Below are 144,179 nucleotides of genomic sequence, written 5' to 3' on the forward strand. Positions count from 1 at the left end.
GTTAGTCCTGCCAGTTTCTCCCCGTTTCACAATAGTCACATGTACAAGCTTGCTCTGGCGAGTTAACCAGAAGCGATACACCATTATTTGTTGACCTTAAGACTTTCACAGTACTCCTGCCGGGAGCTCCTCGAGAATGCCGATGTTTTTCGACTGTTGACGAGGCATTTGGCTACCTTAAGAGAGTCATAGTTACTCCTGCCAGTTGCACCTCGTTTTACCACAGTCGCATCTACAAGCTTACTCTGGCTAGTTCACCAGAAGCGATACGACATTATTTGTTGATCTTAAGACTTTCACAGTACTCCTTCCGGGAGCTCCTCGGGTTTGCCGAAGTAATTCGCCTGTTGACGAGACATTTGGCTACCTTAAGAGAGTCATAGTTACTCCTGCCACTTGCTCCTCGTTTTACCACAGTCGCATCTACAAGCTTACTCTGTCTAGTTCACCAGAAGCGATACGCCATTATTTGTTGATCTTAAGACTTTCACAGTACTCCTTCCGGGAAATCCTCGGGTTTGCCGTTGGAATTCGCCTGTTGACGAGTCATTTGGCTACCTTAAGAGAGTTATAGTTACTCCTGCCAGTTGCACCCTGTTTCACACAGTCACATCTACAAGCTTACTCTGGCCAGTTCACCAGGAGCGATACGCCATTATTTGTTGACCTTAAGGCTTTCACAGTACTCCTTCCGGGAGCTCCTCGAGTTTGCCGTTGGAATTCGCCTGTTGACGAGGCATTTGGCTACCTTAAGAGAGTCATAGTTACTCCTGCCACTAGCTCCTCGTTTTACCACAGTCGCATCTACAAGCTTACTCTGGCTAGTTCACCAGAAGCGATACGCCATTATTTGTTGATCTTAAGACTTTGACAGTACTCCTTCCGGGAGCTCCTCGGGTTTGCCGTTGGAAGTCGCCTGTTGACGAGGCATTTGGCTACCTTAAGAGAGTTATAGTTACTCCTGCCAGTTGCACCCCGTTTCACACAGTCACATCTACAAGCTTACTCTGGCCAGTTCACCAGGAGCGATACACCATTATTTGTTGACCTTAAGGCTTTCACAGTACTCCTTCCGGGAGCTCCTCGGGTTTGCCGATGTAATTCGCCTGTTGACGAGGCATTTGGCTACCTTAAGAGAGTCATAGTTACTCCTGCTAGTTGCACGCCGTTTCACACAGTCACATCTACAAGCTTACTCTGGCCAGTTCACCAGGAGCGATACGCCATTATTTGTTGACCTTAAGGCTTTCACAGTACTCCTTCCGGGAGCTCCTCGAGTTTGCCGTTGGAATTCGCCTGTTGACGAGGCATTTGGCTACCTTAAGAGAGTCATAGTTACTCCTGCCACTTGCTTCTCGTTTTACCACAGTCGCATCTACAAGCTTACTCTGGCCAGTTCACCAGAAGCGATACGCCATTATTTGTTGACCTTAAGACTTTCACAGTACTCCTGCCGGGAGCTCGTCGAGTTTGCCGTTGGAATTCGCCTGTTGACGAGGCATTTGGCTACCTTAAGAGAGTCATAGTTACTCCTGCCACTTGCTCCTCGTTTTACCACAGTCGCATCTACAAGCTTACTCTGGCTAGTTGACCAGAAGCGATACGCCATTATTTGTTGATCTTAAGACTTTCACAGTACTCCTTCCGGGAGCTCCTCGGGTTTGCCGATGTAATTCGCCTTTTGACGAGTCTTTTGGCTACCTTAAGAGAGTCATAGTTACTCCTGCCAGTTGCACCCCGTTTCACACAGTCACATCTACAAGCTTACTCTGGCCAGTTCACCAGGAGCGATACGCCATTATTTGTTGACCTTTAGGCTTTCACAGTACTCCTTCCGGGAGCTCCTCGAGTTTGCCGTTGGAATTCGCCTGTTGACGAGGCATTTGGCTACCTTAAGAGAGTCATAGTTACTCCTGCCACTTGCTCCTCGTTTTACCACAGTCGCATCTACAAGCTTACTCTGGCTAGTTCACCACAAGCGATACGACATTATTTGTTGATCTTAAGACTTTCACAGTACTCCTTCCGGGAAATCCTCGGGTTTGCCGTTGGAATTCGCCTGTTGACGAGGCATTTGGCTACCTTAAGAGAGTTATAGTTACTCCTGCCAGTTGCACCCTGTTTCACACAGTCACATCTACAAGCTTACTCTGGCCAGTTCACCAGGAGCGATACGCCATTATTTGTTGACCTTAAGGCTTTCACAGTACTCCTTCCGGGAGCTCCTCGAGTTTGCCGTTGGAATTCGTCTGTTGACGCGGCATTTGGCTACCTTAAGAGAGTCATAGTTACTCCTGCCACTAGCTCCTCGTTTTACCACAGTCGCATCTACAAGCTTACTCTGGCTAGTTCACCAGAAGCGATACGCCATTATTTGTTGATCTTAAGACTTTCACAGTACTCCTGCCGGGAGCTCCTCGAGTTTGCCGTTGGAATTCGCCTGTTGACGAGGCATTTGGCTACCTTAAGAGAGTTATAGTTAGTCCTGCCAGTTTCTCCCCGTTTCACAATAGTCACATGTACAAGCTTGCTCTGGCGACTTAACCAGAAGCGATACACCATTATTTGTTGACCTTAAGACTTTCACAGTACTCCTGCCGGGAGCTCCTCGAGAATGCCGATGTTTTTCGACCGTTGACGAGGCATTTGGCTACCTTAAGAGAGTCATAGTTACTCCTGCCAGTTGCACCTCGTTTTACCACAGTCGCATCTACAAGCTTACTCTGGCTAGTTCACCAGAAGCGATACGCCATTATTTGTTGATCTTAAGACTTTCACAGTACTCCTTCCGGGAGCTCCTCGGGTTTGCCGATGTAATTCGCCTTTTGACGAGTCTTTTGGCTACCTTAAGAGAGTCATAGTTACTCCTGCCAGTTGCACCCCGTTTCACACAGTCACATCTACAAGCTTACTCTGGCCAGTTCACCAGGAGCGATACGCCATTATTTGTTGACCTTAAGGCTTTCACAGTACTCCTTCCGGGAGCTCCTCGAGTTTGCCGTTGGAATTCGCCTGTTGACGAGGCATTTGGCTACCTTAAGAGAGTCATAGTTACTCCTGCCACTTGCTCCTCGTTTTACCACAGTCGCATCTACAAGCTTACTCTGGCTAGTTCACCAGAAGCGATACGCCATTATTTGTTGATCTTAAGACTTTCACAGTACTCCTTCCGGGAAATCCTCGGGTTTGCCGTTGGAATTCGCCTGTTGACGAGGCATTTGGATACCTTAAGAGAGTTATAGTTACTCCTGCCAGTTGCACCCTGTTTCACACAGTCACATCTACAAGCTTACTCTGGCCAGTTCACCAGGAGCGATACGCCATTATTTGTTGACCTTAAGGCTTTCACAGTACTCCTTCCGGGAGCTCCTCGAGTTTGCCGTTGGAATTCGCCTGTTGACGAGGCATTTGGCTACCTTAAGAGAGTCATAGTTACTCCTGCCACTTGCTCCTCGTTTTACCACAGTCGCATCTACAAGCTTACTCTGGCTAGTTCACCAGAAGCGATACGCCATTATTTGTTGATCTTAAGACTTTCACAGTACTCCTTCCGGGAGCTCCTCGGGTTTGCCGTGGAATTCGCCTGTTGACGAGGCATTTGGCTACCTTAAGAGAGTTATAGTTACTCCTGCCAGTTGCACCCCGTTTCACACAGTCACATCTACAAGCTTACTCTGGCCAGTTCACCAGGAGCGATACGCCATTATTTGTTGACCTTAAGGCTTTCACAGTACCCCTTCCCGGAGCTCCTCGAGTTTGCCATTGGTATTCGCCTGTTGACGAGGCATTTGGCTACCTTAAGAGAGTCATAGTTACTCCTGCCACTTGCTTCTCGTTTTACCACAGTCGCATCTACAAGCTTACTCTGGCCAGTTCACCAGAAGCGATACGCCATTATTTGTTGACCTTAAGACTTTCACAGTACTCCTGCCGGGAGCTCCTCGAGTTTGCCGTTGGAATTCGCCTGTTGACGAGGCATTTGGCTACCTTAAGAGAGTTATAGTTAGTCCTGCCAGTTTCTCCCCGTTTCACAATAGTCACATGTACAAGCTTGCTCTGGCCAGTTAACCAGAAGCGATACACCATTATTTGTTGACCTTAAGACTTTCACAGTACTCCTGCCGGGAGCTCCTCGAGAATGCCGATGTTTTTCGCCTGTTGACGAGGCAATTGACTACCTTAAGAGAGTCATAGTTACTCCTGCCAGTTGCACCTCGTTTTACCACGGTCGCATCTACAAGCTTACTCTGGCTAGTTCACCAGAAGCGATACGCCATTATTTGTTGATCTTAAGACTTTCACAGTACTCCTTCCGGGAGCTCCTCGGGTTTGCCGATGTAATTCGCCTTTTGACGAGTCATTTGGCTACCTTAAGTGAGTCATAGTTACTCCTGCCACTTGCTCCTCGTTTTACCACAGTCGCATCTACAAGCTTACTCTGGCCAGATCACCAGAAGCGATACGTCATTATTTGTTGACCTTAAGACTTTCACAGTACTCCTTCCGGGAGCTCCTCGGGTTTGCCGATGTAATTCGCCTTTTGACGAGTCATTTGGCAACCCTAAGAGAGTCATAGTTACTCCTGCCACTTGCTCCCCATTTTACCACAGTCACATCTACAAGCTTACTCTGGCTAGTTCACCAGAAGCGATACGCCATTATTTGTTGACCTTAAGACTTTCACAGTACACCTGCCGGGAGCTCCTCGAGTTTGCCGTTGGAATTCGCCTGTTGACGAGGCATTTGGCTACCTTAAGAGAGTTATAGTTACTCCTGCCAGTTGCACCCCGTTTCACACAGTCACATCTACAAGCTTACTCTGGCCAGTTCACCAGGAGCGATACGCCATTATTTGTTGACCTTAAGGCTTTCACAGTACTCCTTCCGGGAGCTCCTCGAGTTTGCCGTTGGAATTCGCCTGTTGACGAGGCATTTGGCTATCTTAAGAGAGTCATAGTTACTCCTGCCACTTGCTCCTCGTTTTACCACAGTCGCATCTACAAGCTTACTCTGGCTAGTTCACCAGAAGCGATACGCCATTATTTGTTGATCTTAAGACTTTCACAGTACTCCTTCCGGGAGCTCCTCGGGTTTGCCGATGTAATTCGCCTTTTGACGAGTCATTTGGCTACCTTAAGAGAGTCATAGTTACTCCTGCCAGTTGCACCCCGTTTCACACAGTCACATCTACAAGCTTACTCTGGCCAGTTCACCAGGAGCGATACGCCATTATTTGTTGACCTTAAGGCTTTCACAGTACTCCTTCCGGAAGCTCCTCGAGTTTGCCGTTGGAATTCGCCTGTTGACGAGGCATTTGGCTACCTTAACAGAGTCATAGTTACTCCTGCCACTTGCTTCTCGTTTTACCACAGTCGCATCTACAAGCTTACTCTGGCCAGTTCACCAGAAACGATACGCCATTATTTGTTGACCTTAAGACTTTCACAGTACTCCTGCCGGGAGCTCCTCGAGTTTGCCGTTGGAATTCGCCTGTTGACGAGGCATTTGGCTACCTTAAGAGAGTTATAGTTAGTCCTGCCAGTTTCTCCCCGTTTCACAATAGTCACATGTACAAGCTTGCTCTGGCGAGTTAACCAGAAGCGATACACCATTATTTGTTGACCTTAAGACTTTCACAGTACTCCTGCCGGGAGCTCCTCGAGAATGCCGATGTTTTTCGACTGTTGACGAGGCATTTGGCTACCTTAAGAGAGTCATAGTTACTCCTGCCAGTTGCACCTCGTTTTACCACAGTCGCATCTACAAGCTTACTCTGGCTAGTTCACCAGAAGCGATACGACATTATTTGTTGATCTTAAGACTTTCACAGTACTCCTTCCGGGAGCTCCTCGGGTTTGCCGAAGTAATTCGCCTGTTGACGAGACATTTGGCTACCTTAAGAGAGTCATAGTTACTCCTGCCACTTGCTCCTCGTTTTACCACAGTCGCATCTACAAGCTTACTCTGGCTAGTTCACCAGAAGCGATACGCCATTATTTGTTGATCTTAAGACTTTCACAGTACTCCTTCCGGGAAATCCTCGGGTTTGCCGTTGGAATTCGCCTGTTGACGAGTCATTTGGCTACCTTAAGAGAGTTATAGTTACTCCTGCCAGTTGCACCCTGTTTCACACAGTCACATCTACAAGCTTACTCTGGCCAGTTCACCAGGAGCGATACGCCATTATTTGTTGACCTTAAGGCTTTCACAGTACTCCTTCCGGGAGCTCCTCGAGTTTGCCGTTGGAATTCGCCTGTTGACGAGGCATTTGGCTACCTTAAGAGAGTCATAGTTACTCCTGCCACTAGCTCCTCGTTTTACCACAGTCGCATCTACAAGCTTACTCTGGCTAGTTCACCAGAAGCGATACGCCATTATTTGTTGATCTTAAGACTTTCACAGTACTCCTTCCGGGAGCTCCTCGGGTTTGCCGTTGGAATTCGCCTGTTGACGAGGCATTTGGCTACCTTAAGAGAGTTATAGTTACTCCTGCCAGTTGCACCCCGTTTCACACAGTCACATCTACAAGCTTACTCTGGCCAGTTCACCAGGAGCGATACACCATTATTTGTTGACCTTAAGGCTTTCACAGTACTCCTTCCGGGAGCTCCTCGGGTTTGCCGATGTAATTCGCCTTTTGACGAGTCATTTGGCTACCTTAAGAGAGTCATAGTTACTCCTGCTAGTTGCACGCCGTTTCACACAGTCACATCTACTAGCTTACTCTGGCCAGTTCACCAGGAGCGATACGCCATTATTTGTTGACCTTAAGGCTTTCACAGTACTCCTTCCGGGAGCTCCTCGAGTTTGCCGTTGGAATTCGCCTGTTGACGAGTCATTTGGCTACCTTAAGAGAGTCATAGTTACTCCTGCCACTTGCTTCTCGTTTTACCACAGTCGTATCTACAAGCTTACTCTGGCCAGTTCACCAGAAGCGATACGCCATTATTTGTTGACCTTAAGACTTTCACAGTACTCCTGCCGGGAGCTCGTCGAGTTTGCCGTTGGAATTCGCCTATTGACGAGGCATTTGGCTACCTTAAGAGAGTCATAGTTACTCCTGCCACTTGCTCCTCGTTTTACCACAGTCGCATCTACAAGCTTACTATGGCTAGTTGACCAGAAGCGATACGCCATTATTTGTTGATCTTAAGACTTTCACAGTACTCCCTCCGGGAGCTCCTCGGGTTTGCCGATGTAATTCGCCTTTTGACGAGTCTTTTGGCTACCTTAAGAGAGTCATAGTTACTCCTGCCAGTTGCACCCCGTTTCACACAGTCACATCTACAAGCTTACTCTGGCCAGTTCACCAGGAGCGATACGCCATTATTTGTTGACCTTAAGGCTTTCACAGTACTCCTTCAGGGAGCTCCTCGAGTTTGCCGTTGGAATTCGCCTGTTGACGAGGCATTTGGCTACCTTAAGAGAGTCATAGTTACTCCTGCCACTTGCTCCTCGTTTTACCACAGTCGCATCTACAAGCTTACTCTGGCTAGTTCACCACAAGCGATACGCCATTATTTGTTGATCTTAAGACTTTCACAGTACTCCTTCCGGGAAATCCTCGGGTTTGCCGTTGGAATTCGCCTGTTGACGAGGCATTTGGCTACCTTAAGAGAGTTATAGTTACTCCTGCCAGTTGCACCCTGTTTCACACAGTCACATCTACAAGCTTACTCTGGCCAGTTCACCAGGAGCGATACGCCATTATTTGTTGACCTTAAGGCTTTCACAGTACTCCTTCCGGGAGCTCCTCGAGATTGCCGTTGGAATTCGTCTGTTGACGAGGCATTTGGCTACCTTAAGAGAGTCATAGTTATTCCTGCCACTAGCTCCTCGTTTTACCACAGTCGCATCTACAAGCTTACTCTGGCTAGTTCACCAGAAGCGATACGCCATTATTTGTTGATCTTAAGACTTTCACAGTACTCCTTCCGGGAGCTCCTCGGGTTTGCCGTTGGAATTCGCCTGTTGACGAGGCATTTGGCTACCTTAAGAGAACTATAGTTACTCCTGCCAGTTGCACCCCGTTTCACACAGTCACATCTACAAGCTTACTCTGGCCAGTTCACCAGGAGCGATACGCCATTATTTGTTGACCTTAAGGCTTTCACAGTACTCCTTCCGGGAGCTCCTCGATTTTGCCGTTGGAATTCGCCTGTTGACGAGGCATTTGGCTACCTTAAGAGAGTCATAGTTACTCCTGCCACTTGCTTCTCGTTTTACCACAGTCGCATCTACAAGCTTACTCTGGCCAGTTCACCAGAAGCGATACGCCATTATTTGTTGACCTTAAGACTTTCACAGTACTCCTTCCGGGAGCTCCTCGGGTTTGCCGATGTAATTCGCCTTTTGACGAGTCATTTGGCAACCCTAAGAGAGTCATAGTTACTCCTGCCACTTGCTCCCCATTTTACCACAGTCACATCTACAAGCTTACTCTGGCTAGTTCACCAGAAGCGATACGCCATTATTTGTTGACCTTAAGACTTTCACAGTACACCTGCCGGGAGTTCCTCGAGTTTGCCGTTGGAATTCGCCTGTTGACGAGGCATTTGGCTACCTTAAGAGAGTTATAGTTACTCCTGCCAGTTGCACCCCGTTTCACACAGTCACATCTACAAGCTTACTCTGGCCAGTTCACCAGGAGCGATACGCCATTATTTGTTGACCTTAAGGCTTTCACAGTACTCCTTCCGGGAGCTCCTCGAGTTTGCCGTTGGAATTCGCCTGTTGATGAGGCATTTGGCTATCTTAAGAGAGTCATAGTTACTCCTGCCACTTGCTCCTCGTTTTACCACAGTCGCATCTACAAGCTTACTCTTGCTAGTTCACCAGAAGCGATACGCCATTATTTGTTGATCTTAAGACTTTCACAGTACTCCTTTACGGGAGCTCCTCGGGTTTGCCGATGTAATTCGCCTTTTGACGAGTCATTTGGCTACCTTAAGAGAGTCATAGTTACTCCTGCCAGTTGCACCCCGTTTCACACAGCCACATCTACAAGCTTACTCTGGCCAGTTCACCAGGAGCGATACGCCATTATTTGTTGACCTTAAGGCTTTGACAGTACTCCTTCCGGGAGCTCCTCGAGTTTGCCGTTGGAATTCGCCTGTTGACGAGGGATTTGGCTACCTTAAGAGAGTCATAGTTACTCCTGCCACTTGCTTCTCGTTTTACCACAGTCGCATCTACAAGCTTACTCTGGCCAGTTCACCAGAAGCGATACGCCATTATTTGTTGGCCTTAAGACTTTCACAGTACTCCTGCCGGGAGCTCCTCGAGTTTGCCGTTGGAATTCGCCTGTTGACGAGGCATTTGGCTACCTTAAGAGAGTTATAGTTAGTCCTGCCATTTTCTCCCCGTTTCACAATAGTCACATGTACAAGCTTGCTCTGGCGAGTTAACCAGAAGCGATACACCATTATTTGTTGACCTTAAGACTTTCACAGTACTCCTGCCGGGAGCTCCTCGAGAATGCCGATGTTTTTCGACTGTTGACGAGGCATTTGGCTACCTTAAGAGAGTCATAGTTACTCCTGCCAGTTGCACCTCGTTTTACCACAGTCGCATCTACAAGCTTACTCTGGCTAGTTCACCAGAAGCGATACGACATTATTTGTTGATCTTAAGACTTTCACAGTACTCGTTCCGGGAGCTCCTCGGGTTTGCCGATGTAATTCGCCTTTTGACGAGTCTTTTGGCTACCTTAAGAGAGTCATAGTTACTCCTGCCAGTTGCACCCCGTTTCACACAGTCACATCTACAAGCTTACTCTGGCCAGTTCACCAGGGGCGATACGCCATTATTTGTTGACCTTAAGGCTTTCACAGTACTCCTTCCGGGAGCTCCAAGAGTTTGCCGTTGGAATTCGCCTGTTGACGAGGCATTTGGCTACCTTAAGAGAGTCATAGTTACTCCTGCCACTTGCTCCTCGTTTTACCACAGTCGCATCTACAAGCTTACTCTGGCTAGTTCACCAGAAGCGATACGCCATTATTTGTTGATCTTAAGACTTTCACAGTACTCCTTCCGGGAAATCCTCGGGTTTGCCGTTGGAATTCGCCTGTTGACGAGTCATTTGGCTACCTTAAGAGAGTTATAGTTACTCCTGCCAGTTGCACCCTGTTTCACACAGTCACATCTACAAGCTTACTCTGGCCAGTTCACCAGGAGCGATACGCCATTATTTGTTGACCTTAAGGCTTTCACAGTACTCCTTCCGGGAGCTCCTCGAGTTTGCCATTGGAATTCGCCTGTTGACGAGGCATTTGGCTACCTTAAGAGAGTCATAGTTACTCCTGCCACTAGCTCCTCGTTTCACCACAGTCGCATCTACAAGCTTACTCTGGCTAGTTCACCAGAAGCGATACGCCATTATTTGTTGATCTTAAGACTTTCACAGTACTCCTTCCGGGAGCTCCTCGGGTTTGCCGTTGGAATTCGCCTGTTGACGAGGCATTTGGCTACCTTAAGAGAGTTATAGTTACTCCTGCCAGTTGCACCCCGTTTCACACAGTCACATCTACAAGCTTACTCTGGCCAGTTCACCAGGAGCGATACACCATTATTTGTTGACCTTAAGGCTTTCACAGTACTCCTTCCGAGAGCTCCTCGATTTTGCCGTTGGAATTCGCCTGTTGACGAGGCATTTGGCTTCCTTAAGAGAGTCACAGTTACTCCTGCCACTTGCTTCTCGTTTTACGACAGTCGCATCTACAAGCTTACTCTGGCCAGTTCACCAGAAGCGATACGCCATTATTTGTTGACCTTAAGACTTTCACAGTACTCCTGCCGGGAGCTCCTCGAGTTTGCCGTTGGAATTCGCCTGTTGACAAGGCATTTGGCTACCTTAAGAGAGTTATAGTTAGTCCTGCCAGTTTCTCCCCGTTTCACAATAGTCACATGTACAAGCTTGCTCTGGCCAGTTAACCAGAAGCGATACACCATTATTTGTTGACCTTAAGACTTTCACAGTACTCCTGCCGGGAGCTCCTCGAGAATGCCGATGTTTTTCGCCTGTTGACGAGGCATTTGGCTACCTTAAGAGAGTCACAGTTACTCCTGCCAGTTGCACCTCGTTTTACCACGGTCGCATCTACAAGCTTACTCTGGCTAGTTCACCAGAAGCGATACGCCATTATTTGTTGATCTTAAGACTTTCACAGTACTCCTTCCGGGAGCTCCTCGGGTTTGCCGATGTAATTCGCCTTTTGACGAGTCATTTGGCTACCTTAAGAGAGTCATAGTTACTCCTGCCACTTGCTCCTCGTTTTACCACAGTCGCATCTACAAGCTTACTCTGGCCAGTTCACCAGGAGCGATACGCCATAATTTGTTGACCTTAAGGCTTTCACAGTACTCCTTCCGGGAGCTCCTCGGGTTTGCCGATGTAATTCGCCTTTTGACGAGTCATTTGGCAAACCTAATAGAGTCATAGTTACTCCTGCCACTTGCTCCCCATTTTACCACAGTCACATCTACAAGCTTACTCTGGCTAGTTCACCAGAAGCGATACGCCATTATTTGTTGACCTTAAGACTTTCACAGTACACCTGCCGGGAGCTCCTCGAGTTTGCCGTTGGAATTCGCCTGTTGACGTGGCATTTGGCTACCTTAAGAGAGTTATAGTTACTCCTGCCAGTTGCACCCCGTTTCACACAGTCACATCCACAAGCTTACTCTGGCTAGTTCACCAGAAGCGATACGCCATTATTTGTTGATCTTAAGACTTTCACAGTACTCCTTCCGGGAGCTCCTCGGGTTTGCCGTTGGAATTCGCCTGTTGACGAGTCATTTGGCTACCTTAAGAGAGTTATAGTTACTCCTGCCAGTTGCACCCCGTTTCACACAGTCACATCTACAAGCTTACTCTGGCCAGTTCACCAGGAGCGATACACCATTATTTGTTGACCTTAAGGCTTTCACAGTACTCCTTCCGGGAGCTCCTCGATTTTGCCGTTGGAATTCGCCTGTTGACGAGGCATTTGGCTTCCTTAAGAGAGTCATAGTTACTCCTGCCACTTGCTTCTCGTTTTACCACAGTCGCATCTACAAGCTGACTCTGGCCAGTTCACCACAAGCGATACGCCATTATTTGTTGACCTTAAGACTTTCACAGTACTCCTTCCGGGAGCTCCTCGGGTTTGCCGATGTAATTCGCCTTTTGACGAGTCATTTGGCAAACCTAAGAGAGTCATAGTTACTCCTGCCACTTGCTCCCCATTTTACCACAGTCACATCTACAAGCTTACTCTGGCTAGTTCATCAGAAGCGATACGCCATTATTTGTTGACCTTAAGACTTTCACAGTACACCTGCCGGGAGCTCCTCGAGTTTGCCGTTGGAATTCGCCTGTTGACGAGGCATTTGGCTATTTCAGCCGTCTTTATTCACGTGTGAGTGAACATACAAACAGAGATAAATACCCACAATGTGGGTTTACAAATGACGAAATACAATACATACATTAGACGGACAGGAAGAAACGTGAACAAAGAAGGGTTTGTGCCTGTTGACAGACGCCAGGCAGCAGCGTAGAAAACATAGAATTGGGCCATCACCCAACACCAGTCCGGGGCATCGTGCGTCTTATGGCAGTCATGGTGTCAAACCGCCGTGCCGCCATCACAGTCCCGATGAGTACCTGCGTTGACATCGCCGCGAAATGATGGTTCCTAAACCCAAGCTGTCGCAGGTCCTGTGCAGAAGTGGGTGACCACACCCCCCTCCATGAGATGGTGGCTGAAGAGGTGGTGATATTCTCTGCTGCTGGGATCTTACTCCTAATCGCCTGGTGGACGGCTTCCCTATTGTAAACCGCGACTTTCTGCTGGTGACACTCTTCGATGTCAAGGTTGACAGCAACCACCTGGGCATCGATGACATGGGCTGCATCGCCCCGAACTGCCACGATGTCCGGCTTCCTAAGTCCCTCGGATGTCCTGAGGTGGGGCTCCAGATGGACGTCGAAGCCCCTGCGACGAAGTCCCTGCGCGATGTACGACGCTAGGGCGTTGTGTCGCTTCACACGAGCGTCGTGACTTCGGAAGCAGTGCTGGACAACGTGATTTGCAGTTTCCTTAGCGATGCAGCCAGCCCGGCAGTTAGTGTCACCAGCACGACCTCGCTGCAGCCGTGCCCGGGTTGGAAGGGCATTAATCCTGGTGCGGATGCAGGAGATGAAGTCGCGGCCTGTGATCGCTGGTCGAGGATTGTCGACCCAGCTATGCTGCCCTGGTGTTCGGGCAGACTTCTTAAGGGCGGCGCCGTCCACCGACAGATGCAGCCGTTCAGCCCACATCCGGCCCATTTGGTTCGTCGTCCGTATGATCGTATTGTTACCCCGTAATTGCTGCTCAAGCCTCCCAATCTCACGCCCCAGAACGTCGTCTGCTTCCCCGTCAGATAGGACACCCAATGCCCGCATCTTAGCGAGCCGGTTCCGCCGCAGAAGAGGCCCGAGCCAGCGCGCTGATGGCACTCCCAGCCCCCCAGATGACACAGGGGCATGGAAGTAGCCAACAGGGACGTCCGCTGGCAGGCACAGCCAAGATCTAATGGCTGCGCGGATGGTGGTGTCCATTGCCGACAGGGCTCCTAGGCGGGTCCTCGAAAGGGCCAAGCCATGGTGTATTCCTGGCAAGACGACGGTTCTGAGGGCATGTAAACGCTGTTGTGGTTTCAATGGTGCCCTGGACAGGACGGACAGCTGTCGCTCGACCTCCCGCCTCGGATGAAAGAGGCTGCGTCCGCTCGTGGAGAACTCCAGGCCAAGATACCGGAAAGTGCTCTCGATCGCGAGGGCTGGGAGAGTTGTATATCCAGCCCTGAAGGTCGCGGTGTCATCGACCTTTATCTTCTTCTCACGGCCAGACGCCGTGAGGGCGAGAGTGAAGCACTTTCCGGGGTTGACTTGGAGACCAAGGTCCCCAAGGGCAGATGTTGCTGCATCAATAAGGTCCTGGAGCCCTCCTGGAGTCTCGGCGAACAGCAGGAGGTCGTCAGCGAAAGCAGCAGCGTTGAGACGTCGTCCCATCACATTGGCACCAATGTAATCTGGGAGGCGAGCAAGCATGAGGTCAAGGGAAAGGTTGAAAAGGATAGGAGAGAGTGGGTCACCCTGCCTGACACCCCTTGAAGGCCGCACTGGACCCAGCGACATCCCAGAACCAGAGATCATCGTCACCCCATCCTCATAGCATCCCAGGATGTATCCAATGAACTCGTCAGGCAGACCATGTGCCCTTAGGGCGGGCCCCAGGGCACCATGGTCTAGAGAGTCGAATGCCTTGGACACATCCAGGGACGCAACATAGAGGGAGCGACAGTTCACCCTGGCCTGAGTCATCGCCAAGTCCAACAAGAACGTATTGTGCAGCATCCCATCCTGAGGAAGGAATGCCCGCTGACGCCCGTCCAGCACACAGGTCCGCATCAGACGGCCCGCCAGGATCTTATGGAAGACCCTAGCGAGGACTGAGCAAACCGTGATCGGACGGAAGTCAGCGGGGGATGCTGGGGCGGCCTTCTTGGGCAACAGGGAGGTGCGGGCTCGGAGAAGTCGGGATGGGAGGCGACGGGTCAAGAGGAAGAGGTTAAGAATTTTTAGGAGGACCTCACGGGGTAAACGGCGAATCTGGGCCGGTGTCAGTCGGTCTGGGCCTGCAGCAGAGCGACGAGGGGGGAGCGCTGAAGCAACTTCCTCCATCGTAATAGGCGCCCACAGCTGTTCGAAGGGAACCTCGATGGAGGAAGGCAACAACCGACCCTCCAGACGGTCCACCCGGCCAGATGGTCGCCGGGTGAAAAGATCCTTCCAAAACTCCACCAACCCAGGAATAGGGGCTGGTGGGTGAAGGAGCGTTCCATCCAGAAGGCCGCTGATGCAGCGAGCAGCGCTCTTTGAGAAGGCCCGCTGACAGAGGGCGTACTCCCTCCTCCGCAGGGCCCGCTTCGTCCCTCGTGGCTCTGACATCCGGCGGGAGGCAACAGGACTTTGGGATGGCTCCCTGCTGCCGATGGCGTCAAGGGCAGCCGACAGCATGCCCATTATGACGGAGGCCGATGTAGGTGGCCCAAGCGCCAGGATGCCATCGACTGCTCTGTACTTAGGCCCAGACGACGGGAGGGCTGTCAGAGCCGACCAGATAGCCTGGTCGACAGTATCGACAGCTGCAGACGGGGAGGGGGGTGCTGCACAGGAACTGGCAGGCTGCACAGCTGCAACTGATGGACGTTTCCCCACCCCAACAGCAGAGAGGGCAGCAACAAACTCGGCGACCTGGTTCCTATAGGCAGTTCCACGACGCTGTCCTTTAATTGACTCGAGAGAACGATTCGGGAACGCCTTTAGAAGTTCTTGGTTTAGGAACCGGGTGCCCTTGAGCGTAAGTGCTGCCTCAGAGTGGGCCAGGCGTAGCAGCTCTTCACTAGACCACCTGGCCTTCACCCTCTCAGTGGTCACCTCTGCGTTGGCTGCGACAGGATGGGCGCGGCGGCGATGTACACCAAGACCAGTCTTCGTGGTGAAGGTCCGGTGGCACTCGGGACATGTGACGGCAGACACTGCGGCTCGACCCGAACTGGCGGCGTCGGATGCTGACCCAACAACTGGCGCGGCGTCTCCTGTGGGAGTACCGCTACCTGCTCTCTTCTTTGTGTTGGGGCCAGCTGAAACAGGGGCAGGGGGGGCGGCAACCCCCAAGCCCCGAAACATTCACCCTGCTCTGTCTGTCGAGGAACTTTGGAAGAGCTATACCCAGGCATAATCTTCCAAAGAACCTCTCACGACTCCTGCCACGAGAAGGCCAGAGCTAGGATTTCCCACCGAGAGGCTAAGCGAACCATCATCCACTCGACATCGCTAGGATGCTGAGGAGTGGATAGAGAGGGTCCGTATATGACGCATCACGTGAGCATTAAGAGAGTTATAGTTACTCCTGCCAGTTGCACCCCATTTCACACAGTCACATCCACAAGCTTACTCTGGCGAGTTCACCAGGAGCGATACGCCATTATTTGTTGACCTTAAGGCTTTCACAGTACTCCTTCCGGGAGCTCCTCGAGTTTGCCGTTGGAATTCGCCTGTTGACGAGGCATTTGGCTACCTTAAGAGAGTCATAGTTACTCCTGCCACTAGCTCCTCGTTTTACCACAGTCGCATCTACAAGCTTACTCTGGCTAGTTCACCAGAAGCGATACGCCATTATTTGTTGATCTTAAGACTTTCACAGTACTCCTTCCGGGAGCTCCTCGGGTTTGCCGTTGGAATTCGCCTGTTGACGAGGCATTTGGCTACCTTAAGAGAGTTATAGTTACTCCTGCCAGTTGCACCCCGTTTCACACAGTCACATCTACAAGCTTACACTGGCCAGTTCACCAGGAGCGATACACCATTATTTGTTGACCTTAAGGCTTTCACAGTACTCCTTCCGGGAGCTCCTCGATTTTGCCGTTGGAATTCGCCTGTTGACGAGGCATTTGGCTACCTTAAGAGAGTCATAGTTACTCCTGCCACTAGCTCCTCGTTTTACCACAGTCGCATCTACAAGCTTACTCTGGCCAGTTCACCAGAAGCGATACGCCATTATTTGTTGACCTTAAGACTTTCACAGTACTCCTGCCGGGAGCTCCTCGAGTTTGCCGTTGGAATTCGCCTGTTGACGAGTCATTTGGCTACCTTAAGAGAGTTATAGTTACTCCTGCCAGTTGCACCCTGTTTCACACAGTCACATCTACTAGCTTACTCTGGCCAGTTCACCAGGAGCGATACGCCATTATTTGTTGACCTTAAGGCCTTCACAGTACTCCTTCCGGGAGATCCTCGAGTTTGCCGTTGGAATTCGCCTGTTGACGAGACATTTGGCTACCTTAAGAGAGTCATAGTTCCTCCTGCCACTAGCTCCTCGTTTTACCACAGTCGCATCTACAAGCTTACTCTGGCTAGTTCACCAGAAGCGATACGCCATTATTTGTTGATCTTAAGACTTTCACAGTACTCCTTCCGGGAGCTCCTCGGGTTTGCCGTTGGAATTCGCCTGTTGACGAGGCATTTGGCTACCTTAAGAGAGTTATAGTTACTCCTGCCAGTTGCACCCCGTTTCACACAGTCACATCTACAAGCTTACTCTGGCCAGTTCACCAGGAGCGATACACCATTATTTGTTGACCTTAAGGCTTTCACAGTACTCCTTCCGGGAGCTCCTCGATTTTGCCGTTGGAATTCGCCTGTTGACGAGGCATTTGGCTTCCTTAAGAGAGTCATAGTTACTCCTGCCACTTGCTTCTCGTTTTACCACAGTCGCATCTACAAGCTTACTCTGGCCAGTTCACCAGAAGCGATACGCCATTATTTTTTGACCTTAAGGCTTTCACAGTACTCCTGCTGGGAGCTCCTCGAGTTTGCCGTTGGAATTCGCCTGTTGACGAGGCATTTGGCTACCTTAAGAGAGTTATAGTTAGTCCTGCCAGCTTCTCCCCGTTTCACAATAGTCACATGTACAAGCTTGCTCTGGCCAGTTCACCAGAAGCGATACGCCATTATTTGTTGACCTTAAGACTTTCACAGTACTCCTGCCGGGAGCTCCTCGAGTTCGCCGTTGGAATTCGCCTGTTGACGAGGCATCTGGCTACCTTAAGAGAGTTATAGTTAGTCCTGCCAGTTTCCCCCCGTTTCACAATAGTCACATGTACAAGCTTGCTCTGGCCAGTTAACCAGAAGCGATACACCATTATTTGTTGACCTTAAGACTTTCACAGTACTCCTGCCGGGAGCTCCTCGAGAATGCCGATGTTTTTCGCCTGTTGACGAGGCATTTGGCTACCTTAAGAGAGTCATAGTTACTCCTGCCAGTTGCACCTCGTTTTACCACGGTCGCATCTACAAGCTTACTCTGGCTAGTTCACCAGAAGCGATACGCCATTATTTGTTGATCTTAAGACTTTCACAGTACTCCTTCCGGGAGCTCCTCGGGTTTGCCGATGTAATTCGCCTTTTGGCGAGTCATTTGGCTACCTTAAGAGAGTCATAGTTACTCCTGCCACTTGCTCCTCGTTTTACCACAGTCGCATCTACAAGCTTACTCTGGCCAGTTCACCAGAAGCGATACGCCATTATTTGTTGACCTTAAGACTTTCACAGTACTCCTTCCGGGAGCTCCTCGGGTTTGCCGATGTAATTCGCCTTTTGACGAGTCATTTGGCAACCCTAAGAGAGTCATAGTTACTCCTGCCACTTGCTCCCCATTTTACCACAGTCACATCTACAAGCTTACTCTGGCTAGTTCACCAGAAGCGATACGCCATTATTTGTTGACCTTAAGACTTTCACAGTACACCTGCCGGGAGCTCCTCGAGTTTGCCGTTGGAATTCGCCTGTTGACGAGGCATTTGGCTACCTTAAGAGAGTTATAGTTACTCCTGCCAGTTGCACCCCGTTTCACACAGTCACATCTACAAGCTTACTCTGGCCAGTTCACCAGGAGCGATACGCCATTATTTGTTGACCTTAAGGCTTTCACAGTACTCCTTCCGGGAGCTCCTCGAGTTTGCCGTTGGAATTCGCCTGTTGACGAGGCATTTGGCTATCTTAAGAGAGTCATAGTTACTCCTGCCACTTGCTCCTCGTTTTACCACAGTCGCATCTACAAGCTTACTCTGGCTAGTTCACCAGAAGCGATACGCCATTATTTGTAGATCTTAAGACTTTCACAGTACTCCTTCCGGTAGCTCCTCGGGTTTGCCGATGTAATTCGCCTTTTGACGAGTCATTTGGCTACCTTAAGGGAGTCATAGTTAGTCCTGCCAGTTGCACCCCGTTTCACACAGTCACATCTACAAGCTTACTCTGGCCAGTTCACCAGGAGCGATACGCCATTATTTGTTGACCTTAAGGCTTTCACAGTACTCCTTCCGGGAGCTCCTCGAGTTTGCCGTTGGAATTCGCCTGTTGACGAGGCATTTGGCTACCTTAAGAGAGTCATAGTTACTCCTGCCACTTGCTTCTCGTTTTACCACAGTCGCATCAACAAGCTTACTCTGGCCAGTTCACCAGAAGCGATACGCCATTATTTGTTGACCTTAAGACTTTCACAGTACTCCTGCCGGGAGCTCCTCGAGTTTGCCGTTGGAATTCGCCTTTTGACGAGGTATTTGGCTACCTTAAGAGAGTTATAGTTAGTCCTGCCAGTTTCTCCCCGTTTCACACAGTCACATCTACAAGCTTACTCTGGCCAGTTCACCAGGAGCGATACGCCATTATTTGTTGACCTTAAGGCTTTCACAGTACTCCTTCCGGGAGCTCCTCGATTTTGCCGTTGGAATTCGCCTGTTGACGAGGCATTTGGCTACCTTAAGAGAGTTATAGTTAGTCCTGCCAGTTTCTCCCCGTTTCACAATAGTCACATGTACAAGCTTGCTCTGGCCAGTTAACCAGAAGCGATACACCATTATTTGTTGACCTTAAGACTTTCACAGTACTCCTGCCGGGAGCTCCTCGAGAATGCCGATGTTTTTCGACTGTTGACGAGGCATTTGGCTACCTTAAGAGAGTCATAGTTACTCCTGCCAGTTGCACCTCGTTTTACCACAGTCGCATCTACAAGCTTACTCTGGCTAGTTCACCAGAAGCGATACGACATTATTTGTTGATCTTAAGACTTTCACAGTACTCCTTCCGGGAGCTCCTCGGGTTTGCCGATGTAATTCGCCTTTTGACGAGTCTTTTGGCTACCTTAATAGAGTCATAGTTACTCCTGCCAGTTGCACCCCGTTTCACACAGTCACATCTACCAGCTTACTCTGGCCAGTTCACCAGGAGCGATACGCCATTATTTGTTGACAAGGCTTTCACAGTACTCCTTCCGGGAGCTCCTCGAGTTTGTCGTTGGAATTCGCCTGTTGACGAGGCATTTGGCTACCTTAAGAGAGTCATAGTTACTCCTGCCACTTGCTCCTCGTTTTACCACAGTCGCATCTACAAGCTTATTCTGGCTAGTTCACCAGAAGCGATACGCCATTATTTGTTGATCTTAAGACTTTCACAGTACTCCTTCCGGGAAATCCTCGGGTTTGCCGTTGGAATTCGCCTGTTGACGAGGCATTTGGCTACCTCAAGAGAGTTATAGTTACTCCTGCCAGTTGCACCCTGTTTCACACAGTCACATCTACAAGCTTACTCTGGCCAGTTCACCAGGAGCGATACGCCATTATTTGTTGACCTTAAGGCTTTCACAGTACTCCTTCCGGGAGCTCCTCGAGTTTGCCGTTGGAATTCGCCTGTTGACGAGGCATTTGGCTACCTTAAGAGAGTTATAGTTACTCCTGCCAGTTGCACCCCGTTTCACACAGTCACATCTACAAGCTTACTCTGGCCAGTTCACCAGGAGCGATACGCCATTATTTGTTGACCTTAAGGCTTTCACAGTACTCCTTCCGGGAGCTCCTCGAGTTTGCCGTTGGAATTCGCCTGTTGACGAGGCATTTGGCTATCTTAAGAGAGTCATAGTTACTCCTGCCACTTGCTCCTCGTTTTACCACAGTCGCATCTACAAGCTTACTCTGGCTAGTTCACCAGAAGCGATACGCCATTATTTGTTGATCTTAAGACTTTCACAGTACTCCTTCCGGGAGCTCCTCGGGTTTGCCGATGTAATTCGCCTTTTGACGAGTCATTTGGCTACCTTAAGAGAGTCATAGTTACTCCTGCCAGTTGCACCCCGTTTCACACAGTCACATCTACAGCTTACTCTGGCCAGTTCACCAGGAGCGATACGCCATTATTTGTTGACCTTAAGGCTTTCACAGTACTCCTTCCGGGAGCTCCTCGATTTTGCCGTTGGAATTCGCTTGTTGACGAGGCATTTGGCTACCTTAAGAGAGTTATAGTTAGTCCTGCCAGTTTCTCCCCGTTTCACAATAGTCACATGTACAAGCTTGCTCTGGCCAGTTAACCAGAAGCGATACACCATTATTTGTTGACCTTAAGACTTTCACAGTACTCCTGCCGGGAGCTCCTCGAGAATGCCGATGTTTTTCGACTGTTGACGAGGCATTTGGCTACCTTAAGAGAGTCATAGTTACTCCTGCCAGTTGCACCTCGTTTTACCACAGTCGCATCTACAAGCTTACTCTGGCTAGTTCACCAGAAGCGATACGACATTATTTGTTGATCTTAAGACTTTCACAGTACTCCTTCCGGGAGCTCCTCGGGTTTGCCGATGTAATTCGTCTTTTGACGAGTCTTTTGGCTACCTTAAGAGAGTCATAGTTACTCCTGCCAGTTGCACCCCGTTTCACACAGTCACATCTACTAGCTTACTCTGGCCAGTTCACCAGGAGCGATACGCCATTATTTGTTGACAAGGCTTTCACAGTACTCCTTCCGGGAGCTCCTCGAGTTTGTCGTTGGAATTCGCCTGTTGACGAGGCATTTGGCTACCTTAAGAGAGTCATAGTTACTCCTGCCACTTGCTCCTCGTTTTACCACAGTCGCATCTACAAGCTTACTCTGGCTAGTTCACCAGAAGCGATACGCCATTATTTGTTGATCTTAAGACTTTCACAGTACTCCTTCCGGGAAATCCTCGGGTTTGCCGTTGGAATTCGCCTGTTGACGAGGCATTTGGCTACCTTAAGAGAGTTATAGTTACTCCTGCCAGTTGCACCCTGTTTCACACAGTCACATCTACAAGCTTACTCTGGCCAGTTCACCAGGAGCGATACGCCATTATTTGTTGACCTTAAGGCTTTCACAGTACTCCTTCCGGGAGCTCCTCGAGTTTGCCGTTGGAATTCGCCTGTTGACGAGGCATTTGGCTACCTTAAGAGAGTCATAGTTACTCCTGCCACTAGCTCCTCGTTTTACCACAGTCGCATCTACAAGCTTACTCTGGCTAGTTCACCAGAAGCGATACGCCATTATTTGTTGATCTTAAGACTTTCACAGTACTCCTTCCGGGAAATCCTCGGGTTTGCCGTTGGAATTAGCCTTTTGACGAGGCATTTGGCTACCTTAAGAGAGTTATAGTTACTCCTGCCAGTTGCACCCTGTTTCACACAGTCACATCTACAAGCTTACTCTGGCCAGTTCACCAGGAGCGATACGCCATTATTTGTTGACCTTAAGGCTTTCACAGTACTCCTTCCGGGAGCTCCTCGAGTTTGCCGTTAGAATTCGCCTGTTGACGAGGCATTTGGCTACCTTAAGAGAGTCATAGTTACTCCTGCCACTAGCTCCTCGTTTTACCACAGTCGCATCTACAAGCTTACTCTGGCTAGTTCACCAGAAGCGATACGCCATTATTCGTTGATCTTAAGACTTTCACAGTACTCCTTCCGGGAGCTCCTCGGGTTTGCCGTTGGAATTCGCCTGTTGACGAGGCATTTGGCTATTACAGCCGTCTTTATTCACAAACATACATGTGAATAACACAAGTAAATAAACACTCTTAGGTGGTAGTGCGCCATACTCCCCGAGAGGAGCTCACAGGGGCGCCGGTCACCGCTGTTGGTGTGACCGCAAAAACACTATGTTACTCACAAGTACAAAAATTAATTACAAAAAATATAAAGACGGAATTGCTCCCGATATTGAAGCCCCGGGAGTCGAGGCAAACTAACCTAAGCTTAACCAACTAACTATCCTACACCCTCCCTGTACTTCGGCCTGTGCAGCGTCATATTTTCGAACAGGCCGAAGATCCATGTTGATCCACAGAGCACCCGCGTGCTGATGGTGCATAACTCCCGCCTGCGGAAGCCAAGTTGTAGGAGCTGGCGGGCTGATGTAGGTGCCCAGGTCCCTCTCCAATTTAGGGTCACTGTTGCAAACTGGATGCTGCTGGCCGCGGGTCGGAGAGCGCCGACGGCACGCCGCACAGACGGGACGTCGTATTTCGCCGCCTTCTGCCGATGACACCAGTCAGTGTCAAGGTGGTCGCCGACAATTTGCGCATCGATGATATGCGCCACGCCGTCCTTCGACGCTACGACGTCAGGCTTGCGGACTCCCTCTGGCGTTCGGAGGTGTGGCTCGACAGACACGTCGAACCCTCGTTGAGCCAGCCCGCGCGCGACGTATTTCACTACCGCGTCGTGACGCCGCACCCGGGCTCGGCTGGTAAGTCCGCAGCCCTGGACGACGTGGTTCGCGGTCTCGACGGCGTTGCACCTTGCGCGACACATCTTAAGAGAGTTATAGTTACTCCTGCCAGTTGCACCCCGTTTCACACAGTCACATCTACAAGCTTACTCTGGCCAGTTCACTAGGAGCGATACGCCATTATTTGTTGACCTTAAGGCTTTCACAGTACTCCTTCCGGGAGCTCCTCGATTTTGCCGTTGGGATTCGCCTGTTGACGAGGCATTTGGCTACCTTAAGAGAGTCATAGTTACTCCTGCCACTTGCTCCTCGTTTTACCACAGTCGCATCTACAAGCTTACTCTGGCTAGTTCACCAGAAGCGATACGCCATTATTTGTTGATCTTAAGACTTTCACAGTACTCCTTCCGGGAGCTCCTCGGGTTTGCCGATGTAACTCGCCTTTTGACGAGTCATTTGGCTACCTTAAGAGAGTCATAGTTACTCCTGCCAGTTGCACCCCGTTTCACACAGTCACATCTACAAGCTTACTCTGGCTAGTTCACCAGAAGCGATACGCCATTATTTGTTGACCTTAAGACTTTCACAGTACACCTGCCGGGAGCTCCTCGAGTTTGCCGTTGGAATTCGCCTGTTGACGAGGCATTTGGCTACCTTAAGAGAGTTATAGTTACTCCTGCCAGTTGCACCCCGTTTCACACAGTCACATCTACAAGCTTACTCTGGCCAGTTCACCAGGAGCGATACGCCATTATTTGTTGACCTTAAGGCTTTCACAGTACTCCTTCCGGGAGCTCCTCGAGTTTGCCGTTGGAATTCGCCTGTTGACGAGGCATTTGGCTATCTTAAGAGAGTCATAGTTACTCCTGCCACTTGCTCCTCGTTTTACCACAGTCGCATCTACAAGCTTACTCTGGCTAGTTCACCAGAAGCGATACGCCATTATTTGTAGATCTTAAGACTTTCACAGTACTCCTTCCGGTAGCTCCTCGGGTTTGCCGATGTAATTCGCCTTTTGACGAGTCATTTGGCTACCTTAAGGGAGTCATAGTTACTCCTGCCAGTTGCACCCCGTTTCACACAGTCACATCTACCAGCTTACTCTGGCCAGTTCACCAGGAGCGATACGCCATTATTTGTTGACCTTAAGGCTTTCACAGTACTCCTTCCGGGAGCTCCTCGAGTTTGCCGTTGGAATTCGCCTGTTGACGAGGCATTTGGCTACCTTAAGAGAGTCATAGTTACTCCTGCCACTTGCTTCTCGTTTTACCACAGTCGCATCAACAAGCTTACTCTGGCCAGTTCACCAGAAGCGATACGCCATTATTTGTTGACCTTAAGACTTTCACAGTACTCCTGCCGGGAGCTCCTCGAGAATGCCGATGTTTTTCGACTGTTGACGAGGCATTTGGCTACCTTAAGAGAGTCATAGTTACTCCTGCCAGTTGCACCTCGTTTTACCACAGTCGCATCTACAAGCTTACTCTGGCTAGTTCACCAGAAGCGATACGACATTATTTGTTGATCTTAAGACTTTCACAGTACTCCTTCCGGGAGCTCCTCGGGTTTGCCGATGTAATTCGCCTTTTGACGAGTCTTTTGGCTACCTTAAGAGAGTCATAGTTACTCCTGCCAGTTGCACCCCGTTTCACACAGTCACATCTACCAGCTTACTCTGGCCAGTTCACCAGGAGCGATACGCCATTATTTGTTGACAAGGCTTTCACAGTACTCCTTCCGGGAGCTCCTCGAGTTTGTCGTTGGAATTCGCCTGTTGACGAGGCATTTGGCTACCTTAAGAGAGTCATAGTTACTCCTGCCACTTGCTCCTCGTTTTACCACAGTCGCATCTACAAGCTTATTCTGGCTAGTTCACCAGAAGCGATACGCCATTATTTGTTGATCTTAAGACTTTCACAGTACTCCTTCCGGGAAATCCTCGGGTTTGCCGTTGGAATTCGCCTGTTGACGAGGCATTTGGCTACCTCAAGAGAGTTATAGTTACTCCTGCCAGTTGCACCCTGTTTCACACAGTCACATCTACAAGCTTACTCTGGCCAGTTCACCAGGAGCGATACGCCATTATTTGTTGACCTTAAGGCTTTCACAGTACTCCTTCCGGGAGCTCCTCGAGTTTGCCGTTGGAATTCGCCTGTTGACGAGGCATTTGGCTACCTTAAGAGAGTTATAGTTACTCCTGCCAGTTGCACCCCGTTTCACACAGTCACATCTACAAGCTTACTCTGGCCAGTTCACCAGGAGCGATACGCCATTATTTGTTGACCTTAAGGCTTTCACAGTACTCCTTCCGGGAGCTCCTCGAGTTTGCCGTTGGAATTCGCCTGTTGACGAGGCATTTGGCTATCTTAAGAGAGTCATAGTTACTCCTGCCACTTGCTCCTCGTTTTACCACAGTCGCATCTACAAGCTTACTCTGGCTAGTTCACCAGAAGCGATACGCCATTATTTGTTGATCTTAAGACTTTCACAGTACTCCTTCCGGGAGCTTCTCGGGTTTGCCGATGTAATTCGCCTTTTGACGAGTCATTTGGCTACCTTAAGAGAGTCATAGTTACTCCTGCCAGTTGCACCCCGTTTCACACAGTCACATCTACAGCTTACTCTGGCCAGTTCACCAGGAGCGATACGCCATTATTTGTTGACCTTAAGGCTTTCACAGTACTCCTTCCGGGAGCTCCTCGATTTTGCCGTTGGAATTCGCTTGTTGACGAGGCATTTGGCTACCTTAAGAGAGTTATAGTTAGTCCTGCCAGTTTCTCCCCGTTTCACAATAGTCACATGTACAAGCTTGCTCTGGCCAGTTAACCAGAAGCGATACACCATTATTTGTTGACCTTAAGACTTTCACAGTACTCCTGCCGGGAGCTCCTCGAGAATGCCGATGTTTTTCGACTGTTGACGAGGCATTTGGCTACCTTAAGAGAGTCATAGTTACTCCTGCCAGTTGCACCTCGTTTTACCACAGTCGCATCTACAAGCTTACTCTGGCTAGTTCACCAGAAGCGATACGACATTATTTGTTGATCTTAAGACTTTCACAGTACTCCTTCCGGGAGCTCCTCGGGTTTGCCGATGTAATTCGCCTTTTGACGAGTCTTTTGGCTACCTTAAGAGAGTCATAGTTACTCCTGCCAGTTGCACACCGTTTCACACAGTCACATCTACTAGCTTACCCTGGCCAGTTCACCAGGAGCGATACGCCATTATTTGTTGACAAGGCTTTCACAGTACTCCTTCCGGGAGCTCCTCGAGTTTGTCGTTGGAATTCGCCTGTTGACGAGGCATTTGGCTACCTTAAGAGAGTCATAGTTACTCCTGCCACTTGCTCCTCGTTTTACCACAGTCGCATCTACAAGCTTACTCTGGCTAGTTCACCAGAAGCGATACGCCATTATTTGTTGATCTTAAGACTTTCACAGTACTCCTTCCGGGAAATCCTCGGGTTTGCCGTTGGAATTCGCCTGTTGACGAGGCATTTGGCTACCTTAAGAGAGTTATAGTTACTCCTGCCAGTTGCACCCTGTTTCACACAGTCACATCTACAAGCTTACTCTGGCCAGTTCACCAGGAGCGATACGCCATTATTTGTTGACCTTAAGGCTTTCACAGTACTCCTTCCGGGAGCTCCTCGAGTTTGCCGTTGGAATTCGCCTGTTGACGAGGCATTTGGCTACCTTAAGAGAGTCATAGTTACTCCTGCCACTAGCTCCTCGTTTTACCACAGTCGCATCTACAAGCTTACTCTGGCTAGTTCACCAGAAGCGATACGCCATTATTTGTTGATCTTAAGACTTTCACAGTACTCCTTCCGGGAAATCCTCGGGTTTGCCGTTGGAATTCGCCTTTTGACGAGGCATTTGGCTACCTTAAGAGAGTTATAGTTACTCCTGCCAGTTGCACCCTGTTTCACACAGTCACATCTACAAGCTTACTCTGGCCAGTTCACCAGGAGCGATACGCCATTATTTGTTGACCTTAAGGCTTTCACAGTACTCCTTCCGGGAGCTCCTCGAGTTTGCCGTTAGAATTCGCCTGTTGACGAGGCATTTGGCTACCTTAAGAGAGTCATAGTTACTCCTGCCACTAGCTCCTCGTTTTACCACAGTCGCATCTACAAGCTTACTCTGGCTAGTTCACCAGAAGCGATACGCCATTATTCGTTGATCTTAAGACTTTCACAGTACTCCTTCCGGGAGCTCCTCGGGTTTGCCGTTGGAATTCGCCTGTTGACGAGGCATTTGGCTATTACAGCCGTCTTTATTCACAAACATACATGTGAATAACACAAGTAAATAAACACTCTTAGGTGGTAGTGCGCCATACTCCCCGAGAGGAGCTCACAGGGGCGCCGGTCACCGCTGTTGGTGTGACCGCAAAAACACTATGTTACTCACAAGTACAAAAATTAATTACAAAAAATATAAAGACGGAATTGCTCCCGATATTGAAGCCCCGGGAGTCGAGGCAAACTAACCTAAGCTTAACCAACTAACTATCCTACACCCTCCCTGTACTTCGGCCTGTGCAGCGTCATATTTTCGAACAGGCCGAAGATCCATGTTGATCCACAGAGCACCCGCGTGCTGATGGTGCATAACTCCCGCCTGCGGAAGCCAAGTTGTAGGAGCTGGCGGGCTGATGTAGGTGCCCAGGTCCCTCTCCAATTTAGGGTCACTGTTGCAAACTGGATGCTGCTGGCCGCGGGTCGGAGAGCGCCGACGGCACGCCGCACAGACGGGACGTCGTATTTCGCCGCCTTCTGCCGATGACACCAGTCAGTGTCAAGGTGGTCGCCGACAATTTGCGCATCGATGATATGCGCCACGCCGTCCTTCGACGCTACGACGTCAGGCTTGCGGACTCCCTCTGGCGTTCGGAGGTGTGGCTCGACAGACACGTCGAACCCTCGTTGAGCCAGCCCGCGCGCGACGTATTTCACTACCGCGTCGTGACGCCGCACCCGGGCTCGGCTGGTAAGTCCGCAGCCCTGGACGACGTGGTTCGCGGTCTCGACGGCGTTGCACCTTGCGCGACACATCTTAAGAGAGTTATAGTTACTCCTGCCAGTTGCACCCCGTTTCACACAGTCACATCTACAAGCTTACTCTGGCCAGTTCACCAGAAGCGATACGCCATTATTTGTTGATCTTAAGACTTTCACAGTACTCCTTCCGGGAAATCCTCGGGTTTGCCGTTGGAATTCGCCTTTTGACGAGGCATTTGGCTACCTTAAGAGAGTTATAGTTACTCCTGCCAGTTGCACCCTGTTTCACACAGTCACATCTACAAGCTTACTCTGGCCAGTTCACCAGGAGCGATACGCCATTATTTGTTGACCTTAAGGCTTTCACAGTACTCCTTCCGGGAGCTCCTCGAGTTTGCCGTTAGAATTCGCCTGTTGACGAGGCATTTGGCTACCTTAAGAGAGTCATAGTTACTCCTGCCACTAGCTCCTCGTTTTACCACAGTCGCATCTACAAGCTTACTCTGGCTAGTTCACCAGAAGCGATACGCCATTATTCGTTGATCTTAAGACTTTCACAGTACTCCTTCCGGGAGCTCCTCGGGTTTGCCGTTGGAATTCGCCTGTTGACGAGGCATTTGGCTATTACAGCCGTCTTTATTCACAAACATACATGTGAATAACACAAGTAAATAAACACTCTTAGGTGGTAGTGCGCCATACTCCCCGAGAGGAGCTCACAGGGGCGCCGGTCACCGCTGTTGGTGTGACCGCAAAAACACTATGTTACTCACAAGTACAAAAATTAATTACAAAAAATATAAAGACGGAATTGCTCCCGATATTGAAGCCCCGGGAGTCGAGGCAAACTAACCTAAGCTTAACCAACTAACTATCCTACACCCTCCCTGTACTTCGGCCTGTGCAGCGTCATATTTTCGAACAGGCCGAAGATCCATGTTGATCCACAGAGCACCCGCGTGCTGATGGTGCATAACTCCCGCCTGCGGAAGCCAAGTTGTAGGAGCTGGCGGGCTGATGTAGGTGCCCAGGTCCCTCTCCAATTTAGGGTCACTGTTGCAAACTGGATGCTGCTGGCCGCGGGTCGGAGAGCGCCGACGGCACGCCGCACAGACGGGACGTCGTATTTCGCCGCCTTCTGCCGATGACACCAGTCAGTGTCAAGGTGGTCGCCGACAATTTGCGCATCGATGATATGCGCCACGCCGTCCTTCGACGCTACGACGTCAGGCTTGCGGACTCCCTCTGGCGTTCGGAGGTGTGGCTCGACAGACACGTCGAACCCTCGTTGAGCCAGCCCGCGCGCGACGTATTTCACTACCGCGTCGTGACGCCGCACCCGGGCTCGGCTGGTAAGTCCGCAGCCCTGGACGACGTGGTTCGCGGTCTCGACGGCGTTGCACCTTGCGCGACACATCTTAAGAGAGTTATAGTTACTCCTGCCAGTTGCACCCCGTTTCACACAGTCACATCTACAAGCTTACTCTGGCCAGTTCACCAGGAGCGATACGCCATTATTTGTTGACCTTAAGGCTTTCACAGTACTCCTTCCGGGAGCTCCTCGATTTTGCCGTTGGGATTCGCCTGTTGACGAGGCATTTGGCTACCTTAAGAGAGTCATAGTTACTCCTGCCACTTACTCCTCGTTTTACCACAGTCGCATCTACAAGCTTACTCTGGCTAGTTCACCAGAAGCGATACGCCATTATTTGTTGATCTTAAGACTTTCACAGTACTCCTTCCGGGAGCTCCTCGGGTTTCCCGATGTAACTCGCCTTTTGACGAGTCATTTGGCTACCTTAAGAGAGTCATAGTTACTCCTGCCAGTTGCACCCCGTTTCACACAGTCACATCTACAAGCTTACTCTGGCTAGTTCACCAGAAGCGATACGCCATTATTTGTTGACCTTAAGACTTTCACAGTACACCTGCCGGGAGCTCCTCGAGTTTGCCGTTGGAATTCGCCTGTTGACGAGGCATTTGGCTACCTTAAGAGAGTTATAGTTACTCCTGCCAGTTGCACCCCGTTTCACACAGTCACATCTACAAGCTTACTCTGGCCAGTTCACCAGGAGCGATACGCCATTATTTGTTGACCTTAAGGCTTTCACAGTACTCCTTCCGGGAGCTCCTCGAGTTTGCCGTTGGAATTCGCCTGTTGACGAGGCATTTGGCTATCTTAAGAGAGTCATAGTTACTCCTGCCACTTGCTCCTCGTTTTACCACAGTCGCATCTACAAGCTTACTCTGGCTAGTTCACCAGAAGCGATACGCCATTATTTGTTGATCTTAAGACTTTCACAGTACTCCTTCCGGGAGCTCCTCGGGTTTGCCGATGTAATTCGCCTTTTGACGAGTCATTTGGCTACCTTAAGAGAGTCATAGTTACTCCTGCCAGTTGCACCCCGTTTCACACAGTCACATCTACAAGCTTACTCTGGCCAGTTCACCAGGAGCAATACGCCATTATTTGTTGACCTTAAGGCTTTCACAGTACTCCTTCCGGGAGCTCCTCGATTTTGCCGTTGGAATTCGCCTGTTGACGAGGCATTTGGCTACCTTAAGAGAGTTATAGTTAGTCCTGCCAGTTTCTCCCCGTTTCACAATAGTCACATGTACAAGCTTGCTCTGGCCAGTTAACCAGAAGCGATACACCATTATTTGTTGACCTTAAGACTTTCACAGTACTCCTGCCGGGAGCTCCTCGAGAATGCCGATGTTTTTCGACTGTTGACGAGGCATTTGTCTACCTTAAGAGAGTCATAGTTACTCCTGCCAGTTGCACCTCGTTTTACCACAGTCGCATCTACAAGCTTACTCTGGCTAGTTCACCAGAAGCGATACGCCATTATTTGTTGATCTTAAGACTTTCACAGTACTCCTTCCGGGAGCTCCTCGGGTTTGCCGATGTAATTCGCCTTTTGACGAGTCATTTGGCTACCTTAAGAGAGTCATAGTTACTCCTGCCAGTTGCACCCCGTTTCACACAGTCACATCTACAAGCTTACTCTGGCCAGTTCACCAGGAGCGATACGCCATTATTTGTTGACCTTAAGGCTTTCACAGTACTCCTTCCGGGAGCTCCTCGAGTTTGCCGTTGGAATTCGCCTGTTGACGAGGCATTTGGCTACCTTAAGAGAGTCATAGTTACTCCTGCCACTTGCTTCTCGTTTTACCACAGTCGCATCTACAAGCTTACTCTGGCCAGTTCACCAGAAGCGATACGCCATTATTTGTTGACCTTAAGACTTTCACAGTACTCCTTCCGGGAGCTCCTCGGGTTTGCCGTTGGAATTCGCCTGTTGACGAGGCATTTGGCTATTTGAGCCGTCTTTATTCACAAACATACATGTGAATAACACAAGTAAATAAACACTCTTAGGTGGTAGTGCGCCATACTCCCCGAGAGGAGCTCACAGGGGCGCCGGTCACCGCTGTTGGTGTGACCGCAAAAACACTATGTTACTCACAAGTACAAAAATTAATTACAAAAAATATAAAGACGGAATTGCTCCCGATATTGAAGCCCCGGGAGTCGAGGCAAACTAACCTAAGCTTAACCAACTAACTATCCTACACCCTCCCTGTACTTCGGCCTGTGCAGCGTCATATTTTCGAACAGGCCGAAGATCCATGTTGATCCACAGAGCACCCGCGTGCTGATGGTGCATAACTCCCGCCTGCGGAAGCCAAGTTGTAGGAGCTGGCGGGCTGATGTAGGTGCCCAGGTCCCTCTCCAATTTAGGGTCACTGTTGCAAACTGGATGCTGCTGGCCGCGGGTCGGAGAGCGCCGACGGCACGCCGCACAGACGGGACGTCGTATTTCGCCGCCTTCTGCCGATGACACCAGTCAGTGTCAAGGTGGTCGCCGACAATTTGCGCATCGATGATATGCGCCACGCCGTCCTTCGACGCTACGACGTCAGGCTTGCGGACTCCCTCTGGCGTTCGGAGGTGTGGCTCGACAGACACGTCGAACCCTCGTTGAGCCAGCCCGCGCGCGACGTATTTCACTACCGCGTCGTGACGCCGCACCCGGGCTCGGCTGGTAAGTCCGCAGCCCTGGACGACGTGGTTCGCGGTCTCGACGGCGTTGCACCTTGCGCGACACATCTTAAGAGAGTTATAGTTACTCCTGCCAGTTGCACCCCGTTTCACACAGTCACATCTACAAGCTTACTCTGGCCAGTTCACCAGGAGCGATACGCCATTATTTGTTGACCTTAAGGCTTTCACAGTACTCCTTCCGGGAGCTCCTCGAGTTTGCCGTTGGAATTCGCCTGTTGACGAGGCATTTGGCTACCTTAAGAGAGTTATAGTTACTCCTGCCAGTTGCACCCCGTTTCACACAGTCACATCTACAAGCTTACTCTGGCCAGTTCACCAGGAGCGATACGCCATTATTTGTTGACCTTAAGGCTTTCACAGTACTCCTTCCGGGAGCTCCTCGAGTTTGCCGTTGGAATTCGCCTGTTGACGAGGCATTTGGCTATCTTAAGAGAGTCATAGTTACTCCTGCCACTTGCTCCTCGTTTTACCACAGTCGCATCTACAAGCTTACTCTGGCTAGTTCACCAGAAGCGATACGCCATTATTTGTTGATCTTAAGACTTTCACAGTACTCCTTCCGGGAGCTCCTCGGGTTTGCCGATGTAATTCGCCTTTTGACGAGTCATTTGGCTACCTTAAGAGAGTCATAGTTACTCCTGCCAGTTGCACCCCGTTTCACACAGTCACATCTACAGCTTACTCTGGCCAGTTCACCAGGAGCGATACGCCATTATTTGTTGACCTTAAGGCTTTCACAGTACTCCTTCCGGGAGCTCCTCGATTTTGCCGTTGGATTTCGCCTGTTGACGAGGCATTTGGCTACCTTAACAGAGTTATAATTAATCCTGCCAGTTTCTCCCCGTTTCACAATAGTCACATGTACAAGCTTGCTCTGGCCAGTTAACCAGAAGCGATACACCATTATTTGTTGACCTTAAGACTTTCACAGTACTCCTGCCGGGAGCTCCTCGAGAATGCCGATGTTTTTCGACTGTTGACGAGGCATTTGGCTACCTTAAGAGAGTCATAGTTACTCCTGCCAGTTGCACCTCGTTTTACCACAGTCGCATCTACAAGCTTACTCTGGCTAGTTCACCAGAAGCGATACGACATTATTTGTTGATCTTAAGACTTTCACAGTACTCCTTCCGGGAGCTCCTCGGGTTTGCCGATGTAATTCGCCTTTTGACGAGTCTTTTGGCTACCTTAAGAGAGTCATAGTTACTCCTGCCAGTTGCACCCCGTTTCACACAGTCACATCTACAAGCTTACTCTGGCCAGTTCACCAGGAGCGATACGCCATTATTTGTTGACAAGGCTTTCACAGTACTCCTTCCGGGAGCTCCTCGAGTTTGTCGTTGGAATTCGCCTGTTGACGAGGCTTTTGGCTACCTTAAGAGAGTCATAGTTACTCCTGCCACTTGCTCCTCGTTTTACCACAGTCGCATCTACAAGCTTACTCTGGCTAGTTCACCAGAAGCGATACGCCATTATTTGTTGATCTTAAGACTTTCACAGTACTCCTTCCGGGAAATCCTCGGGTTTGCCGTTGGAATTCGCCTGTTGACGAGGCATTTGGCTACCTTAAGAGAGTTATAGTTACTCCTGCCAGTTGCACCCTGTTTCACACAGTCACATCTACAAGCTTACTCTGGCCAGTTCACCAGGAGCGATACGCCATTATTTGTTGACCTTAAGGCTTTCACAGTACTCCTTCCGGGAGCTCCTCGAGTTTGCCGTTGGAATTCGCCTGTTGACGAGGCATTTGGCTACCTTAAGAGAGTTATAGTTACTCCTGCCAGTTGCACCCCGTTTCACACAGTCACATCTACAAGCTTACTCTGGCCAGTTCACCAGGAGCGATACGCCATTATTTGTTGACCTTAAGGCTTTCACAGTACTCCTTCCGGGAGCTCCTCTAGTTTGCCGTTGGAATTCGCCTGTTGACGAGGCATTTGGCTATCTTAAGAGAGTCATAGTTACTCCTGCCACTTGCTCCTCGTTTTACCACAGTCGCATCTACTTGCTTACTCTGGCTAGTTCACCAGAAGCGATACGCCATTATTTGTTGATCTTAAGACTTTCACAGTACTCCTTCCGGGAGCTCCTCGGGTTTGCCGATGTAATTCGCCTTTTGACGAGTCATTTGGCTACCTTAAGAGAGTCATAGTTACTCCTGCCAGTTGCACCCCGTTTCACACAGTCACATCTACAAGCTTACTCTGGCCAGTTCACCAGGAGCAATACGCCATTATTTGTTGACCTTAAGGCTTTCACAGTACTCCTTCCGGGAGCTCCTCGATTTTGCCGTTGGAATTCGCCTGTTGACGAGGCATTTGGCTACCTTAAGAGAGTTATAGTTAGTCCTGCCAGTTTCTCCCCGTTTCACAATAGTCACATGTACAAGCTTGCTCTGGACAGTTAACCAGAAGCGATACACCATTATTTGTTGACCTTAAGACTTTCACAGTACTCCTGCCGGGAGCTCCTCGAGAATGCCGATGTTTTTCGACTGTTGACGAGGCATTTGTCTACCTTAAGAGAGTCATAGTTACTCCTGCCAGTTGCACCTCGTTTTACCACAGTCGCATCTACAAGCTTACTCTGGCTAGTTCACCAGAAAAGATACGCCATTATTTGTTGATCTTAAGACTTTCACAGTACTCCTTCCGGGAGCTCCTCGGGTTTGCCGATGTAATTCGCCTTTTGACGAGTCATTTGGCTACCTTAAGAGAGTCATAGTTACTCCTGCCAGTTGCACCCCGTTTCACACAGTCACATCTACAAGCTTACTCTGGCCAGTTCACCAGGAGCGATACGCCATTATTTGTTGACCTTAAGGCTTTCACAGTACTCCTTCCGGGAGCTCCTCGAGTTTGCCGTTGGAATTCGCCTGTTGACGAGGCATTTGGCTACCTTAAGAGAGTCATAGTTACTCCTGCCACTTGCTTCTCGTTTTACCACAGTCGCATCTACAAGCTTACTCTGGCCAGTTCACCAGAAGCGATACGCCATTATTTGTTGACCTTAAGACTTTCACAGTACTCCTGCCGGGAGCTCCTCGAGTTTGCCGTTGGAATTCGCCTGTTGACGAGGCATTTGGCTACCTTAAGAGAGTTATAGTTAGTCCTGCCAGTTTCTCCCCGTTTCACAATAGTCACATGTACAAGCTTGCTCTGGCCAGTTAACCAGAAGCGATACACCATTATTAGTTGACCTTAAGACTTTCACAGTACTCCTGCCGGGAGCTCCTCGAGAATGCCGATGTTTTTCGACTGTTGACAAGGCATTTGGCTACCTTAAGAGAGTCATAGTTACTCCTGCCAGTTGCACCTCGTTTTACCACAGTCGCATCTACAAGCTTACTCTGGCTAGTTCACCAGAAGCGATACGACATTATTTGTTGATCTTAAGACTTTCACAGTACTCCTTCCGGGAGCTCCTCGGGTTTGCCGTTGGAATTCGCCTTTTGACGAGTCTTTTGGCTACCTTAAGAGAGTAATAGTTACTCCTGCCAGTTGCACCCCGTTTCACACAGTCACATCTACAAGCTTACTCTGGCCAGTTCACCAGAAGCGATACGCCATTATTTGTTGATCTTAAGACTTTCACAGTACTCCTTCCGGGAAATCCTCGGGTTTGCCGTTGGAATTCGCCTGTTGACGAGGCATTTGGCTACCTTAAGAGAGTTATAGTTACTCCTGCCAGTTGCACCCTGTTTCAGACAGTCACATCTACAAGCTTACTCTGGCTAGTTCACCAGAAGCGATACGCCATTATTTGTTGACCTTAAGATTTTCACAGTACACCTGCCGGGAGCTCCTCGAGTTTGCCGTTGGAATTCGCCTGTTGACGAGGCATTTGGCTACCTTAAGAGAGTTATAGTTACTCCTGCCAGTTGCACCCTGTTTCACACAGTCACATCTACAAGCTTACTCTGGCCAGTTCACCAGGAGCGATACGCCATTATTTGTTGACCTTAAGGCTTTCACAGTACTCCTTCCGGGAGCTCCTCGAGTTTGCCGTTGGAATTCGCCTGTTGACGAGGCATTTGGCTACCTTAAGAGAGTTATAGTTAGTCCTGCCAGTTTCTCCCCGTTTCACAATAGTCACATGTACAAGCTTGCTCTGGCCAGTTAACCAGAAGCGATACACCATTATTTGTTGACCTTAAGACTTTCACAGTACTCCTGCCGGGAGCTCCTCGAGAATGCCGATGTTTTTCGACTTTTGACGAGGCATTTGGCTACCTTAAGAGAGTCATAGTTACTCCTGCCAGTTGCACCTCGTTTTACCACAGTCGCATCTACAAGCTTACTCTGGCTAGTTCACCAGAAGCGATACGACATTATTTGTTGATCTTAAGACTTTCACAGTACTCCTTCCGGGAGCTCCTCGGGTTTGCCGATGTAATTCGCCTTTTGACGAGTCTTTTGGCTACCTTAAGAGAGTCATAGTTACTCCTGCCAGTTGCACCCCGTTTCACACAGTCACATCTACAAGCTTACTCTGGCCAGTTCACCAGGAGCGATACGCCATTATTTGTTGACAAGGCTTTCACAGTACTCCTTCCGGGAGCTCCTCGAGTTTGTCGTTGGAATTCGCCTGTTGACGAGGCATTTGGCTACCTTAAGAGAGTCATAGTTACTCCTGCCACTTGCTCCTCGTTTTACCACAGTCGCATCTACAAGCTTACTCTGGCTAGTTCACCAGAAGCGATACGCCATTATTTGTTGATCTTAAGACTTTCACAGTACTCCTTCCGGGAAATCCTCGGGTTTGCCGTTGGAATTCGCCTGTTGACGAGGCATTTGGCTACCTTAAGAGAGTTATAGTTACTCCTGCCAGTTGCACCCTGTTTCACACAGTCACATCTACAAGCTTACTCTGGCCAGTTCACCAGGAGCGATACGCCATTATTTGTTGACCTTAAGGCTTTCACAGTACTCCTTCCGGGAGCTCCTCGAGTTTGCCGTTGGAATTCGCCTGTTGACGAGGCATTTGGCTACCTTAAGAGAGTCATAGTTACTCCTGCCACTAGCTCCTCGTTTTACCACAGTCGCATCTACAAGCTTACTCTGGCTAGTTCACCAGAAGCGATACGCCATTATTTGTTGATCTTAAGACTTTCACAGTACTCCTTCCGGGAAATCCTCGGGTTTGCCGATGGAATTCGCATTTTGACGAGGCATTTGGCTACCTTAAGAGAGTTATAGTTACTCCTGCCAGTTGCACCCTGTTTCACACAGTCACATCTACAAGCTTACTCTGGCCAGTTCACCAGGAGCGATACGCCATTATTTGTTGACCTTAAGGCTTTCACAGTACTCCTTCCGGGAGCTCCTCGAGTTTGCTGTTAGAATTCGCCTGTTGACAAGGCATTTGGCTACCTTAAGAGAGTCATAGTTACTCCTGCCACTTGCTTCTCGTTTTACCACAGTCGCATCTACAAGCTTACTCTGGCCAGTTCACCAGAAGCGATACGACATTATTTGTTGATCTTAAGACTTTCACAATACTCCTTCCGGGAGCTCCTCGGGTTTGCCGATGTAATTCGCCTTTTGACGAGTCTTTTGGCTACCTTAAGAGAGTCATAGTTACTCCTGCCAGTTGCACCCCGTTTCACACAGTCACATCTACAAGCTTACTCTGGCCAGTTCACCAGGAGCGATACGCCATTATTTGTTGACAAGGCTTTCACAGTACTCCTTCCGGGAGCTCCTCGAGTTTGTCGTTGGAATTCGCCTGTTGACGAGGCATTTGGCTACCTTAAGAGAGTCATAGTTACTCCTGCCACTTGCTCCTCGTTTTACCACAGTCGCATCTACAAGCTTACTCTGGCTAGTTCACCAGAAGCGATACGCCATTATTTGTTGGTCTTAAGACTTTCACAGTACTCCTTCCGGGAAATCCTCGGGTTTGCCGTTGGAATTCGCCTGTTGACGAGGCATTTGGCTACCTTAAGAGAGTTATAGTTACTCCTGCCAGTTGCACCCTGTTTCACACAGTCACATCTACAAGCTTACTCTGGCCAGTTCACCAGGAGCGATACGCCATTATTTGTTGACCTTAAGGCTTTCACAGTACTCCTTCCGGGAGCTCCTCGTGTTTGCCGTTGGAATTCGCCTGTTGACGAGGCATTTGGCTACCTTAAGAGAGTCATAGTTACTCCTGCCACTAGCTCCTCGTTTTACCACAGTCGCATCTACAAGCTTACTCTGGCTAGTTCACCAGAAGCGATACGCCATTATTTGTTGATCTTAAGACTTTCACAGTACTCCTTCCGGGAAATCCTCGGGTTTGCCGTTGGAATTCGCATTTTGACGAGGCATTTGGCTACCTTAAGAGAGTTATAGTTACTCCTGCCAGTTGCACCCTGTTTCACACAGTCACATCTACAAGCTTACTCTGGCCAGTTCACCAGGAGCGATACGCCATTATTTGTTGACCTTAAGGCTTTCAAAGTACTCCTTCCGGGAGCTCCTCGAGTTTGCTGTTAGAATTCGCCTGTTGACGAGGCATTTGGCTACCTTAAGAGAGTCATAGTTACTCCTGCCACTTGCTTCTCGTTTTACCACAGTCGCATCTACAAGCTTACTCTGGCCAGTTCACCAGAAGCGATACGCCATTATTTGTTGACCTTTAGACTTTCACAGTACTCCTGCCGGGATTTCCTCGAGTTTGCCGTTGGAATTCGCCTGTTGACGAGGCATTTGGCTACCTTAAGAGAGTTATAGTTAGTCCTGCCAGTTTCTCCCCGTTTCACAATAGTCACATGTACAAGCTTGCTCTGGCCAGTTAACCAGAAGCGATACACCATTATTTGTTGACCTTAAGACTTTCACAGTACTCCTGCCGGGAGCTCCTCGAGAATGCCGATGTTTTTCGACTGTTGACAAGGCATTTGGCTACCTTAAGAGAGTCATAGTTACTCCTGCCAGTTGCACCTCGTTTTACCACAGTCGCATCTACAAGCTTACTCTGGCCAGTTCACCAGAAGCGATACGCCATTATTTGTTGATCTTAAGACTTTCACAGTACTCCTTCCGGGAAATCCTCGGGTTTGCCGTTGGAATTCGCCTGTTGACGAGGCATTTGGCTACCTTAAGAGAGTTATAGTTACTCCTGCCAGTTGCACCCTGTCTCAGACAGTCACATCTACAAGCTTACTCTGGCCAGTTCACCAGAAGCGATACGCCATTATTTGTTGATCTTAAGACTTTCACAGTACTCCTTCCGGGAAATCCTCGGGTTTGCCGTTGGAATTCGCCTGTTGACGAGGCATTTGGCTACCTTAAGAGAGTTATAGTTACTCCTGCCAGTTGCACCCTGTTTCAGACAGTCACATCTACAAGCTTACTCTGGCTAGTTCACCAGAAGCGATACGCCATTATTTGTTGACCTTAAGACTTTCACAGTACACCTGCCGGGAGCTCCTCGAGTTTGCCGTTGGAATTCGCCTGTTGACGAGGCATTTGGCTACCTTAAGAGAGTTATAGTTACTCCTGCCAGTTGCACCCCGTTTCACACAGTCACATCTACAAGCTTACTCTGGCCAGTTCACCAGGAGCGATACGCCATTATTTGTTGACCTTAAGGCTTTCACAGTACTCCTTCCGGGAGCTCCTCGAGTTTGCCGTTGGAATTCGCCTGTTGACGAGGCATTTGGCTATCTTAAGAGAGTCATAGTTACTCCTGCCACTTGCTCCTCGTTTTACCACAGTCGCATCTACAAGCTTACTCTGGCTAGTTCACCAGAAGCGATACGCCATTATTTGTTGATCTTAAGACTTTCACAGTACTCCTTCCGGGAGCTCCTCGGGTTTGCCGATGTAATTCGCCTTTTGACGAGTCATTTGGCTACCTTAAGAGAGTCATAGTTACTCCTGCCAGTTGCACCCCGTTTCACACAGTCACATCTACAGCTTACTCTGGCCAGTTCACCAGGAGCGATACGCCATTATTTGTTGACCTTAAGGCTTTCACAGTACTCCTTCCGGGAGCTCCTCGATTTTGCCGTTGGAATTCGCCTGTTGACGAGGCATTTGGCTACCTTAAGAGAGTTATAGTTAGTCCTGCCAGTTTCTCCCCGTTTCACAATAGTCACATGTACAAGCTTGCTCTGGCCAGTTAACCAGAAGCGATACACCATTATTTGTTGACCTTAAGACTTTCACAGTACTCCTGCCGGGAGCTCCTCGAGAATGCCGATGTTTTTCGACTGTTGACGAGGCATTTGGCTACCTTAAGAGAGTCATAGTTACTCCTGCCAGTTGCACCTCGTTTTACCACAGTCGCATCTACAAGCGTACTCTGGCTAGTTCACCAGAAGCGATACGACATTATTTGTTGATCTTAAGACTTTCACAGTACTCCTTCCGGAAGCTCCTCGGGTTTGCCGATGTAATTCGCCTTTTGACGAGTCTTTTGGCTACCTTAAGAGAGTCATAGTTACTCCTGCCAGTTGCACCCCGTTTCACACAGTCACATCTACAAGCTTACTCTGGCCAGTTCACCAGGAGCGGTACGCCATTATTTGTTGACGAGGCTTTCACAGTACTCCTTCCGGGAGCTCCTCGAGTTTGTCGTTGGAATTCGCCTGTTGACGAGGCATTTGACTACCTTAAGAGAGTCATAGTTACTCCTGCCACTTGCTCCTCGTTTTACCACAGTCGCATCTACAAGCTTACTCTGGCTAGTTCACCAGAAGCGATACGCCATTATTTGTTGATCTTAAGACTTTCACAGTACTCCTTCCGGGAAATCCTCGGGTTTGCCGTTGGAATTCGCCTGTTGACGAGGCATTTGGCTACCTTAAGAGAGTTATAGTTACTCCTGCCAGTTGCACCCTGTTTCACACAGTCACATCTACAAGCTTACTCTGGCCAGTTCACCAGGAGCGATACGCCATTATTTGTTGACCTTAAGGCTTTCACAGTACTCCTTCCGGGAGCTCCTCGAGTTTGCCGTTGGAATTCGCCTGTTGACGAGGCATTTGGCTACCTTAAGAGAGTCATAGTTACTCCTGCCACTAGCTCCTCGTTTTACCACAGTCGCATCTACAAGCTTACTCTGGCTAGTTCACCAGAAGCGATACGCCATTATTTGTTGATCTTAAGACTTTCACAGTACTCCTTCCGGGAAATCCTCGGGTTTGCCGTTGGAATTCGCCTTTTGACGAGGCATTTGGCTACCTTAAGAGAGTTATAGTTACTCCTGCCAGTTGCACCCTGTTTCACACAGTCACATCTACAAGCTTACTCTGGCCAGTTCACCAGGAGCGATACGCCATTATTTGTTGACCTTAAGGCTTTCACAGTACTCCTTCCGGGAGCTCCTCGAGTTTGCCGTTGGAATTCGCCTGTTGACGAGGCATTTGGCTACCTTAAGAGAGTCATAGTTACTCCTGCCACTAGCTCCTCGTTTTACCACAGTCGCATCTACAAGCTTACTCTGGCTAGTTCACCAGAAGCGATACGCCATTATTTGTTGATCTTAAGACTTTCACAGTACTCCTTCCGGGAGCTCCTCGGGATTGCCGTTGGAATTCGCCTGTTGACGAGGCATTTGGCTACCTTAAGAGAGTTATAGTTAGTCCTGCCAGTTTCTCCCCGTTTCACAATAGTCACATGTACAAGCTTGCTCTGGCCAGTTAACCAGAAGCGATACACCATTATTTGTTGACCTTAAGACTTTCACAGTACTCCTGCCGGGAGCTCCTCGAGAATGCCGATGATTTTCGACTGTTGACAAGGCATTTGGCTACCTTAAGAGAGTCATAGTTACTCCTGCCAGTTGCACCTCGTTTTACCACAGTCGCATCTACAAGCTTACTCTGGCTAGTTCACCAGAAGCGATACGATATTATTTGTTGATCTTAAGACTTTCACAGTACTCCTTCCGGGAGCTCCTCGGGTTTGCCGATGTAATTCGCCTTTTGACGAGTCTTTTGGCTACCTTAAGAGAGTCATAGTTACTCCTGCCAGTTGCACCCCGTTTCACACAGTCACATCTACAAGCTTACTCTGGCCAGTTCACCAGGAGCGATACGCCATTATTTGTTGACCTTAAGGCTTTCACAGTACTCCTTCCGGGAGCTCCTTGAGTTTGCCGTTGGAATTCGCCTGTTGACGAGGCATTTGGCTACCTTAAGAGAGTCATAGTTACTCCTGCCACTTGCTCCTCGTTTTACCACAGTCGCATCTACAAGCTTACTCTGGCTAGTTCACCAGAAGCGATACGCCATTATTTGTTGATCTTAAGACTTTCACAGTACTCCTTCCGGGAGCTCCTCGGGTTTGCCGATGTAATTCGCCTTTTGACGAGTCATTTGTCTACCTTAAGAGAGTCATTGTTACACCTGCTAAATGCTCGCTGTTAACCACAGCCACATTTTCAAGCTTCCTCTGGCCCAGTTCACCTGAAGCGGTACGTCATTATTTGTCGGCCTTGAGACTTTCACAGTACTCCTGCCGGGAGCTCCTCGAGTTTGCCGTTGGAATTCGCCTGTTGACGAGGCATTTGGCTACCTTAAGAGAGTCATAGTTACTCCTGCCACTAGCTCCTCGTTTTACCACAGTCGCATCTACAAGCTTACTCTGGCTAGTTCACCAGAAGCGATACGCCATTATTTGTTGATCTTAAGACTTTCACAGTACTCCTTCCGGGAGCTCCTCGGGTTTGCCGATGTAATTCGCCTTTTGACGAGTCATTTGTCTACCTTAAGAGAGTCATTGTTACACCTGCTAAATGCTCGCTGTTAACCACAGCCACATTTTCAAGCTTCCTCTGGCCCAGTTCACCTGAAGCGGTACGTCATTATTTGTCGGCCTTGAGACTTTCACAGTACTCCTGCCGGGAGCTCCTCGAGTTTGCCGTTGGAATTCGCCTGTTGACGAGGCATTTGGCTACCTTAAGAGAGTCATAGTTACTCCTGCCACTAGCTCCTCGTTTTACCACAGTCGCATCTACAAGCTTACTCTGGCTAGTTCACCAGAAGCGATACGCCATTATTTGTTCATCTTAAGACTTTCACAGTACCCCTTCCGGGAGCTCCTCGGGTTTGCCGATGTAATTCGCCTTTTGACGAGTCATTTGGCTACCTTAAGAGAGTCATAGTTACTCCTGCCAGTTGCACCCCGTTTCACACAGTCACATCTACAAGCTTACTCTGGCCAGTTCACCAGGAGCGATACGCCATTATTTGTTGACCTTAAGGCTTTCACAGTACTCCTTCCGGGAGCTCCTCGAGTTTGCCGTTGGAATTCGCCTGTTGACGAGGTATTTGGCTAACTTAAGAGAGTTATAGTTAGTCCTGCCAGTTTCTCCCCGTTTCACAATAGTCACATGTACAAGCTTGCTCTGGCCAGTTAACCAGAAGCGATACACCATTATTTGTTGACCTTAAGACTTTCACAGTACTCCTGCCGGGAGCTCCTCGAGAATGCCGATGTTTTTCGACTGTTGACGAGGCATTTGGCTACCTTAAGAGAGTCATAGTTACTCCTGTCAGTTGCACCTCGTTTTACCACAGTCGCATCTACAAGCTTACTCTGGCCAGTTCACCAGGAGCGATACGCCATTATTTGTTGACCTTAAGGCTTTCACAGTACTCCTTCCGGGAGCTCCTCGAGTTTGCCGTTGGAATTCGCCTGTTGACGAGGCATTTGGCTACCTTAAGAGAGTCATAGTTACTCCTGCCACTTGCTCCTCGTTTTACCACAGTCGCATCTACAAGCTTACTCTGGCTAGTTCACCAGAGCCGATACGCCATTATTTGTTGATCTTAAGACTTTCACAGTACTCCTTCCGGGAAATCCTCGGGTTTGCCGTTGGAATTAGCCTGTTGACGAGGCATTTGGCTACCTTAAGAGAGTTATAGTTACTCCTGCCAGTTGCACCCTGTTTCACACAGTCACATCTACAAGCTTACTCTGGCTAGTTCACCAGAAGCGATACGCCATTATTTGTTGACCTTAAGACTTTCACAGTACACCTGCCGGGAGCTCCTCGAGTTTGCCGTTGGAATTCGCCTGTTGACGAGGCATTTGGCTACCTTAAGAGAGTTATAGTTACTCCTGCCAGTTGCACCCCGTTTCACACAGTCACATCTACAAGCTTACTCTGGCCAGTTCACCAGGAGCGATACGCCATTATTTGTTGACCTTAAGGCTTTCACAGTACTCCTTCCGGGAGCTCCTCGAGTTTGCCGTTGGAATTCGCCTGTTGACGAGGCATTCGGCTATCTTAAGAGAGTCATAGTTACTCCTGCCACTTGCTCCTCGTTTTACCACAGTCGCATCTACAAGCTTACTTTGGCTAGTTCACCAGAAGCGATACGCCATTATTTGTTGATCTTAAGACTTTCACAGTACTCCTTCCGGGAGCTCCTCGGGTTTGCCGATGTAATTCGCCTTTTGACGAGTCATTTGGCTACCTTAAGAGAGTCATAGTTACTCCTGCCAGTTGCACCCCGTTTCACACAGTCACATCTACAGCTTACTCTGGCCAGTTCACCAGGAGCGATACGCCATTATTTGTTGACCTTAAGGCTTTCACAATACTCCTTCCGGGAGCTCCTCGATTTTGCCGTTGGAATTCGCCTGTTGACGAGGCATTTGGCTACCTTAAGAGAGTTATAGTTAGTCCTGCCAGTTTCTCCCCGTTTCACAATAGTCACATGTACAAGCTTGCTCTGGCCAGTTAACCAGAAGCGATACACCATTATTTGTTGACCTTAAGACTTTCACAGTACTCCTGCCGGGAGCTCCTCGAGAATGCCGATGTTTTTCGACTGTTGACGAGGCATTTGGCTACCTTAAGAGAGTCATAGTTACTCCTGCCAGTTGCACCTCGTTTTACCATAGTCGCATCTACAAGCTTACTCTGGCTAGTTCACCAGAAGCCATACGACATTATTTGTTGATCTTAAGACTTTCACAGTACTCCTTCCGGGAGCTCCTCGGGTTTGCCGATGTAATTCGCCTTTTGACGAGTCTTTTGGCTACCTTAAGAGAGTCATAGTTACTCCTGCCAGTTGCACCCCGTTTCACACAGTCACATCTACAAGCTTACTCCGGCCAGTTCACCAGGAGCGATACGCCATTATTTGTTGACAAGGCTTTCACAGTACTCCTTCCGGGAGCTCCTCGAGTTTGTCGTTGGAATTCGCCTGTTGACGAGGCATTTGGCTACCTTAAGAGAGTCATAGTTACTCCTGCCACTTGCTCCTCGTTTTACCACAGTCGCATCTACAAGCTTACTCTGGCTAGTTCACCAGAAGCGATACGCCATTATTTGTTGATCTTAAGACTTTCACAGTACTCCTTCCGGGAAATCCTCGGGTTTGCCGTTGGAATTCGCCTGTTGACGAGGCATTTGGCTACCTTAAGAGAGTTATAGTTACTCCTGCCAGTTGCACCCTGTTTCACACAGTCACATCTACAAGCTTACTCTGGCCAGTTCACCAGGAGCGATACGCCATTATTTGTTGACCTTAAGGCTTTCACAGTACTCCTTCCGGGAGCTCCTCGAGTTTGCCGTTGGAATTCGCCTGTTGACGAGGCATTTGGCTAGCTTAAGAGAGTCATAGTTACTCCTGCCACTTGCTTCTCGTTTTACCACAGTCGCATCTACAAGCTTACTCTGGCCAGTTCACCAGAAGCGATACGCCATTATTTGTTGACCTTAAGACTTTCACAGTACTCCTGCCGGGAGCTCCTCGAGTTTGCCGTTGGAATTCGCCTGTTGACGAGGCATTTGGCTACCTTAAGAGAGTTATAGTTAGTCCTGCCAGTTTCTCCCCGTTTCACAATAGTCACATGTACAGGCTTGCTCTGGCCAGTTAACCAGAAGCGATACACCATTATTTGTTGACCTTAAGACTTTCACAGTACTCCTGCCGGGAGCTCCTCGAGTTTGCCGTTGGAATTCGCCTGTTGACGAGGCATTTGGCTACCTTAAGAGAGTCATAGTTACTCCTGCCACTAGCTCCTCGTTTTACCACAGTCGCATCTACAAGCTTACTCTGGCTAGTTCACCAGAAGCGATACGCCATTATTTGTTGATCTTAAGACTTTCACAGTACTCCTTCCGGGAGCTCCTCGGGTTTGCCGATGTAATTCGCCTTTTGACGAGTCATTTGTCTACCTTAAGAGAGTCATTGTTACACCTGCTAAATGCTCGCTGTTAACCACAGCCACATTTTCAAGCTTCCTCTGGCCCAGTTCACCTGAAGCGGTACGTCATTATTTGTCGGCCTTGAGACTTTCACAGTACTCCTGCCGGGAGCTCCTCGAGTTTGCCGTTGGAATTCGCCTGTTGACGAGGCATTTGGCTACCTTAAGAGAGTCATAGTTACTCCTGCCACTAGCTCCTCGTTTTACCACAGTCGCATCTACAAGCTTACTCTGGCTAGTTCACCAGAAGCGATACGCCATTATTTGTTGATCTTAAGACTTTCACAGTACTCCTTCCGGGAGCTCCTCGGGTTTGCCGATGTAATTCGCCTTTTGACGAGTCATTTGGCTACCTTAAGAGAGTCATAGTTACTCCTGCCAGTTGCACCCCGTTTCACACAGTCACATCTACAAGCTTACTCTGGCCAGTTCACCAGGAGCGATACGCCATTATTTGTTGACCTTAAGGCTTTCACAGTACTCCTTCCGGGAGCTCCTCGAGTTTGCCGTTGGAATTCGCCTGTTGACGAGGCATTTGGCTAGCTTAAGAGAGTCATAGTTACTCCTGCCACTTGCTTCTCGTTTTACCACAGTCGCATCTACAAGCTTACTCTGGCCAGTTCACCAGAAGCGATACGCCATTATTTGTTGACCTTAAGACTTTCACAGTACTCCTGACGGGAGCTCCTCGAGTTTGCCGTTGGAATTCGCCTGTTGACGAGGCATTTGGCTACCTTAAGAGAGTTATAGTTAGTCCTGCCTGTTTCTCCCCGTTTCACAATAGTCACATCTACAAGCTTGCTCTGGCCAGTTAACCAGAAGCGATACACCATTATTTGTTGACCTTAAGACTTTCACAGTACTCCTGCCGGGAGCTCCTCGAGAATGCCGATGTTTTTCGACTGTTGACGAGGCATTTGGCTACCTTAAGAGAGTCATAGTTACTCCTGCCAGTTGCACCTCGTTTTACCACAGTCGCATCTACAAGCTTACTCTGGCTAGTTCACCAGAAGCGATACGACATTATTTGTTGATCTTAAGACTTTCACAGTACTCCTTCCGGGAGCTCCTCGGGTTTGCCGATGTAATTCGCCTTTTGACGAGTCTTTTGGCTACCTTAAGAGAGTCATAGTTACTCCTGCCAGTTGCACCCCGTTTCACACAGTCACATCTACAAGCTTACTCTGGCCAGTTCACCAGGAGCGATACGCCATTATTTGTTGACCTTAAGGCTTTCACAGTACTCCTTCCGGGAGCTCCTCGAGTTTGCCGTTGGAATTCGCCTGTTGACGAGGCATTTGGCTACCTTAAGAGAGTCATAGTTACTCCTGCCACTTGCTCCTCGTTTTACCACAGTCGCATCTACAAGCTTACTCTGGCTAGTTCACCAGAAGCGATACGCCATTATTTGTTGATCTTAAGACTTTCACAGTACTCCTTCCGGGAAATCCTCGGGTTTGCCGTTGGAATTCGCCTGTTGACGAGGCATTTGGCTACCTTAAGAGAGTTATAGTTACTCCTGCCAGTTGCACCCTGTTTCACACAGTCACATCTACAAGCTTACTCTGGCCAGTTCACCAGGAGCGATACGCCATTATTTGTTGACCTTAAGGCTTTCACAGTACTCCTTCCGGGAGCTCCTCGAGTTTGCCGTTGGAATTCGCCTGTTGACGAGGCATTTGGCTACCTTAAGAGAGTCATAGTTACTGCTGCCAGTTTCTCCCCGTTTCACAATAGTCACATGTACAAGCTTGCTCTGGCCAGTTAACCAGAAGCGATACACCATTATTTGTTGACCTTAAGACTTTCACAGTACTCCTGCCGGGAGCTCCTCGAGAATGCCGATGTTTTTCGACTGTTGACGAGGCATTTGGCTAACTTAAGAGAGTCATAGTTACTCCTGCCAGTTGCACCTCGTTTTACCACAGTCGCATCTACAAGCTTACTCTGGCTAGTTCACCAGAAGCGATACGACATTATTTGTTGATCTTAAGACTTTCACAGTACTCCTTCCGGGAGCTCCTCGGGTTTGCCGATGTAATTCGCCTTTTGACGAGTCTTTTGGCTACCTTAAGAGAGTCATAGTTACTCCTGCCAGTTGCACCCCGTTTCACACAGTCACATCTACAAGCTTACTCTGGCCAGTTCACCAGGAGCGATACGCCATTATTTGTTGACCTTAAGGCTTTCACAGTACTCCTTCCGGGAGCTCCTCGAGTTTGCCGTTGGAATTCGCCTGTTGACGAGGCATTTGGCTACCTTAAGAGAGTTATAGTTACTCCTGCCAGTTGCACCCTGTTTCACACAGTCACATCTACAAGCTTACTCTGGCTAGTTCACCAGAAGCGATACGCCATTATTTGTTGATCTTAAGACTTTCACAGTACTCCTTCCGGGAGCTCCTCGGGTTTGCCGATGTAATTCGCCTTTTGACGAGTCATTTGTCTACCTTAAGAGAGTCATTGTTACACCTGCTAAATGCTCGCTGTTAACCACAGCCACATTTTGAAGCTTCCTCTGGCCCGGTTCACCTGAAGCGGTACGTCATTATTTGTCGGCCTTGAGACTTTCACAGTACTCCTGCCGGGAGCTCCTCGAGTTTGCCGTTGGAATTCGCCTGTTGACGAGGCATTTGGCTACCTTAAGAGAGTCATAGTTACTCCTGCCACTAGCTCCTCGTTTTACCACAGTCGCATCTACAAGCTTACTCTGGCTAGTTCACCAGAAGCGATACGCCATTATTTGTTGATCTTAAGACTTTCACAGTACTCCTTCCGGGAGCTCCTCGGGTTTGCCGATGTAATTCGCCTTTTGACGAGTCATTTGGCTACCTTAAGAGAGTCATAGTTACTCCTGCCAGTTGCACCCCGTTTCACACAGTCACATCTACAAGCTTACTCTGGCCAGTTCACCAGGAGCGATACGCCATTATTTGTTGACCTTAAGGCTTTCACAGTACTCCTTCCGGGAGCTCCTCGAGTTTGCCGTTGGAATTCGCCTGTTGACGAGGCATTTGGCTAGCTTAAGAGAGTCATAGTTACTCCTGCCACTTGCTTCTCGTTTTACCACAGTCGCATCTACAAGCTTAGTCTGGCCAGTTCACCAGAAGCGATACGCCATTATTTGTTGACCTTAAGACTTTTACAGTACTCCTGCCGGGAGCTCCTCGAGTTTGCCGTTGGAATTCGCCTGTTGACGAGGCATTTGGCTACCTTAAGAGAGTTATAGTTAGTCCTGCCAGTTTCTCCCCGTTTCACAATAGTCACATGTACAGGCTTGCTCTGGCCAGTTAACCAGAAGCGATACACCATTATTTGTTGACCTTAAGACTTTCACAGTACTCCTGCCGGAAGCTCCTCGAGAATGCCGATGTTTTTCGACTGTTGACGAGGCATTTGGCTACCTTAAGAGAGTCATAGTTACTCCTGCCACTTGCTCCTCGTTTTACCACAGTCGCATCTACAAGCTTACTCTGGCTAGTTCACCAGAAGCGATACGCCATTATTTGTTGATCTTAAGACTTTCACAGTACTCCTTCCGGGAGCTCCTCGGGTTTGCCGATGTAATTCGCCTTTTGACGAGTCATTTGGCTACCTTAAGAGAGTCATAGTTACTCCTGCCAGTTGCACCCCGTTTCACACAGTCACATCTACAAGCTTACTCTGGCCAGTTCACCAGAAGCGATACGCCATTATTTGTTGACCTTAAGACTTTCACAGTACTCCTGACGGGAGCTCCTCGAGTTTGCCGTTGGAATTCGCCTGTTGACGAGGCATTTGGCTACCTTAAGAGAGTTATAGTTAGTCCTGCCTGTTTCTCCCCGTTTCACAATAGTCACATCTACAAGCTTGCTATGGCCAGTTAACCAGAAGCGATACACCATTATTTGTTGACCTTAAGACTTTCACAGTACTCCTGCCGGGAGCTCCTCGAGAATGCCGATGTTTTTCGACTGTTGACGAGGCATTTGGCTACCTTAAGAGAGTCATAGTTACTCCTGCCAGTTGCACCTCGTTTTACCACAGTCGCATCTACAAGCTTACTCTGGCTAGTTCACCAGAAGCGATACGACATTATTTGTAGATCTTAAGACTTTCACAGTACTCCTTCCGGGAGCTCCTCGGGTTTGCCGATGTAATTCGCCTTTTGACGAGTCTTTTGGCTACCTTAAGAGAGTCATAGTTACTCCTGCCAGTTGCACCCCGTTTCACACAGTCACATCTACAAGCTTACTCTGGCCAGTTCACCAGGAGCGATACGCCATTATTTGTTGACCTTAAGGCTTTCACAGTACTCCTTCCGGGAGCTCCTCGAGTTTGCCGTTGGAATTCGCCTGTTGACGAGGCATTTGGCTACCTTAAGAGAGTCATAGTTACTCCTGCCACTTGCTCCTCGTTTTACCACAGTCGCATCTACAAGCTTACTCTGGCTAGTTCACCAGAAGCGATACGCCATTATTTGTTGATCTTAAGACTTTCACAGTACTCCTTCCGGGAAATCCTCGGGTTTGCCGTTGGAATTCGCCTGTTGACGAGGCATTTGGCTACCTTAAGAGAGTTATAGTTACTCCTGCCAGTTGCACCCTGTTTCACACAGTCACATCTACAAGCTTACTCTGGCCAGTTCACCAGGAGCGATACGCCATTATTTGTTGACCTTAAGGCTTTCACAGTACTCCTTCCGGGAGCTCCTCGAGTTTGCCGTTGGAATTCGCCTGTTGACGAGGCATTTGGCTACCTTAAGAGAGTCATAGTTACTGCTGCCAGTTTCTCCCCGTTTCACAATAGTCACATGTACAAGCTTGCTCTGGCCAGTTAACCAGAAGCGATACACCATTATTTGTTGACCTTAAGACTTTCACAGTACTCCTGCCGGGAGCTCCTCGAGAATGCCGATGTTTTTCGACTGTTGACGAGGCATTTGGCTAACTTAAGAGAGTCATAGTTACTCCTGCCAGTTGCACCTCGTTTTACCACAGTCGCATCTACAAGCTTACTCTGGCTAGTTCACCAGAAGCGATACGACATTATTTGTTGATCTTAAGACTTTCACAGTACTCCTTCCGGGAGCTCCTCGGGTTTGCCGATGTAATTCGCCTTTTGACGAGTCTTTTGGCTACCTTAAGAGAGTCATAGTTACTCCTGCCAGTTGCACCCCGTTTCACACAGTCACATCTACAAGCTTACTCTGGCCAGTTCACCAGGAGCGATACGCCATTATTTGTTGACCTTAAGGCTTTCACAGTACTCCTTCCGGGAGCTCCTCGAGTTTGCCGTTGGAATTCGCCTGTTGACGAGGCATTTGGCTAGCTTAAGAGAGTCATAGTTACTCCTGCCACTTGCTTCTCGTTTTACCACAGTCGCATCTACAAGCTTAGTCTGGCCAGTTCACCAGAAGCGATACGCCATTATTTGTTGACCTTAAGACTTTTACAGTACTCCTGCCGGGAGCTCCTCGAGTTTGCCGTTGGAATTCGCCTGTTGACGAGGCATTTGGCTACCTTAAGAGAGTTATAGTTAGTCCTGCCAGTTTCTCCCCGTTTCACAATAGTCACATGTACAGGCTTGCTCTGGCCAGTTAACCAGAAGCGATACACCATTATTTGTTGACCTTAAGACTTTCACAGTACTCCTGCCGGAAGCTCCTCGAGAATGCCGATGTTTTTCGACTGTTGACGAGGCATTTGGCTACCTTAAGAGAGTCATAGTTACTCCTGCCACTTGCTCCTCGTTTTACCACAGTCGCATCTACAAGCTTACTCTGGCTAGTTCACCAGAAGCGATACGCCATTATTTGTTGATCTTAAGACTTTCACAGTACTCCTTCCGGGAGCTCCTCGGGTTTGCCGATGTAATTCGCCTTTTGACGAGTCATTTGGCTACCTTAAGAGAGTCATAGTTACTCCTGCCAGTTGCACCCCGTTTCACACAGTCACATCTACAAGCTTACTCTGGCCAGTTCACCAGAAGCGATACGCCATTATTTGTTGACCTTAAGACTTTCACAGTACTCCTGACGGGAGCTCCTCGAGTTTGCCGTTGGAATTCGCCTGTTGACGAGGCATTTGGCTACCTTAAGAGAGTTATAGTTAGTCCTGCCTGTTTCTCCCCGTTTCACAATAGTCACATCTACAAGCTTGCTCTGGCCAGTTAACCAGAAGCGATACACCATTATTTGTTGACCTTAAGACTTTCACAGTACTCCTGCCGGGAGCTCCTCGAGAATGCCGATGTTTTTCGACTGTTGACGAGGCATTTGGCTACCTTAAGAGAGTCATAGTTACTCCTGCCAGTTGCACCTCGTTTTACCACAGTCGCATCTACAAGCTTACTCTGGCTAGTTCACCAGAAGCGATACGACATTATTTGTTGATCTTAAGACTTTCACAGTACTCCTTCCGGGAGCTCCTCGGGTTTGCCGATGTAATTCGCCTTTTGACGAGTCTTTTGGCTACCTTAAGAGAGTCATAGTTACTCCTGCCAGTTGCACCCCGTTTCACACAGTCACATCTACAAGCTTACTCTGGCCAGTTCACCAGGAGCGATACGCCATTATTTGTTGACCTTAAGGCTTTCACAGTACTCCTTCCGGGAGCTCCTCGAGTTTGCCGTTGGAATTCGCCTGTTGACGAGGCATTTGGCTACCTTAAGAGAGTCATAGTTACTCCTGCCACTTGCTCCTCGTTTTACCACAGTCGCATCTACAAGCTTACTCTGGCTAGTTCACCAGAAGCGATACGCCATTATTTGTTGATCTTAAGACTTTCACAGTACTCCTTCCGGGAAATCCTCGGGTTTGCCGTTGGAATTCGCCTGTTGACGAGGCATTTGGCTACCTTAAGAGAGTTATAGTTACTCCTGCCAGTTGCACCCTGTTTCACACAGTCACATCTACAAGCTTACTCTGGCCAGTTCACCAGGAGCGATACGCCATTATTTGTTGACCTTAAGGCTTTCACAGTACTCCTTCCGGGAGCTCCTCGAGTTTGCCGTTGGAATTCGCCTGTTGACGAGGCATTTGGCTACCTTAAGAGAGTCATAGTTACTGCTGCCAGTTTCTCCCCGTTTCACAATAGTCACATGTACAAGCTTGCTCTGGCCAGTTAACCAGAAGCGATACACCATTATTTGTTGACCTTAAGACTTTCACAGTACTCCTGCCGGGAGCTCCTCGAGAATGCCGATGTTTTTCGACTGTTGACGAGGCATTTGGCTAACTTAAGAGAGTCATAGTTACTCCTGCCAGTTGCACCTCGTTTTACCACAGTCGCATCTACAAGCTTACTCTGGCTAGTTCACCAGAAGCGATACGACATTATTTGTTGATCTTAAGACTTTCACAGTACTCCTTCCGGGAGCTCCTCGGGTTTGCCGATGTAATTCGCCTTTTGACGAGTCTTTTGGCTACCTTAAGAGAGTCATAGTTACTCCTGCCAGTTGCACCCCGTTTCACACAGTCACATCTACAAGCTTACTCTGGCCAGTTCACCAGGAGCGATACGCCATTATTTGTTGACCTTAAGGCTTTCACAGTACTCCTTCCGGGAGCTCCTCGAGTTTGCCGTTGGAATTCGCCTGTTGACGAGGCATTTGGCTACCTTAAGAGAGTTATAGTTACTCCTGCCAGTTGCACCCTGTTTCACACAGTCACATCTACAAGCTTACTCTGGCTAGTTCACCAGAAGCGATACGCCATTATTTGTTGATCTTAAGACTTTCACAGTACTCCTTCCGGGAGCTCCTCGGGTTTGCCGATGTAATTCGCCTTTTGACGAGTCATTTGTCTACCTTAAGAGAGTCATTGTTACACCTGCTAAATGCTCGCTGTTAACCACAGCCACATTTTGAAGCTTCCTCTGGCCCGGTTCACCTGAAGCGGTACGTCATTATTTGTCGGCCTTGAGACTTTCACAGTACTCCTGCCGGGAGCTCCTCGAGTTTGCCGTTGGAATTCGCCTGTTGACGAGGCATTTGGCTACCTTAAGAGAGTCATAGTTACTCCTGCCACTAGCTCCTCGTTTTACCACAGTCGCATCTACAAGCTTACTCTGGCTAGTTCACCAGAAGCGATACGCCATTATTTGTTGATCTTAAGACTTTCACAGTACTCCTTCCGGGAGCTCCTCGGGTTTGCCGATGTAATTCGCCTTTTGACGAGTCATTTGGCTACCTTAAGAGAGTCATAGTTACTCCTGCCAGTTGCACCCCGTTTCACACAGTCACATCTACAAGCTTACTCTGGCCAGTTCACCAGGAGCGATACGCCATTATTTGTTGACCTTAAGGCTTTCACAGTACTCCTTCCGGGAGCTCCTCGAGTTTGCCGTTGGAATTCGCCTGTTGACGAGGCATTTGGCTAGCTTAAGAGAGTCATAGTTACTCCTGCCACTTGCTTCTCGTTTTACCACAGTCGCATCTACAAGCTTAGTCTGGCCAGTTCACCAGAAGCGATACGCCATTATTTGTTGACCTTAAGACTTTTACAGTACTCCTGCCGGGAGCTCCTCGAGTTTGCCGTTGGAATTCGCCTGTTGACGAGGCATTTGGCTACCTTAAGAGAGTTATAGTTAGTCCTGCCAGTTTCTCCCCGTTTCACAATAGTCACATGTACAGGCTTGCTCTGGCCAGTTAACCAGAAGCGATACACCATTATTTGTTGACCTTACGACTTTCACAGTACTCCTGCCGGAAGCTCCTCGAGAATGCCGATGTTTTTCGACTGTTGACGAGGCATTTGGCTACCTTAAGAGAGTCATAGTTACTCCTGCCACTTGCTCCTCGTTTTACCACAGTCGCATCTACAAGCTTACTCTGGCTAGTTCACCAGAAGCGATACGCCATTATTTGTTGATCTTAAGACTTTCACAGTACTCCTTCCGGGAGCTCCTCGGGTTTGCCGATGTAATTCGCCTTTTGACGAGTCATTTGTCTACCTTAAGAGAGTCATAGTTACTCCTGCCAGTTGCACCCCGTTTCACACAGTCACATCTACAAGCTTACTCTGGCCAGTTCACCAGGAGCGATACGCCATTATTTGTTGACCTTAAGGCTTTCACAGTACTCCTTCCGGGAGCTCCTCGAGTTTGCCGTTGGAATTCGCCTGTTGACGAGGCATTTGGCTAGCTTAAGAGAGTCATAGTTACTCCTGCCACTTGCTTCTCGTTTTACCACAGTCGCATCTACAAGCTTACTCTGGCCAGTTCACCAAAAGCGATACGCCATTATTTGTTGACCTTAAGACTTTCACAGTACTCCTGCCGGGAGCTCCTCGAGTTTGCCGTTGGAATTCGCCTGTTGACGAGGCATTTGGCTACCTTAAGAGAGTTATAGTTAGTCCTGCCAGTTGCACCCTGTTTCACACAGTCACATCTACAAGCTTACTCTGGCCAGTTCACCAGGAGCGATACGCCATTATTTGTTGACCTTAAGGCTTTCACAGTACTTTTTCCGGGAGCTCCTCGAGTTTGCCGTTGGAATTCGCCTGTTGACGAGGCATTTGGCTACCTTAAGAGAGTCATAGTTACTGCTGCCAGTTTCTCCCCGTTTCACAATAGTCACATGTACAAGCTTGCTCTGGCCATTTAACCAGAAGCGATACACCATTATTTGTTGACCTTAAGACTTTCACAGTACTCCTGCCGGGAGCTCCTCGAGAATGCCGATGTTTTTCGACTGTTGACGAGGCATTTGGCTAACTTAAGAGAGTCATAGTTATTCCTGCCAGTTGCACCTCGTTTTACCACAGTCGCATCTACAAGCTTACTCTGGCTAGTTCACCAGAAGCGATACGACATTATTTGTTGATCTTAAGACTTTCACAGTACTCCTTCCGGGAGCTCCTCGGGTTTGCCGATGTAATTCGCCTTTTGACGAGTCTTTTGGCTACCTTAAGAGAGTCATAGTTACTCCTGCCAGTTGCACTCCGTTTCACACAGTCACATCTACAAGCTTACTCTGGCCAGTTCACCAGGAGCGATACGCCATTATTTGTTGACCTTAAGGCTTTCACAGTACTCCTTCCGGGAGCTCCTCGAGTTTGCCGTTGGAATTCGCCTGTTGACGAGGCATTTGGCTAGCTTAAGAGAGTCATAGTTACTCCTGCCACTTGCTCCTCGTTTTACCACAGTCGCATCTACAAGCTTACTCTGGCTAGTTCACCAGAAGCGATACGCCATTATTTGTTGATCTTAAGACTTTCACAGTACTCCTTCCGGGAAATCCTCGGGTTTGCCGTTGGAATTCGCCTGTTGACGAACCATTTGGCTACCTTAAGAGAGTTATAGTTACTCCTGCCAGTTGCACCCTGTTTCACACAGTCACATCTACAAGCTTACTCTGGCTAGTTCACCAGAAGCGATACGCCATTATTTGTTGACCTTAAGACTTTCACAGTACACCTGCCGGGAGCTCCTCGAGTTTGCCGTTGGAATTCGCCTATTGACGAGGCATTTGGCTACCTTAAGAGAGTTATAGTTACTCCTGCCAGTTGCACCCCGTTTCACACAGTCACATCTACAAGCTTACTCTGGCCAGTTCACCAGGAGCGATACGCCATTATTTGTTGACCTTAAGGCTTTCACAGTACTCCTTCCGGGAGCTCCTCGAGTTTGCCGTTGGAATTCGCCTGTTGACGAGGCATTTGGCTATCTTAAGAGAGTCATAGTTACTCCTGCCACTTGCTCCTCGTTTTACCACAGTCGCATCTACAAGCTTACTCTGGCTAGTTCACCAGAAGCGATACGCCATTATTTGTTGATCTTAAGACTTTCACAGTACTCCTTCCGGGAGCTCCTCGGGTTTGCCGATGTAATTCGCCTTTTGACGAGTCATTTGGCTACCTTAAGAGAGTCATAGTTACTCCTGCCAGTTGCACCCCGTTTCACACAGTCACATCTACAAGCTTACTCTGGCCAGTTCACCAGGAGCGATACGCCATTATTTGTTGACCTTAAGACTTTCACAGTACTCCTTCCGGGAGCTCCTCGATTTTGCCGTTGGAATTCGCCTGTTGACGAGGCATTTGGCTACCTTAAGAGAGTTATAGTTAGTCCTGCCAGTTTCTCCCCGTTTCACAATAGTCACATGTACAAGCTTACTCTGGCCAGTTCACCAGGAGCGATACGCCATTATTTGTTGACAAGGCTTTCACAGTACTCCTTCCGGGAGCTCCTCGAGTTTGTCGTTGGAATTCGCCTGTTGACGAGGCATTTGGCTACCTTAAGAGAGTCATAGTTACTCCTGCCACTTGCTCCTCGTTTTACCACAGTCGCATCTACAAGCTTACTCTGGCTAGTTCAACAGAAGCGATACGCCATTATTTGTTGATCTTAAGACTTTCACAGTACTCCTTCCGGGAAATCCTCGGGTTTGCCGTTGGAATTCGCCTGTTGACGAGGCATTTGGCTACCTTAAGAGAGTTATAGTTACTCCTGCCAGTTGCACCCTGTTTCACACAGTCACATCTACAAGCTTACTCTGGCCAGTTCACCAGGAGCGATACGCCATTATTTGTTGATCTTAAGGCTTTCACAGTACTCCTTCCGGGAGCTCCTCGAGTTTGCCGTTGGAATTCGCCTGTTGACGAGGCATTTGGCTACCTTAAGAGAGTCATAGTTACTCCTGCCACTAGCTCCTCGTTTTACCACAGTCGCATCTACAAGCTTACTCTGGCTAGTTCACCAGAAGCGATACGACATTATTTGTTGATCTTAAGACTTTCACAGTACTCCTTCCGGGAAATCCTCGGGTTTGCCGTTGGAATTCGCCTGTTGACGAGGCATTTGGCTACCTTAAGAGAGTTATAGTTACTCCTGCCAGTTGCACCCTGTTTCACACAGTCACATCTACAAGCTTACTCTGGCCAGTTCACCAGGAGCGATACGCCATTATTTGTTGACCTTAAGGCTTTCACAGTACTCCTTCCGGGAGCTCCTCGAGTTTGCCGTTAGAATTCGCCTGTTGACGAGGCATTTGGCTACCTTAAGAGAGTCATAGTTACTCCTGCCACTAGCTCCTCGTTTTACCACAGTCGCATCTACAAGCTTACTCTGGCTAGTTCACCAGAAGCGATACGCCATTATTTGTTGATCTTAAGACTTTCACAGTACTACTTCCGGGAGCTCCTCGGGTTTGCCGTTGGAATTCGCCTGTTGACGAGGCATTTGGCTACCTTAAGAGAGTTATAGTTACTCCTGCCAGTTGCACCCCGTTTCACACAGTCACATCTACAAGCTTACTCTGGCCAGTTCACCAGGAGCGATACGCCATTATTTGTTGACAAGGCTTTCACAGTACTCCTTCCGGGAGCTCCTCGAGTTTGTCGTTGGAATTCGCCTGTTGACGAGGCATTTGGCTACCTTAAGAGAGTCATAGTTACTCCTGCCACTTGCTCCTCGTTTTACCACAGTCGCATCTACAAGCTTACTCTGGCTAGTTCAACAGAAGCGATACGCCATTATTTGTTGATCTTAAGACTTTCACAGTACTCCTTCCGGGAAATCCTCGGGTTTGCCGTTGGAATTCGCCTGTTGACGAGGCATTTGGCTACCTTAAGAGAGTTATAGTTACTCCTGCCAGTTGCACCCCGTTTCACACAGTCACATCTACAAGCTTACTCTGGCCAGTTCACCAGGAGCGATACGCCATTATTTGTTGATCTTAAGGCTTTCACAGTACTCCTTCCGGGAGCTCCTCGAGTTTGCCGTTGGAATTCGCCTGTTGACGAGGCATTTGGCTACCTTAAGAGAGTCATAGTTACTCCTGCCACTAGCTCCTCGTTTTACCACAGTCGCATCTACAAGCTTACTCTGGCTAGTTCACCAGAAGCGATACGACATTATTTGTTGATCTTAAGACTTTCACAGTACTCCTTCCGGGAAATCCTCGGGTTTGCCGTTGGAATTCGCCTGTTGACGAGGCATTTGGCTACCTTAAGAGAGTTATAGTTACTCCTGCCAGTTGCACCCTGTTTCACACAGTCACATCTACAAGCTTACTCTGGCCAGTTCACCAGGAGCGATACGCCATTATTTGTTGACCTTAAGGCTTTCACAGTACTCCTTCCGGGAGCTCCTCGAGTTTGCCGTTAGAATTCGCCTGTTGACGAGGCATTTGGCTACCTTAAGAGAGTCATAGTTACTCCTGCCACTAGCTCCTCGTTTTACCACAGTCGCATCTACAAGCTTACTCTGGCTAGTTCACCAGAAGCGATACGCCATTATTTGTTGATCTTAAGACTTTCACAGTACTACTTCCGGGAGCTCCTCGGGTTTGCCGATGGAATTCGCCTGTTGACGAGGCATTTGGCTACCTTAAGAGAGTTATAGTTACTCCTGCCAGTTGCACCCCGTTTCACACAGTCACATCTACAAGCTTACTCTGGCCAGTTCACCAGGAGCGATACGCCATTATTTGTTGACCTTAAGGCTTTCACAGTACTCCTTCCGGGAGCTCCTCGAGTTTGCCGTTGGAATTCGCCTGTTGACGAGGCATTTGGCTACCTTAAGAGAGTCATAGTTACTCCTGCCAGTTTCTCCCCGTTTCACAATAGTCACATGTACAAGCTTGCTCTGGCCAGTTAACCAGAAGCGATACACCATTATTTGTTGACCTTAAGACTTTCACAGTACTCCTGCCGGGAGCTCCTCGAGAATGCCGATGTTTTTCGACTGTTGACGAGGCATTTGGCTAACTTAAGAGAGTCATAGTTACTCCTGCCAGTTGCACCTCGTTTTACCACAGTCGCATCTACAAGCTTACTCTGGCTAGTTCACCAGAAGCGATACGACGTTATTTGTTGATCTTAAGACTTTCACAGTACTCCTTCCGGGAGCTCCTCGGGTTTGCCGATGTAATTCGCTTTTTGACGAGTCTTTTGGCTACCTTAAGAGAGTCATAGTTACTCCTGCCAGTTGCAGCCTGTTTCACACAGTCACATCTACAAGCTTACTCTGGCCAGTTCACCAGGAGCGATACGCCATTATTTGTTGACCTTAAGGCTTTCACAGTACTCCTTCCGGGAGCTCCTCGAGTTTGCCGTTGGAATTCGCCTGTTGACGAGGCATTTGGCTACCTTAAGAGAGTCATAGTTACTCCTGCCACTTGCTCCTCGTTTTACCACAGTCGCATCTACAAGCTTACTCTGGCTAGTTCACCAGAAGCGATACGCCATTATTTGTTGATCTTAAGACTTTCACAGTACTCCTTCCGGGAAATCCTCGGGTTTGAAGTTGGAATTCGCCTATTGACGAGGCATTTGGCTACCTTAAGAGAGTTATAGTTACTCCTGCCAGTTGCACCCCGTTTCACACAGTCACATCTACAAGCTTACTCTGGCCAGTTCACCAGGAGCGATACGCCATTATTTGTTGACCTTAAGGCTTTCACAGTACTCCTTCCGGGAGCTCCTCGAGTTTGCCGTTGGAATTCGCCTGTTGACGAGGCATTTGGCTATCTTAAGAGAGTCATAGTTACTCCTGCCACTTGCTCCTCGTTTTACCACAGTCGCATCTACAAGCTTACTCTGGCTAGTTCACCAGAAGCGATACGCCATTATTTGTTGATCTTAAGACTTTCACAGTACTCCTTCCGGGAGCTCCTCGAGAATGCCGATGTTTTTCGACTGTTGACGAGGCATTTGTCTACCTTAAGAGAGTCATAGTTACTCCTGCCAGTTGCACCTCGTTTTACCACAGTCGCATCTACAAGCTTACTCTGGCTAGTTCACCAGAAGCGATACGCCATTATTTGTTGATCTTAAGACTTTCACAGTACTCCTTCCGGGAAATCCTCGGGTTTGCCGTTGGAATTCGCCTGTTGACGAGGCATTTGGCTACCTTAAGAGAGTTATAGTTACTCCTGCCAGTTGCACCCTGTTTCACACAGTCACATCTACAAGCTTACTCTGGCCAGTTCACCAGGAGCGATACGACATTATTTGTTGACCTTAAGGCTTTCACAGTACTCCTTCCGGGAGCTCCTCGAGTTTGCCGTTGGAATTCGCCTGTTGACGAGGCATTTGGCTACCTTAAGAGAGTCATAGTTACTCCTGCCACTAGCTCCTCGTTTTACCACAGTCGCATCTACAAGCTTACTCTGGCTAGTTCACCAGAAGCGATACGCCATTATTTGTTGATCTTAAGACTTTCACAGTACTCCTTCAGGGAAATCCTCGGGTTTGCCGTTGGAATTCGCCTTTTGACGAGGCATTTGGCTACCTTAAGAGAGTTATAGTTACTCCTGCCAGTTGCACCCTGTTTCACACAGTCACATCTACAAGCTTACTCTGGCCAGTTCACCAGGAGCGATACGCCATTATTTGTTGACCTTAAGGCTTTCACAGTACTCCTTCCGGGAGCTCCTCGAGTTTGCCGTTGGAATTCGCCTGTTGACGAGGCATTTGGCTACCTTAAGAGAGTCATAGTTACTCCTGCCAGTTTCTCCCCGTTTCACAATAGCCACATGTACAAGCTTGCTCTGGCCACTTAACCAGAAGCGATACACCATTATTTGTTGACCTTAAGACTTTCACAGTACTCCTGCCGGGAGCTCCTCGAGAATGCCGATGTTTTTCGACTGTTGACGAGGCATTTGGCTAACTTAAGAGAGTCATAGTTACTCCTGCCAGTTGCACCTCGTTTTACCACAGTCGCATCTACAAGCTTACTATGGCTAGTTCACCAGAAGCGATACGACATTATTTGTTGATCTTAAGACTTTCACAGTACTCCTTCCGGGAGCTCCTCGGGTTTGCCGATGTAATTCGCTTTTTGACGAGTCTTTTGGCTAACTTAAGAGAGTCATAGTTACTCCTGCCAGTTGCACCCCGTTTCACACAGTCACATCTACAAGCTTACTCTGGCCAGTTCACCAGGAGCGATACGCCATTATTTGTTGACCTTAAGGCTTTCACAGTACTCCTTCCGGGAGCTCCTCGAGTTTGCCGTTGGAATTCGCCTGTTGACGAGGCATTTGGCTACCTTAAGAGAGTCATAGTTACTCCTGCCACTTGCTCCTCGTTTTACCACAGTCGCATCTACAAGCTTACTCTGGCTAGTTCACCAGAAGCGATACGCCATTATTTGTTGATCTTAAGACTTTCACAGTACTCCTTCCGGGAAATCCTCGGGTTTGCCGTTGGAATTCGCCTGTTGACGAGGCATTTGGCTACCTTAAGAGAGTTATAGTTACTCCTGCCAGTTGCACCCTGTTTCACACAGTAACATCTACAAGCTTACTCTGGCTAGTTCACCAGAAGCGATACGCCATTATTTGTTGACCTTAAGACTATCACAGTACACCTGCCGGGAGCTCCTCGAGTTTGCCGTTGGAATTCGCCTGTTGACGAGGCATTTGGCTACCTTAAGAGAGTTATAGTTACTCCTGCCAGTTGCACCCCGTTTCACACAGTCACATCTACAAGCTTACTCTGGCCAGTTCACCAGGAGCGATACGCCATTATTTGTTGACCTTAAGGCTTTCACAGTACTCCTTCCGGGAGCTCCTCGAGTTTGCCGTTGGAATTCGCCTGTTGACGAGGCATTTGGCTATCTTAAGAGAGTCATAGTTACTCCTGCCACTTGCTCCTCGTTTTACCACAGTCGCATCTACAAGCTTACTCTGGCTAGTACACCAGAAGCGATACGCCATTATTTGTTGATCTTAAGACTTTCACAGTACTCCTTCCGTGAGCTCCTCGGGTTTGCCGATGTAATTCGCCTTTTGACGAGTCATTTGGCTACCTTAAGAGAGTCATAGTTACTCCTGCCAGTTGCACCCCGTTTCACACAGTCACATCTACAAGCTTACTCTGGCCAGTTCACCAGGAGCGATACGCCATTATTTGTTGACCTTAAGGCTTTCACAGTACTCCTTCCGGGAGCTCCTCGATTTTGCCGTTGGAATTCGCCTGTTGACGAGGCATTTGGCTACCTTAAGAGAGTTATAGTTAGTCCTGCCAGTTTCTCCCCGTTTCACAATAGTCACATGTACAAGCTTGCTCTGGACAGTTAACCAGAAGCGATGCACCATTATTTGTTGACCTTAAGACTTTCACAGTACTCCTGCCGGGAGCTCCTCGAGAATGCCGATGTTTTTCGACTGTTGACGAGGCATTTGTCTACCTTAAGAGAGTCATAGTTACTCCTGCCAGTTGCACCTCGTTTTACCACAGTCGCATCTACAAGCTTACTCTGGCTAGTTCACCAGAAGCGATACGCCATTATTTGTTGATCTTAAGACTTTCACAGTACTCCTTCCGGGAAATCCTCGGGTTTGCCGTTGGAATTCGCCTGTTGACGAGGCATTTGGCTACCTTAAGAGAGTTATAGTTACTCCTGCCAGTTGCACCCTGTTTCACACAGTCACATCTACAAGCTTACTCTGGCCAGTTCACCAGGAGCGATACGACATTATTTGTTGACCTTAAGGCTTTCACAGTACTCCTTCCGGGAGCTCCTCGAGTTTGCCGTTGGAATTCGCCTGTTGACGAGGCATTTGGCTACCTTAAGAGAGTCATAGTTACTCCTGCCACTAGCTCCTCGTTTTACCACAGTCGCATCTACAAGCTTACTCTGGCTAGTTCACCAGAAGCGATACGCCATTATTTGTTGATCTTAAGACTTTCACAGTACTCCTTCAGGGAAATCCTCGGGTTTGCCGTTGGAATTCGCCTTTTGACGAGGCATTTGGCTACCTTAAGAGAGTTACTCCTGCCAGTTGCACCCTGTTTCACACAGTCACATCTACAAGCTTACTCTGGCCAGTTCACCAGAAGCGATACGCCATTATTTGTTGACCTTAAGGCTTTCACAGTACTCCTTCCGGGAGCTCCTCGAGTTTGCCGTTGGAATTCGCCTGTTGACGAGGCATTTGGCTACCTTAAGAGAGTCATAGTTACTCCTGCCAGTTTCTCCCCGTTTCACAATAGTCACATGTACAAGCTTGCTCTGGCCAGTTAACCAGAAGCGATACACCATTATTTGTTGACCTTAAGACTTTCACAGTACTCCTGCCGGGTGCTCCTCGAGAATGCCGATGTTTTTCGACTATTGACGAGGCATTTGGCTAACTTAAGAGAGTCATAGTTACTCCTGCCACTTGCACCTCGTTTTACCACAGTCGCATCTACAAGCTTACTATGGCTAGTTCACCAGAAGCGATACGACATTATTTGTTGATCTTAAGACTTTCACAGTACTCCTTCCGGGAGCTCCTCGGGTTTGCCGATGTAATTCGCTTTTTGACGAGTCTTTTGGCTAACTTAAGAGAGTCATAGTTACTCCTGCCAGTTGCACCCCGTTTCACACAGTCACATCTACAAGCTTACTCTGGCCAGTTCACCAGGAGCGATACGCCATAATTTGTTGACCTTAAGGCTTTCACAGTACTCCTTCCGGGAGCTCCTCGAGTTTGCCGTTGGAAATCGCCTGTTGACGAGGCATTTGGCTACCTTAAGAGAGTCATAGTTACTCCTGCCACTTGCTCCTCGTTTTACCACAGTCGCATCTACAAGCTTACTCTGGCTAGTTCACCAGAAGCGATACGCCATTATTTGTTGATCTTAAGACTTTCACAGTACTCCTTCCGGGAAATCCTCGGGTTTGCCGTTGGAATTCGCCTGTTGACGAGGCATTTGGCTACCTTAAGAGAGTTATAGTTACTCCTGCCAGTTGCACCCTGTTTCACACAGTCACATCTACAAGCTTACTCTGGCCAGTTCACCAGGAGCGATACGCCATTATTTGTTGACCTTAAGGCTTTCACAGTACTCCTTCCGGGAGCTCCTCGAGTTTGCCGTTAGAATTCGCCTGTTGACGAGGCATTTGGCTACCTTAAGAGAGTCATAGTTACTCCTGCCACTAGCTCCTCGTTTTACCACAGTCGCATCTACAAGCTTACTCTGGCTAGTTCACCAGAAGCGATACGCCATTATTTGTTGATCTTAAGACTTTCACAGTACTACTTCCGGGAGCTCCTCGGGTTTGCCGTTGGAATTCGCCTGTTGACGAGGCATTTGGCTACCTTAAGAGAGTTATAGTTACTCCTGCCAGTTGCACCCCGTTTCACACAGTCACATCTACAAGCTTACTCTGGCCAGTTCACCAGGAGCGATACGCCATTATTTGTTGACAAGGCTTTCACAGTACTCCTTCCGGGAGCTCCTCGAGTTTGTCGTTGGAATTCGCCTGTTGACGAGGCATTTGGCTACCTTAAGAGAGTCATAGTTACTCCTGCCACTTGCTCCTCGTTTTACCACAGTCGCATCTACAAGCTTACTCTGGCTAGTTCAACAGAAGCGATACGCCATTATTTGTTGATCTTAAGACTTTCACAGTACTCCTTCCGGGAAATCCTCGGGTTTGCCGTTGGAATTCGCCTGTTGACGAGGCATTTGGCTACCTTAAGAGAGTTATAGTTACTCCTGCCAGTTGCACCCTGTTTCACACAGTCACATCTACAAGCTTACTCTGGCCAGTTCACCAGGAGCGATACGCCATTATTTGTTGATCTTAAGGCTTTCACAGTACTCCTTCCGGGAGCTCCTCGAGTTTGCCGTTGGAATTCGCCTGTTGACGAGGCATTTGGCTACCTTAAGAGAGTCATAGTTACTCCTGCCACTAGCTCCTCGTTTTACCACAGTCGCATCTACAAGCTTACTCTGGCTAGTTCACCAGAAGCGATACGACATTATTTGTTGATCTTAAGACTTTCACAGTACTCCTTCCGGGAAATCCTCGGGTTTGCCGTTGGAATTCGCCTGTTGACGAGGCATTTGGCTACCTTAAGAGAGTTATAGTTACTCCTGCCAGTTGCACCCTGTTTCACACAGTCACATCTACAAGCTTACTCTGGCCAGTTCACCAGGAGCGATACGCCATTATTTGTTGACCTTAAGGCTTTCACAGTACTCCTTCCGGGAGCTCCTCGAGTTTGCCGTTAGAATTCGCCTGTTGACGAGGCATTTGGCTACCTTAAGAGAGTCATAGTTACTCCTGCCACTAGCTCCTCGTTTTACCACAGTCGCATCTACAAGCTTACTCTGGCTAGTTCACCAGAAGCGATACGCCATTATTTGTTGATCTTAAGACTTTCACAGTACTACTTCCGGGAGCTCCTCGGGTTTGCCGATGGAATTCGCCTGTTGACGAGGCATTTGGCTACCTTAAGAGAGTTATAGTTACTCCTGCCAGTTGCACCCCGTTTCACACAGTCACATCTACAAGCTTACTCTGGCCAGTTCACCAGGAGCGATACGCCATTATTTGTTGACCTTAAGGCTTTCACAGTACTCCTTCCGGGAGCTCCTCGAGTTTGCCGTTGGAATTCGCCTGTTGACGAGGCATTTGGCTACCTTAAGAGAGTCATAGTTACTCCTGCCAGTTTCTCCCCGTTTCACAATAGTCACATGTACAAGCTTGCTCTGGCCAGTTAACCAGAAGCGATACACCATTATTTGTTGACCTTAAGACTTTCACAGTACTCCTGCCGGGAGCTCCTCGAGAATGCCGATGTTTTTCGACTGTTGACGAGGCATTTGGCTAACTTAAGAGAGTCATAGTTACTCCTGCCAGTTGCACCTCGTTTTACCACAGTCGCATCTACAAGCTTACTCTGGCTAGTTCACCAGAAGCGATACGACGTTATTTGTTGATCTTAAGACTTTCACAGTACTCCTTCCGGGAGCTCCTCGGGTTTGCCGATGTAATTCGCTTTTTGACGAGTCTTTTGGCTACCTTAAGAGAGTCATAGTTACTCCTGCCAGTTGCAGCCTGTTTCACACAGTCACATCTACAAGCTTACTCTGGCCAGTTCACCAGGAGCGATACGCCATTATTTGTTGACCTTAAGGCTTTCACAGTACTCCTTCCGGGAGCTCCTCGAGTTTGCCGTTGGAATTCGCCTGTTGACGAGGCATTTGGCTACCTTAAGAGAGTCATAGTTACTCCTGCCACTTGCTCCTCGTTTTACCACAGTCGCATCTACAAGCTTACTCTGGCTAGTTCACCAGAAGCGATACGCCATTATTTGTTGATCTTAAGACTTTCACAGTACTCCTTCCGGGAAATCCTCGGGTTTGAAGTTGGAATTCGCCTATTGACGAGGCATTTGGCTACCTTAAGAGAGTTATAGTTACTCCTGCCAGTTGCACCCCGTTTCACACAGTCACATCTACAAGCTTACTCTGGCCAGTTCACCAGGAGCGATACGCCATTATTTGTTGACCTTAAGGCTTTCACAGTACTCCTTCCGGGAGCTCCTCGAGTTTGCCGTTGGAATTCGCCTGTTGACGAGGCATTTGGCTATCTTAAGAGAGTCATAGTTACTCCTGCCACTTGCTCCTCGTTTTACCACAGTCGCATCTACAAGCTTACTCTGGCTAGTTCACCAGAAGCGATACGCCATTATTTGTTGATCTTAAGACTTTCACAGTACTCCTTCCGGGAGCTCCTCGAGAATGCCGATGTTTTTCGACTGTTGACGAGGCATTTGTCTACCTTAAGAGAGTCATAGTTACTCCTGCCAGTTGCACCTCGTTTTACCACAGTCGCATCTACAAGCTTACTCTGGCTAGTTCACCAGAAGCGATACGCCATTATTTGTTGATCTTAAGACTTTCACAGTACTCCTTCCGGGAAATCCTCGGGTTTGCCGTTGGAATTCGCCTGTTGACGAGGCATTTGGCTACCTTAAGAGAGTTATAGTTACTCCTGCCAGTTGCACCCTGTTTCACACAGTCACATCTACAAGCTTACTCTGGCCAGTTCACCAGGAGCGATACGACATTATTTGTTGACCTTAAGGCTTTCACAGTACTCCTTCCGGGAGCTCCTCGAGTTTGCCGTTGGAATTCGCCTGTTGACGAGGCATTTGGCTACCTTAAGAGAGTCATAGTTACTCCTGCCACTAGCTCCTCGTTTTACCACAGTCGCATCTACAAGCTTACTCTGGCTAGTTCACCAGAAGCGATACGCCATTATTTGTTGATCTTAAGACTTTCACAGTACTCCTTCAGGGAAATCCTCGGGTTTGCCGTTGGAATTCGCCTTTTGACGAGGCATTTGGCTACCTTAAGAGAGTTATAGTTACTCCTGCCAGTTGCACCCTGTTTCACACAGTCACATCTACAAGCTTACTCTGGCCAGTTCACCAGGAGCGATACGCCATTATTTGTTGACCTTAAGGCTTTCACAGTACTCCTTCCGGGAGCTCCTCGAGTTTGCCGTTGGAATTCGCCTGTTGACGAGGCATTTGGCTACCTTAAGAGAGTCATAGTTACTCCTGCCAGTTTCTCCCCGTTTCACAATAGCCACATGTACAAGCTTGCTCTGGCCACTTAACCAGAAGCGATACACCATTATTTGTTGACCTTAAGACTTTCACAGTACTCTTGCCGGGAGCTCCTCGAGAATGCCGATGTTTTTCGACTGTTGACGAGGCATTTGGCTAACTTAAGAGAGTCATAGTTACTCCTGCCAGTTGCACCTCGTTTTACCACAGTCGCATCTACAAGCTTACTATGGCTAGTTCACCAGAAGCGATACGACATTATTTGTTGATCTTAAGACTTTCACAGTACTCCTTCCGGGAGCTCCTCGGGTTTGCCGATGTAATTCGCTTTTTGACGAGTCTTTTGGCTAACTTAAGAGAGTCATAGTTACTCCTGCCAGTTGCACCCCGTTTCACACAGTCACATCTACAAGCTTACTCTGGCCAGTTCACCAGGAGCGATACGCCATTATTTGTTGACCTTAAGGCTTTCACAGTACTCCTTCCGGGAGCTCCTCGAGTTTGCCGTTGGAATTCGCCTGTTGACGAGGCATTTGGCTACCTTAAGAGAGTCATAGTTACTCCTGCCACTTGCTCCTCGTTTTACCACAGTCGCATCTACAAGCTTACTCTGGCTAGTTCACCAGAAGCGATACGCCATTATTTGTTGATCTTAAGACTTTCACAGTACTCCTTCCGGGAAATCCTCGGGTTTGCCGTTGGAATTCGCCTGTTGACGAGGCATTTGGCTACCTTAAGAGAGTTATAGTTACTCCTGCCAGTTGCACCCTGTTTCACACAGTAACATCTACAAGCTTACTCTGGCTAGTTCACCAGAAGCGATACGCCATTATTTGTTGACCTTAAGACTATCACAGTACACCTGCCGGGAGCTCCTCGAGTTTGCCGTTGGAATTCGCCTGTTGACGAGGCATTTGGCTACCTTAAGAGAGTTATAGTTACTCCTGCCAGTTGCACCCCGTTTCACACAGTCACATCTACAAGCTTACTCTGGCCAGTTCACCAGGAGCGATACGCCATTATTTGTTGACCTTAAGGCTTTCACAGTACTCCTTCCGGGAGCTCCTCGAGTTTGCCGTTGGAATTCGCCTGTTGACGAGGCATTTGGCTATCTTAAGAGAGTCATAGTTACTCCTGCCACTTGCTCCTCGTTTTACCACAGTCGCATCTACAAGCTTACTCTGGCTAGTACACCAGAAGCGATACGCCATTATTTGTTGATCTTAAGACTTTCACAGTACTCCTTCCGTGAGCTCCTCGGGTTTGCCGATGTAATTCGCCTTTTGACGAGTCATTTGGCTACCTTAAGAGAGTCATAGTTACTCCTGCCAGTTGCACCCCGTTTCACACAGTCACATCTACAAGCTTACTCTGGCCAGTTCACCAGGAGCGATACGCCATTATTTGTTGACCTTAAGGCTTTCACAGTACTCCTTCCGGGAGCTCCTCGATTTTGCCGTTGGAATTCGCCTGTTGACGAGGCATTTGGCTACCTTAAGAGAGTTATAGTTAGTCCTGCCAGTTTCTCCCCGTTTCACAATAGTCACATGTACAAGCTTGCTCTGGACAGTTAACCAGAAGCGATGCACCATTATTTGTTGACCTTAAGACTTTCACAGTACTCCTGCCGGGAGCTCCTCGAGAATGCCGATGTTTTTCGACTGTTGACGAGGCATTTGTCTACCTTAAGAGAGTCATAGTTACTCCTGCCAGTTGCACCTCGTTTTACCACAGTCGCATCTACAAGCTTACTCTGGCTAGTTCACCAGAAGCGATACGCCATTATTTGTTGATCTTAAGACTTTCACAGTACTCCTTCCGGGAAATCCTCGGGTTTGCCGTTGGAATTCGCCTGTTGACGAGGCATTTGGCTACCTTAAGAGAGTTATAGTTACTCCTGCCAGTTGCACCCTGTTTCACACAGTCACATCTACAAGCTTACTCTGGCCAGTTCACCAGGAGCGATACGACATTATTTGTTGACCTTAAGGCTTTCACAGTACTCCTTCCGGGAGCTCCTCGAGTTTGCCGTTGGAATTCGCCTGTTGACGAGGCATTTGGCTACCTTAAGAGAGTCATAGTTACTCCTGCCACTAGCTCCTCGTTTTACCACAGTCGCATCTACAAGCTTACTCTGGCTAGTTCACCAGAAGCGATACGCCATTATTTGTTGATCTTAAGACTTTCACAGTACTCCTTCAGGGAAATCCTCGGGTTTGCCGTTGGAATTCGCCTTTTGACGAGGCATTTGGCTACCTTAAGAGAGTTACTCCTGCCAGTTGCACCCTGTTTCACACAGTCACATCTACAAGCTTACTCTGGCCAGTTCACCAGAAGCGATACGCCATTATTTGTTGACCTTAAGGCTTTCACAGTACTCCTTCCGGGAGCTCCTCGAGTTTGCCGTTGGAATTCGCCTGTTGACGAGGCATTTGGCTACCTTAAGAGAGTCATAGTTACTCCTGCCAGTTTCTCCCCGTTTCACAATAGTCACATGTACAAGCTTGCTCTGGCCAGTTAACCAGAAGCGATACACCATTATTTGTTGACCTTAAGACTTTCACAGTACTCCTGCCGGGTGCTCCTCGAGAATGCCGATGTTTTTCGACTATTGACGAGGCATTTGGCTAACTTAAGAGAGTCATAGTTACTCCTGCCACTTGCACCTCGTTTTACCACAGTCGCATCTACAAGCTTACTATGGCTAGTTCACCAGAAGCGATACGACATTATTTGTTGATCTTAAGACTTTCACAGTACTCCTTCCGGGAGCTCCTCGGGTTTGCCGATGTAATTCGCTTTTTGACGAGTCTTTTGGCTAACTTAAGAGAGTCATAGTTACTCCTGCCAGTTGCACCCCGTTTCACACAGTCACATCTACAAGCTTACTCTGGCCAGTTCACCAGGAGCGATACGCCATAATTTGTTGACCTTAAGGCTTTCACAGTACTCCTTCCGGGAGCTCCTCGAGTTTGCCGTTGGAAATCGCCTGTTGACGAGGCATTTGGCTACCTTAAGAGAGTCATAGTTACTCCTGCCACTTGCTCCTCGTTTTACCACAGTCGCATCTACAAGCTTACTCTGGCTAGTTCACCAGAAGCGATACGCCATTATTTGTTGATCTTAAGACTTTCACAGTACTCCTTCCGGGAAATCCTCGGGTTTGCCGTTGGAATTCGCCTGTTGACGAGGCATTTGGCTACCTTAAGAGAGTTATAGTTACTCCTGCCAGTTGCACCCTGTTTCACACAGGCACATCTACAAGCTTACTCTGGCTAGTTCACCAGAAGCGATACGCCATTATTTGTTGACCTTAAGACTATCACAGTACACCTGCCGGGAGCTCCTCGAGTTTGCCGTTGGAATTCGCCTGTTGACGAGGCATTTGGCTACCTTAAGAGAGTTATAGTTACTCCTGCCAGTTGCACCCCGTTTCACACAGTCACATCTACAAGCTTACTCTGGCCAGTTCACCAGGAGCGATACGCCATTATTTGTTGACCTTAAGGCTTTCACAGTACTCCTTCCGGGAGCTCCTCGAGTTTGCCGTTGGAATTCGCCTGTTGACGAGGCATTTGGCTATCTTAAGAGAGTCATAGTTACTCCTGCCACTTGCTCCTCGTTTTACCACAGTCGCATCTACAAGCTTACTCTGGCTAGTTCACCAGAAGCGATACGCCATTATTTGTTGATCTTAAGACTTTCACAGTACTCCTTCCGGGAGCTCCTCGGGTTTGCCGATGTAATTCGCCTTTTGACGAGTCATTTGGCTACCTTAAGAGAGTCATAGTTACTCCTGCCAGTTGCACCCCGTTTCACACAGTCACATCTACAAGCTTACTCTGGCCAGTTCACCAGGAGCGATACGCCATTATTTGTTGACCTTAAGGCTTTCACAGTACTCCTTCCGGGAGCTCCTCGATTTTGCCGTTGGAATTCGCCTGTTGACGAGGCATTTGGCTACCTTAAGAGAGTTATAGTTAGTCCTGCCAGTTTCTCCCCGTTTCACAATAGTCACATGTACAAGCTTCCTCTGGACAGTTAACCAGAAGCGATACACCATTATTTGTTGACCTTAAGACTTTCACAGTACTCCTGCCGGGAGCTCCTCGAGAATGCCGATGTTTTTCGACTGTTGACGAGGCATTTGGCTACCTTAAGAGAGTCATAGTTACTCCTGCCAGTTGCATCTCGTTTTACCACAGTCGCATCTACAAGCTTACTCTGGCTACTTCACCAGAAGCGATACGACATTATTTGTTGATCTTAAGACTTTCACAGTACTCCTTCCGGGAGCTCCTCGGGTTTGCCGATGTAATTCGCCTTTTGACGAGTCTTTTGGCTACCTTAAGAGAGTCATAGTTACTCCTGCCAGTTGCACCCCGTTTCACACAGTCACATCTACAAGCTTACTCTGGCCAGTTCACCAGGAGCGATACGCCATTATTTGTTGACCTAAAGGCTTTCACAGTACTCCTTCCGGGAGCTCCTCGAGTTTGCCGTTGGAATTCGTCTGTTGACGAGGCATTTGGCTATCTTAAGAGAGTCATAGTTACTCCTGCCACTTGCTCCTCGTTTTACCACAGTCGCATCTACAAGCTTACTCTGGCTAGTTCACCAGAAGCGATACGCCATTATTTGTTGATCTGAAGACTTTCACAGTACTCCTTCCGGGAGCTCCTCGGGTTTGCCGATGTAATTCGCCTTTTGACGAGTCATTTGTCTACCTTAAGAGAGTCATAGTTACTCCTGCCAGTTGCACCCCGTTTCACACAGTCACATCTACAAGCTTACTCTGGCCAGTTCACCAGGAGCGATACGCCATTATTTGTTGACCTTAAGGCTTTCACAGTACTCCTTCCGGGAGCTCCTCGATTTTGCCCTTGGAATTCGCCTTTTGACGAGGCATTTGGCTACCTTAAGAGAGTTATAGTTAGTCCTGCCAGTTTCTCCCCGTTTCACAATAGTCACATGTACAAGCTTGCTCTGGACAGTTAACCAGAAGCGATACACCATTATTTGTTGACCTTAAGACTTTCACAGTACTCCTGCCGGTAGCTCCTCGAGAATGCCGATGTTTTTCGACTGTTGACGAGGCATTTGGCTACCTTAAGAGGGTCATAGTTACTCCTGCCAGTTGCACCTCGTTTTACCACAGTCGCATCTACAAGCTTACTCTGGCTAGTTCACCAGAAGCGATACGACATTATTTGTTGATCTTAAGACTTTCACAGTACTCCTTCCGGGAGCTCCTCGGGTTTGCCGATGTAATTCGCCTTTTGACGAGTCTTTTGGCTACCTTAAGAGAGTCATAGTTACTCCTGCCAGTTGCACCCCGTTTCACACAGTCACTTCTACAAGCTTACTCTGGCCAGTTCACCAGGAGCGATACGCCATTATTTGTTGACAAGGCTTTCACAGTACTCCTTCCGGGAGCTCCTCGAGTTTGTCGTTGGAATTCGCCTGTTGACGAGGCATTTGGCTACCTTAAGAGAGTCATAGTTACTCCTGCCACTTGCTCCTCGTTTTACCACAGTCGCATCTACAAGCTTACTCTGGCTAGTTCACCAGAAGCGATACGCCATTATTTGTTGATCTTAAGACTTTCACAGTACTCCTTCCGGGAAATCCTCGGGTTTGCCGTTGGAATTCGCCTGTTGACGAGGCATTTGGCTACCTTAAGAGAGTTATAGTTACTCCTGCCAGTTGCACCCTGTTTCACACAGTCACATCTACAAGCTTACTCTGGCCAGTTCACCAGGAGCGATACGCCATTATTTGTTGACCTTAAGGCTTTCACAGTACTCCTTCCGGGAGCTCCTCGAGTTTGCCGTTGGAATTCGCCTGTTGACGAGGCATTTGGCTACCTTAAGAGAGTCATAGTTACTCCTGCCACTAGCTCCTCGTTTTACCACAGTCGCATCTACAAGCTTACTCTGGATAGTTCACCAGAAGCGATACGCCATTATTTGTTGATCTTAAGACTTTCACAGTACTCCTTCCGGGAAATCCTCGGGTTTGCCGTTGGAATTCGCCTTTTGACGAGGCATTTGGCTACCTTAAGAGAGTTATAGTTACTCCTGCCAGTTGCACCCTGTTTCACACAGTCACATCTACAAGCTTACTCTGGCCAGTTCACCAGGAGCGATACGCCATTATTTGTTGTCCTTAAGGCTTTCACAGTACTCCTTCCGGGAGCTCCTCGAGTTTGCCGTTAGTTTTCGCCTGTTGACGAGGCATTTGGCTACCTTAAGAGAGTCATAGTTACTCCTGCCACTAGCTCCTCGTTTTACCAAAGTCGCATCTACAAGCTTACTCTGGCTAGTTCACCAGAAGCGATACGCCATTATTTGTTGATCTTAAGACTTTCACAGTACTGCTTCCGGGAGCTCCTCGGGTTTGCCGTTGGAATTCGCCTGTTGACGAGGCATTTGGCTACCTTAAGAGAGTTATAGTTACTCCTGCCAGTTGCACCCCGTTTCACACAGTCACATCTACAAGCTTACTCTGGCCAGTTCAAAAGGAGCGATACGCCATTATTTGTTGACCTTAAGGCTTTCACAGTACTCCTTCCGGGAGCTCCTCGAGTTTGCCGTTAGTTTTCGCCTGTTGACGAGGCATTTGGCTACCTTAAGAGAGTCATAGTTACTCCTGCCACTAGCTCCTCGTTTTACCAAAGTCGCATCTACAAGCTTACTCTGGCTAGTTCACCAGAAGCGATACGCCATTATTTGTTGATCTTAAGACTTTCACAGTACTGCTTCCGGGAGCTCCTCGGGTTTGCCGTTGGAATTCGCCTGTTGACGAGGCATTTGGCTATCTTAAGAGAGTTATAGTTACTCCTGCCAGTTGCACCCCGTTTCACACAGTCACATCTACAAGCTTACTCTGGCCAGTTCACCAGGAGCGATACGCCATTATTTGTTGACCTTAAGGCTTTCACAGTACTCCTTCAGGGAGCTCCTCGATTTTGCCGTTGGAATTCGCCTGTTGACGAGGCATTTGGCTACCTTAAGAGAGTCATAGTTACTCCTGCCACTTGCTCCTCGTTTTACCACAGTCGCATCTACAAGCTTACTCTGGCTAGTTCACCAGAAGCGATACGCCATTATTTGTTGATCTTAAGACTTTCACAGTACTCCTTCCGGGAGCTCCTCGGGTTTGCCGATGTAATTCGCCTTTTGACGAGTCATTTGGCTACCTTAAGAGAGTCATAGTTACTCCTGCCAGTTGCACCCCGTTTCACACAGTCACATCTACAAGCTTACTCTGGCCAGTTCACCAGGAGCGATACGCCATTATTTGTTGACCTTAAGGCTTTCACAGTACTCCTTCCGGGAGCTCCTCGATTTTGCCGTTGGAATTCGCCTGTTGACGAGGCATTTGGCTACCTTAAGAGAGTTATAGTTAGTCCTGCCAGTTTCTCCCCGTTTCACAATAGTCACATGTACAAGCTTCCTCTGGACAGTTAACCAGAAGCGATACACCATTATTTGTTGACCATAAGACTTTCACAGTACTCCTGCCGGGAGCCCCTCGAGAATGCCGATGTTTTTCGACTGTTGACGAGGCATTTGGCTACCTTAAGAGAGTCATAGTTACTCCTGCCAGTTGCACCTCGTTTTACCACAGTCGCATCTACAAGCTTACTCTGGCTAGTTCACCAGAAGCGATACGACATTATTTGTTGATCTTAAGACTTTCACAGTACTCCTTCCGGGAGCTCCTCGGGTTTGCCGATGTAATTCGCCTTTTGACGAGTCTTTTGGCTACCTTAAGAGAGTCATAGTTACTCCTGCCAGTTGCACCCCGTTTCAAACAGTCACATCTACAAGCTTACTCTGGCCAGTTCACCAGGAGCGATACGCCATTATTTGTTGACCTTAAGGCTTTCACAGTACTCCTTCCGGGAGCTCCTCGAGTTTGCCGTTGGAATTCGTCTGTTGACGAGGCATTTGGCTATCTTAAGAGAGTCATAGTTACTCCTGCCACTTGCTCCTCGTTTTACCACAGTCGCATCTACAAGCTTACTCTGGCTAGTTCACCAGAAGCGATACGCCATTATTTGTTGATCTGAAGACTTTCACAGTACTCCTTCCGGGAGCTCCTCGGGTTTGCCGATGTAATTCGCCTTTTGACGAGTCATTTGGCTACCTTAAGAGAGTCATAGTTACTCCTGCCAGTTGCACCCCGTTTCACACAGTCACATCTACAAGCTTACTCTGGCCAGTTCACCAGGAGCGATACGCCATTATTTGTTGACCATAAGGCTTTCACAGTACTCCTTCCGGGAGCTCCTCGATTTTGCCGTTGGAATTCGCCTTTTGACGAGGCATTTGGCTACCTTAAGAGAGTTATAGTTAGTCCTGCCAGTTTCTCCCCGTTTCACAATAGTCACATGTACAAGCTTGCTCTGGACAGTTAACCAGAAGCGATACACCATTATTTGTTGACCTTAAGACTTTCACAGTACTCCTGCCGGGAGCTCCTCGAGAATGCCGATGTTTTTCGACTGTTGACGAGGCATTTGGCTACCTTAAGAGAGTCATAGTTACTCCTGCCAGTTGCACCTCGTTTTACCACAGTCGCATCTACAAGCTTACTCTGGCTAGTTCACCAGAAGCGATACGACATTATTTGTTGATCTTAAGACTTTCACAGTACTCCTTCCGGGAGCTCCTCGGGTTTGCCGATGTAATTCGCCTTTTGACGAGTCTTTTGGCTACCTTAAGAGAGTCATAGTTACTCCTGCCAGTTGCACCCCGTTTCACACAGTCACATCTACAAGCTTACTCTGGCCAGTTCACCAGGAGCGATACGCCATTATTTGTTGACAAGGCTTTCACAGTACTCCTTCCGGGAGCTCCTCGAGTTTGTCGTTGGAATTCGCCTGTTGACGAGGCATTTGGCTACCTTAAGAGAGTCATAGTTACTCCTGCCACTTGCTCCTCGTTTTACCACAGTCGCATCTACAAGCTTACTCTGGCTAGTTCACCAGAAGCGATACGCCATTATTTGTTGATCTTAAGACTTTCACAGTACTCCTTCCGGGAAATCCTCGGGTTTGCCGTTGGAATTCGCCTGTTGACGAGGCATTTGGCTACCTTAAGAGAGTTATAGTTACTCCTGCCAGTTGCACCCTGTTTCACACAGTCACATCTACAAGCTTACTCTGGCCAGTTCACCAGGAGCGATACGCCATTATTTGTTGACCTTAAGGCTTTCACAGTACTCCTTCCGGGAGCTCCTCGAGTTTGCCGTTGGAATTCGCCTGTTGACGAGGCATTTGGCTACCTTAAGAGAGTCATAGTTACTCCTGCCACTAGCTCCTCGTTTTACCACAGTCGCATCTACAAGCTTACTCTGGATAGTTCACCAGAAGCGATACGCCATTATTTGTTGATCTTAAGACTTTCACAGTACTCCTTCCGGGAAATCCTCGGGTTTGCCGTTGGAATTCGCCTTTTGACGAGGCATTTGGCTACCTTAAGAGAGTTATAGTTACTCCTGCCAGTTGCACCCTGTTTCACACAGTCACATCTACAAGCTTACTCTGGCCAGTTCACCAGGAGCGATACGCCATTATTTGTTGTCCTTAAGGCTTTCACAGTACTCCTTCCGGGAGCTCCTCGAGTTTGCCGTTAGTTTTCGCCTGTTGACGAGGCATTTGGCTACCTTAAGAGAGTCATAGTTACTCCTGCCACTAGCTCCTCGTTTTACCAAAGTCGCATCTACAAGCTTACTCTGGCTAGTTCACCAGAAGCGATACGCCATTATTTGTTGATCTTAAGACTTTCACAGTACTGCTTCCGGGAGCTCCTCGGGTTTGCCGTTGGAATTCGCCTGTTGACGAGGCATTTGGCTACCTTAAGAGAGTTATAGTTACTCCTGCCAGTTGCACCCCGTTTCACACAGTCACATCTACAAGCTTACTCTGGCCAGTTCACCAGGAGCGATACGCCATTATTTGTTGACCTTAAGGCTTTCACAGTACTCCTTCCGGGAGCTCCTCGATTTTGCCGTTGGAATTCGCCTGTTGACGAGGCATTTGGCTACCTTAAGAGAGTCATAGTTACTCCTGCCACTTGCTCCTCGTTTTACCACAGTCGCATCTACAAGCTTACTCTGGCTAGTTCACCAGAAGCAATACGCCATTATTTGTTGATCTTAAGACTTTCACAGTACTCCTTCCGGGAGCTCCTCGGGTTTGCCGACGTAATTCGCCTTTTGACGAGTCATTTGGCTACCTTAAGAGAGTCATAGTTACTCCTGCCAGTTGCACCCCGTTTCACACAGTCACATCTACAAGCATACTCTGGCCAGTTCACCAGGAGCGATACGCCATTATTTGTTGACCTTAAGGCTTTCACAGTACTCCTTCCGGGAGCTACTCGAGTTTGCCGTTGGAATTCGCCTGTTGACGAGGCATTTGGCTACCTTAAGAGAGTCATAGTTACTCCTGCCACTTGCTTCTCGTTTTACCACAGTCACATCTACAAGCTTACTCTGGCCAGTTCACCAGAAGCGATACGCCATTATTTGTTGACCTTAAGACTTTCACAGTACTCCTGCCGGGAGCTCCTCGAGTTTGCCGTTGGAATTCGCCTGTTGACGAGGCATTTGGCTACCTTAAGAGAGTTATAGTTAGTCCTGCCAGTTTCTCCCCGTTTCACAATAGTCACATGTACAAGCTTGCTCTGGCCAGTTAACCAGAAGCGATACACCATTATTTGTTGACCTTAAGACTTTCACAGTACTCCTGCCGGGAGCTCCTCGAGAATGCCGATGTTTTTCGACTGTTGACGAGGCATTTGGCTACCTTAAGAGAGTCATAGTTACTCCTGCCAGTTGCACCTCGTTTTACCACAGTCGCATCTACAAGCTTACTCTGGCTAGTTCACCAGAAGCGATACGACATTATTTGTTGATCTTAAGACTTTCACAGTACTCCTTCCGGGAGGTCCTCGGGTTTGCCGATGTAATTCGCCTTTTGACGAGTCTTTTGGCTACCTTAAGAGAGTCATAGTTACTCCTGCCAGTTGCACCCCGTTTCACACAGTCACATCTACAAGCTTACTCTGACCAGTTCACCAGGAGCGATACGCCATTATTTGTTGACCTTAAGGCTTTCACAGTACTCCTTCCGGGAGCTCCTCGAGTTTGCCGTTGGAATTCGCCTGTTGACGAGGCATTTTGCTACCTTAAGAGAGTCATAGTTACTCCTGCCACTTGCTCCTCGTTTTACCACAGTCGCATCTACAAGCTTACTCTGGCTAGTTAACCAGAAGCGATACGCCATTATTTGTTGATCTTAAGACTTTCACAGTACTCCTTCCGGGAGCTCCTCGGGTTTGCCGATGTAATTCGCCTTTTGACGAGTCATTTGTCTACCTTAAGAGAGTCATTGTTACACCTGCTAAATGCTCGCTGTTAACCACAGCCACATTTTCAAGCTTCCTCTGGCCCAGTTCACCTGAAGCGGTACGTCATTATTTGTCGGCCTTGAGACTTTCACAGTACTCCTGCCGGGAGCTCCTCGAGTTTGCCGTTGGAATTCGCCTGTTGACGAGGCATTTGGCTACCTTAAGAGAGTCATAGTTACTCCTGCCACTAGCTCCTCGTTTTACCACAGTCGCATCTACAAGCTTACTCTGGCTAGTTCACCAGAAGCGATACGCCATTATTTGTTGATCTTAAGACTTTCACAGTACTCCTTCCGGGAGCTCCTCGGGTTTGCCGATGTAATTCGCCTTTTGACGAGTCATTTGTCTACCTTAAGAGAGTCATTGTTACACCTGCTAAATGCTCGCTGTTAACCACAGCCACATTTTCAAGCTTCCTCTGGCCCAGTTCACCTGAAGCGGTACGTCATTATTTGTCGGCCTTGAGACTTTCACAGTACTCCTGCCGGGAGCTCCTCGAGTTTGCCGTTGGAATTCGCCTGTTGACGAGGCATTTGGCTACCTTAAGAGAGTCATAGTTACTCCTGCCACTAGCTCCTCGTTTTACCACAGTCGCATCTACAAGCTTACTCTGGCTAGTTCACCAGAAGCGATACGCCATTATTTGTTGACCTTAAGACTTTCACAGTACTCCTGCCGGGAGCTCCTCGAGTTTGCCGTTGGAATTCGCCTGTTGACGAGGCATTTGGCTACCTTAAGAGAGTTATAGTTAGTCCTGCCAGTTTCTCCCCGTTTCACAATAGTCACATGTACAAGCTTGCTCTGGCCAGTTAACCAGAAGCGATACACCATTATTTGTTGACCTTAAGACTTTCACAGTACTCCTGCCGGAAGCTCCTCGAGAATGCCGATGTTTTTCGACTGTTGACGAGGCATTTGGCTACCTTAAGAGAGTCATAGTTACTCCTGCCAGTTGCACCTCGTTTTACCACAGTCGCATCTACAAGCTTACTCTGGCTAGTTCACCAGAAGCGATACGACATTATTTGTTGATCTTAAGACTTTCACAGTACTCCTTCCGGGAGGTCCTCGGGTTTGCCGATGTAATTCGCCTTTTGACGAGTCTTTTGGCTACCTTAAGAGAGTCATAGTTACTCCTGCCAGTTGCACCCCGTTTCACACAGTCACATCTACAAGCTTACTCTGACCAGTTCACCAGGAGCGATACGCCATTATTTGTTGACCTTAAGGCTTTCACAGTACTCCTTCCGGGAGCTCCTCGAGTTTGCCGTTGGAATTCGCCTGTTGACGAGGCATTTTGCTACCTTAAGAGAGTCATAGTTACTCCTGCCACTTGCTCCTCGTTTTACCACAGTCGCATCTACAAGCTTACTCTGGCTAGTTAACCAGAAGCGATACGCCATTATTTGTTGATCTTAAGACTTTCACAGTACTCCTTCCGGGAGCTCCTCGGGTTTGCCGATGTAATTCGCCTTTTGACGAGTCATTTGTCTACCTTAAGAGAGTCATTGTTACACCTGCTAAATGCTCGCTGTTAACCACAGCCACATTTTCAAGCTTCCTCTGGCCCAGTTCACCTGAAGCGGTACGTCATTATTTGTCGGCCTTGAGACTTTCACAGTACTCCTGCCGGGAGCTCCTCGAGTTTGCCGTTGGAATTCGCCTGTTGACGAGGCATTTGGCTACCTTAAGAGAGTCATAGTTACTCCTGCCACTAGCTCCTCGTTTTACCACAGTCGCATCTACAAGCTTACTCTGGCCAGTTCACCAGAAGCGATACGCCATTATTTGTTGATCTTAAGACTTTCACAGTACTCCTTCCGGGAGCTCCTCGGGTTTGCCGATGTAATTCGCCTTTTGACGAGTCATTTGTCTACCTTAAGAGAGTCATTGTTACACCTGCTAAATGCTCGCTGTTAACCACAGCCACATTTTCAAGCTTCCTCTGGCCCAGTTCACCTGAAGCGGTACGTCATTATTTGTCGGCCTTGAGACTTTCACAGTACTCCTGCCGGGAGCTCCTCGAGTTTGCCGTTGGAATTCGCCTGTTGACGAGGCATTTGGCTACCTTAAGAGAGTCATAGTTACTCCTGCCACTAGCTCCTCGTTTTACCACAGTCGCATCTACAAGCTTACTCTGGCTAGTTCACCAGAAGCGATACGACATTATTTGTTGATCTTAAGACTTCACAGTACTCCTTCCGGGAGCTCCTCGGATTTGCCGATGTAATTCGCCTTTTGACGAGTCATTTGGCTACCTTAAGAGAGTCATAGTTACTCCTGCCAGTTGCACCCCGTTTCACACAGTCACATCTACAAGCTTACTCTGGCCAGTTCACCAGGAGCGATACGCCATTATTTGTTGACCTTAAGGCTTTCACAGTACTCCTTCCGGGAGCTCCTCGAGTTTGCCGTTGGAATTCGCCTGTTGACGAGGCATTTGGCTAGCTTAAGAGAGTCATCGTTACTCCTGCCACTTGCTTCTCGTTTTACCACAGTCGCATCTACAAGCTTACTCTGGCCAGTTCACCAGAAGCGATACGCCATTATTTGTTGACCTTAAGACTTTCACAGTACTGCTGCCGGGAGCTCCTCGAGTTTGCCGTTGGAATTCGCCTGTTGGCGAGGCATTTGGCTACCTTAAGAGAGTTATAGTTAGTCCTGCCAGTTTCTCCCCGTTTCACAATAGTCACATGTACAAGCTTGCTCTGGCCAGTTAACCAGAAGCGATACACCATTATTTGTTGTCCTTAAGACTTTCACAGTACTCCTGCCGGAAGCTCCTCGAGAATGCCGATGTTTTTCGACTGTTGACGAGGCATTTGGCTACCTTAAGAGAGTCATAATTACTCCTGCCAGTTGCACCTCGTTTTACCACAGTCGCATCTACAAGCTTACTCTGGCTAGTTCACCAGAAGCGATACGCCATTATTTGTTGATCTTAAGACTTTCACAATACTCCTTCCGGGAGCTCCTCGGGTTTGCCGATGTAATTCGCCTTTTGACGAGTCTTTTGGCTACCTTAAGAGAGTCATAGTTACTCCTGCCAGTTGCACCCCGTTTCACACAGTCACATCTACAAGCTTACTCTGGCCAGTTCACCAGGAGCGATACGCCATTATTTGTTGACCTTAAGGCTTTCACAGTACTCCTTCCGGGAGCTCCTCGAGTTTGCCGTTGGAATTCGCCTGTTGACGAGGCATTTGGCTACCTTAAGAGAGTCATAGTTACTCCTGCCACTTGCTCATCGTTTTACCACAGTCGCATCTACAAGCTTACTCTGGCTAGTTCACCAGAAGCGATACGCCATTATTTGTTGATCTTAAGACTTTCACAGTACTCCTTCCGGGAAATCCTCGGGTTTGCCGTTGGAATTCGCCTGTTGACGAGGCATTTGGCTACCTTAAGAGAGTTATAGTTACTCCTGCCAGTTGCACCCTGTTTCACACAGTCACATCTACAAGCTTACTCTGGCCAGTTCACCAGGAGCGATACGCCATTATTTGTTGACCTTAAGGCTTTCACAGTACTCCTTCCGGGAGCTCCTCGAGTTTGCCGTTGGAATTCGCCTGTTGACGAGGCATTTGGCTACCTTAAGAGAGTCATAGTTACTCCTGCCACTAGCTCCTCGTTTTACCACAGTCGCATCTACAAGCTTACTCTGGCTAGTTCACCAGAAGCGATACGCCATTATTTGTTGATCTTAAGTCTTTCACAGTACTCCTTCCGGGAGCTCCTCGGGTTTGCCGATGTAATTCGCCTTTTGACGAGTCATTTGTCTACCTTAAGAGAGTCATTGTTACACCTGCTAAATGCTCGCTGTTAACCACAGCCACATTTTCAAGCTTCCTCTGGCCCAGTTCACCTGAAGCGGTACGTCATGATTTGTCGGCCTTGAGACTTTCACAGTACTCCTGCCGGGAGCTCCTCGAGTTTGCCGTTGGAATTCGCCTGTTGACGAGGCATTTGGCTACCTTAAGAGAGTCATAGTTACTCCTGCCACTAGCTCCTCGTTTTACCACAGTCGCATCTACAAGCTTACTCTGGCTAGTTCACCAGAGGCGATACGCCATTATTTGTTGATCTTAAGACTTTCACAGTACTCCTTCCGGGAGCTCCTCGGATTGCCGATGTAATTCGCCTTTTGACGAGTCATTTGGCTACCTTAAGAGAGTCATAGTTACTCCTGCCAGTTGCACCCCGTTTCACACAGTCACATCTACAAGCTTACTCTGGCCAGTTCACCAGGAGCGATACGCCATTATTTGTTGACCTTAAGGCTTTCACAGTACTCCTTCCGGGAGCTCCTCGAGTTTGCCGTTGGAATTCGCCTGTTGACGAGGCATTTGGCTAGCTTAAGAGAGTCATAGTTACTCCTGCCACTTGCTTCTGGTTTTACCACAGTCGCATCTACAAGCTTACTCTGGCCAGTTCACCAGAAGCGATACGCCATTATTTGTTGACCTTAAGACTTTCACAGTACTCCTGCCGGGAGCTCCTCGAGTTTGCCGTTGGAATTCGCCTGTTGACGAGGCATTTGGCTACCTTAAGAGAGTTATAGTTAGTCCTGCCAGTTTCTCCCCGTTTCACAATAGTCACATGTACAAGCTTGCTCTGGCCAGTTAACCAGAAGCGATACACCATTATTTGTTGACCTTAAGACTTTCACAGTACTCCTGCCGGGAGCTCCTCGAGAATGCCGATGTTTTTCGACTGTTGACGAGGCATTTGGCTACCTTAAGAGAGTCATAGTTACTCCTGCCAGTTGCACCTCGTTTTACCACAGTCGCATCTACAAGCTTACTCTGGCTAGTTCACCAGAAGCGATACGACATTATTTGTTGATCTTAAGACTTTCACAGTACTCCTTCCGGGAGCTCCTCGGGTTTGCCGATGTAATTCGCCTTTTGACGAGTCTTTTGGCTACCTTAAGAGAGTCATAGTTACTCCTGCCAGTTGCACCCCGTTTCACACAGTCACATCTACAAGCTTACTCTGGCCAGTTCACCAGGAGCGATACGCCATTATTTGTTGACCTTAAGGCTTTCACAGTACTCCTTCCGGGAGCTCCTCGAGTTTGCCGTTGGAATTCGCCTGTTGACGAGGCATTTGGCTACCTTAAGAGAGTCATAGTTACTCCTGCCACTTGCTCATCGTTTTACCACAGTCGCATCTACAAGCTTACTCTGGCTAGTTCACCAGAAGCGATACGCCATTATTTGTTGATCTTAAGACTTTCACAGTACTCCTTCCGGGAAATCCTCGGGTTTGCCGTTGGAATTCGCCTGTTGACGAGGCATTTGGCTACCTTAAGAGAGTTATAGTTACTCCTGCCAGTTGCACCCTGTTTCACACAGTCACATCTACAAGCTTACTCTGGCCAGTTCACCAGGAGCGATACGCCATTATTTGTTGACCTTAAGGCTTTCACAGTACTCCTTCCGGGAGCTCCTCGAGTTTGCCGTTGGAATTCGCCTGTTGACGAGGCATTTGGCTACCTTAAGAGAGTCATAGTTACTCCTGCCACTAGCTCCTCGTTTTACCACAGTCGCATCTACAAGCTTACTCTGGCTAGTTCACCAGAAGCGATACGCCATTATTTGTTGATCTTAAGTCTTTCACAGTACTCCTTCCGGGAGCTCCTCGGGTTTGCCGATGTAATTCGCCTTTTGACGAGTCATTTGTCTACCTTAAGAGAGTCATTGTTACACCTGCTAAATGCTCGCTGTTAACCACAGCCACATTTTCAAGCTTCCTCTGGCCCAGTTCACCTGAAGCGGTACGTCATGATTTGTCGGCCTTGAGACTTTCACAGTACTCCTGCCGGGAGCTCCTCGAGTTTGCCGTTGGAATTCGCCTGTTGACGAGGCATTTGGCTACCTTAAGAGAGTCATAGTTACTCCTGCCACTAGCTCCTCGTTTTACCACAGTCGCATCTACAAGCTTACTCTGGCTAGTTCACCAGAGGCGATACGCCATTATTTGTTGATCTTAAGACTTTCACAGTACTCCTTCCGGGAGCTCCTCGGATTGCCGATGTAATTCGCCTTTTGACGAGTCATTTGGCTACCTTAAGAGAGTCATAGTTACTCCTGCCAGTTGCACCCCGTTTCACACAGTCACATCTACAAGCTTACTCTGGCCAGTTCACCAGGAGCGATACGCCATTATTTGTTGACCTTAAGGCTTTCACAGTACTCCTTCCGGGAGCTCCTCGAGTTTGCCTTTGGAATTCGCCTGTTGACGAGGCATTTGGCTAGCTTAAGAGAGTCATAGTTACTCCTGCCACTTGCTTCTGGTTTTACCACAGTCGCATCTACAAGCTTACTCTGGCCAGTTCACCAGAAGCGATACGCCATTATTTGTTGACCTTAAGACTTTCACAGTACTCCTGCCGGGAGCTCCTCGAGTTTGCCGTTGGAATTCGCCTGTTGACGAGGCATTTGGCTACCTTAAGAGAGTTATAGTTAGTCCTGCCAGTTTCTCCCCGTTTCACAATAGTCACATGTACAAGCTTGCTCTGGCCAGTTAACCAGAAGCGATACACCATTATATGTTGACCTTAAGACTTTCACAGTACTCCTGCCGGAAGCTCCTCGAGAATGCCGATGTTTTTCGACTGTTGACGAGGCATTTGGCTACCTTAAGAGAGTCATAGTTACTCCTGCCAGTTGCACCTCGTTTTACCACAGTCGCATCTACAAGCTTACTCTGGCTAGTTCACCAGAAGCGATACGCCATTATTTGTTGATCTTAAGACTTTCACAGTACTCCTTCCGGGAGCTCCTCGAGTTTGCCGATGTAATTCGCCTTTTGACGAGTCATTTGTCTACCTTAAGAGAGTCATTGTTACACCTGCTAAATGCTCGCTGTTAACCACAGCCACATTTTCAAGCTTCCTCTGGCCCAGTTCACCTGAAGCGGTACGTCATTATTTGTCGGCCTTGAGACTTTCACAGTACTCCTGCCGGGAGCTCCTCGAGTTTGCCGTTGGAATTAGCCTGTTGACGAGGCATTTGGCTACCTTAAGAGAGTCATAGTTACTCCTGCCACTAGCTCCTCGTTTTACCACAGTCGCATCTACAAGCTTACTCTGGCTAGTTCACCAGAAGCGATACGCCATTATTTGTTGATCTTAAGACTTTCACAGTACTCCTTCCGGGAGCTCCTCGGGTTTGCCGATGTAATTCGCCTTTTGACGAGTCATTTGGCTACCTTAAGAGGGTCATAGTTACTCCTACCAGTTGCACCCCGTTTCACACAGTCACATCTACAAGCTTACTCTGGCCAGTTCACCAGGAGCGATACGCCATTATTTGTTGACCTTAAGGCTTTCACAGTACTCCTTCCGGGAGCTCCTCGAGTTTGCCGTTGGAATTCGCCTGTTGACGAGGCATTTGGCTACCTTAAGAGAGTCATAGTTACTCCTGCCACTTGCTTCTCGTTTTACCACAGTCGCATCTACAAGCTTACTCTGGCCAGTTCACCAGAAGCGATACGCCATTATTTGTTGACCTTAAGACTTTCACAGTACTCCTGCCGGGAGCTCCTCGAGTTTGCCGTTGGAATTCGCCTGTTGACGAGGCATTTGGCTACCTTAAGAGAGTTATAGTTAGTCCTGCCAGTTTCTCCCCGTTTCACAATAGTCACATGTACAAGCTTGCTCTGGCCAGTTAACCAGAAGCGATACACCATTATTTGTTGACCTTAAGACTTTCACAGTACTCCTGCCGGGAGCTCCTCGAGAATGCCGATGTTTTTCGACTGTTGACGAGGTATTTGGCTACCTTAAGAGAGTCATAGTTACTCCTGCCAGTTGCACCTCGTCTTACCACAGTCGCATCTACAAGCTTACTCTGGCTAGTTCACCAGAAGCGATACGCCATTATTTGTCGATCTTAAGACTTTCACAGTACTCCTTCCGGGAGCTCCTCGGGTTTGCCGATGTAATTCGCCTTTTGACGAGTCATTTGGCTACCTTAAGAGAGTCATAGTTACTCCTGCCAGTTGCACCCCGTTTCACACAGTCACATCTACAAGCTTACTCTGGCCAGTTCACCAGAAGCGATACGCCATTATTTGTTGACCTTAAGACTTTCACAGTACTCCTTCCGGGAGCTCCTCGGGTTTGCCGATGTAATTCGCCTTTTGACGAGTCATTTGGCAACCCTAAGAGAGTCATAGTTACTCCTGCCACTTGCTCCCCATTTTACCACAGTCACATCTACAAGCTTACTCAGGCTAGTTCACCAGAAGCGATACGCCATTATTTGTTGACCTTAAGACTTTCACAGTACACCTGCCGGGAGCTCCTCGAGTATGCCGTTGGAATTCGCCTGTTGACGAGGCATTTGGCTACCTTAAGAGAGTTATAGTTACTCCTGCCAGTTGCTCCCCGTTTCACACAGTCACATCTACAAGCTTACTCTGGCCAGTTCACCAGGAGCGATACGCCATTATTTGTTGACCTTAAGGCTTTCACAGTACTCCTTCCGGGAGCTCCTCGAGTTTGCCGTTGGAATTCGCCTGTTGACGAGGTATTTGGCTATCTTAAGAGAGTCATAGTTACTCCTGCCACTTGCTCCTCGTTTTACCACAGTCGCATCTACAAGCTTACTCTGGCTAGTTCACCAGAAGCGATACGCCATTATTTGTTGATCTTAAGACTTTCACAGTACTCCTTCCGGGAGCTCCTCGGGTTTGCCGATGTAATTCGCCTTTTGACGAGTCATTTGGCTACCTTAAGAGAGTCATAGTTACTCCTGCAAGTTGCACCCCGTTTCACACAGTCACATCTACAAGCTTACTCTGGCCAGTTCACCAGGAGCGATACGCCATTATTTGTTGACCTTAAGGCTTTCACAGTACTCCTTCCGGGAGCTCCTCGAGTTTGCCGTTGGAATTCGCCTGTTGACGAAGTATTTGGCTACCTTAAGAGAGTCATAGTTACTCCTGCCACTTGCTTCTCGTTTTACCACAGTCGCATCTACAAGCTTACTCTGGCCAGTTCACCAGAAGCGATACGCCATTATTTGTTGACCTTAAGACTTTCACAGTACTCCTGCCGGGAGCTCCTCGAGTTTGCCGTTGGAATTCGCCTGTTGACGAGGCATTTGGCTACCTTAAGAGAGTTATAGTTAGTCCTGCCAGTTTCTCCCCGTTTCACAATAGTCACATGTACAAGCTTGCTCTGGCCAGTTAACCAGAAGCGATACACCATTATTTGTTGACATTAAGACTTTCACAGTACTCCTGCCGGGAGCTCCTCGAGAATGCCGATGTTTTTCGACTGTTGACGAGTCATTTGGATACCTTAAGAGAGTCATAGTTACTCCTGCCAGTTGCACCTCGTTTTACCACAGTCGCATCTACAAGCTTACTCTGGCTAGTTCACCAGAAGCGATACGCCATTATTTGTTGACCTTAAGACTTTCACAGTACTCCTTCCGGGAGCTCCTCGGGTTTGCCGATGTAATACGCCTTTTGACGAGTCATTTGGCAACCCTAAGAGAGTCATAGTTACTCCTGCCACTTGCTCCCCATTTTACCACAGTCACATCTACAAGCTTACTCTGGCTAGTTCACCAGAAGCGATACGCCATTATTTGTTGACCTTAAGACTTTCACAGTACACCTGCCGGGAGCTCCTCGAGTATGCCGTTGGAATTCGCCTGTTGACGAGGCATTTGGCTACCTTAAGAGAGTTATAGTTACTCCTGCCAGTTGCTCCCCGTTTCACACAGTCACATCTACAAGCTTACTCTGGCCAGTTCACCAGGAGCGATACGCCATTATTTGTTGACCTTAAGGCTTTCACAGTACTCCTTCCGGGAGCTCCTCGAGTTTGCCGTTGGAAATCGCCTGTTGACGAGGCATTTGGCTATGTTAAGAGAGTCATAGTTACTCCTGCCACTTGCTCCTCGTTTTACCACAGTCGCATCTACAAGCTTACTCTGGCTAGTTCACCAGAAGCGATACGCCATTATTTGTTGATCTTAAGACTTTCACAGTACTCCTTCCGGGAGCTCCTCGGGTTTGCCGATGTAATTCGCCTTTTGACGAGTCATTTGGCTACCTTAAGAGAGTCATAGTTACTCCTGCAAGTTGCACCCCGTTTCACACAGTCACATCTACAAGCTTACTCTGGCCAGTTCACCAGGAGCGATACGCCATTATTTGTTGACCTTAAGGCTTTCACAGTACTCCTTCCGGGAGCTCCTCGAGTTTGCCGTTGGAATTCGCCTGTTGACGAGGCATTTGGCTACCTTAAGAGAGTCATAGTTACTCCTGCCACTTGCTTCTCGTTTTACCACAGTCGCATCTACAAGCTTACACTGGCCAAATCACCAGAAGCGATACGCCATTATTTGTTGACCTTAAGACTTTCACAGTACTCCTGCCGGGAGCTCCTCGAGTTTGCCGATGGAATTCGCCTGTTGACGAGGCATTTGGCTACCTTAAGAGAGTTATAGTTAGTCCTGCCAGTTTCTCCCCGTTTCACAATAGTCACATGTACAAGCTTGCTCTGGCCAGTTAACCAGAAGCGATACACCATTATTTGTTGACATTAAGACTTTCACAGTACTCCTGCCGGGAGCTCCTCGAGAATGCCGATGTTTTTCGACTGTTGACGAGTCATTTGGCTACCTTAAGAGAGTCATAGTTACTCCTGCCAGTTGCACCTCGTTTTACCACAGTCGCATCTACCAGCTTACTCTGGCTAGTTCACCAGAAGCGATACGCCATTATTTGTTGATCTTAAGACTTTCACAGTACTCCTTCCGGGAGCTCCTCGGGTTTGCCGATGTAATTCGCCTTTTGACGAGTCATTTGGCTACCTTAAGAGAGTCATAGTTACTCCTGCCAGTTGCACCCCGTTTCACACAGTCACATCTACAAGCTTACTCTGGCCAGTTCACCAGAAGCGATACGCCATTATTTGTTGACCTTAAGACTTTCACAGTACTCCTTCCGGGAGCTCCTCGGGTTTGCCGATGTAATTCGCCTTTTGACGAGTCATTTGGCAACCCTAAGAGAGTCATAGTTACTCCTGCCACTTGCTCCCCATTTTACCACAGTCACATCTACAAGCTTACTCTGGCTAGTTCACCAGAAGCGATACGCCATTATTTGTTGACCTTAAGACTTTCACAGTACACCTGCCGGGAGCTCCTCGAGTATGCCGTTGGAATTCGCCTGTTGACGAGGCATTTGGCTACCTTAAGAGAGTTATAGTTACTCCTGCCATTTGCTCCCCGTTTCACACAGTCACATCTACAAGCTTACTCTGGCCAGTTCACCAGGAGCGATACGCCATTATTTGTTGACCTTAAGGCTTTCACAGTACTCCTTCCGGGAGCTCCTCGAGTTTGCCGTTGGAATTCGCCTGTTGACGAGGCATTTGGCTATCTTAAGAGAGTCATAGTTACTCCTGCCACTTGCTCCTCGTTTTACCACAGTCGCATCTACAAGCTTACTCTGGCTAGTTCACCAGAAGCGATACGCCATTATTTGTTGATCTTAAGACTTTCACAGTACTCCTTCCGGGAGCTCCTCGGGTTTGCCGATGTAATTCGCCTTTTGACGAGTCATTTGGCTACCTTAAGAGAGTCATAGTTACTCCTGCAAGTTGCACCCCGTTTCACACAGTCACATCTACAAGCTTACTCTGGCCAGTTCACCAGGAGCGATACGCCATTATTTGTTGACCTTAAGGCTTTCACAGTACTCCTTCCGGGAGCTCCTCGAGTTTGCCGTTGGAATTCGCCTGTTGACGAGGCATTTGGCTACCTTAAGAGAGTCATAGTTACTCCTGCCACTTGCTTCTCGTTTTACCACAGTCGCATCTACAAGCTTACTCTGGCCAGTTCACCAGAAGCGATACGCCATTATTTGTTTACCTTAAGACTTTCACAGTACTCCTGCCGGGAGCTCCTCGAGTTTGCCGTTGGAATTCGCCTGTTGACGAGGCATTTGGCTACCTTAAGAGAGTTATAGTTAGTCCTGCCAGTTTCTCCCCGTTTCACAATAGTCACATGTACAAGCTTGCTCTGGCCAGTTAACCAGAAGCGATACACCATTATTTGTTGACATTAAGACTTTCACAGTACTCCTGCCGGGAGCTCCTCGAGAATGCCGATGTTTTTCGACTGTTGACGAGTCATTTGGCTACCTTAAGAGAGTCATAGTTACTCCTGCCAGTTGCACCTCGTTTTACCACAGTCGCATCTACAAGCTTACTCTGGCTAGTTCACCAGAAGCGATACGCCATTATTTGTTGATCTTAAGACTTTCACAGTACTCCTTCCGGGAGCTCCTCGGGTTTGCCGATGTAATTCGCCTTTTGACGAGTCATTTGGCTACCTTAAGAGAGTCATAGTTACTCCTGCCAGTTGCACCCCGTTTCACACAGTCACATCTACAAGCTTACTCTGGCCAGTTCACCAGAAGCGATACGCCATTATTTGTTGACCTTAAGACTTTCACAGTACTCCTTCCGGGAGCTCCTCGGGTTTGCCGATGTAATTCGCCTTTTGACGAGTCATTTGGCAACCCTAAGAGAGTCATAGTTAATCCTGCCACTTGCTCCCCATTTTACCACAGTCACATCTACAAGCTTACTCTGGCTAGTTCACCAGAAGCGATACGCCATTATTTGTTGACCTTAAGACAATCACAGTACACCTGCCGGGAGCTCCTCGAGTATGCCGTTGGAATTCGCCTGTTGACGAGGCATTTGGCTACCTTAAGAGAGTTATAGTTACTCCTGCCAGTTGCTCCCCGTTTCACACAGTCACATCTACAAGCTTACTCTGGCCAGTTCACCAGGAGCGATACGCCATTATTTGTTGACCTTAAGGCTTTCACAGTACTCCTTCCGGGAGCTCCTCGAGTTTGCCGTTGGAATTCGCCTGTTGACGAGGCATTTGGCTATCTTAAGAGAGTCATAGTTACTCCTGCCACTTGCTCCTCGTTTTACCACAGTCGCATCTACAAGCTTACTCTGGCTAGTTCACCAGAAGCGATACGCCATTATTTGTTGATCTTAAGACTTTCACAGTACTCCTTCCGGGAGCTCCTCGGGTTTGCCGATGTAATTCGCCTTTTGACGAGTCATTTGGCTACCTTAAGAGAGTCATAGTTACTCCTGCAAGTTGCACCCCGTTTCACACAGTCACATCTACAAGCTTACTCTGGCCAGTTCACCAGGAGCGATACGCCATTATTTGTTGACCTTAAGGCTTTCACAGTACTCCTTCCGGGAGCTCCTCGAGTTTGACGTTGGAATTCGCCTGTTGACGAGGCATTTGGCTACCTTAAGAGAGTCATAGTTACTCCTGCCACTTGCTTCTCGTTTTACCACAGTCGCATCTACAAGCTTACTCTGGCCAGTTCACCAGAAGCGATACGCCATTATTTGTTGACCTTAAGACTTTCACAGTAGTACTGCCGGGAGCTCCTCGAGTTTGCCGTTGGAATTCGCCTGTTGACGAGGCATTTGGCTACCTTAAGAGAGTTATAGTTAGTCCTGCCAGTTTCTCCCCGTTTCACAATAGTCACATGTACAAGCTTGCTCTGGCCAGTTAACCAGAAGCGATACACCATTATTTGTTGACATTAAGACTTTCACAGTACTCCTGCCGGGAGCTCCTCGAGAATGCCGATGTTTTTCGACTGTTGACGAGGCATTTGGCTACCTTAAGAGAGTCATAGTTACTCCTGCCAGTTGCACCTCGTTTTACCACAGTCGCATCTACAAGCTTACTCTGGCTAGTTCACCAGAAGCGATACGCCATTATTTGTTGATCTTAAGACTTTCACAGTACTCCTTCCGGGAGCTCCTCGGGTTTGCCGATGTAATTCGCCTTTTGACGAGTCATTTGGCTACCTTAAGAGAGTCATAGTTACTCCTGCCAGTTGCGCCCCGTTTCACACAGTCACATCTACAAGCTTACTCTGGCCAGTTCACCAGAAGCGATACGCCATTATTTGTTGACCTTAAGACTTTCACAGTACTCCTTCCGGGAGCTCCTCGGGTTTGCCGATGTAATTCGCCTTTTGACGAGTCATTTGGCAACCCTAAGAGAGTCATAGTTACTCCTGCCACTTGCTCCCCATTTTACCACAGTCACATCTACAAGCTTACTCTGGCTAGTTCACCAGAAGCGATACGCCATTATTTGTTGACCTTAAGACTTTCACAGTACACCTGCCGGGAGCTCCTCGAGTATGCCGTTGGAATTCGCCTGTTGACGAGGCATTTGGCTACCTTAAGAGAGTTATAGTTAGTCCTGCCAGTTTCTCCCCGTTTCACACAGTCACATCTACAAGCTTACTCTGGCCAGTTAACCAGAAGCGATACACCATTATTTGTTGACCTTAAGACTTTCACAGTACTCCTTCCGGGAGCTCCTCGGGTTTGCCGATGTAATTCGCCTTTTGACGAGTCATTTGGCTACCTTAAGAGAGTCATAGTTACTCCTGCCAGTTGCACCCCGTTTCACACAGTCACATCTACAAGCTTACTCTGGCCAGTTCACCAGGAGCGATACGCCATTATTTGTTGACCTTAAGGCTTTCACAGTACTCCTTCCGGGAGCTCCTCGAGTTTGCCGTTGGAATTCGCCTGTTGACGAGGCATTTGGCTACCTTAAGAGAGTCATAGTTACTCCTGCCACTTGCTCCTCGTTTTACCACAGTCGCATCTACAAGCTTACTCTGGCTAGTTAACCAGAAGCGATACGCCATTATTTGTTGATCTTAAGACTTTCACAGTACTCCTTCCGGGAGCTCCTCGGGTTTGCCGATGTAATTCGCCTTTTGACGAGTCATTTGTCTACCTTAAGAGAGTCATTGTTACACCTGCTAAATGCTCGCTGTTAACCACAGCCACATTTTCAAGCTTCCTCTGGCCCAGTTCACCTGAAGCGGTACGTCATTATTTGTCGGCCTTGAGACTTTCACAGTACTCCTGCCGGGAGCTCCTCGAGTTTGCCGTTGGAATTCGCCTGTTGACGAGGCATTTGGCTACCTTAAGAGAGTCATAGTTACTCCTGCCACTAGCTCCTCGTTTTACCACAGTCGCATCTACAAGCTTACTCTGGCTAGTTCACCAGAAGCGATACGCCATTATTTGTTGATCTTAAGACTTTCACAGTACTCCTTCCGGGAGCTCCTCGGGTTTGCCGATGTAATTCGCCTTTTGACGATTCATTTGTCTACCTTAAGAGAGTCATTGTTACACCTGCTAAATGCTCGCTGTTAACCACAGCCACATTTTCAAGCTTCCTCTGGCCCAGTTCACCTGAAGCGGTACGTCATTATTTGTCGGCCTTGAGAATTTCACAGGACTCCTGCCGGGAGCTCCTCGAGTTTGCCGTTGGAATTCGCCTGTTGACGAGGCATTTGGCTACCTTAAGAGAGTCATAGTTACTCCTGCCACTAGCTCCTCGTTTTACCACAGTCGCATCTACAAGCTTACTCTGGCTAGTTCACCAGAAGCGATACGCCATTATTTGTTGATCTTAAGACTTTCACAGTACTCCTTCCGGGAGCTCCTCGGGTTTGCCGATGTAATTCGCCTTTTGACGAGTCATTTGGCTACCTTAAGAGAGTCATAGTTACTCCTGCCAGTTGCACCCCGTTTCACACAGTCACATCTACAAGCTTACTCTGGCCAGTTCACCAGGAGCGATACGCCATTATTTGTTGACCTTAAGGCTTTCACAGTACTCCTTCCGGGAGCTCCTCGAGTTTGCCGTTGGAATTCGCCTGTTGACGAGGCATTTGGCTAGCTTAAGAGTGTCATAGTTACTCCTGCCACTTGCTTCTCGTTTTACCACAGTCGCATCTACAAGCTTACTCTGGCCAGTTCACCAGAAGCGATACGCCATTATTTGTTGACCTTAAGACTTTCACAGTACTCCTGCCGGGAGCTCCTCGAGTTTGCCGTTGGAATTCGCCTGTTGACGAGGCATTTGGCTACCTTAAGAGAGTTATAGTTAGTCCTGCCAGTTTCTCCCCGTTTCACAATAGTCACATGTACAAGCTTGCTCTGGCCAGTTAACCAGAAGCGATACACCATTATTTGTTGACCTTAAGACTTTCACAGTACTCCTGCCGGGAGCTCCTCGAGAATGCCGATGTTTTTCGACTGTTGACGAGGCATTTGGCTACCTTAAGAGAGTCATAGTTACTCCTGCCAGTTGCACCTCGTTTTACCACAGTCGCATCTACAAGCTTACTCTGGCTAGTTCACCAGAAGCGATACGACATTATTTGTTGATCTTAAGACTTTCACAGTACTCCTTCCGGGAGCTCCTCGGGTTTGCCGATGTAATTCGCCTTTTGACGAGTCTTTTGGCTACCTTAAGAGAGTCATAGTTACTCCTGCCAGTTGCACCCCGTTTCACACAGTCACATCTACAAGCTTACTCTGGCCAGTTCACCAGGAGCGATACGCCATTATTTGTTGACCTTAAGACTTTCACAGTACTCCTTCCGGGAGCTCCTCGAGTTTGCCGTTGGAATTCGCCTGTTGACGAGGCATTTGGCTACCTTAAGAGAGTCATAGTTACTCCTGCCACTTGCTCCTCGTTTTACCACAGTCGCATCTACAAGCTTACTCTGGCTAGTTCACCAGAAGCGATACGCCATTATTTGTTGATCTTAAGAGTTTCACAGTACTCCTTCCGGGAAATCCTCGGGTTTGCCGTTGGAATTCGCCTGTTGACGAGGCATTTGGCTACCTTAAGAGAGTTATAGTTACTCCTGCCAGTTGCACCCTGTTTCACACAGTCACATCTACAAGCTTACTCTGGCCAGTTCACCAAGAGCGATACGCCATTATTTGTTGACCTTAAGGCTTTCACAGTACTCCTTCCGGGAGCTCCTCGAGTTTGCCGTTGGAATTCGCCTGTTGACGAGGCATTTGGCTACCTTAAGAGAGTCATAGTTACTCCTGCCACTAGCTCCTCGTTTTACCACAGTCGCATCTACAAGCTTACTCTGGCTAGTTCACCAGAAGCGATACGCCATTATTTGTTGATCTTAAGACTTTCACAGTACTCCTTCCGGGAGCTCCTCGGGTTTGCCGATGTAATTCGCCTTTTGACGAGTCATTTGTCTACCTTAAGAGAGTCATTGTTACACCTGCTAAATGCTCGCTGTTAACCACAGCCACATTTTCAAGCTTCCTCTGGCCCAGTTCACCTGAAGCGGTACGTCATTATTTGTCGGCCTTGAGACTTTCACAGTACTCCTGCCGGGAGCTCCTCGAGTTTGCCGTTGGAATTCGCCTGTTGACGAGGCATTTGGCTACCTTAAGAGAGTCTAGTTACTCCTGCCACTAGCTCCTCGTTTTACCACAGTCGCATCTACAAGCTTACTCTGGCTAGTTCACCAGAAGCGATACGCCATTATTTGTTGATCTTAAGACTTTCACAGTACTCCTTCCGGGAGCTCCTCGGGTTTGCCGATGTAATTCGCCTTTTGACGAGTCATTTGGCTACCTTAAGAGAGTCATAGTTACTCCTGCCAGTTGCACCCCGTTTCACACAGTCACATCTACAAGCTTACTCTGGCCAGTTCACCAGGAGCGATACGCCATTATTTGTTGACCTTAAGGCTTTCACAGTACTCCTTCCGGGAGCTCCTCGAGTTTGCCGTTGGAATTCGCCTGTTGACGAGGCATTTGGCTAGCTTAAGAGTGTCATAGTTACTCCTGCCACTTGCTTCTCGTTTTACCACAGTCGCATCTACAAGCTTACTCTGGCCAGTTCACCAGAAGCGATACGCCATTATTTGTTGACCTTAAGACTTTCACAGTACTCCTGCCGGGAGCTCCTCGAGTTTACCGTTGGAATTCGCCTGTTGACGAGGCATTTGGCTACCTTAAGAGAGTTATAGTTAGTCCTGCCAGTTTCTCCCCGTTTCACAATAGTCACATGTACAAGCTTGCTCTGGCCAGTTAACCAGAAGCGATACACCATTATTTGTTGACCTTAAGACTTTCACAGTACTCCTGCCGGGAGCTCCTCGAGAATGCCGATGTTTTTCGACTGTTGACGAGGCATTTGGCTACCTTAAGAGAGTCATAGTTACTCCTGCCAGTTGCACCTCGTTTTACCACAGTCGCATCTACAAGCTTACTCTGGCTAGTTCACCAGAAGCGATACGACATTATTTGTTGATCTTAAGACTTTCACAGTACTCCTTCCGGGAGCTCCTCGGGTTTGCCGATGTAATTCGCCTTTTGACGAGTCTTTTGGCTACCTTAAGAGAGTCATAGTTACTCCTGCCAGTTGCACCCCGTTTCACACAGTCACATCTACAAGCTTACTCTGGCCAGTTCACCAGGAGCGATACGCCATTATTTGTTGACCTTAAGGCTTTCACAGTACTCCTTCCGGGAGCTCCTCGAGTTTGCCGTTGGAATTCGCTTGTTGACGAGGCATTTGGCTACCTTAAGAGAGTCATAGTTACTCCTGCCACTTGCTCCTCGTTTTACCACAGTCGCATCTACAAGCTTACTCTGGCTAGTTCACCAGAAGCGATACGCCATTATTTGTTGATCTTAAGAGTTTCACAGTACTCCTTCCGGGAAATCCTCGGGTTTGCCGTTGGAATTCGCCTGTTGACGAGGCATTTGGCTACCTTAAGAGAGTTATAGTTACTCCTGCCAGTTGCACCCTGTTTCACACAGTCACATCTACAAGCTTACTCTGGCCAGTTCACCAGGAGCTATACGCCATTATTTGTTGACCTTAAGGCTTTCACAGTACTCCTTCCGGGAGCTCCTCGAGTTTGCCGTTGGAATTCGCCTGTTGACGAGGCATTTGGCTACCTTAAGAGAGTCATAGTTACTCCTGCCACTAGTTCCTCGTTTTACCACAGTCGCATCTACAAGCTTTCTCTGGCTAGTTCACCAGAAGCGATACGCCATTATTTGTTGATCTTAAGACTTTCACAGTACTCCTTCCGGGAGCTCCTCGGGTTTGCCGATGTAATTCGCCTTTTGACGAGTCATTTGTCTACCTTAAGAGAGTCATTGTTACACCTGCTAAATGCTCGCTGTTAACCACAGCCACATTTTCAAGCTTCCTCTGGCCCAGTTCACCTGAAGCGGTACGTCATTATTTGTCGGCCTTGAGACTTTCACAGTACTCCTGCCGGGAGCTCCTCGAGTTTGCCGTTGGAATTCGCCTGTTGACGAGGCATTTGGCTACCTTAAGAGAGTTATAGTTAGTCCTGCCAGTTTCTCCCCGTTTCACAATAGTCACATGTACAAGCTTGCTCTGGCCAGTTAACCAGAAGCGATACACCATTATTTGTTGACCTTAAGACTTTCACAGTACTCCTGCCGGGAGCTCCTCGAGAATGCCGATGATTTTCGACTGTTGACGAGGCATTTGGCTACCTTAAGAGAGTCATAGTTACTCCTGCCAGTTGCACCTCGTTTTACCACAGTCGCATCTACAAGTTTACTCTGGCTAGTTCACCAGAAGCGATACGACATTATTTGTTGATCTTAAGACTTTCACAGTACTCCTTCCGGGAGCTCCTCGGGTTTGCCGATGTAATTCGCCTTTTGACGAGTCTTTTGGCTACCTTAAGAGAGTCATAGTTACTCCTGCCAGTTGCACCCCGTTTCACACAGTCACATCTACAAGCTTACTCTGGCCAGTTCACCAGGAGCGATACGCCATTATTTGTTGACCTTAAGGCTTTCACAGTACTCCTTCCGGGAGCTCCTCGAGTTTGCCGTTGGAAATCGCCTGTTGACGAGGCATTTGGCTACCTTAAGAGAGTCATAGTTACTCCTGCCACTTGCTCCTCGTTTTACCACAGTCGCATCTACAAGCTTACTCTGGCTAGTTCACCAGAAGCGATACGCCATTATTTGTTGATCTTAAGACTTTCACAGTACTCCTTCCGGGAGCTCCTCGGGTTTGCCGATGTAATTCGCCTTTTGACGAGTCATTTGTCTACCTTAAGAGAGTCATTGTTACACCTGCTAAATGCTCGCTGTTAACCACAGCCACATTTTCAAGCTTCCCCTGGCCCAGTTCACCTGAAGCGGTACGTCATTATTTGTCGGCCTTGAGACTTTCACAGTACTCCTGCCGGGAGCTCCTCGAGTTTGCCGTTGGAATTCGCCTGTTGACGAGGCATTTGGCTACCTTAAGAGAGTCATAGTTACTCATGCCACTAGCTCCTCGTTTTACCACAGTCGCATCTACAAGCTTACTCTGGCTAGTTCACCAGAAGCGATACGCCATTATTTGTTGATCTTAAGACTTTCACAGTACTCCTTCCGGGAGCTCCTCGGGTTTGCCGATGTAATTCGCCTTTTGACGAGTCATTTGTCTACCTTAAGAGAGTCATTGTTACACCTGCTAAATGCTCGCTGTTAACCACAGCCACATTTTCAAGCTTCCCCTGGCCCAGTTCACCTGAAGCGGTACGTCATTATTTGTCGGCCTTGAGACTTTCACAGTACTCCTGCCGGGAGCTCCTCGAGTTTGCCGTTGGAATTCGCCTGTTGACGAGGCATTTGGCTACCTTAAGAGAGTTATAGTTAGTCCTGCCAGTTTCTCCCCGTTTCACAATAGTCACATGTACAAGCTTGCTCTGGCCAGTTAACCAGAAGCGATACACCATTATTTGTTGACCTTAAGACTTTCACAGTACTCCTGCCGGGAGCTCCTCGAGAATGCCGATGTTTTTCGACTGTTGACGAGGCATTTGGCTACCTTAAGAGAGTCATAGTTACTCCTGCCAGTTGCACCTCGTTTTACCACAGTCGCATCTACAAGCTTACTCTGGCTAGTTCACCAGAAGCGATACGACATTATTTGTTGATCTTAAGACTTTCACAGTACTCCTTCCGGGAGCTCCTCGGGTTTGCCGATGTAATTCGCCTTTTGACGAGTCTTTTGGCTACCTTAAGAGAGTCATAGTTACTCCTGCCAGTTGCACCCCGTTTCACACAGTCACATCTACAAGCTTACTCTGGCCAGTTCACCAGGAGCGATACGCCATTATTTGTTGACCTTAAGGCTTTCACAGTACTCCTTCCGGGAGCTCCTCGAGTTTGCCGTTGGAATTCGCCTGTTGACGAGGCATTTGGCTACCTTAAGAGAGTCATAGTTACTCCTGCCACTTGCTCCTCGTTTTACCACAGTCGCATCTACAAGCTTACTCTGGCTAGTTCACCAGAAGCGATACGCCATTATTTGTTGATCTTAAGAGTTTCACAGTACTCCTTCCGGGAAATCCTCGGGTTTGCCGTTGGAATTCGCCTGTTGACGAGGCATTTGGCTACCTTAAGAGAGTTATAGTTACTCCTGCCAGTTGCACCCTGTTTCACACAGTCACATCTACAAGCTTCCTCTGGCCAGTTCACCAGGAGCGATACGCCATTATTTGTTGACCTTAAGGCTTTCACAGTACTCCTTCCGGGAGCTCCTCGAGTTTGCCGTTGGAATTCGCCTGTTGACGAGGCATTTGGCTACCTTAAGAGAGTCATAGTTACTCCTGCCACTAGCTCCTCGTTTTACCACAGTCGCATCTACAAGCTTACTCTGGCTAGTTCACCAGAAGCGATACGCCATTATTTGTTGATCTTAAGACTTTCACAGTACTCCTTCCGGGAGCTCCTCGGGTTTGCCGATGTAATTCGCCTTTTGACGAGTCATTTGTCTACCTTAAGAGAGTCATTGTTACACCTGCTAAATGCTCGCTGTTAACCACAGCCACATTTTCAAGCTTCCTCTGGCCCAGTTCACCTGAAGCGGTACGTCATTATTTGTCGGCCTTGAGACTTTCACAGTACTCCTGCCGGGAGCTCCTCGAGTTTGCCGTTGGAATTCGCCTGTTGACGAGGCATTTGGCTACCTTAAGAGAGTCATAGTTACTCCTGCCACTAGCTCCTCGTTTTACCACAGTCGCATCTACAAGCTTACTCTGGCTAGTTCACCAGAAGCGATACGCCATTATTTGTTGATCTTAAGACTTTCACAGTACTCCTTCCGGGAGCTCCTCGGGTTTGCCCATGTAATTCGCCTTTTGACGAGTCATTTGGCTACCTTAAGAGAGTCATAGTTACTCCTGCCAGTTGCACCCCGTTTCACACAGTCACATCTACAAGCTTACTCTGGCCAGTTCACCAGGAGCGATACGCCATTATTTGTTGACCTTAAGGCTTTCACAGTACTCCTTCCGGGAGCTCCTCGAGTTTGCCGTTGGAATTCGCCTGTTGACGAGGCATTTGGCTAGCTTAAGAGTGTCATAGTTACTCCTGCCACTTGCTTCTCGTTTTACCACAGTCGCATCTACAAGCTTACTCTGGCCAGTTCACCAGAAGCGATACGCCATTATTTGTTGACCTTAAGACTTTCACAGTACTCCTGCCGGGAGCTCCTCGAGTTTGCCGTTGGAATTCGCCTGTTGACGAGGCATTTGGCTACCTTAAGAGAGTTATAGTTAGTCCTGCCAGTTTCTCCCCGTTTCACAATAGTCACATGTACAAGCTTGCTCTGGCCAGTTAACCAGAAGCGATACACCATTATTTGTTGACCTTAAGACTTTCACAGTACTCCTGCCGGGAGCTCCTCGAGAATGCCGATGTTTTTCGACTGTTGACGAGGCATTTGGCTACCTTAAGAGAGTCATAGTTACTCCTGCCAGTTGCACCTCGTTTTACCACAGTCGCATCTACAAGCTTACTCTGGCTAGTTCACCAGAAGCGATACGCCATTATTTGTTGATCTTAAGAGTTTCACAGTACTCCTTCCGGGAAATCCTCGGGTTTGCCGTTGGAATTCGCCTGTTGACGAGGCATTTGGCTACCTTAAGAGAGTTATAGTTACTCCTGCCAGTTGCACCCTGTTTCACACAGTCACATCTACAAGCTTACTCTGGCCAGTTCACCAGGAGCGATACGCCATTATTTGTTGACCTTAAGGCTTTCACAGTACTCCTTCCGGGAGCTCCTCGAGTTTGCCGTTGGAATTCGCCTGTTGACGAGGCATTTGGCTACCTTAAGAGAGTCATAGTTACTCCTGCCACTAGTTCCTCGTTTTACCACAGTCGCATCTACAAGCTTTCTCTGGCTAGTTCACCAGAAGCGATACGCCATTATTTGTTGATCTTAAGACTTTCACAGTACTCCTTCCGAGAGCTCCTCGGGTTTGCCGATGTAATTCGCCTTTTGACGAGTCATTTGTCTACCTTAAGAGAGTCATTGTTACACCTGCTAAATGCTCGCTGTTAACCACAGCCACATTTTCAAGCTTCCTCTGGCCCAGTTCACCTGAAGCGGTACGTCATTATTTGTCGGCCTTGAGACTTTCACAGTACTCCTGCCGGGAGCTCCTCGAGTTTGCCGTTGGAATTCGCCTGTTGACGAGGCATTTGGCTACCTTAAGAGAGTTATAGTTAGTCCTGCCAGTTTCTCCCCGTTTCACAATAGTCACATGTACAAGCTTGCTCTGGCCAGTTAACCAGAAGCGATACACCATTATTTGTTGACCTTAAGACTTTCACAGTACTCCTGCCGGGAGCTCCTCGAGAATGCCGATGATTTTCGACTGTTGACGAGGCATTTGGCTACCTTAAGAGAGTCATAGTTACTCCTGCCAGTTGCACCTCGTTTTACCACAGTCGCATCTACAAGCTTACTCTGGCTAGTTCACCAGAAGCGATACGCCATTATTTGTTGATCTTAAGACTTTCACAGTACTCCTTCCGGGAGCTCCTCGGGTTTGCCGATGTAATTCGCCTTTTGACGAGTCTTTTGGCTACCTTAAGAGAGTCATAGTTACTCCTGCCAGTTGCACCCCGTTTCACACAGTCACATCTACAAGCTTACTCTGGCCAGTTCACCAGGAGCGATACGCCATTATTTGTTGACCTTAAGGCTTTCACAGTACTCCTTCCGGGAGCTCCTCGAGTTTGCCGTTGGAAATCGCCTGTTGACGAGGCATTTGGCTACCTTAAGAGAGTCATAGTTACTCCTGCCACTTGCTCCTCGTTTTACCACAGTCGCATCTACAAGCTTACTCTGGCTAGTTCACCAGAAGCGATACGCCATTATTTGTTGATCTTAAGACTTTCACAGTACTCCTTCCGGGAGCTCCTCGGGTTTGCCGATGTAATTCGCCTTTTGACGAGTCATTTGTCTACCTTAAGAGAGTCATTGTTACACCTGCTAAATGCTCGCTGTTAACCACAGCCACATTTTCAAGCTTCCCCTGGCCCAGTTCACCTGAAGCGGTACGTCATTATTTGTCGGCCTTGAGACTTTCACAGTACTCCTGCCGGGAGCTCCTCGAGTTTGCCGTTGGAATTCGCCTGTTGACGAGGCATTTGGCTACCTTAAGAGAGTCATAGTTACTCATGCCACTAGCTCCTCGTTTTACCACAGTCGCATCTACAAGCTTACTCTGGCTAGTTCACCAGAAGCGATACGCCATTATTTGTTGATCTTAAGACTTTCACAGTACTCCTTCCGGGAGCTCCTCGGGTTTGCCGATGTAATTCGCCTTTTGACGAGTCATTTGTCTACCTTAAGAGAGTCATTGTTACACCTGCTAAATGCTCGCTGTTAACCACAGCCACATTTTCAAGCTTCCCCTGGCCCAGTTCACCTGAAGCGGTACGTCATTATTTGTCGGCCTTGAGACTTTCACAGTACTCCTGCCGGGAGCTCCTCGAGTTTGCCGTTGGAATTCGCCTGTTGACGAGGCATTTGGCTACCTTAAGAGAGTCATAGTTACTCATGCCACTAGCTCCTCGTTTTACCACAGTCGCATCTACAAGCTTACTCTGGCTAGTTCACCAGAAGCGATACGCCATTATTTGTTGATCTTAAGACTTTCACAGTACTCCTTCCGGGAGCTCCTCGGGTTTGCCGATGTAATTCGCCTTTTGACGAGTCATTTGGCTACCTTAAGAGAGTCATAGTTACTCCTGCCAGTTGCACCCCGTTTCACACAGTCACATCTACAAGCTTACTCTGGCCAGTTCACCAGGAGCGATACGCCATTATTTGTTGACCTTAAGGCTTTCACAGTACTCCTTCCGGGAGCTCCTCGAGTTTGCCGTTGGAATTCGCCTGTTGACGAGGCATTTGGCTACCTTAAGAGAGTCATAGTTACTCCTGCCACTTGCTCCTCGTTTTACCACAGTCGCATCTACAAGCTTACTCTGGCTAGTTCACCAGAAGCGATACGCCATTATTTGTTGATCTTAAGACTTTCACAGTACTCCTTCCGGGAGCTCCTCGGGTTTGCCGATGTAATTCGCCTTTTGACGAGTCATTTGTCTACCTTAAGAGAGTCATTGTTACACCTGCTAAATGCTCGCTGTTAACCACAGCCACATTTTCAAGCTTCCCCTGGCCCAGTTCACCTGAAGCGGTACGTCATTATTTGTCGGCCTTGAGACTTTCACAGTACTCCTGCCGGGAGCTCCTCGAGTTTGCCGTTGGAATTCGCCTGTTGACGAGGCATTTGGCTACCTTAAGAGAGTCATAGTTACTCATGCCACTAGCTCCTCGTTTTACCACAGTCGCATCTACAAGCTTACTCTGGCTAGTTCACCAGAAGCGATACGCCATTATTTGTTGATCTTAAGACTTTCACAGTACTCCTTCCGGGAGCTCCTCGGGTTTGCCGATGTAATTCGCCTTTTGACGAGTCATTTGGCTACCTTAAGAGAGTCATAGTTACTCCTGCCAGTTGCACCCCGTTTCACACAGTCACATCTACAAGCTTACTCTGGCCAGTTCACCAGGAGCGATACGCCATTATTTGTTGACCTTAAGGCTTTCACAGTACTCCTTCCGGGAGCTCCTCGAGTTTGCCGTTGGAATTCGCCTGTTGACGAGGCATTTGGCTACCTTAAGAGAGTCATAGTTACTCCTGCCACTTGCTTCTCGTTTTACCACAGTCGCATCTACAAGCTTACTCTGGCCAGTTCACCAGAAGCGATACGCCATTATTTGTTGACCTTAAGACTTTCACAGTACTCCTGCCGGGAGCTCCTCGAGTTTGCCGTTGGAATTCGCCTGTTGACGAGGCATTTGGCTACCTTAAGAGAGTTATAGTTACTCCTGCCAGTTGCTCCCCGTTTCACACAGTCACATCTACAAGCTTACTCTGGCCAGTTCACCAGGAGCGATACGCCATTATTTGTTGACCTTAAGGCTTTCACAGTACTCCTTCCGGGAGCTCCTCGAGTTTGCCGTTGGAATTCGCCTGTTGACGAGGCATTTGGCTATCTTAAGAGAGTCATAGTTACTCCTGCCACTTGCTCCTCGTTTTACCACAGTCGCATCTACAAGCTTACTCTGGCTAGTTCACCAGAAGCGATACGCCATTATTTGTTGATCTTAAGAGTTTCACAGTACTCCTTCCGGGAAATCCTCGGGTTTGCCGTTGGAATTCGCCTGTTGACGAGGCATTTGGCTACCTTAAGAGAGTTATAGTTACTCCTGCCAGTTGCACCCTGTTTCACACAGTCACATCTACAAGCTTACTCTGGCCAGTTCACCAGGAGCGATACGCCATTATTTGTTGACCTTAAGGCTTTCACAGTACTCCTTCCGGGAGCTCCTCGGGTTTGCCGATGTAATTCGCCTTTTGACGAGTCATTTGTCTACCTTAAGAGAGTCATTGTTACACCTGCTAAATGCTCGCTGTTAACCACAGCCACATTTTCAAGCTTCCTCTGGCCCAGTTCACCTGAAGCGGTACGTCATTATTTGTCGGCCTTGAGACTTTCACAGTACTCCTGCCGGGAGCTCCTCGAGTTTGCCGTTGGAATTCGCCTGTTGACGAGGCATTTGGCTACCTTAAGAGAGTTATAGTTAGTCCTGCCAGTTTCTCCCCGTTTCACAATAGTCACATGTACAAGCTTGCTCTGGCCAGTTAACCAGAAGCGATACACCATTATTTGTTGACCTTAAGACTTTCACAGTACTCCTGCCGGGAGCTCCTCGAGAATGCCGATGATTTTCGACTGTTGACGAGGCATTTGGCTACCTTAAGAGAGTCATAGTTACTCCTGCCAGTTGCACCTCGTTTTACCACAGTCGCATCTACAAGCTTACTCTGGCTAGTTCACCAGAAGCGATACGACATTATTTGTTGATCTTAAGACTTTCACAGTACTCCTTCCGGGAGCTCCTCGGGTTTGCCGATGTAATTCGCCTTTTGACGAGTCTTTTGGCTACCTTAAGAGAGTCATAGTTACTCCTGCCAGTTGCACCCCGTTTCACACAGTCACATCTACAAGCTTACTCTGGCCAGTTCACCAGGAGCGATACGCCATTATTTGTTGACCTTAAGGCTTTCACAGTACTCCTTCCGGGAGCTCCTCGAGTTTGCCGTTGGAATTCGCCTGTTGACGAGGCATTTGGCTACCTTAAGAGAGTCATAGTTACTCCTGCCACTAGCTCCTCGTTTTACCACAGTCGCATCTACAAGCTTACTCTGGCTAGTTCACCAGAAGCGATACGCCATTATTTGTTGATCTTAAGACTTTCACAGTACTCTTTCCGGGAGCTCCTCGGGTTTGCCGATGTAATTCGCCTTTTGACGAGTCATTTGTCTACCTTAAGAGAGTCATTGTTACACCTGCTAAATGCTCGCTGTTAACCACAGCCACATTTTCAAGCTTCCTCTGGCCCAGTTCACCTGAAGCGGTACGTCATTATTTGTCGGCCTTGAGACTTTCACAGTACTCCTGCCGGGAGCTCCTCGAGTTTGCCGTTGGAATTCGCCTGTTGACGAGGCATTTGGCTACCTTAAGAGAGTTATAGTTAGTCCTGCCAGTTTCTCCCCGTTTCACAATAGTCACATGTACAAGCTTGCTCTGGCCAGTTAACCAGAAGCGATACACCATTATTTGTTGACCTTAAGACTTTCACAGTACTCCTGCCGGGAGCTCCTCGAGAATGCCGATGATTTTCGACTGTTGACGAGGCATTTGGCTACCTTAAGAGAGTCATAGTTACTCCTGCCAGTTGCACCTCGTTTTACCACAGTCGCATCTACAAGCTTACTCTGGCTAGTTCACCAGAAGCGATACGACATTATTTGTTGATCTTAAGACTTTCACAGTACTCCTTCCGGGAGCTCCTCGGGTTTGCCGATGTAATTCGCCTTTTGACGAGTCTTTTGGCTACCTTAAGAGAGTCATAGTTACTCCTGCCAGTTGCACCCCGTTTCACACAGTCATATCTACAAGCTTACTCTGGCCAGTTCACCAGGAGCGATACGCCATTATTTGTTGACCTTAAGGCTTTCACAGTACTCCTTCCGGGAGCTCCTCGAGTTTGCCGTTGGAAATCGCCTGTTGACGAGGCATTTGGCTACCTTAAGAGAGTCATAGTTACTCCTGCCACTTGCTCCTCGTTTTACCACAGTCGCATCTACAAGCTTACTCTGGCTAGTTCACCAGAAGCGATACGCCATTATTTGTTGATCTTAAGACTTTCACAGTACTCCTTCCGGGAGCTCCTCGGGTTTGCCGATGTAATTCGCCTTTTGACGAGTCATTTGTCTACCTTAAGAGAGTCATTGTTACACCTGCTAAATGCTCGCTGTTAACCACAGCCACATTTTCAAGCTTCCTCTGGCCCAGTTCACCTGAAGCGGTACGTCATTATTTGTCGGCCTTGAGACTTTCACAGTACTCCTGCCGGGAGCTCCTCGACTTTGCCGTTGGAATTCGCCTGTTGACGAGGCATTTGGCTACCTTAAGAGAGTTATAGTTAGTCCTGCCAGTTTCTCCCCGTTTCACAATAGTCACATGTACAAGCTTGCTCTGGCCAGTTAACCAGAAGCGATACACCATTATTTGTTGACCTTAAGACTTTCACAGTACTCCTGCCGGGAGCTCCTCGAGAATGCCGATGATTTTCGACTGTTGACGAGGCATTTGGCTACCTTAAGAGAGTCATAGTTACTCCTGCCAGTTGCACCTCGTTTTACCACAGTCGCATCTACAAGCTTACTCTGGCTAGTTCACCAGAAGCGATACGACATTATTTGTTGATCTTAAGACTTTCACAGTACTCCTTCCGGGAGCTCCTCGGGTTTGCCGATGTAATTCGCCTTTTGACGAGTCTTTTGGCTACCTTAAGAGAGTCATAGTTACTCCTGCCAGTTGCACCCCGTTTCACACAGTCACATCTACAAGCTTACTCTGGCCAGTTCACCAGGAGCGATACGCCATTATTTGTTGACCTTAAGGCTTTCACAGTACTCCTTCCGGGAGCTCCTCGAGTTTGCCGTTGGAAATCGCCTGTTGACGAGGCATTTGGCTACCTTAAGAGAGTCATAGTTACTCCTGCCACTTGCTCCTCGTTTTACCACAGTCGCATCTACAAGCTTACTCTGGCTAGTTCACCAGAAGCGATACGCCATTATTTGTTGATCTTAAGACTTTCACAGTACTCCTTCCGGGAGCTCCTCGGGTTTGCCGATGTAATTCGCCTTTTGACGAGTCATTTGTCTACCTTAAGAGAGTCATTGTTACACCTGCTAAATGCTCGCTGTTAACCACAGCCACATTTTCAAGCTTCCCCTGGCCCAGTTCACCTGAAGCGGTACGTCATTATTTGTCGGCCTTGAGACTTTCACAGTACTCCTGCCGGGAGCTCCTCGAGTTTGCCGTTGGAATTCGCCTGTTGACGAGGCATTTGGCTACCTTAAGAGAGTCATAGTTACTCATGCCACTAGCTCCTCGTTTTACCACAGTCGCATCTACAAGCTTACTCTGGCTAGTTCACCAGAAGCGATACGCCATTATTTGTTGATCTTAAGACTTTCACAGTACTCCTTCCGGGAGCTCCTCGGGTTTGCCGATGTAATTCGCCTTTTGACGAGTCATTTGTCTACCTTAAGAGAGTCATTGTTACACCTGCTAAATGCTCGCTGTTAACCACAGCCACATTTTCAAGCTTCCCCTGGCCCAGTTCACCTGAAGCGGTACGTCATTATTTGTCGGCCTTGAGACTTTCACAGTACTCCTGCCGGGAGCTCCTCGAGTTTGCCGTTGGAATTCGCCTGTTGACGAGGCATTTGGCTACCTTAAGAGAGTCATAGTTACTCATGCCACTAGCTCCTCGTTTTACCACAGTCGCATCTACAAGCTTACTCTGGCTAGTTCACCAGAAGCGATACGCCATTATTTGTTGATCTTAAGACTTTCACAGTACTCCTTCCGGGAGCTCCTCGGGTTTGCCGATGTAATTCGCCTTTTGACGAGTCATTTGGCTACCTTAAGAGAGTCATAGTTACTCCTGCCAGTTGCACCCCGTTTCACACAGTCACATCTACAAGCTTACTCTGGCCAGTTCACCAGGAGCGATACGCCATTATTTGTTGACCTTAAGGCTTTCACAGTACTCCTTCCGGGAGCTCCTCGAGTTTGCCGTTGGAATTCGCCTGTTGACGAGGCATTTGGCTACCTTAAGAGAGTCATAGTTACTCCTGCCACTTGCTTCTCGTTTTACCACAGTCGCATCTACAAGCTTACTCTGGCCAGTTCACCAGAAGCGATACGCCATTATTTGTTGACCTTAAGACTTTCACAGTACTCCTGCCGGGAGCTCCTCGAGTTTGCCGTTGGAATTCGCCTGTTGACGAGGCATTTGGCTACCTTAAGAGAGTTATAGTTAGTCCTGCCAGTTTCTCCCCGTTTCACAATAGTCACATGTACAAGCTTGCTCTGGCCAGTTAACCAGAAGCGATACACCATTATTTGTTGACCTTAAGACTTTCACAGTACTCCTGCCGGGAGCTCCTCGAGAATGCCGATGTTTTTCGACTGTTGACGAGGCATTTGGCTACCTTAAGAGAGTCATAGTTACTCCTGCCAGTTGCACCTCGTTTTACCACAGTCGCATCTACAAGCTTACTCTGGCTAGTTCACCAGAAGCGATACGCCATTATTTGTTGATCTTAAGACTTTCACAGTACTCCTTCCGGGAGCTCCTCGGGTTTGCCGATGTAATTCGCCTTTTGACGAGTCATTTGGCTACCTTAAGAGAGTCATAGTTACTCCTGCCAGTTGCACCCCGTTTCACACAGTCACATCTACAAGCTTACTCTGGCCAGTTCACCAGAAGCGATACGCCATTTTTTGTTGACCTTAAGACTTTCACAGTACTCCTTCCGGGAGCTCCTCGGGTTTGCCGATGTAATTCGCATTTTGACGAGTCATTTGGCAACCCTAAGAGAGTCATAGTTACTCCTGCCACTTGCTCCCCATTTTACCACAGTCACATCTACAAGCTTACTCTGGCTAGTTCACCAGAAGCGATACGCCATTATTTGTTGACCTTAAGACTTTCACAGTACACCTGCCGGGAGCTCCTCGAGTATGCCGTTGGAATTCGCCTGTTGACGAGGCATTTGGCTACCTTAAGAGAGTTATAGTTACTCCTGCCAGTTGCTCCCCGTTTCACACAGTCACATCTACAAGCTTACTCTGGCCAGTTCACCAGGAGCGATACGCCATTATTTGTTGACATTTAGGCTTTCACAGTACTCCTTCCGGGAGCTCCTCGAGTTTGCCGTTGGAATTCGCCTGTTGACGAGGCATTTGGCTATCTTAAGAGAGTCATAGTTACTCCTGCCACTTGCTCCTCGTTTTACCACAGTCGCATCTACAAGCTTACTCTGGCTAGTTCACCAGAAGCGATACGCCATTATTTGTTGATCTTAAGAGTTTCACAGTACTCCTTCCGGGAAATCCTCGGGTTTGCCGTTGGAATTCGCCTGTTGACGAGGCATTTGGCTACCTTAAGAGAGTTATAGTTACTCCTGCCAGTTGCACCCTGTTTCACACAGTCACATCTACAAGCTTACTCTGGCCAGTTCACCAGGAGCGATACGCCATTATTTGTTGACCTTAAGGCTTTCACTGTACTCCTTCCGGGAGCTCCTCGAGTTTGCCGTAGGAATTCGCCTGTTGACGAGGCATTTGGCTACCTTAAGAGAGTCATAGTTACTCCTGCCACTAGCTCCTCGTTTTACCACAGTCGCATCTACAAGCTTACTCTGGCTAGTTCACCAGAAGCGATACGCCATTATTTGTTGATCTTAAGACTTTCACAGTACTCCTTCCGGGAGCTCCTCGGGTTTGCCGATGTAATTCGCCTTTTGACGAGTCATTTGTCTACCTTAAGAGAGTCATTGTTACACCTGCTAAATGCTCGCTGTTAACCACAGCCACATTTTCAAGCTTCCTCTGGCCCAGTTCACCTGAAGCGGTACGTCATTATTTGTCGGCCTTGAGACTTTCACAGTACTCCTGCCGGGAGCTCCTCGAGTTTGCCGTTGGAATTCGCCTGTTGACGAGGCATTTGGCTACCTTAAGAGAGTCATAGTTACTCATGCCACTAGCTCCTCGTTTTACCACAGTCGCATCTACAAGCTTACTCTGGCTAGTTCACCAGAAGCGATACGCCATTATTTGTTGATCTTAAGACTTTCACAGTACTCCTTCCGGGAGCTCCTCGGGTTTGCCGATGTAATTCGCCTTTTGACGAGTCATTTGTCTACCTTAAGAGAGTCATTGTTACACCTGCTAAATGCTCGCTGTTAACCACAGCCACATTTTCAAGCTTCCCCTGGCCCAGTTCACCTGAAGCAGTACGTCATTATTTGTCGGCCTTGAGACTTTCACAGTACTCCTGCCGGGAGCTCCTCGAGTTTGCCGTTGGAATTCGCCTGTTGACGAGGCATTTGGCTACCTTAAGAGAGTCATAGTTACTCCTGCCAGTTGCACCCCGTTTCACACAGTCACATCTACAAGCTTACTCTGGCCAGTTCACCAGGAGCGATACGCCATTATTTGTTGACCTTAAGACTTTCACAGTACTCCTGCCGGGAGCTCCTCGAGTTTGCCGTTGGAATTCGCCTGTTGACGAGGCATTTGGCTACCTTAAGAGAGTTATAGTTAGTCCTGCCAGTTTCTCCCCGTTTCACAATAGTCACATGTACAAGCTTGCTCTGGCCAGTTAACCAGAAGCGATACACCATTATTTGTTGACCTTAAGACTTTCACAGTACTCCTGCCGGGAGCTCCTCGAGAATGCCGATGTTTTTCGACTGTTGACGAGGCATTTGGCTACCTTAAGAGAGTCATAGTTACTCCTGCCAGTTGCACCTCGTTTTACCACAGTCGCATCTACAAGCTTACTCTGGCTAGTTCACCAGAAGCGATACGCCATTATTTGTTGATCTTAAGACTTTCACAGTACTCCTTCCGGGAGCTCCTCGGGTTTGCCGATGTAATTCGCCTTTTGACGAGTCATTTGGCTACCTTAAGAGAGTCATAGTTACTCCTGCCAGTTGCACCCCGTTTCACACAGTCACATCTACAAGCTTACTCTGGCCAGTTCACCAGAAGCGATACGCCATTATTTGTTGACATTAAGACTTTCACAGTACTCCTTCCGGGAGCTCCTCGGGTTTGCCGATGTAATTCGCATTTTGACGAGGCATTTGGCTACCTTAAGAGAGTTATAGTTACTCCTGCCAGTTGCTCCCCGTTTCACACAGTCACATCTACAAGCTTACTCTGGCCAGTTCACCAGGAGCGATACGCCATTATTTGTTGACCTTAAGGCTTTCACAGTACTCCTTCCGGGAGCTCCTCGAGTTTGCCGTTGGAATTCGCCTGTTGACGAGGCATTTGGCTATCTTAAGAGAGTCATAGTTACTCCTGCCACTTGCTCCTCGTTTTACCACAGTCGCATCTACAAGCTTACTCTGGCTAGTTCACCAGAAGCGATACGCCATTATTTGTTGATCTTAAGACTTTCACAGTACTCCTTCCGGGAGCTCCTCGGGTTTGCCGATGTAATTCGCCTTTTGACGAGTCATTTGGCTACCTTAAGAGAGTCATAGTTACTCCTGCAAGTTGCACCCCGTTTCACACAGTCACATCTACAAGCTTACTCTGGCCAGTTCACCAGGAGCGATACGCCATTATTTGTTGACTTTAAGGCTTTCACAGTACTCCTTCCGGGAGCTCCTCGAGTTTGCCGTTGGAATTCGCCTGTTGACGAGGCATTTGGCTACCTTAAGAGAGTTATAGTTACTCCTGCCACTTGCTTCTCGTTTTACCACAGTCGCATCTACAAGCTTACTCTGGCCAGTTCACCAGAAGCGATACGCCATTATTTGTTGACCTTAAGACTTACACAGTTCTCCTGCCGGGAGCTCCTCGAGTTTGCCGTTGGAATTCGCCTGTTGACGAGGCATTTGGCTACCTTAAGAGAGTTATAGTTAGTCCTGCCAGTTTCTCCCCGTTTCACAATAGTCACATGTACAAGCTTGCTCTGGCCAGTTAACCAGAAGCGATACACCATTATTTGTTGACATTAAGACTTTCACAGTACTCCTGCCGGGAGCTCCTCGAGAATGCCGATGTTTTTCGACTGTTGACGACTCATTTGGCTACCTTAAGAGAGTCATAGTTACTCCTGCCAGTTGCACCTCGTTTTACCACAGTCGCATCTACAAGCTTACTCTGGCTAGTTCACCAGAAGCGATACGCTATTATTTGTTGATCTTAAGACTTTCACAGTACTCCTTCCGGGAGCTCCTCGGGTTTGCCGATGTAATTCGCCTTTTGACGAGTCATTTGGCTACCTTAAGAGAGTCATAGTTACTCCTGCCAGTTGCACCCCGTTTCACACAGTCACATCTACAAGCTTACTCTGGCCAGTTCACCAGAAGCGATACGCCATTATTTGTTGACCTTAAGACTTTCACAGTACTCCTTCCGGGAGCTCCTCGGGTTTGCCGATGTAATTCGCCTTTTGACGAGTCATTAGGCAACCCTAAGAGAGTCATAGTTACTCCTGCCACTTGCTCCCCATTTTACCACAGTCACATCTACAAGCTTACTCTGGCTAGTTCACCAGAAGCGATACGCCATTATTTGTTGACCTTAAGACTTTCACAGTACTCCTGCCGGGAGCTCCTCGAGAATGCCGATGTTTTTCGACTGTTGACGAAGCATTTGGCTACCTTAAGAGAGTCATAGTTACTCCTGCCAGTTGCTTCTCGTTTTACCACAGTCGCATCTACAAGCTTACTCTGGCCAGTTCACCAGAAGCGATACGCCATTATTTGTTGACCTTAAGACTTTCACAGTACTCCTGCCGGGAGCTCCTCGAGTTTGCCGTTGGAAATCGCCTGTTGACGAAGCATTTGGCTACCTTAAGAGAGTTATAGTTAGTCCTGCCAGTTTCTCCCCGTTTCACAATAGTCACATGTACAAGCTTGCTCTGGCCAGTTAACCAGAAGCGATACACCATTATTTGTTGACCTTAAGACTTTCACAGTACTCCTGCCGGGAGCTCCTCGAGAATGCCGATGTTTTTCGACTGTTGACGAGGCATTTGGCTACCTTAAGAGAGTCATAGTTACTCCTGCCAGTTGCACCTCGTTTTACCACAGTCGCATCTACAAGCTTACTCTGGCTAGTTCACCAGAAGCGATACGCCATTATTTGTTGATCTTAAGACTTTCACAGTACTCCTTCCGGGAGCTCCTCGGGTTTGCCGATGTAATTCGCCTTTTGACGAGTCATTTGGCTACCTTAAGAGAGTCATAGTTACTCCTGCCAGTTGCACCCCGTTTCACACAGTCACATCTACAAGCTTACTCTGGCCAGTTCACCAGAAGCGATACGCCATTATTTGTTGACCTTAAGACTTGCACAGTACTCCTTCCGGGAGCTCCTCGGGTTTGCCGATGTAATTCGCCTTTTGACGAGTCATTTGGCAACCCTAAGAGAGTCATAGTTACTCCTGCCACTTGCTCCCCATTTTACCACAGTCACATCTACAAGCTTACTCTGGCTAGTTCACCAGAAGCGATACGCCATTATTTGTTGACCTTAAGACTTTCACAGTACACCTGCCGGGAGCTCCTCGAGTATGCCGTTGGAATTCGCCTGTTGACGAGGAATTTGGCTACCTTAAGAGAGTTATAGTTACTCCTGCCAGTTGCTCCCCGTTTCACACAGTCACATCTACAAGCTTACTCTGGCCAGTTCACCAGGAGCGATACGCCATTATTTGTTGACCTTAAGGCTTTCACAGTACTCCTTCCGGGAGCTCCTCGAGTTTGCCGTTGGAATTCGCCTGTTGACGAGGCATTTGGCTATCTTAAGAGAGTCATAGTTACTCCTGCCACTTGCTCCTCGTTTTACCACAGTCGCATCTACAAGCTTACTCTGGCTAGTTCACCAGAAGCGATACGCCATTATTTGTTGATCTTAAGACTTTCACAGTACTCCTTCCGGGAGCTCCTCGGGTTTGCCGATGTAATTCGCCTTTTGACGAGTCATTTGGCTACCTTAAGAGAGTCATAGTTACTCCTGCAAGTTGCACCCCGTTTCACACAGTCACATCTACAAGCTTACTCTGGCCAGTTCACCAGGAGCGATACGCCATTATTTGTTGACCTTAAGGCTTTCACAGTACTCCTTCCGGGAGCTCCTCGAGTTTGCCGTTGGAATTCGCCTGTTGACGAGGCATTTGGCTACCTTAAGAGAGTCATAGTTACTCCTGCCACTTGCTTCTCGTTTTACCACAGTCGCATCTACAAGCTTACTCTGGCCAGTTCACCAGAAGCGATACGCCATTATTTGTTGACCTTAAGACTTTCACAGTACTCCTGCCGGGAACTCCTCGAGTTTGCCGTTGGAATTCGCCTGTTGACGAGGCATTTGGCTACCTTAAGAGAGTTATAGTTAGTCCTGCCAGTTTCTCCCCGTTTCACAATAGTCACATGTACAAGCTTGCTCTGGCCAGTTAACCAGAAGCGACACACCATTATTTGTTGACATTAAGACTTTCACAGTACTCCTGCCGGGAGCTCCTCGAGAATGCCGATGTTTTTCGACTGTTGACGAGGCATTTGGCTACCTTAAGAGAGTCATAGTTACTCCTGCCAGTTGCACCTCGTTTTACCACAGTCGCATCTACAAGCTTACTCTGGCTAGTTCACCAGAAGCGATACGCCATTATTTGTTGATCTTAAGACTTTCACAGTACTCCTTCCGGGAGCTCCTCGGGTTTGCCGATGTAATTCGCCTTTTGACGAGTCATTTGGCTACCTTAAGAGAGTCATAGTTACTCCTGCCAGTTGCACCCCGTTTCACACAGTCACATCTACAAGCTTACTCTGGCCAGTTCACCAGAAGCGATACGCCATTATTTGTTGACCTTAAGACTTTCACAGTACTCCTTCCGGGAGCTCCTCGGGTTTGCCGATGTAATTCGCCTTTTGACGAGTCATTAGGCAACCCTAAGAGAGTCATAGTTACTCCTGCCACTTGCTCCCCATTTTACCACAGTCACATCTACAAGCTTACTCTGGCTAGTTCACCAGAAGCGATACGCCATTATTTGTTGACCTTAAGACTTTCACAGTACTCCTGCCGGGAGCTCCTCGAGTTTGCCGTTGGAATTCGCCTGTTGACGAAGCATTTGGCTACCTTAAGAGAGTTAGAGTTAGTCCTGCCAGTTTCTCCCCGTTTCACAATAGTCACATGTACAAGCTTGCTCTGGCCAGTTAACCAGAAGCGATACACCATTATTTGTTGACCTTAAGACTTTCACAGTACTCCTGCCGGGAGCTCCTCGAGAATGCCGATGTCTTTCGACTGTTGACGAGGCATTTGGCTACCTTAAGAGAGTCATAGTTACTCCTGCCAGTTGCACCTCGTTTTACCACAGTCGCATCTACAAGCTTACTCTGGCTAGTTCACCAGAAGCGATACGACATTATTTGTTGATCTTAAGACTTTCACAGTACTCCTTCCGGGAGCTCCTCGGGTTTGCCGATGTAATTCGCCTTTTGACGAGTCTTTTGGCTACCTTAAGAGAGTCATAGTTACTCCTGCCAGTTGCACCCCGTTTCACACAGTCACATCTACAAGCTTACTCTGGCCAGTTCACCAGGAGCGATACGCCATTATTTGTTGACCTTAAGGCTTTCACAGTACTCCTTCCTGGAGCTCCTCGAGTTTGCCGATGGAATTCGCCTGTTGACGAGGCATTTGGCTACCTTAAGAGAGTCATAGTTACTCCTGCCACTTGCTCCTCGTTTTACCACAGTCGCATCTACAAGCTTACTCTGGCTAGTTCACCAGAAGCGATACGCCATTATTTGTTGATCTTAAGATTTTCACAGTACTCCTTCCGGGAGCTCCTCGGGTTTGCCGATGTAATTCGCCTTTTGACGAGTCATTTGTCTACCTTAAGAGAGTCATTGTTACACCTGCTAAATGCTCGCTGTTAACCACAGCCACATTTTCAAGCTTCCTCTGGCCCAGTTCACCTGAAGCGGTACGTCATTATTTGTCGGCCTTGAGACTTTCACAGTACTCCTGCCGGGAGCTCCTCGAGTTTGCCGTTGGAATTCGCCTGTTGACGAGGCATTTGGCTACCTTAAGAGAGTCATAGTTACTCATGCCACTAGCTCCTCGTTTTACCACAGTCGCATCTACAAGCTTACTCTGGCTAGTTCACCAGAAGCGATACGCCATTATTTGTTGATCTTAAGACTTTCACAGTACTCCTTCCGGGAGCTCCTCGGGTTTGCCGATGTAATTCGCCTTTTGACGAGTCATTTGGCTACCTTAAGAGAGTCATAGTTACTCCTGCCAGTTGCACCCCGTTTCACACAGTCACATCTACAAGCTTACTCTGGCCAGTTCACCAGGAGCGATACGCCATTATTTGTTGACCTTAAGGCTTTCACAGTACTCCTTCCGGGAGCTCCTCGAGTTTGCCGTTGGAATTCGCCTGTTGACGAGGCATTTGGCTAGCTTAAGAGAGTCATAGTTACTCCTGCCACTTGCTTCTCGTTTTACCACAGTCGCATCTACGAGCTTACTCTGGCCAGTTCACCAGAAGCGATACGCCATTATTTGTTGACCTTAAGACTTTCACAGTACTCCTGCCGGGAGCTCCTCGAGTTTGCCGTTGGAATTCGCCTGTTGACGAGGCATTTGGCTACCTTAAGAGAGTTATAGTTAGTCCTGCCAGTTTCTCCCCATTTCACAATAGTCACATGTACAAGCTTGCTCTGGCCAGTTAACCAGAAGCGATACACCATTATTTGTTGACCTTAAGACTTTCACAGTACTCCTGCCTGGAGCTCCTCGAGAATGCCGATGTTTTTCGACTGTTGACGAGGCATTTGGCTACCTTAAGAGAGTCATAGTTACTCCTGCCAGTTGCACCTCGTTTTACCACAGTCGCATCTACAAGCTTACTCTGGCTAGTTCACCAGAAGCGATACGCCATTATTTGTTGATCTTAAGACTTTCACAGTACTCCTTCCGGGAGCTCCTCGGGTTTGCCGATGTAATTCGCCTTTTGACGAGTCATTTGGCAACCCTAAGAGAGTCATAGTTACTCCTGCCACTTGCTCCCCATTTTACCACAGTCACATCTACAAGCTTACTCTGGCTAGTTCACCAGAAGCGATACGCCATTATTTGTTGACCTTAAGACTTTCACAGTACACCTGCCGGGAGCTCCTCGAGTATGCCGTTGGTATTCGCCTGTTGACGAGGCATTTGGCTACCTTAAGAGAGTTATAGTTACTCCTGCCAGTTGCTCCCCGTTTCACACAGTCACATCTACAAGCTTACTCTGGCCAGTTCACCAGGAGCGATACGCCATTATTTGTTGACCTTAAGGCTTTCACAGTACTCCTTCCGGGAGCTCCTCGAGTTTGCCGTTGGAATTCGCCTGTTGACGAGGCATTTGGCTACCTTAAGAGAGTCATAGTTACTCCTGCCACTTGCTTCTCGTTTTACCACAGTCGCATCTACAAGCTTACTCTGGCCAGTTCACCAGAAGCGATACGCCATTATTTGTTGACCTTAAGACTTTCACAGTACTCCTGCCGGGAGCTCCTCAAGTTTTCCGTTGGAATTCGCCTGTTGACGAGGCATTTGGCTACCTTAAGAGAGTTATAGTTAGTCCTGCCAGTTTCTCCCCGTTTCACAATAGTCACATGTACAAGCTTGCTCTGGCCAGTTAACCAGAAGCGATACACCATTATTTGTTGACATTAAGACTTTCACAGTACTCCTGCCGGGAGCTCCTCGAGAATGCCGATGTTTTTCGACTGTTGACGAGGCATTTGGCTACCTTAAGAGAGTCATAGTTACTCCTGCCAGTTGCACCTCGTTTTACCACAGTCGCATCTACAAGCTTACTCTGGCTAGTTCACCAGAAGCGATACGCCATTATTTGTTGATCTTAAGACTTTCACAGTACTCCTTCCGGGAGCTCCTCGGGTTTGCCGATGTAATTCGCCTTTTGACGAGTCATTTGGCTACCTTAAGAGAGTCATAGTTACTCCTGCCAGTTGCACCCCGTTTCACACAGTCACATCTACAAGCTTACTCTGGCCAGTTCACCAGGAGCGATACGCCATTATTTGTTGACCTTAAGGCTTTCACAGTACTCCTTCCGGGAGCTCCTCGAGTTTGCCGTTGGAATTCGCCTGTTGACGAGGCATTTGGCTAGCTTAAGAGAGTCATAGTTACTCCTGCCACTTGCTTCTCGTTTTACCACAGTCGCATCTACGAGCTTACTCTGGCCAGTTCACCAGAAGCGATACGCCATTATTTGTTGACCTTAAGACTTTCACAGTACTCCTGCCGGGAGCTCCTCGAGTTTGCCGTTGGAATTCGCCTGTTGACGAGGCATTTGGCTACCTTAAGAGAGTTATAGTTAGTCCTGCCAGTTTCTCCCCATTTCACAACAGTCACATGTACAAGCTTGCTCTGGCCAGTTAACCAGAAGCGATACACCATTATTTGTTGACCTTAAGACTTTCACAGTACTCCTGCCTGGAGCTCCTCGAGAATGCCGATGTTTTTCGACTGTTGACGAGGCATTTGGCTACCTTAAGAGAGTCATAGTTACTCCTGCCAGTTGCACCTCGTTTTACCACAGTCGCATCTACAAGCTTACTCTGGCTAGTTCACCAGAAGCGATACGCCATTATTTGTTGATCTTAAGACTTTCACAGTACTCCTTCCGGGAGCTCCTCGGGTTTGCCGATGTAATTCGCCTTTTGACGAGTCATTTGCCAACCCTAAGAGAGTCATAGTTACTCCTGCCACTTGCTCCCCATTTTACCACAGTCACATCTACAAGCTTACTCTGGCCAGTTCACCAGAAGCGATACGCCATTATTTGTTGACCTTAAGACTTTCACAGTACTCCTTCCGGGAGCTCCTCGGGTTTGCCGATGTAATTCGCCTTTTGACGAGTCATTAGGCAACCCTAAGAGAGTCATAGTTACTCCTGCCACTTGCTCCCCATTTTACCACAGTCACATCTACAAGCTTACTCTGGCTAGTTCACCAGAAGCGATACGCCATTATTTGTTGACCTTAAGACTTTCACAGTACTCCTGCCGGGAGCTCCTCGAGAATGACGATGTTTTTCGACTGTTGACGAGGCATTTGGCTACCTTAAGAGAGTCATAGTTACTCCTGCCAGTTGCTTCTCGTTTTACCACAGTCGCATCTACAAGCTTACTCTGGCCAGTTCACCAGAAGCGATACGCCATTATTTGTTGACCTTAAGACTTTCACAGTACTCCTGCCGGGAGCTCCTCGAGTTTGCCGTTGGAATTCGCCTGTTGACGAGGCATTTGGCTACCTTAAGAGAGTTATAGTTAGTCCTGCCAGTTTCTCACCGTTTCACAATAGTCACATGTACAAGCTTGCTCTGGCCAGTTAACCAGAAGCGATACACCATTATTTGTTGACCTTAAGACTTTCACAGTACTCCTGCCGGGAGCTCCTCGAGAATGCCGATGTTTTTCGACTGTTGACGATGCATTTGGCTACCTTAAGAGAGTCATAGTTACTCCTGCCAGTTGCACCTCGTTTTACCACAGTCGCATCTACAAGCTTACTCTGGCTAGTTCACCAGAAGCGATACGCCATTATTTGTTGACCTTAAGACTTTCACAGTACTCCTGCCGGGAGCTCCTCGAGAATGCCGATGTTTTTCGACTGTTGACGAGGCATTTGGCTACCTTAAGAGAGTTATAGTTACTCCTGCCAGTTGCTCCCCGTTTCACACAGTCACATCTACAAGCTTACTCTGGCCAGTTCACCAGGAGCGATACGCCATTATTTGTTGACCTTAAGGCTTTCACAGTACTCCTTCCGGGAGCTCCTCGAGTTTGCCGTTGGAATTCGCCTGTTGACGAGGCATTTGGCTACCTTAAGAGAGTCATAGTTACTCCTGCCACTTGCTTCTCGTTTTACCACAGTCGCATCTACAAGCTTACTCTGGCCAGTTCACCAGAAGCGATACGCCATTATTTGTTGACCTTAAGACTTTCACAGTACTCCTGCCGGGAGCTCCTCAAGTTTTCCGTTGGAATTCGCCTGTTGACGAGGCATTTGGCTACCTTAAGAGAGTTATAGTTAGTCCTGCCAGTTTCTCCCCGTTTCACAATAGTCACATGTACAAGCTTGCTCTGGCCAGTTAACCAGAAGCGATACACCATTATTTGTTGACATTAAGACTTTCACAGTACTCCTGCCGGGAGCTCCTCGAGAATGCCGATGTTTTTCGACTGTTGACGAGGCATTTGGCTACCTTAAGAGAGTCATAGTTACTCCTGCCAGTTGCACCTCGTTTTACCACAGTCGCATCTACAAGCTTACTCTGGCTAGTTCACCAGAAGCGATACGCCATTATTTGTTGATCTTAAGACTTTCACAGTACTCCTTCCGGGAGCTCCTCGGGTTTGCCGATGTAATTCGCCTTTTGACGAGTCATTTGGCTACCTTAAGAGAGTCATAGTTACTCCTGCCAGTTGCACCCTGTTTCACACAGTCACATCTACAAGCTTACTCTGGCCAGTTCACCAGAAGCGATACGCCATTATTTGTTGACCTTAAGACTTTCACAGTACTCCTTCCGGGAGCTCCTCGGGTTTGCCGATGTAATTCGCCTTTTGACGAGTCATTAGGCAACCCTAAGAGAGTCATAGTTACTCCTGCCACTTGCTCCCCATTTTACCACAGTCACATCTACAAGCTTACTCTGGCTAGTTCACCAGAAGCGATACGCCATTATTTGTTGACCTTAAGACTTTCACAGTACTCCTGCCGGGAGCTCCTCGAGAATGCCGATGTTTTTCGACTGTTGACGAGGCATTTGGCTACCTTAAGAGAGTCATAGTTACTCCTGCCAGTTGCTTCTCGTTTTACCACAGTCGCATCTACAAGCTTACTCTGGCCAGTTCACCAGAAGCGATACGCCATTATTTGTTGACCTTAAGACTTTCACAGTACTCCTGCCGGGAGCTCCTCGAGTTTGCCGTTGGAATTCGCCTGTTGACGAGGCATTTGGCTACCTTAAGAGAGTTATAGTTAGTCCTGCCAGTTTCTCACCGTTTCACAATAGTCACATGTACAAGCTTGCTCTGGCCAGTTAACCAGAAGCGATACACCATTATTTGTTGACCTTAAGACTTTCACAGTACTCCTGCCGGGAGCTCCTCGAGAATGCCGATGTTTTTCGACTGTTGACGATGCATTTGGCTACCTTAAGAGAGTCATAGTTACTCCTGCCAGTTGCACCTCGTTTTACCACAGTCGCATCTACAAGCTTACTCTGGCTAGTTCACCAGAAGCGATACGACATTATTTGTGGATCTTAAGACTTTCACAGTACTCCTTCCGGGAGCTCCTCGGGTTTGCCGATGTAATTCGCCTTTTGACGAGTCTTTAGGCTACCTTAAGAGAGTCATAGTTACTCCTGCCAGTTGCACCCCGTTTCACACAGTCACATCTACAAGCTTACTCTGGCCAGTTCACCAGGAGCGATACGCCATTATTTGTTGACCTTAAGGCTTTCACAGTACTCCTTCCGGGAGCTCCTCGAGTTTGCCGTTGGAATTCGCCTGTTGACGAGGCATTTGGCTACCTTAAGAGAGTCATAGTTACTCCTGCCACTTGCTCCTCGTTTTACCACAGTCGCATCTACAAGCTTACTCTGGCTAGTTCACCAGAAGCGATACGCCATTATTTGTTGATCTTAAGACTTTCACAGTACTCCTTCCGGGAGCTCCTCGGGTTTGCCGATGTAATTCGCCTTTTGACGAGTCATTTGTCTACCTTAAGAGAGTCATTGTTACACCTGCTAAATGCTCGCTGTTAACCACAGCCACATTTTCAAGCTTCCCCTGGCCCAGTTCACCTGAAGCGGTACGTCATTATTTGTCGGCCTTGAGACTTTCACAGTACTCCTGCCGGGAGCTCCTCGAGTTTGCCGTTGGAATTCGCCTGTTGACGAGGCATTTGGCTACCTTAAGAGAGTCATAGTTACTCATGCCACTAGCTCCTCGTTTTACCACAGTCGCATCTACAAGCTTACTCTGGCTAGTTCACCAGAAGCGATACGCCATTATTTGTTGATCTTAAGACTTTCACAGTACTCCTTCCGGGAGCTCCTCGGGTTTGCCGATGTAATTCGCCTTTTGACGAGTCATTTGGCTACCTTAAGAGAGTCATAGTTACTCCTGCCAGTTGCACCCCGTTTCACACAGTCACATCTACAAGCTTACTCTGGCCAGTTCACCAGGAGCGATACGCCATTATTTGTTGACCTTAAGGCTTTCACAGTACTCCTTCCGGGAGCTCCTCGAGTTTGCCGTTGGAATTCGCCTGTTGACGAGGCATTTGGCTAGCTTAAGAGAGTCATAGTTACTCCTGCCACTTGCTTCTCGTTTTACCACAGTCGCATCTACAAGCTTACTCTGGCCAGTTCACCAGAAGCGATACGCCATTATTTGTTGACCTTAAGACTTTCACAGTACTCCTTCCGGGAGCTCCTCGGGTTTGCCGATGTAATTCGCCTTTTGACGAGTCATTAGGCAACCCTAAGAGAGTCATAGTTACTCCTGCCACTTGCTCCCCATTTTACCACAGTCACATCTACAAGCTTACTCTGGCTAGTTCACCAGAATCGATACGCCATTATTTGTTGACCTTAAGACTTTCACAGTACTCCTGCCGGGAGCTCCTCGAGAATGCCGATGTTTTTCGACTGTTGACGAGGCATTTGGCTACCTTAAGAGAGTCATAGTTACTCCTGCCAGTTGCTTCTCGTTTTACCACAGTCGCATCTACAAGCTTACTCTGGCCAGTTCACCAGAAGCGATACGCCATTATTTGTTGACCTTAAGACTTTCACAGTACTCCTGCCGGGAGCTCCTCGAGTTTGCCGTTGGAATTCGCCTGTTGACGAGGCATTTGGCTACCTTAAGAGAGTTATAGTTAGTCCTGCCAGTTTCTCACCGTTTCACAATAGTCACATGTACAAGCTTGCTCTGGCCAGTTAACCAGAAGCGATACACCATTATTTGTTGACCTTAAGACTTTCACAGTACTCCTGCCGGGAGCTCCTCGAGAATGCCGATGTTTTTCGACTGTTGACGATGCATTTGGCTACCTTAAGAGAGTCATAGTTACTCCTGCCAGTTGCACCTCGTTTTACCACAGTCGCATCTACAAGCTTACTCTGGCTAGTTCACCAGAAGCGATACGACATTATTTGTGGATCTTAAGACTTTCACAGTACTCCTTCCGGGAGCTCCTCGGGTTTGCCGATGTAATTCGCCTTTTGACGAGTCTTTAGGCTACCTTAAGAGAGTCATAGTTACTCCTGCCAGTTGCACCCCGTTTCACACAGTCACATCTACAAGCTTACTCTGGCCAGTTCACCAGGAGCGATACGCCATTATTTGTTGACCTTAAGGCTTTCACAGTACTCCTTCCGGGAGCTCCTCGAGTTTGCCGTTGGAATTCGCCTGTTGACGAGGCATTTGGCTACCTTAAGAGAGTCATAGTTACTCCTGCCACTTGCTCCTCGTTTTACCACAGTCGCATCTACAAGCTTACTCTGGCTAGTTCACCAGAAGCGATACGCCATTATTTGTTGATCTTAAGACTTTCACAGTACTCCTTCCGGGAGCTCCTCGGGTTTGCCGATGTAATTCGCCTTTTGACGAGTCATTTGTCTACCTTAAGAGAGTCATTGTTACACCTGCTAAATGCTCGCTGTTAACCACAGCCACATTTTCAAGCTTCCCCTGGCCCAGTTCACCTGAAGCGGTACGTTATTATTTGTCGGCCTTGAGACTTTCACAGTACTCCTGCCGGGAGCTCCTCGAGTTTGCCGTTGGAATTCGCCTGTTGACGAGGCATTTGGCTACCTTAAGAGAGTCATAGTTACTCATGCCACTAGCTCCTCGTTTTACCACAGTCGCATCTACAAGCTTACTCTGGCTAGTTCACCAGAAGCGATACGCCATTATTTGTTGATCTTAAGACTTTCACAGTACTCCTTCCGGGAGCTCCTCGGGTTTGCCGATGTAATTCGCCTTTTGACGAGTCATTTGGCTACCTTAAGAGAGTCATAGTTACTCCTGCCAGTTGCACCCCGTTTCACACAGTCACATCTACAAGCTTACTCTGGCCAGTTCACCAGGAGCGATACGCCATTATTTGTTGACCTTAAGGCTTTCACAGTACTCCTTCCGGGAGCTCCTCGAGTTTGCCGTTGGAATTCGCCTGTTGACGAGGCATTTGGCTAGCTTAAGTGAGTCATAGTTACTCCTGCCACTTGCTTCTCGTTTTACCACAGTCGCATCTACAAGCTTACTCTGGCCAGTTCACCAGAAGCGATACGCCATTATTTGTTGACCTTAAGACTTTCACAGTACTCCTGCCGGGAGCTCCTCGAGTTTGCCGTTGGAATTCGCCTGTTGACGAGGCATTTGGCTACCTTAAGAGAGTTATAGTTAGTCCTGCCAGTTTCTCCCCATTTCACAATAGTCACATGTACAAGCTTGCTCTGGCCAGTTAACCAGAAGCGATACACCATTATTTGTTGACCTTAAGACTTTCACAGTACTCCTGCCGGGAGCTCCTCGAGAATGCCGATGTTTTTCGACTGTTGACGAGGCATTTGGCTACCTTAAGAGAGTCATAGTTACTCCTGCCAGTTGCACCTCGTTTTACCACAGTCGCATCTACAAGCTTACTCTGGCTAGTTCACCAGAAGCGATACGCCATTATTTGTTGATCTTAAGACTTTCACAGTACTCCTTCCGGGAGCTCCTCGGGTTTGCCGATGTAATTCGCCTTTTGACGAGTCATTTGTCTACCTTAAGAGAGTCATTGTTACACCTGCTAAATGCTCGCTGTTAACCACAGCCACATTTTCAAGCTTCCTCTGGCCCAGTTCACCTGAAGCGGTACGTCATTATTTGTCGGCCTTGAGACTATCACAGTACTCCTGCCGGGAGCTCCTGGAGTTTGCCGTTGGAATTCGCCTGTTGACGAGGCATTTGGCTACCTTAAGAGAGTCATAGTTACTCCTGCCACTAGCTCCTCGTTTTACCACAGTCGCATCTACAAGCTAACTCTGGCTAGTTCACCAGAAGCGATACGCCATTATTTGTTGATCTTAAGACTTTCACAGTACTCCTTCCGGGAGCTCCTCGGGTTTGCCGATGTAATTCGCCTTTTGACGAGTCATTTGGCTACCTTAAGAGAGTCATAGTTACTCCTGCCAGTTGCACCCCGTTTCACACAGTCACATCTACAAGCTTACTCTGGCCAGTTCACCAGGAGCGATACGCCATTATTTGTTGACCTTAAGGCTTTCACAGTACTCCTTCCGGGAGCTACTCGAGTTTGCCGTTGGAATTCGCCTGTTGACGAGGCATTTGGCTAGCTTAAGAGAGTCATAGTTACTCCTGCCACTTGCTTCTCGTTTTACCACAGTCGCATCTACAAGCTTACTCTGGCCAGTTCACCAGAAGCGATACGCCATTATTTGTTGACCTTAAGACTTTCACAGTACTCCTGCCGGGAGCTCCTCGAGTTTGCCGTTGGAATTCGCCTGTTGACGAGGCATTTGGCTACCTTAAGAGAGTTATAGTTAGTCCTGCCAGTTTCTCCCCGTTTCACAATAGTCACATGTACAAGCTTGCTCTGGCCAGTTAACCAGAAGCGATACACCATTATTTGTTGACCTTAAGACTTTCACAGTACTCCTGCCGGGAGCTCCTCGAGAATGCCGATGTTTTTCGACTGTTGACGAGGCATTTGGCTACCTTAAGAGAGTCATAGTTACTCCTGCCAGTTGCACCTCGTTTTACCACAGTCGCATCTACAAGCTTACTCTGGCTAGTTCACCAGAAGCGATACGCCATTATTTGTTGATCTTAAGACTTTCACAGTACTCCTTCCGGGAGCTCCTCGGGTTTGCCGATGTAATTCGCCTTTTGACGAGTCATTTGGCTACCTTAAGAGAGTCATATTTACTCCTGCCAGTTGCACCCCGTTTCACACAGTCACATCTACAAGCTTACTCTGGCCAGTTCACCAGAAGCGATACGCCATTATTTGTTGACCTTAAGACTTTCACAGTACTCCTTCCGGGAGCTCCTCGGGTTTGCCGATGTAATTCGCCTTTTGACGAGTCATTTGGCAACCCTAAGAGAGTCATAGTTACTCCTGCCACTTGCTCCCCATTTTACCACAGTCACATCTACAAGCTTACTCTGGCTAGTTCACCAGAAGCGATACGCCATTATTTGTTGACCTTAAGACTTTCACAGTACACCTGCCGGGAGCTCCTCGAGTTTGCCGTTGGAATTCGCCTGTTGACGAGGCATTTGGCTACCTTAAGAGAGTTATAGTTACTCCTGCCAGTTGCACCCGGTTTCACACAGTCACATCTACAAGCTTACTCTGGCCAGTTCACCAGGAGCGATACGCCATTATTTGTTGACCTTAAGGCTTTCACAGTACTCCTTCCGGGAGCTCCTCGAGTTTGCCGTTGGAATTCGCCTGTTGACGAGGCATTTGGCTATCTTAAGAGAGTCATAGTTACTCCTGCCACTTGCTCCTCGTTTTACCACAGTCGCATCTACAAGCTTACTCTGGCTAGTTCACCAGAAGCGATACGCCATTATTTGTTGATCTTAAGACTTTCACAGTACTCCTTCCGGGAGCTCCTCGGGTTTGCCGATGTAATTCGCCTTTTGACGAGTCATTTGGCTACGTTAAGAGAGTCATAGTTACTCCTGCCAGTTGCACCCCGTTTCACACAGTCACATCTACAAGCTTACTCTGGCCAGTTCACCAGGAGCGATACGCCATTATTTGTTGACCTTAAGGCTTTCACAGTATTCCTTCCGGGAGCTCCTCGAGTTTGCCGTTGGAATTCGCCTGTTGACGAGGCATTTGGCTACCTTAAGAGAGTCATAGTTACTCCTGCCACTTGCTTCTCGTTTTACCACAGTCGCATCTACAAGCTTACTCTGGCCAGTTCACCAGAAGCGATACGCCATTATTTGTTGACCTTAAGACTTTCACAGTACTCCTGCCGGGAGCTCCTCGAGTTTGCCGTTGGAATTCGCCTTTTGACGAGGCATTTGGCTACCTTAAGAGAGTTATAGTTAGTCCTGCCAGTTTCTCCCCGTTTCACAATAGTCACATGTACAAGCTTGCTCTGGCCAGTTAACCAGAAGCGATACACCATTATTTGTTGACCTTAAGACTTTCACAGTACTCCTGCCGGGAGCTCCTCGAGAATGCCGATGTTTTTCGACTGTTGACGAGGCATTTGGCTACCTTCAGAGAGTCATAGTTACTCCTGCCAGTTGCACCTCGTTTTACCACAGTCGCATCTACAAGCTTACTCTGGCTAGTTCACCAGAAGCGATACGCCATTATTTGTTGACCTTAAGACTTTCACAGTACTCCTGCCGGGAGCTCCTCGAGAATGCCGATGTTTTTCGACTGTTGACGAGGCATTTGGCTACCTTAAGAGAGTCATAGTTACTCCTGCCAGTTGCACCTCGTTTTACCACAGTCGCATCTACAAGCTTACTCTGGCTAGTTCACCAGAAGCGATACGCCATTATTTGTTGATCTTAAGACTTTCACAGTACTCCTTCCGGGAGCTCCTCGGGTTTGCCGATGTAATTCGCCTTTAGACGAGTCATTTGTCTACCTTAAGAGAGTCATTGTTACACCTGCTAAATGCTCGCTGTTAACCACAGCCACATTTTCAAGCTTCCTCTGGCCCAGTTCACCTGAAGCGGTACGTCATTATTTGTCGGCCTTGAGACTATCACAGTACTCCTGCCGGGAGCTCCTCGAGTTTGCCGTTGGAATTCGCCTGTTGACGAGGCATTTGGCTACCTTAAGAGAGTCATAGTTACTCCTGCCACTAGCTCCTCGTTTTACCACAGTCGCATCTACAAGCTAACTCTGGCTAGTTCACCAGAAGCGATACGCCATTATTTGTTGATCTTAAGACTTTCACAGTACTCCTTCCGGGAGCTCCTCGGGTTTGCCGATGTAATTCGCCTTTTGACGAGTCATTTGGCTACCTTAAGAGAGTCATAGTTACTCCTGCCAGTTGCACCCCGTTTCACACAGTCACATCTACAAGCTTACTCTTGCCAGTTCACCAGAAGCGATACGCCATTATTTGTTGACCTTAAGATTTTCACAGTACTCCTGCCGGGAGCTCCTCTAGTTTGCCGTTGGAATTCGCCTTTTGACGAGGCATTTGGCTACCTTAAGAGAGTTATAGTTAGTCCTGCCAGTTTCTCCCCGTTTCACAATAGTCACATGTACAAGCTTGCTCTGGCCAGTTAACCAGAAGCGATACACCATTATTTGTTGACCTTAAGACTTTCACAGTACTCCTGCCGGGAGCTCCTCGAGAATGCCGATGTTTTTCGACTGTTGACGAGGCATTTGGCTACCTTCAGAGAGTCATAGTTACTCCTGCCAGTTGCACCTCGTTTTACCACAGTCGCATCTACAAGCTTACTCTGGCTAGTTCACCAGAAGCGATACGACATTATTTGTTGATCTTAAGACTTTCACAGTACTCCTTCCGGGAGCTCCTCGGGTTTGCCGATGTAATTCGCCTTTTGACGAGTCATTTGGCAACCCTAAGAGAGTCATAGTTACTCCTGCCACTTGCTCCCCATTTTACCACAGTCACATCTACAAGCTTACTCTGGCTAGTTCACCAGAAGCGATACGCCATTATTTGTTGACCTTAAGACTTTCACAGTACACCTGCCGGGAGCTCCTCGAGTTTGCCGTTGGAATTCGCCTGTTGACGAGGCATTTGGCTACCTTAAGAGAGTTATAGTTACTCCTGCCAGTTGCACCCCGTTTCACACAGTCACATCTACAAGCTTACTCTGGCCAGTTCACCAGGAGCGATACGCCATTATTTGTTGACCTTAAGGCTTTCACAGTACTCCTTCCGGGAGCTCCTCGAGTTTGCCGTTGGAATTCGCCTGTTGACGAGGCATTTGGCTATCTTAAGAGAGTCATAGTTACTCCTGCCACTTGCTCCTCGTTTTACCACAGTCGCATCTACAAGCTTACTCTGGCTAGTTCACCAGAAGCGATACGCCATTATTTGTTGATCTTAAGACTTTCACAGTACTCCTTCCGGGAGCTCCTCGGGTTTGCCGATGTAATTCGCCTTTTGACGAGTCATTTGGCTACCTTAAGAGAGTCATAGTTACTCCTGCCAGTTGCACCCCGTTTCACACAGTCACATCTACAAGCTTACTCTGGCCAGTTCACCAGGAGCGATACGCCATTATTTGTTGACCTTAAGGCTTTCACAGTACTCCTTCCGGGAGCTCCTCGAGTTTGCCGTTGGAATTCGCCTGTTGACGAGGCATTTGGCTACCTTAAGAGAGTCATAGTTACTCCTGCCACTTGCTTCTCGTTTTACCACAGTCGCATCTACAAGATTACTCTGGCCAGATCACCAGAAGCGATACGCCATTATTTGTTGACCTTAAGACTTTCACAGTACTCCTGCCGGGAGCTCCTCGAGTTTGCCGTTGGAATTCGCCTTTTGACGAGGCATTTGGCTACCTTAAGAGAGTTATAGTTAGTCCTGCCAGTTTCTCCCCGTTTCACAATAGTCACATGTACAAGCTTGCTCTGGCCAGTTAACCAGAAGCGATACACCATTATTTGTTGACCTTAAGACTTTCACAGTACTCCTGCCGGGAGCTCCTCGAGAATGCCGATGTTTTTCGCTGTTGACGAGGCATTTGGCTACCTTCAGAGAGTCATAGTTACTCCTGCCAGTTGCACCTCGTTTTACCACAGTCGCATCTACAAGCTTACTCTGGCTAGTTCACCAGAAGCGATACGACATTATTTGTTGATCTTAAGATTTTCACAGTACTCCTTCCGGGAGCTCCTCGGGTTTGCCGATGTAATTCGCCTGTTGACGAGGCATTTGGCTACCTTAAGAGAGTCATAGTTACTCCTGCCACTTGCTCCTCGTTTTACCACAGTCGCATCTACAAGCTTACTCTGGCTAGTTCACCAGAAGCGATACGCCATTATTTGTTGATCTTAAGACTTTCACAGTACTCCTTCCGGGAAATCCTCGGGTTTGCCGTTGGAATTCGCCTGTTGACGAGGCATTTGGCTACCTTAAGAGAGTTATAGTTACTCCTGCCAGTTGCACCCTGTTTCACACAGTCACATCTACAAGCTTACTCTGGCCAGTTCACCAGGAGCGATACGCCATTATTTGTTGACCTTAAGGCTTTCACAGTACTCCTTCCGGGAGCTCCTCGAGTTTGCCGTTGGAATTCGCCTGTTGACGAGGCATTTGGATACCTTAAGAAAGTCATAGTTACTCCTGCCACTAGCTCCTCGTTTTACCACAGTCGCATCTACAAGCTTACTCTGGCTAGTTCACCAGAAGCGATACGCCATTATTTGTTGATCTTAAGACTTTCACAGTACTCCTTCCGGGAGCTCCTCGGGTTTGCCGTTGGAATTCGCCTGTTGACGAGGCATTTGGCTACCTTAAGAGAGTTATAGTTACTCCTGCCAGTTGCACCCCGTTTCACACAGTCACATCTACAAGCTTACTCTGGCCAGTTCACCAGGAGCGATACGCCATTATTTGTTGACCTTAAGGCTTTCACAGTACTCCTTCCGGGAGCTCCTCGAGTTTGCCGTTGGAATTCGCCTGTTGACGAGGCATTTGGCTATCTTAAGAGAGTCATAGTTACTCCTGCCACTTGCTCCTCGTTTTACCACAGTCGCATCTACAAGCTTACTCTGGCTAGTTCACCAGAAGCGATACGCCATTATTTGTTGATCTTAAGACTTTCACAGTACTCCTTCCGGGAGCTCCTCGGGTTTGCCGATGTAATTCGCCTTTTGACGAGTCATTTGGCTACCTTAAGAGAGTCATAGTTACTCCTGCCAGTTGCACCCCGTTTCACACAGTCACATCTACAAGCTTACTCTGGCCAGTTCACCAGGAGCGATACGCCATTATTTGTTGACCTTAAGGCTTTCACAGTACTCCTTCCGGGAGCTCCTCGAGTTTGCCGTTGGAATTCGCCTGTTGACGAGGCATTTGGCTACCTTAAGAGAGTCATAGTTACTCCTGCCACTTGCTTCTCGTTTTACCACAGTCGCATCTACAAGATTACTCTGGCCAGATCACCAGAAGCGATACGCCATTATTTGTTGACCTTAAGACTTTCACAGTACTCCTGCCGGGAGCTCCTCGAGTTTGCCGTTGGAATTCGCCTTTTGACGAGGCATTTGGCTACCTTAAGAGAGTTATAGTTAGTCCTGCCAGTTTCTCCCCGTTTCACAATAGTCACATGTACAAGCTTGCTCTGGCCAGTTAACCAGAAGCGATACACCATTATTTGTTGACCTTAAGACTTTCACAGTACTCCTGCCGGGAGCTCCTCGAGAATGCCGATGTTTTTCGCTGTTGACGAGGCATTTGGCTACCTTCAGAGAGTCATAGTTACTCCTGCCAGTTGCACCTCGTTTTACCACAGTCGCATCTACAAGCTTACTCTGGCTAGTTCACCAGAAGCGATACGACATTATTTGTTGATCTTAAGATTTTCACAGTACTCCTTCCGGGAGCTCCTCGGGTTTGCCGATGTAATTCGCCTGTTGACGAGGCATTTGGCTACCTTAAGAGAGTCATAGTTACTCCTGCCACTTGCTCCTCGTTTTACCACAGTCGCATCTACAAGCTTACTCTGGCTAGTTCACCAGAAGCGATACGCCATTATTTGTTGATCTTAAGACTTTCACAGTACTCCTTCCGGGAAATCCTCGGGTTTGCCGTTGGAATTCGCCTGTTGACGAGGCATTTGGCTACCTTAAGAGAGTTATAGTTACTCCTGCCAGTTGCACCCTGTTTCACACAGTCACATCTACAAGCTTACTCTGGCCAGTTCACCAGGAGCGATACGCCATTATTTGTTGACCTTAAGGCTTTCACAGTACTCCTTCCGGGAGCTCCTCGAGTTTGCCGTTGGAATTCGCCTGTTGACGAGGCATTTGGATACCTTAAGAAAGTCATAGTTACTCCTGCCACTAGCTCCTCGTTTTACCACAGTCGCATCTACAAGCTTACTCTGGCTAGTTCACCAGAAGCGATACGCCATTATTTGTTGATCTTAAGACTTTCACAGTACTCCTTCCGGGAGCTCCTCGGGTTTGCCGTTGGAATTCGCCTGTTGACGAGGCATTTGGCTACCTTAAGAGAGTTATAGTTACTCCTGCCAGTTGCACCCCGTTTTACCACAGTCGCATCTACAAGCTTACTCTGGCCAGTTCACCAGGAGCGATACGACATTATTTGTTGACCTTAAGGCTTTCACAGTACTCCTTCCGGGAGCTCCTCGATTTTTCCGTTGGAATTCGCCTGTTGACGAGGCATTTGGCTACCTTAAGAGAGTCATAGTTACTCCTGCCACTTGCTCCTCGTTTTACCACAGTCGCATCTACAAGCTTACTCTGGCTAGTTCACCAGAAGCGATACGCCATTATTTGTTGATCTTAAGACTTTCACAGTACTCCTTCCGGAAGCTCCTCGGGTTTGCCGATGTAATTCGCCTTTTGAAGAGTCATTTGGCTACCTTAAGAGAGTCATAGTTACTCCTGCCAGTTGCACCCCGTTTCACACAGTCACATCTACAAGCTTACTCTGGCCAGTTCACCAGGAGCGATACGCCATTATTTGTTGACCCTAAGGCTTTCACAGTACTCCTTCCGGGAGCTCCTCGAGTTTGCCGTTGGAATTCGCCTGTTGACGAGGCATTTGGCTACCTTAAGAGAGTCATAGTTACTCCTGCCACTTGCTTCTCGTTTTACCACAGTCGCATCTACAAGCTTACTCTGGCCAGTTCACCAGAAGCGATACGCCATTATTTGTTGACCTTAAGATTTTCACAGTACTCCTGCCGGGAGCTCCTCGAGTTTGCCGTTGGAATTCGCCTTTTGACGAGGCATTTGGCTACCTTAAGAGAGTTATAGTTAGTCCTGCCAGTTTCTCCCCGTTTCACAATAGTCACATGTACAAGCTTGCTCTGGCCAGTTAACCAGAAGCGATATACCATTATTTGTTGACCTTAAGACTTTCACAGTACTCCTGCCGGGAGCTCCTCGAGAATGCCGATGTTTTTCGACTGTTGACGAGGCATTTGGCTACCTTCAGAGAGTCATAGTTACTCCTGCCAGTTGCACCTCGTTTTACCACAGTCGCATCTACAAGCTTACTCTGGCTAGTTCACCAGAAGCGATACGACATTATTTGTTGATCTTAAGACTTTCACAGTACTCCTTCCGGGTGTTCCTCGGGTTTGCCGATGTAATTCGCCTGTTGACGAGGCATTTGGCTACCTTAAGAGAGTCATAGTTACTCCTGCCACTTGCTCCTCGTTTTACCACAGTCGCATCTACAAGCTTACTCTGGCCAGTTAACCAGAAGCGATACACCATTATTTGTTGACCTTAAGACTTTCACAGTACTTCTGCCGGGAGCTCCTCGAGAATGCCGATGTTTTTCGACTGTTGACGAGGCATTTGGCTACCTTAAGAGAGTCATAGTTACTCCTGCCAGTTGCACCTCGTTTTACCACAGTCGCATCTACAAGCTTACTCTGGCTAGTTCACCAGAAGCGATACGCCATTATTTGTTGATCTTAAGACTTTCACAGTACTCCTTCCGGGAGCTCCTCGGGTTTGCCGATGTAATTCGCCTGTTGACGAGGCATTTGGCTACCTTAAGAGAGTCATAGTTACTCCTGCCACTTGCTCCCCATTTTACCACAGTCACATCTACAAGCTTACTCTGGCTAGTTCACCAGAAGCGATACGCCATTATTTGTTGACCTTAAGACTTTCACAGTACACCTGCCGGGAGCTCCTCGAGTTTGCCGTTGGAATTCGCCTGTTGACGAGGCATTTGGCTACCTTAAGAGAGTTATAGTTACTCCTGCCAGTTGCACCCCGTTTCACACAGTCACATCTACAAGCTTACTCTGGCTAGTTCACCAGAAGCGATACGCCATTATTTGTTGATCTTAAGACTTTCACAGTACTCCTTCCGGGAGCTCCTCGGGTTTGCCGATGTAATTCGCCTTTTGACGAGTCATTTGGCTACCTTAAGAGAGTCATAGTTACTCCTGCCAGTTGCACCCCGTTTCACACAGTCACATCTACAAGCTTACTCTGGCCAGTTCACCAGGAGCGATACGCCATTATTTGTTGACCTTAAGGCTTTCACAGTACTCCTTCCGGGAGCTCCTTGAGTTTGCCGTTGGAAATCGCCTGTTGACGAGGCATTTGGCTACCTTAAGAGAGTCATAGTTACTCCTGCCACTTGCTTCTCGTTTTACCACAGTCGCATCTACAAGATTACTCTGGCTAGTTCACCAGGAGCGATACGCCATTATTTGTTGACCTTAAGGCTTTCAAAGTACTCCTTCCGGGAGCTCCTCGAGTTTGCCGTTGGAATTCGCCTGTTGACGAGGCATTTGGCTATCTTAAGAGAGTCATAGTTACTCCTGCCACTTGCTCCTCGTTTTACCACAGTCGCATCTACAAGCTTACTCTGGCTAGTTCACCAGAAGCGATACGCCATTATTTGTTGATCTTAAGACTTTCACAGTACTCCTTCCGGGAGCTCCTCGGGTTTGCCGATGTAATTCGCCTTTTGACGAGTCATTTGGCTACCTTAAGAGAGTCATAGTTACTCCTGCCAGTTGCACCCCGTTTCACACAGTCACATCTACAAGCTTACTCTGGCCAGTTCACCAGGAGCGATACGCCATTATTTGTTGACCTTAAGGCTTTCACAGTACTCCTTCCGGGAGCTCCTCGAGTTTGCCGTTGGAATTCGCCTGTTGACGAGGCATTTGGCTACCTTAAGAGAGTCATAGTTACTCCTGCCACTTGCTTCTCGTTTTACCACAGTCGCATCTACAAGATTACTCTGGCCAGATCACCAGAAGCGATACGCCATTATTTGTTGACCTTAAGACTTTCACAGTACTCCTGCCGGGAGCTCCTCGAGTTTGCCGTTGGAATTCGCCTTTTGACGAGGCATTTGGCTACCTTAAGAGAGTTATAGTTAGTCCTGCCAGTTTCTCCCCGTTTCACAATAGTCACATGTACAAGCTTGCTCTGGCCAGTTAACCAGAAGCGATACACCATTATTTGTTGACCTTAAGACTTTCACAGTACTCCTGCCGGGAGCTCCTCGAGAATGCCGATGTTTTTCGCTGTTGACGAAGCATTTGGCTACCTTCAGAGAGTCATAGTTACTCCTGCCAGTTGCACCTCGTTTTACCACAGTCGCATCTACAAGCTTACTCTGGCTAGTTCACCAGAAGCGATACGCCATTATTTGTTGATCTTAAGACTTTCACAGTACTCCTTCCGGGAGCTCCTCGGGTTTGCCGTTGGAATTCGCCTGTTGACGAGGCATTTGGCTACCTTAAGAGAGTTATAGTTACTCCTGCCAGTTGCACCCCGTTTTACCACAGTCGCATCTACAAGCTTACTCTGGCCAGTTCACCAGGAGCGATACGACATTATTTGTTGACCATAAGGCTTTCACAGTACTCCTTCCGGGAGCTCCTCGATTTTTCCGTTGGAATTCGCCTGTTGACGAGGCATTTGGCTACCTTAAGAGAGTCATAGTTACTCCTGCCACTTGCTCCTCGTTTTACCACAGTCGCATCTACAAGCTTACTCTGGCTAGTTCACCAGAAGCGATACGCCATTATTTGTTGATCTTAAGACTTTCACAGTACTCCTTCCGGAAGCTCCTCGGGTTTGCCGATGTAATTCGCCTTTTGACGAGTCATTTGGCTACCTTAAGAGAGTCATAGTTACTCCTGCCAGTTGCACCCCGTTTCACACAGTCACATCTACAAGCTTACTCTGGCCAGTTCACCAGGAGCGATACGCCATTATTTGTTGACCCTAAGGCTTTCACAGTACTCCTTCCGGGAGCTCCTCGAGTTTGCCGTTGGAATTCGCCTGTTGACGAGGCATTTGGCTACCTTAAGAGAGTCATAGTTACTCCTGCCACTTGCTTCTCGTTTTACCACAGTCGCATCTACAAGCTTACTCTGGCCAGTTCACCAGAAGCGATACGCCATTATTTGTTGACCTTAAGATTTTCACAGTACTCCTGCCGGGAGCTCCTCGAGTTTGCCGTTGGAATTCGCCTTTTGACGAGGCATTTGGCTACCTTAAGAGAGTTATAGTTAGTCCTGCCAGTTTCTCCCCGTTTCACAATAGTCACATGTACAAGCTTGCTCTGGCCAGTTAACCAGAAGCGATATACCATTATTTGTTGACCTTAAGACTTTCACAGTACTCCTGCCGGGAGCTCCTCGAGAATGCCGATGTTTTTCGACTGTTGACGAGGCATTTGGCTACCTTCAGAGAGTCATAGTTACTCCTGCCAGTTGCACCTCGTTTTACCACAGTCGCATCTACAAGCTTACTCTGGCTAGTTCACCAGAAGCGATACGACATTATTTGTTGATCTTAAGACTTTCACAGTACTCCTTCCGGGTGTTCCTCGGGTTTGCCGATGTAATTCGCCTGTTGACGAGGCATTTGGCTACCTTAAGAGAGTCATAGTTACTCCTGCCACTTGCTCCTCGTTTTACCACAGTCGCATCTACAAGCTTACTCTGGCCAGTTAACCAGAAGCGATACACCATTATTTGTTGACCTTAAGACTTTCACAGTACTTCTGCCGGGAGCTCCTCGAGAATGCCGATGTTTTTCGACTGTTGACGAGGCATTTGGCTACCTTAAGAGAGTCATAGTTACTCCTGCCAGTTGCACCTCGTTTTACCACAGTCGCATCTACAACCTTACTCTGGCTAGTTCACCAGAAGCGATACGCCATTATTTGTTGATCTTAAGACTTTCACAGTACTCCTTCCGGGAGCTCCTCGGGTTTGCCGATGTAATTCGCCTGTTGACGAGGCATTTGGCTACCTTAAGAGAGTCATAGTTACTCCTGCCACTTGCTCCCCATTTTACCACAGTCACATCTACAAGCTTACTCTGGCTAGTTCACCAGAAGCGATACGCCATTATTTGTTGACCTTAAGACTTTCACAGTACACCTGCCGGGAGCTCCTCGAGTTTGCCGTTGGAATTCGCCTGTTGACGAGGCATTTGGCTACCTTAAGAGAGTTATAGTTACTCCTGCCAGTTGCACCCCGTTTCACACAGTCACATCTACAAGCTTACTCTGGCTAGTTCACCAGAAGCGACACGCCATTATTTGTTGATCTTAAGACTTTCACAGTACTCCTTCCGGGAGCTCCTCGGGTTTGCCGATGTAATTCGCCTTTTGACGAGTCATTTGGCTACCTTAAGAGAGTCATAGTTACTCCTGCCAGTTGCACCCCGTTTCACACAGTCACATCTACAAGCTTACTCTGGCCAGTTCACCAGGAGCGATACGCCATTATTTGTTGACCTTAAGGCTTTCACAGTACTCCTTCCGGGAGCTCCTCGAGTTTGCCGTTGGAAATCGCCTGTTGACGAGGCATTTGGCTACCTTAAGAGAGTCATAGTTACTCCTGCCACTTGCTTCTCGTTTTACCACAGTCGCATCTACAAGATTACTCTGGCTAGTTCACCAGGAGCGATACGCCATTATTTGTTGACCTTAAGGCTTTCACAGTACTCCTTCCGGGAGCTCCTCGAGTTTGCCGTTGGAATTCGCCTGTTGACGAGGCATTTGGCTATCTTAAGAGAGTCATAGTTACTCCTGCCACTTGCTCCTCGTTTTACCACAGTCGCATCTACAAGCTTACTCTGGCTAGTTCACCAGAAGCGATACGCCATTATTTGTTGATCTTAAGACTTTCACAGTACTCCTTCCGGGAGCTCCTCGGGTTTGCCGATGTAATTCGCCTTTTGACGAGTCATTTGGCTACCTTAAGAGAGTCATAGTTACTCCTGCCAGTTGCACCCCGTTTCACACAGTCACATCTACAAGCTTACTCTGGCCAGTTCACCAGGAGCGATACGCCATTATTTGTTGACCTTAAGGCTTTCACAGTACTCCTTCCGGGAGCTCCTCGAGTTTGCCGTTGGAATTCGCCTGTTGACGAGGCATTTGGCTACCTTAAGAGAGTCATAGTTACTCCTGCCACTTGCTTCTCGTTTTACCACAGTCGCATCTACAAGATTACTCTGGCCAGATCACCAGAAGCGATACGCCATTATTTGTTGACCTTAAGACTTTCACAGTACTCCTGCCGGGAGCTCCTCGAGTTTGCCGTTGGAATTCGCCTTTTGACGAGGCATTTGGCTACCTTAAGAGAGTTATAGTTAGTCCTGCCAGTTTCTCCCCGTTTCACAATAGTCACATGTACAAGCTTGCTCTGGCCAGTTAACCAGAAGCGATACACCATTATTTGTTGACCTTAAGACTTTCACAGTACTCCTGCCGGGAGCTCCTCGAGAATGCCGATGTTTTTCGCTGTTGACGAGGCATTTGGCTACCTTCAGAGAGTCATAGTTACTCCTGCCAGTTGCACCTCGTTTTACCACAGTCGCATCTACAAGCTTACTCTGGCTAGTTCACCAGAAGCGATACGACATTATTTGTTGATCTTAAGACTTTCACAGTACTCCTTCCGGGAGCTCCTCGGGTTTGCCGATGTAATTCGCCTGTTGACGAGGCATTTGGCTACCTTAAGAGAGTCATAGTTACTCCTGCCACTTGCTCCTCGTTTTACCACAGTCGCATCTACAAGCTTACTCTGGCTAGTTCACCAGAAGCGATACGCCATTATTTGTTGATCTTAAGACTTTCACAGTACTCCTTCCGGGAAATCCTCGGGTTTGCCGTTGGCATTCGCCTGTTGACGAGGCATTTGGCTACCTTAAGAGAGTTATAGTTACTCCTGCCAGTTGCACCCTGTTTCACACAGTCACATCTACAAGCTTACTCTGGCCAGTTCACCAGGAGCGATACGCCATTATTTGTTGACCTTAAGGCTTTCACAGTACCCCTTCCGGGAGCTCCTCGAGTTTGCCGTTGGAATTCGCCTGTTGACGAGGCATTTGGATACCTTAAGAAAGTCATAGTTACTCCTGCCACTAGCTCCTCGTTTTACCACAGTCGCATCTACAAGCTTACTCTGGCTAGTTCACCAGAAGCGATACGCCATTATTTGTTGATCTTAAGACTTTCACAGTACTCCTTCCGGGAGCTCCTCGGGTTTGCCGTTGGAATTCGCCTGTTGACGAGGCATTTGGCTACCTTAAGAGAGTTATAGTTACTCCTGCCAGTTGCACCCCGTTTTACCACAGTCGCATCTACAAGCTTACTCTGGCCAGTTCACCAGGAGCGATAAGACATTATTTGTTGACCTTAAGGCTTTCACAGTACTCCTTCCGGGAGCTCCTCGATTTTTCCGTTGGAATTCGCCTGTTGACGAGGCATTTGGCTACCTTAAGAGAGTCATAGTTACTCCTGCCACTTGCTCCTCGTTTTACCACAGTCGCATCTACAAGCTTACTCTGGCTAGTTCACCAGAAGCGATACGCTATTATTTGTTGATCTTAAGACTTTCACAGTACTCCTTCCGGAAGCTCCTCGGGTTTGCCGATGTAATTCGCCTTTTGACGAGTCATTTGGCTACCTTAAGAGAGCCATAGTTACTCCTGCCAGTTGCACCCCGTTTCACACAGTCACATCTACAAGCTTACTCTGGCCAGTTCACCAGGAGCGATACGCCATTATTTGTTGACCCTAAGGCTTTCACAGTACTCCTTCCGGGAGCTCCTCGAGTTTGCCGTTGGAATTCGCCTGTTGACGAGGCATTTGGCTACCTTAAGAGAGTCATAGTTACTCCTGCCACTTGCTTCTCGTTTTACCACAGTCGCATCTACAAGCTTACTCTGGCCAGTTCACCAGAAGCGATACGCCATTATTTGTTGACCTTAAGACTTTCACAGTACTCCTGCCGGGAGCTCCTCGAGTTTGCCGTTGGAATTCGCCTTTTGACGAGGCATTTGGCTACCTTAAGAGAGTTATAGTTAGTCCTGCCAGTTTCTCCCCGTTTCACAATAGTCACATGTACAAGCTTGCTCTGGCCAGTTAACCAGAAGCGATATACCATTATTTGTTGACCTTAAGACTTTCACAGTACTCCTGCCGGGAGCTCCTCGAGAATGCCGATGTTTTTCGACTGTTGACGAGGCATTTAGCTACCTTCAGAGAGTCATAGTTACTCCTGCCAGTTGCACCTCGTTTTACCACAGTCGCATCTACAAGCTTACTCTGGCTAGTTCACCAGAAGCGATACGACATTATTTGTTGATCTTAAGACTTTCACAGTACTCCTTCCGGGAGCTCCTCGGGTTTGCCGATGTAATTCGCCTTTTGACGAGTCATTTGGCTACCTTAAGAGAGTCATAGTTACTCCTGCCAGTTGCACCCCGTTTCACACAGTCACATCTACAAGCTTACTCTGGCCAGTTCACCAGGAGCGATACGCCATTATTTGTTGACCTTAAGGCTTTCACAGTACTCCTTCCGGGAGCTCCTCGAGTTTGCCGTTGGAATTCGCCTGTTGACGAGGCATTTGGCTACCTTAAGAGAGTCATAGTTACTCCTGCCACTTGCTTCTCGTTTTACCACAGTCGCATCTACAAGATTACTCTGGCCAGATCACCAGAAGCGATACGCCATTATTTGTTGACCTTAAGACTTTCACAGTACTCCTGCCGGGAGCTCCTCGAGTTTGCCGTTGGAATTCGCCTTTTGACGAGGCATTTGGCTACCTTAAGAGAGTTATAGTTAGTCCTGCCAGTTTCTCCCCGTTTCACAATAGTCACATGTACAAGCTTGCTCTGGCCAGTTAACCAGAAGCGATACACCATTATTTGTTGACCTTAAGACTTTCACAGTACTCCTGCCGGGAGCTCCTCGAGAATGCCGATGTTTTTCGCTGTTGACGAGGCATTTGGCTACCTTCAGAGAGTCATAGTTACTCCTGCCAGTTGCACCTCGTTTTACCACAGTCGCATCTACAAGCTTACTCTGGCTAGTTCACCAGAAGCGATACGACATTATTTGTTGATCTTAAGACTTTCACAGTACTCCTTCCGGGAGCTCCTCGGGTTTGCCGATGTAATTCGCCTGTTGACGAGGCATTTGGCTACCTTAAGAGAGTCATAGTTACTCCTGCCACTTGCTCCTCGTTTTACCACAGTCGCATCTACAAGCTTACTCTGGCTAGTTCACCAGAAGCGATACGCCATTATTTGTTGATCTTAAGACTTTCACAGTACTCCTTCCGGGAAATCCTCGGGTTTGCCGTTGGAATTCGCCTGTTGACGAGGCATTTGGCTACCTTAAGAGAGTTATAGTTACTCCTGCCAGTTGCACCCTGTTTCACACAGTCACATCTACAAGCTTACTCTGGCCAGTTCACCAGGAGCGATACGCCATTATTTGTTGACCTTAAGGCTTTCACAGTACTCCTTCCGGGAGCTCCTCGAGTTTGCCGTTGGAATTCGCCTGTTGACGAGGCATTTGGATACCTTAAGAAAGTCATAGTTACTCCTGCCACTAGCTCCTCGTTTTACCACAGTCGCATCTACAAGCTTACTCTGGCTAGTTCACCAGAAGC

Source organism: Schistocerca nitens, chromosome 6 (genome assembly GCF_023898315.1).
Source record: "Schistocerca nitens isolate TAMUIC-IGC-003100 chromosome 6, iqSchNite1.1, whole genome shotgun sequence".
Taxonomy (NCBI): domain Eukaryota; kingdom Metazoa; phylum Arthropoda; class Insecta; order Orthoptera; family Acrididae; genus Schistocerca; species Schistocerca nitens.